Source organism: Symphalangus syndactylus, chromosome 10, assembly GCF_028878055.3.
Source record: "Symphalangus syndactylus isolate Jambi chromosome 10, NHGRI_mSymSyn1-v2.1_pri, whole genome shotgun sequence".
NCBI lineage: Eukaryota > Metazoa > Chordata > Mammalia > Primates > Hylobatidae > Symphalangus > Symphalangus syndactylus.
In genome coordinates, this window is record NC_072432.2 from 119,748,191 (window position 1) to 119,892,369 (window position 144,179).

The 144,179-nt window shown below is 40.7% G+C and overlaps 1 protein-coding gene and 1 pseudogene across 3 annotated transcripts; both read right to left on the reverse strand.

The window, feature by feature from the left end:
- Positions 1 to 4,384: 4,384 nt before the first annotated feature.
- ADRA1A (adrenoceptor alpha 1A) lies at positions 4,385 to 120,410 on the reverse strand. 3 transcript variants are annotated; one of them, XM_063610864.1, is made up of 4 exons: positions 119,824 to 120,410; positions 116,994 to 118,545; positions 26,512 to 26,897; positions 4,385 to 4,970 (listed from the first exon to the last, which is right to left on the reverse strand). In XM_063610864.1, the coding sequence occupies exons 2-4, from the start codon at positions 117,874 to 117,876 to the stop codon at positions 4,755 to 4,757; spliced, it is 1,485 nt and encodes a 494-aa protein (XP_063466934.1). In that variant the 5' UTR covers positions 117,877 to 118,545; positions 119,824 to 120,410; the 3' UTR covers positions 4,385 to 4,754. The 3 variants fall into 3 exon arrangements, with proteins under 3 accessions (XP_063466934.1, XP_063466937.1, XP_063466936.1); XM_063610867.1 differs by lacking the exon at positions 4,385 to 4,970 and adding an exon at positions 13,011 to 13,327; XM_063610866.1 differs by lacking the exon at positions 4,385 to 4,970 and adding an exon at positions 22,316 to 22,684.
- Positions 89,075 to 89,677, reverse strand: LOC129491945 (cytochrome c oxidase subunit 6B1-like; annotated as a pseudogene).
- Positions 120,411 to 144,179: the final 23,769 nt, after the last annotated feature.

A 144,179-nucleotide genomic window follows, 5' to 3' on the forward strand; every position in this document is an offset into this window, starting at 1 on the left:
TCACAGGGAAGCATGAAGCTCACTTGCACATGAGCATGCTTCTCCTCTCATAAATATTCATGACTCCTTCTGTAGCTTATTAAATATGTATATTTGGCCACCTAATTTAGCGTGAATCCCTGTCTTATGCGTGTTTGTTGGGTTACGGGGGTTGGCACAGTAAAACACTCTTGAAGTTCCTGTTTCTGGCTTTTGGTTGTAAGCTATGGTTCCCAGCCTGCATGTTTCAATGTTTTATGAGAATCAAAGCTTTCCTTTCCAGATTTATGAATCTCGTCATTCTTCCATTGACACAGAGCATGTCAAAGGTCTAGAATAGCAGCTGGAATTGTACTGCTGATCAAGGACACGTGTGGTTGAGGGCCTAAATCAGACAGGAACTCACTGATAGGTGTTGTATTACAGGGTGGATTCCCTAGTGGTTTGACCCTGAGCAAATTACTTAACCTCTTTAGACCTCTCTTCTCTAATATGGAAAATGTGAATTAATAACTATCACCTATAATATTGCTGCAAACAGCAAATGGTAGTGCATGGAAAGCATTTAGCATTCTGCTTTGGTTTGTTGTTGTTGGTCTTCCAATACTACCAAATTCTCCAAATCTCTGGACACCATCTTGGTGCCCTGTAATTTAACTCAATTCTGATGCTACCAGGAGTTAGTGTGGACCCCACAAGACTGCCACCCATTTCAGATGCCAGTTGCAAGTGGTAGGTCCCCAGGTCACCTACAACTTCTGTCTGACTTGGCTACAAATTGGGGGTTTCCATAACCTCTTTCTTAGATTTGATAATTTGCTATAATGGCTCATAGAACTCAGGGAAACATTTGCCTTATGTTTACTCATTTGTTATAAAGGATACACCTCAGGAACAGCCGAACAGAAGGAATGCACAGGGCAGGTATGGGCCAATGTGCATAGAGCTTCCACAGTCTCTCAGGTTACAGCACGGCCCTAGCACCTGGATGTGTTCACACATCCTATCTTGTTATTTAAGGGTTTTCAACAGAGCTTAGTCTCCAGCACTCTCTCTTTTTTGGAGGTTGACTGGTGAGGCTGAATGTTTCCATCCTCTACCACTTAGTCTTCCTGGCAACCAGCCACATCCTGAGGCTCTCTAGGGGTCCCATCTTAAGTCACCTCATTAGCATGAACTCAGGTGTGACCGAAGACACTCCTCTCACTCTAGAAATTACAAAGGTTTTAGGGGATCTGTGCTAGGAACCAGGAACAAATACCAAATATATTTCTTATTATCTCACAGGGTATTGCCTGGTACATAGGGAGTACTCCACAAGTGGCAGCAATGGTTATTTTTGAGGCAGATCATTGGTTTTGCTGTGCTTTGCAGGGAAAGGGTGACTGAACCAGGAAACTGAGGGCTCTTGTGGTCCAGGTCTAAAGCAAGAGTTCCAGGCTGGGTGAGGAAAGAGGTAAGAACAAGATGGGAGATTCAGGACACACAGGCACCCAGGGAGATAGGGATGATTTTCTTAATATTTCCAAGTGTGCTAGTAGTCACCTACATGGCCTTCAGTCTATTCTGGAGGCAATCTCAGAACCATCTGAGCAGGAAATTTGGGGCCTAGAATACCTGGGACATGATCTATAACGGCAGCTGGGGTGGTTCTCTGGCCTCGTGAATTCCTTGCCATATCCAAGGTGAGGTTCCTGAATGTCAAGTTACCATGCGCGCCTGGGCTGAGGACTCTACTGCCTGTCTAGACAGCTTCCAACTGTAGCAAACTAGAAAAGGATACTTGCTCATCAGAGTTGTTTTTCTTCATTTTCTGTAGAGTCTTTCTCACGTGATTGCAGTCCAAAGCAGTGCCTGGGGACCTTGTGCCTGAGGTATGAAGGTCTTGTCTTTCTGGCTTTGTCCTCAGGTCCTCTTTAGGTTTACAGCGGCAGGCACACTGTGACGATGTGAGGATGTCTTTTCTAAAAATGGATGCGAATTCTTCTCAAACCTCAAAGTTCCCCACGGTCTGCATGGGACTGAACTTGGAGAGGACAGTCCCTTTCTTTCCTTAGGAAATCCTTATCATAGAGTGGCAGGATCCCCTCGCCCTTCATGTGGATGGCAAACAGCGATTAAATCAGCATCTCTCCAGTCACTGGCTAACAGGGAGCAAGGGGATTAACTCGTGCTCATTTTGCAAGTAATTACAAAATGTGTTTCCATGATGAACTCTGGGAAGAAATTTTCTGGAAGCAATATTTACTCTTTGGAGAATTTCAACTCTGAGTCCTAAAAGAGCCTTCCAAGCAGCAAGGCTGGAAGTAGCTGCAAAAGGAATAATAACTTTCAGTACTGGTGTCCATGTTTTACTGGGGCTGGGTCTCTCATTGGCTTCCTCATCAGAAAGCAAAAACATCAGATTGTCTCAGCTGTCTTATGGTGTCACAGAATTAGGGGATACTTAATGTCGCTGAGCATAGGAGACTGACAGTGCTTGCTTTGGGAACTGGAGGCTGGTGTAGTGGCCACAACTCTATGTTCAGGGATGCCCTTAGTCTAGATATTCTGTCATGTTTCTAAAACCGTGTGCTTCAATTTCAGGATGTTAGAATATTATCAAAGGTGTGTAGTGAATGTGCTTTTGGAGAAAAATCATATTAAACATTTTACTAGGAGCTTTATTATACAAGGTGGAGAATTTGAAAAGCCATGCTCTAATTTAGGGCAGCACTTGAATGTTTTGCATCGTAGCAAGTTTCTCTTCTTTGCAAGAAGTGAGTTTGCTATATGGAGAGAAGAAACATGATGCTGGCCCTGGACAGCTGGAAACTGAGCAGGTGCTGAATTGTGCTATGCCTCAGTTTCCTCATCTGTAAAAGGAACATACTTTGGACTGTAAAAGCTGACTGTGAAGAATATATTAGACATTGTGTGTAAAGTGACTATCCTAAGGAGGTGTTTGAAGCCACCTAATGCATGCCCTGGTTGCTGACCCTTTGCTCAGCTCTTGGGTCCACCTTTCATAGCTTCTTGAATCTCAGGATATCTGCTGGTTTAGACCATTTGCAGGGATCTAGTCTCTCCAATTTGCTTCATTGCTGGCTCTTTGTCCTGTCCTGAATTTTGCTTCCTATCCAACTTTGGGTCCCACCATTGCCCTGAACTTTCCTATCTCCCTTTCTGCTCCTTGTTAGGGTAAGTGTGTCCTGCCCACTCCTCAGCTTTTCTTCCATCCATCTCATGATGAAGGAGTAGCTTAATTCGATTGGTGAATCTAGAATAGATAAACTGGCAGGCTCAGCTCTAGGACCCCTTTTGTCCTTTTGGGATGAGCTGCCTCCAGGGAGCAGCAGTTTCTTTTAGCTTTTCCAGGCTGTGTCACCCTTGGGCAGACTCCTCCACACCCCACCTGGTATGGGTACGCTGGTTTTGCACTGCCTATAGGGCAGCCCCTCACAAAGCTCATTTGCCCACAGTTATCAGCTGTGTCCTTCAACTTGACTCTTTAGGGAATAAAACTAAGAGTCTAGTGTCTAGGGGGGGCATATTGGTTAAGAAATTGGTCTCTGGAGTTAAAGTAGCTTGGTTCAAATCCAAGCTCTGCCACTCACTTGGAGTGAACATTTTTTTTGTGTGAAAATTTTGCAAACCCCTAAACCCCATTGACCCTCAGTTTTCCTTCTGTAAAAGGAGGGAAACAATAGAAACTACTTCATAGTTCTGTTGGAAGCATTACACGAGTTAGTATATGTACAATATTCGGAACAATGCCTGCCCCTGGTAACTATAACTGAGTGTTGGCTAACTGTACGTATCAGTGTATTCAGGGCTCGCCCAGGGAAGGTGGAGAAGAGCACCACTTAGGCACTTCAGAGACCCATTCCCAGGTCCTGTTGCTCTACTGGTACCCTCAAGGGTGGCTTCAGAGCCAGGGCCCTCCTGACCACACCCCAGCACCTGCCTTTGTCATGCTTCCCATGTAAGTCCACTTAATCCATGTGGGTTACTTCCCTAGGTTTCAAGTCGATTATTATCTCTGCTGGAGGAGTAGGAAGCAAAATGAAAATGGAGCATTTGTCTCCTCCTCTGTCATCAGTTACCATCACCCCATTCCCCCAGACCATGGGCTACCTCCTACTCATTCATGTTGTGAATTCAAAGAGTGCTAGGATGCCCCATCTGTTTTTTTCCCCAGCCTTCAAAAACTTCTGTCTGCTCTGGATTTCAACCTTTAGGAAATCATTCTTGCAGATACGAACCACTGTTTGGTAATGATCTTTGGTAGATCAAGACCAATGGGTCTTCCATTGCTCTTTAGTTGGTTCCTTTAAATGCTGAGCTCTTTTGAGAGCCCTCACCTTCTACCCCTTCAACAGCGATTTACTACTTGATCCCCTTTCTCATTTGGAAAACCTTTATTAACCAATGGCTATGGGCTGGGTGTCTATGGGAAGGTAAGATAACTGCCACAGAAGAATGTGTAGTCCAGTGGTGCTTAAACTGTGCTTCATGGAGTCCTATGTGCCCTCTAGAGGCCCCTCACCAGTCACCGTGGAGAGAATGTGTGTGTGTGTGTTGGGGGGTGGTTCTGAGTGGTTGGGGTCTTACCCCACTCCCAACATCTGTCCAGCACTGCTGTTTTTCTTTCTTTTGCATATTGAGCTTCTGAGCAAGATTTCATCCACAGAAAGGTTTGCATTGTTAAAAAAGATTAAAAAAAAAAAAAGTTGGGCTGGGCACGTTGGCTCACGCCTGTAATCCCAGCCCTTTGGGAGGCTGAGGCAGGCTGATCACGAGGTCAAGAGATCGAGATCATCCTGGCCAACATGGTGAAACCCTGTCTCTACTAAGGATATAAAAATTAGCTGGGCCTGGTGGTGCATCCCTGTAGTCCCAGCTGCTCGGGGGGCTGAGGCAGGAGAATCTCTTGAACCCGGGAGGCAGAGGTTGCAGTGAGCCAAGATCACGCCACTGCACTCCAGCCTGGTGACAGAGTGAGACTCTGTCTAACAAAAAAAAAAAAAAAAAAAAGTTGAAAAACCATTGACCTAATTTTTTCCACTGAATTTATTCAGCATGGCTTTTTATAGTGGTTTCACCCTCCCAGCTTGCATTTGGCCAACAGGATGACCTGGCCAATATCTTGGCACCAGTCACCTATGGACTCAACCAGAGAGGACCTCTGAAGCTGTCCCCTCAGCAGGTGAGGCTCACCTTTTGTATTGGAGAAAGATGTTTTGTGGTCAAGGTTAGTATTATTTGCAATAATAAGTAAATAAGGAATTTGTTGGGGGAGGTGCCACACATAAATTGACTCTGAAGGCAGTCTCAAAACAGTTTCAAAAATGTTTTAGGCAGTGACAACACTATCGAAATACACTCATGGCCCCTAAAAATACTAGAAGCTCTAAAATAAGCTCTCAAAGTTGTTTTGTAGGACTCATAATATCAAACTATAACTTTCCAAAGGATAGGAGACTGGACTTTTCTTTAACTTTGTGGCGTGTTTGTTATGGCAACAACCCAGGGATCTAAGATAATCGGGGCTGATGGCTCAATCACTGATCTATAGAGATGCATCTAATATAACCAATCAGTATCTGGCTCATTCTGTTTTTATACAGATATTTATGCAATCCACATATTTGCATGTTCATAGAGCATTTCTGGAAGATGTTCTAGCATGTTAGCTCCGTAGAGTAAGCCTTATGCTTTTCTGTTTTGTTCACTAATGTGTTCAAAGATGATGCCTGGCTTGTAATAAATTTTTAATAGCTATGCATTGAATGAGTAAACTCACAATAAAATGGTAAGGGTGGTTACCTCTAGGGATTAGGACTAGAGATTGGTAAAACTATTACTTTTCAATTTATATCCACATATGGCATTTATATGAAGAGGGCAGGAAGACTGTCTGCTTTTCTCTTTGTATTTGCTCTTTTACCCACAGAGAGGAAGAAATTTCTGCTTTTGCTTTCACTGCTATCTTTTGGCCTTATGACTCCTCCATGGCCAGCCCAAACCAAAAAGGAATGTACAATCTGGCTGGTTGTTCTTGGACCATGTATTCTTAGTGGGCAAGATTCCACTCTTCCTCACTCATTTCCTATCTCCATTGCTTTATGATCAGGGCCTCCCTTCCAGAAGAAGTCCTGGTCATGATTCTACTCTCAATTTCAGCTTTTCCATTAGTGTTTGGTTCATGGGGCTAGAGGCACATGAGCATTGAAATTTGTCCTTGTCTTAGTTCATTTGGGCTGCTGTAACAAAATAACATAAATAGGTGGCTTATACACAACAGAAATTTATTTCTCTTGGCTCTGGAGGCTGGGAATTTCAAAAGCAAGCCACTGGCAGATTTGGTATCTGGTAAAGGCTTGTTTTCTGGTTCATAGTTTGCCGTCTCCTCACTGGAACCTCAGATAGCGGAAGGGACAAGGAAGCTATCTGGGCTGGGTTCTCTTCTTTTGCTTTTTTTTTTGAGACAGAATCTTGCTCTGTTGCCTAGGCTGGAGTGCAGTGGCATGATCTCGGCTCACTGCAACCTCTGCTTCCTGGGTTCAAGCGATTCCCCTGCCTCAGTCTCCCAAGTAGCTGGGACTACAGACGTGTGCCACCGTGCCCAACTAATTTTTGTATTTTTAGTAGAGACAGGGTTTCACCATGTTGCCCAGGCTGGTCTCGAACTCCTGAGCTCAAGTGATCCACTGGCCTTGGCCTCTGAAAGTGCTGGGATTACAGGCATGAGCCACCACACCCAGCTGGGTCTCTTCCTGTAAGGACAAAAATCTCATTCATGAAGGCTTTGCCCTCATGACCTAATTACTCCCCAAAGGCCCCACCTCCAAATAGTTTTACAATGGGAAAGATGTTTTAACATATGGATTTTGGGGGGACACAAACATTCCTTCTGTGGCATTCCTGAAACCTGGACATTTTAGATGCAAGCAAGTTGGGTATAGGAAACCCTGAGTGAGACAGAGCAGCTCAGCAGAGATGCTTTAATTTTGGGAACACAGCTCTCCTGGTGATTCATAAAAATTCTAAGTTGTAGGCTGGGTGCAGTGGCTGACTCCTGTAGCCCCAGCACTTTGGGAGGCCAAGGCGGGCAGATCACCTGAGGTCGGGAGTTCGAGACCAGCCTCACCAACATGGAGAAACCCCGTCTCTACTGAAAATACAAAATTAGCCAGGTGTAATGCCTGTAATCCCAGCTACTCAGGAGGATGAGGCAGGAGAATCACTTGAACCCAGGAGGCGGAGGTTGTGGAGAGCCGAGATTGCACTATTGCACTCCAGCCTGGGCAACAAGAGCAAAACTCTGTCTCAAAAAAAAAAAAAAAAAAGTATAAGTTGTTTCCCATTTAGCTCTTGTCCTTCTAGGTACAGTTTCTGCAAATGAGGCCTGCAGTGTGGTATGTTATAGGATTCAGAAACCCAGAGCCCATCCCAACCTCATGATACTGCAGTGCTTTTACTTGTTTAGTTTACCATGTGCAGATATAATTTTGAAATGAGTATATGGATCAGAACATAATAACATGTGAGGAGTGAGTACGAACAAAGTATTTTTTCCTCCACCTACACAACAGAATAAAAGAGTTGTTTTTCATAAATTCTGTTGAAGGCAATTTGTATTTATAAACAGGAGAATTAATAATAATAATAGGCTGGCAGGATGATTTGGCATTAAGAGGCCTTTTGTCTAAGAAAACTAGTTAATAGAATCATTAAATACTTTGGTTAAAATTGAAAAGTAAAGGAACAGAGTTAACCCGAACACTTTGGAGTCTGAAGCAGAGACTTAACAAATTCAGTATGGATGAGTGTAAGGAGTAAGTGCTATGTAATGACCAATAAAAGGATTGTAATACTGCCACACATATCTCAGAAAAGTAGATCTACTAGGGAATGTGGGTGGATGGACACTTTTGCTATTCTGAGATGTCTGTGATCTGTGCCAATAGGCATCAGTATTGTGTTAACAATAACAGCAATTGCAACAACAACAGCTAAGACTCATTGAATGTTTGTTATGGACTACACAGACATTCTTTACATGTATCGGTCCGATGAGGAAGCTTCTATTATTATCTCATTTTACAGATAAGGAAATGAACACTCAGGTAGGCTTAGGTCACATGCTGCTAAGGGGCATGGGTGGGATCAGTGGAGTGTTGAAGTTGGCTTGTACAGGCTCTTGAGAGCTGACTGTGCACACCTCTTCGCAATAGCGTGTTCAACAACATTATGTCGCTACCTTGAATTTGGCCATTGTGGGATAATTTACACCACAAAAATTGACAAAATGCCACACATCATGTGGCAATTTTGTTTTTTTTTTCCAGAGGGCTCATTGGCAAACATTCTAACAAATCACTAGATACGATTCAAACCCAGGCAGTTTGACTGGAGAGCATTTTGGCAAAGATGCATGTTTTCAGGCCAAAGTATTGATAATGGTATTAACAATTTTCTTATTGTGTGAGCCACTTTTATTTGGTCGGTTTTATAGATGAGCTTGAGGAGGCGGTGTCTCATTTACATGGGGCAGAGTGGATTGGTTGGACCAGGTGTGCCATTTACATAGTGCCAGAGGAGGCTGGCCATCCCACCCTAATCTTTTATTATGCAAATGAAGTCTTTACCTGGCCTGTGCAGTGTTATCTGCACATGTGGCAACAAAGAAAAGGGAAGGGAAAACCTCTATTTTGAATATAACTGGCTTCCAGGTATCCCTTTTTTATTGGTACAGCTGCCAGCATTTACCTATGCAAGCTTCAAGCTTGCTTATCTATGCCTGCAGCTTGATTTTTCAGGCTGCTTTTTGTTAGAAAAGAAATTATTTTGGGTCTGCTTTTTATTAAAAAGAAATTCCACCGAGAGCTCTTTTGCCCTAACTGCCTAAATAATTTCTTTTTAGCTCCTGTATTACTACCATTTGACTTAGATGCCAAGGACTTTGGGTGGAAAATAATGATCCCTCTTCACTAGGAAGCAGGTGCTCACCTTTGTGGATAGTCAAAATGACAGCCACAAAAACCCCCTAGCAAGATCAGTGAGAAAAAGAACAACCTATAATTGCTGAGTGCTAACTATATATCAGGCATTTCCTTAAATCTTTACCTTCATGGTTTTATTTCATTAGCCCAGAAGCCCTCTAATGATACGCAGTAGTCATTGTTCTCATTTTTGAGAAGAGGAAATGAGGATTTGGAAATGTTGAAACATTGGCTTGAGATCTTCTAAGTGGTGAGTGGTTGAGTGAATTTGGAGCCTGTAACAGCTGCCAGACAATCTGACTCCAGAGTTCATGTCCCCAAGGCGGAAACCACACTGCTGAGGAGTCCCACTGAGGGAGTGGGGCCGAAAGGGTAGCCCTGAGGCTTCCAGGTTCTGAGCCCATGGCCAGAGAAGAACCTCCATCAAAGAACTCCATCAAAACACAGCTGTGTTTTCTGTGATCTTCTCTGACCTCGGCCCTCATAACGTATTGCCTTGGCTGTGGGTAATTTAATATGTCCTGTCTTGAACACATCCAACGTTACCATGTGCCTGACTTCCAATACCACCTTCCCCTGCTACCTGCCTCTAAACCTGATGATCCAGGTGTATTCTGGTCCTTGCCCGTATCTTGAATGCAGCCTCTGTACACCCTATGTCCAATCTACCCTATTTATTGTTTTTTTTTTTGCAGTATACTATTTTATTTTTTTTAAGTGAGGATATAAAAATGAGATTCTTGAAGAAAATAATAAAGTGTTATCTTTGGAAGGTAAACTTAAAGGCACCTTATATTTTGCTCTTCTTATACTTATTTACATATTTCCTACATTTTCTATAATGAATATTTCTATCACAAACGGATAAATGAAGACAAATCTTAAAACAAATCTTAATACCTATTCATCCAACAAGCAAAAGACACTTTGCAAACTATTACAATCTACCTCATTTAGCTGGCTGAAGACACCAACTTTCTTTGTCTGCACTACCCACTCCATTTCTCAAGAGACATTAACAACACACCATGACTGAAAAACTAGGGTGTTATGTGTTTAAAGAAAGAGGTTTAAAATATTTTATTAGAGAACACATATCAATATCGAACAACACTTAAATAGATGGCATTCATATTAATAAGGACAATATAAATTCTTATAATTTGAACAGTCAGTTTGTTCAACAAATAAAATAAATTCATTTTTATCAGTGGGCATGATCCATGAAGTATATTTTTTCAATAATTTATTCATCTGCTTAGTACTATATACATTCATTTTCTTTGAAAAGAAACATAAAATCAACGTGATTGTTTACCACATCACATCATAAACAGATGGACCTGTAAAAATGGCGTGTAGAAAATTCAGAAACACTTAAACAGCACATTCCAAGGATACTGAGTCCATTTAGGAGAAATTAAACTCTTTGAAGCCATTGTAGTCAGCCTCGGTGTCATATATATGCATCGATACAAAATGTTGCCACAAATTCAAGTATAATGATTCACACACATAAATATATTATTCTGACATAGGAGAGAATGCTCCCTTGAATAGTATAGCGTGCATACCAAACTCTAGCACGATTCAGATTAACTTTTTTTTTTTTTAAATGGAAGGAAAGGTAATGACATCGTCAACTTAGTCGATCAAATACCAAACCTGGAGAAGGTGGATGTGGTTCACAAACACTGCACGGTTAGAAATTGTACCTTACATGGAATCTTATTTGTCACAACAATTGTTAAAGGTTATAGAAAAACCATAGCAGCTAAAACCAGCCAGTCAGCTCACATTTGCTTCTCTGGCAAAGTGGAAATGCTGTGTTTGTATTTTGAACAAATGTAACAAGGAGACAAGTAGAAACGCTGCAGCAAGCCAGGAAATGTCACCGGGTTCATGGTTAAATGGCGTCAGCTTTATTTATTAAAGTATAATTTTAATTTCACAGGCAAAATGAACCTCCAGATTTGTTTTCCTTAGCCCCAGCAAGTCAAGTCCTTCCTAACTGTTAGTTGATTGCAAAAGTGCAGCTTCAAGTCTGTCCCTTTTGCTTTCATTTTCCCCCTGCCCCACCTCTGCTCCATCAGGTTTGTAACACAAGCAGACGCTCTTTCATACACTTCGATGTAGCATGAGATGTGACCCTTGGATGGTGTGAAAGCCAGCCTTTGGGGATATTATAGTGATTCAGTTATTTTCTGTTTTTTTTGTTGTTGTTGTTGTTGGAAAAACTTGTTTTTTAAAAACACGCTGCATAACATCTTCTTGCTAAAAACAATTTCTCAATTAGTAGGAACACTGAATTGCTTTGTACATGATTTGCTTGTTAAGATGTCCAAAGCATTTGGTTATTCTTAAGAATTAGGCACTTCCATTCTTGAGCAAATATTTATTTGTATGAAGAGAAAGAAATAGACCTCCTTTTTTTTTTTTTTTTTTTTTTTTTTGTTTAGCCATCCCACTGTAATGCTGCAGTAAGCCTTGAGAACAAAGAGAATCAGACAACTGGGAAACCAAGGCTTTGTGATTTTCAGCCAAGCAAAACATGGTCACTCTGTCAGGAAAGCCTTGGACTCATCCCTGACTGGCTGTTTCAGTGAATTCTTTCTTGGCTTAAAAAAAATAGTGAGAAGAAGAGCAGTTGTGTGGTTTGCCTGTGGGGACTTGGGCAATGGGGGTTTGTAGAGCCAAGTGGCCACCATGATAAGCGAGACTGACTTCCCTGTGCCCCATATTTGGGAGGAGGCAGCACCCCCAGCACACGCCCGAGGTTCACCAGCCCCTGGGCCTTGGCACAGATTCCTCCCTTCTTTGCCTGGAACAACTGTGTCTGTTCCCCACCCCATTGTGTCCTCCAGGATTCACCGTAGAGATCACCACTTTTGATAAGCCTAACTCTGCAGCGGCTGAGGCCTTTCACCAAGCTCCCATGGCACTGTGTCACCATCACAGGTGCTTGGAGGGCAAGGACTATGTCTCTGCCCTTTTATTCTCCAACCCCTGGACTTAGCGCTGGAGCACAGTCAGCCCACACTGAATATTATAGAGTGAATAAAGAAATGAGAGAGCAGAGAGTGCAACAGCAGCTCTCTTTGAACGAAGGGGATTTTGTTTTGCAGTGTGATTTTCATGTCTATGAATGTTCTAGAATTTGAGGGACACTAACTTTTACAAGTTAAATGTGCCTAACTTTTTTTTCTTTTAAAATATTTTATTCTGAAAAATTTCAAACATGCACAAACATGGAAGAATGGCGTGTGGCCTTGCCTGCCATTCTTATTTCATCTATCACACTTGCTTCCCCACTTTTGGCAATGAAACTTTAAAGCAAATTGTAAACGTACTTCGATATGCACTTACCAGTTAAGGACAATGCCGTTATCACATCCAAGAAAATTTAAAGTAACGATCTAATTATCTAACGTCTAATAGGACCCAGCCTATGCTTAATTTTCTCTGATTACTTCAAAAATATCTTTTTACACTTTGTTTCAGTAAAGATCTAAATGAACAAGGCTTGTACAGTATACTTGATGAATACATCTCTTAAGAATATTTTAACCCATAAAAGTTCCCCTTTTTAAAATGCCATTTACTTATTGAAGAAACTGGGGTGCCTTATGGAATTCCTCACACCCTACACGTGGCTGATGATTCTCAATGAACTTTAAAGAATGAAACGGGGGAGGGAGGTTGTATGAAACTGATATACAAAAAATCGAGCTATTTGTCCCTGAAGGCTCTTTTCCTCTTTCCCTTTGCATTCATGATCATTCCTTAAGTTACTGTTTTTCCTGCATCAGTAACAGTAATATGTTGGATTTGTGCCTTAGTCAGATGGATGCTTGATAAAGAAGTAAATCCATGTGTCAGGCAAGGCTCCTGGGCTCCTGGGGTGGATTCCAAAGACAGTGGGTCGCAGGACCAGTGGTGGGTTTCATGCTCCCCTTCCTTGGGCAGTAAGGACAACAGTCGTGGATGGGAAGCTGGCTTCATGTCATGGGTGTGTGTCCCTTTAAAACACAAGGTAGACTAACATTTAATTAATCATGCATTTTTAATATCCTAGGCATCATGCATCAATGTGATCACAATTTTATCCTTTTGTAGAGTAAGAATTCTTACTCCAAACCCAATGTGTCCATTTTTCCAAGTTCAGACTTCAGTAGAGCGGGTTCTCAAATTGAGGATCCCTCTAATTTCCTCATTAGCCAGGCTGGTCACATTCTGCTCCCTGTGAGATGATGCTTTTGGTCTTCTTTCTCCAAACACTGAAGGAACTGAACGCTCTTCTTTTTAATTTGGGCCAACACCAATCCGTTCATCCTTGCAGCTGCTTCTCAAAATCCAGAAGACTGAAATAGCCATAGACTGTGTTTATATAAAGCAGAGTTGGGCCAAGAACCTCATCCCCGAAAGTGACTTTTTTCCTCTCTTTAAAACAAGTTTGAGATTCTGAGTCACGAGAGACCATTTGGCAGGGAGATGGCAGCAAGTCCCTGCCAAATTCAGCCTCCGAGCATGGCTGACTACCCCATCAGCCTGAGTCGTGGTGAGCTGAGCTTGCAGTGTGGACTTCCCTGTGAAGCCACTTGCCTAGAAGGCTGCCAGAGACCACTTAAATGGTGCCCCAGAAATGTCTAGACTCTACTGGCAGAACCTGAAATTAGAACTAAGATTGTGACCTGGAGCTTCCATGAGAGTCTGGAAGTACAGCTTCAAGTCTGTCCCTTTTGCTTCCATTTCCCCCACCCCCCACCTCTGCTCCATCAGGTTTGTAACACAAGGAGACACTCTTTCATATGCTTCAATGTAGCATGAGATGTGACCCTTGGATGATGTGAAAGCCAACCTTTGGGGGTATTATAGTGATCTTCAATTTGCAGTGAAGTCAAAACGACCTCTGTTCGTGATTGGGAATTTGTGGTTTTGGCTTGTAAACATTTACTTCCAATAGTTGCCCAAGCCAAGAGGTGTTCATCCCGTATTTCCATAGATGATGTTACATCTTAGTTTTGCTTCAAATGCTGTACTGTTTTCCAGTGGTCAAAACTACTTCTCTTTCTCATAACATCATTTATATAAGCACACGCACGCACACACACACAGGCAGATACTCACACCTTTTCTATAATGACTGCATTTTATGTAGCGTCTTTCATAGGACAACTACGATAACTTAAAATACTTTCTATTGCTGAGCAAGTAGCAAATGTGAGGAAGATGACAAACACCAGCCTTGGATACTCTTGTTCTGGGCTGTCTACAATTCAGAGAGCTTGGTGGAAATCTTCAAAGTAGTATAGTTTGCCTGATTTTTAAAAGCTAAGCCAACTTTTCCAGGTGGGGATATTTCCAACCCAAAGAAAACTGTGTGGTGTGGGGAATAACTGAGAGTAGGGATTTGGTGCCTAGCACCTTGAATGTAGGAACGACAGGACCCGAGCCGTGGTGCAGCAGGTGCTTTGTGACCTGCTTTCTAATTACAGAGAAATGAATGTCTTTGGGTGGGGATGACCAGCTCCTGGAAATGTAAACATGAAGTGAGATAAAGAGCAAAGGAAAGTGAAGGACTTATTTTCTCTCTTCCTGCACATGGCACTTTCAATGCTTGAAGATACTTTAAAGGTGATCTAATTTATAGTTGCGTCTTATTTAGATAGCATTTGAGAGGGGAAATGAAGATGGGAAAAGAGTGCTAGCATTTATAGGGGGCCTACTATGATTTTATAGCTTTATCAGCTCATAAGGCATTTAATGTACACAATTGTATCTGCTAATCCCATTTCACAGGTGAGGAAAATGGATCAAGAGAGGTCATGTGGTTTGTTTAGGGCCACTTAAATAGGTACAGAGATGGGAACTGCAATGAAGCCCAGGCCGGTGGCTCCCAGTCCATGATCGGTCTTCTCTCAACACCATTTTCCAGGTCCTTCCAGTGCCCTTCCTAGCATGGGCCTTGGGGTGGAGTTGGGAAGGTCACGTTTAGCAAGCTAAGAGGTGAGCACAGGAGAACACCAGGAGGACATACAAGAGAGTGCAGCTCCTTCCAGTCTTTCTCTTTTTCAAAACTCCCTGCAGACTTGACTTACTTTTCTCTTCTCATACCCATAATGTTGTATTTATTCTCTGGGAAAATTTTTTTTTGTAATGTGACTATGAAATCTCATACCTTACCATATCATGTGCAAAAAGCTTGGCATGTAGTGGATACTCTGAAAATACAATTTTTACTATTTAAACTTTATCTTTGTATAAATCATCATGGATGCATTACAGGGAGCAAAATGATTTCTTTGTCAGGAATACTGGGTTAAGTTTCTGTGTTAATACTGGAGAGTGAATTGCTTGTGACTTGTTATACCCAGAGATAAAAATAGTTTGTTTTCCCTCACATCTGATGAAGAAAGCATGTGTTTTTGATTCAGCTTTAAATGCTGAGGCAGAATTTCTGTTGCACAAATGTCAGCTCTCACTTGTTAAAGTTTAGGTATCAGGGTTGCATATGGTGTTCAGGAGAGGAAGACGGGGCCAGACAAGCTGCTGGGAATGGAGATGAGAGCAAGCAAGGGACCTCAGTTTTTATTCAATTACTTCCCAATAAAAGTATGACTCTTGTTTTTAAGTATGTAGAAAACTAGCAATAGATTGTTATTTAAATATTTGTAATATTTGCTTGCTTTGATCTCCAAAATACTTCACAGAAGTACTTTTTAATAGCCTTCCTACTTGTCAGATTGAATTTGGGCATCCTTATTTGTAGATTCAAGCTGCTCATTCAGCACTGCATTCTTCAAGGTCTCCTCCTTCTCTGCTCTTTACAACAACTGTCACCTCTGTTATGACTCCAGGACTGACTTGGGGAGGCACTGTGGGGCACGAAGTACTCTGCCCGATACTCAACTTTTGATTAATGGGCTACAGCCCTCCCATCCCTTGAGACTTCAATTAGCCGAACTCTTTTCATTAAGAAAGATAAGGCTGCATTTAGCAACAGGAATGAAGACAAGGAAGGGGAAGAAACGCAATTTTTAAAGATAAATCAATAAGCCATTGCTACACTTATTTGAACTTGGTTTTGGATGGCTTTTGGGCTTGAATAGACCGAACACTTTTGTAGGCTTTGCCTTTTGATGTGATTTTCCCCCTGTCATTTCTAGATTGGACTGAAGCTTGTGCATCACGTGACTCTAGACAGCAAGGGTATTCTGATGTGATTGATATTGTGGAACCAGATACACTTGCAACCTGAGAGTCCCCAGGGAGGAAAGAGGTGGATAGGAGGCCAGAGCGGCATGGTGTCTTGCCCAGAAAACACAACAGTAGGTGCTATGCAGTTAGAACAGTCCTGATTCTTCCAAATGAGGATAAATGCTCATCGCTTCTCAGCAGGAACCAGGACAGAAGAGAATATATCACTCTGTGTCTGTCAGGGAACACTGTGAGGCAATACAAGGGTTTTGGTTTGGGTGATTAAGTGGAAATGGCATGGGATTTTTCAAGAGGCACAAGATGTGCAGCCCAGGATGCCCTGAGACCAGGCAGAGTGGGCAGCAGGGCAGCAGGACCGTCTCATTGCGCTAATGAAGGCTTAGGCTTTAAGAGTGAGAGGTGGTCTTCAGAAGGTCGAAATTAAGAGAGCTTTTAGCAGAGCCTGGCTGTCTACATCCTCATATCAAATCCAAACAGTGCAGCTTCCTTTCCTCTTTTCTGTCTTTCTTAAGCTATGAGAAGAGTAGAGGAAAACTACATGAGGCTCCTTGGCACCCATTTTTCAAGCCAGTCATGATACAGGGCAGACAGCACTGACATACCCTTAACCCACCTATCACTGGCACGGGCACCCCAGGGTGATCACAGGGCTCTCATGTGGTCCTCAATGCCCCAGTTCCCAAGATTGGGCTCTGCTGTTGGTTCTTATCCCATCTTGTTCTGCGTCACCCTCCTCTCGGAGTCTAGGGTCTGTCCTATTTAATGATGGGGCTCTGCTTCCTCAGATGCAGATGTCGCTGGGTAAGCATATGCCCACCTGACTCGAGATGGCTGTGATTCCCCACTGCTGACTTGGGGTTCCCCACTGCTGTGCTCTGCACCCCTAACTGGGATCTTACTGTCCCTTAGAATCCTCAGGGTCATCAACTTGAGCCTTTCTGGGTGGATCTTCTGATGTTTCCAGGTCCCTGGGGACTGGACTCCCAGCTGCTACCTGTAACCAGTGGTTGGATCTTATTACTTGTTCTGCTGTGCACCCCTCTCTCCATGCCTGCTTAGAGGCTGTAGTACTGTCATGGGCATGCTAAGTGACAGATCATTACTGCCATCCAGGAGTTCTCCTCTAGTTGAGAAGACAGAACTTATATAAGTACAGTATATACAAGGTACCCTTTAAAATACTTTAAATAGATATAGACTTTTGAAAACAACAGAAAAATTACAATAGAGTACAGAATTAGTTGCCAAATACATTCTACAGACAATTGCTATAAGAACTTGGAGAGAAATTGGGATGATGAGAAAGGGCCGAATTTAAACTTCTAATCTGGGAAAAGAGTTATGGATAACATTTTGTATGGGCAGAAATGAGAGAGTGAGGAGGGAGTCCTTGTGGGCTCAAATGAGTCTCCCACAGATTCATATGTTGAAGTCCCCAGGACCTCAGAATGTGACTGTATTCGGCAATAGTGCCTTTTAAGGCATGGTGTGGTTAAATAAGGTGATGAGGGTGGACCCTAATCCAATAAAACAGGTGTCCTTAAAAGAAGAAGAAATTGGGACAGAGAAATGCACAGAGGAAAGACCATGTGAAGACACAGGGAGAAGATATCTATCTACAAGTCAAGGAGAGATGCCTCACAGGAAACAACCAGCCAATGCCTTAATCTTGGACTTTCCAACCTCCAGAATGGTGAGGCAATGCATTTCTGTTGTTGAAGCCACCCCATTTGTTATGATTGGCTAGGACACTAATATGGCGGGGCTACAAATGCATGGAGCTGTGCTGTATCTGCAAATGCAAGAGCATACTGGTTGGGAGAAGATCCTTTACTTAAAGCAGAAAAGTTCCTGGAACAAGAATATGATGAGTTGGCGGAAGGACTCTGTGAACAAGTTCCAGTAGCAGATGGGCTGCTGGGGACAGGGACAAAGAGCAGAGTGCCAGAAGAGGAAGAACACCCTTTGCCTGGTTGACAGTTTTGCTTAGGGTATACATTCCGATGGGTTAAGCATTGCTCAATGCTAACATAAAACCAGGTTTACTTTATGGGATTAATCAAGGCCTTGAAGGCCCTCAGGCACTCCTAAGAGGGAAAGTCAACAAGAAAGGAACAATAAGGGCAAGAGACAGAAGATGCAGAAGAAGAGAAAGAGAAGGTGACTTTGCTGGGCTCAGTAGAGACTTTTGAACCATCAGAGAGTGGTAAGTGGTGCATACCAGGGAGGCTCATAGAAATACTGCAGCCACCCACTCTGACCACCAGCTCTTTTCTAAAATGTGGCTGCACGTTGTTTGTACCTTTCACTTGGAAGTAATTGTGTAAGAACAGAAAGGCAGCACTACAAGCAGAGGGTAAAAGTCCTTGGGGGCCTTCAGAATGTTCTCATCCTCCTGGCACTGTCTCCTGTCCTGGGCTCTCTGGAAGCTGTGGGCCTGGAGCTCACAGAATCAGGCTGACCTGGGAAGAGGATGGAGTTGCTGAGGGCAGCCCCATCTCGTCACCCAGAGCTATGCGTGGAACATAGATTCCATGGGAAATGGCACCCTCTGGAGCAAGGGCACCCACCCCAGCTTCTTTCACTGTTTGTAAGTTTAGCAAGAAGGGGAGATTGGAATTATGGAGAGGATGGGATCAGGAAAGGAGATGGGAAAGATGAAAGGGCACAGGACCAAGACCAAACAGGGGACAAAGAAGGGAAGGGAGGGAAAGCTGCCACGAAGCATCAGCCAAAGGTGGCAGATTACTTAATGGCCTCGGTATTTCCAGGTTCTTCCATATCAGTTCTGCACCCACCACCATCCATGCACCATCTTAGAGCTCTGCTGTGGAGCCTCCTCTCTCAACACTGTGAACACCGTGCCCTCGGCTGCAGGAACTGCACCTTATTTCTGATCGAGAGAGTCTTTCTCTTCCTCGTGGCCCATCAGGACTGGAGAGAGGAAGGAACAAGAGGTCCCTTCAACAAGTGTGTCAGCTCAGGGAAACATGAATCTGGTATTCCCAGAGGAGGGCTAAATATGCTTCCCCATAGTAATATCATTTCTATTCCAGTTAGTCAAAGGAAAAGGAAAAATAAGAAAAGAAGAAAGAAGTAGAGGAGGAGGAGAAGGAGGAGGAAGAGGAGGAAGAGAAAAAGGAGGAGAGAAATTCTGCATCCTATCTGTCATTTGGAAATGCCCCTCATACCCAGCATGCTTTCTGAACCCCATGGCTCTTCTTGGTGAGCTCCAGGCAGGCCCTCAAATGCCCTGGTGTGGGGTGCCATGTCCAGGAGGCCTTCCCAAGGAGCCAAGTGTGGTCCTGAAATTCTCTTGGGGTCCTCTGGGGACTTTCACTTGGGCAGGTCCCAAGGGTCGGGGAGGAATTTCAGGTTGGCCTTGGTCAGGAGGTGTGTATTTGTTGTTGCTACTCTTAGGGTCAGCCAGATTGTGCTGTGGGGGTTTCCCTGATGAGGTGAGGAGCTGAATGATGTTGAGGCTCCCTGGGCTCCAGTGGACCTTTCTGCTCTATAGACAACAGCAGTGGGGGTGGCAGATGCTCACCTCTTATCCTGATACCTGCTTGGAAGGTCACAACAATTCATGGAGTGAGGCCACTCTGAATATGGACTTGTCACTTTATCCAGCGACTCATGCAGGTTGAGAACATGAATTTAGCCAAGTGGAGTTTTGTCAATGGCATACGAAAAATATTTGTATGTTGAACACTGAAACCCATTGTTTAGCATCATCTGTGCTACACTGTTAGCTAGTAACGGCATAGATCATGATGGCAAATTATGGCCCATGAGCTCACTCTGGCCTGCAGCCTGTTTTTTTGTTTGTTTTATTTTGTTTGAGAGAAGAAGGGTTTTCACATTTTAGAGGATTGTCCCCCTCCCCGCAAAAAGTCAAAACAAATAAGAATGTGTGATAGAGACTGTATGATCCCACAATGCCTAAAATATTTACTATCTAGTCACATACAGAAAAGGTTTGCAAACTCCTAATGTATATTAAATAGATTTTTATCTTTTGGTTCATCTGGGAACATCCTCCCCCTCCCCCATTTATAACAATGCCTGTTGGAAAAATGCATTCTTGACTTTGAAACAGATGAACCTGAACTCCGTCTAGCTGGTAAGCTGGGGACTCTCTGTGCCTCTCTGTATTTTTCATGCCAAGTGCAGGGCGGGGTGCAGGAGAGGTTGTTTGCTGCTGCTGATGACCAGTGGTTATGCAATGACCCACAGGCTGACCAGGAAAAGAATTATTCCCCAAACTCCCTTTGGGACCTCTACGTTCCTGAGGACATTAAGGTGACAATCACTGCCTTACATGTCACCCTGTGGAGCAAACCAAGAGCCTCCTGCCCTGCCTATTTCCTTGGCTCTGCTGCTGCCATCTAGGGAGAAAGAATAGAATCACATGTGCTTGTCTGTCAGTCAATGACAGAAGCATAGACAAATATGCCCTCGGCCCGTAGAACAGTGGCATGCTGCCCAGCCATGGCAGAGATAAGGCGAGAGAGAAAGTGCCAATAGAGCTGGAATTATAGGTCTGGGACAAATGAGTGAGATATGAATGTCAGAGTGTCGAGAAACACAGTGGACCTGGGAAACATTGAGGTGTCATGGAAAAAGGAGTCGGAGGCTGGATTTGGGGATATTCAAAGAAACCCTTTAATCTCCCACCTCCTCTTTTCTTTATATGCTAAAGTGTAGGTAATAATCTCTTCCTTCTCCTTCTACTGCACAGGGATGACTTAAGATAGGCACAATTACTTTGACAAATATAGAGTGCTATATAAACGAACAGAAATATTAAACTCAAGTTGGGATTTTCTGTCTTAGCTTTCTCTCTGATCCAGGCTTTTGAAGAAGCCAGTGCCATCATTTTTTTTCTCCAAATACAGTGTACATTTGCTCTTAGATTTTCTGCCTAATTAAGTCTGTAGTTTTTATAGCTTAGTAATAATCATTTCCAGCTTATAACGTGGCTCCACTGAATATGATATGGAGAAAAAGTAAAGTAATAACTCCTGAGCCACACGAAAAGGAAAGGCAATTATTTTGTCTTTTGAAATGAATCAGCCACAATCTATAGGGCAGTTCCTTGCTTATCAGTTGCAGCAAGGCATGACTCAACCATCCTGCTTTGAGTGATGTCTATGGTAAATCTTCCTGCTCCTAAATCCCTCCACCCCCAAACCCCACAACCTTCCTTTTAGGTGGGAGAACCAGTAATCCATATTGCAGCAGCAAAGCAGAAATGGCAATTTCCTGCATAGAGCAGATAAGGCCCATTCTCAATCCCTCCTCCATGACATTTGGGTCTGGGGAGCATGAATGAGCTAATGCTGACGGGAGCAGGGCTGGTGTCCTCCGCTGAAATCCTTACTTGCTTTTGTCAGCCCAGCCCCACAATGGTCATCTCCACTCATTCTGCTCTCAGGGCTTCTGGAGGGCCAGGAGGCCACGGGTGCTATTGCTTTCTGAAGATGGTGGGCACCACAGCAGCCTGGCTCAGCCCAGCTCCCCAGCACAGTCTGCAGATATGGAGCAGGTGCAAACAGTGTTCCAACTGGGCTCCACTGGAGCTGTGCGCAGGTGGTTTCATGTTTAAAAGTCCTAGCAGTGTAAAAAAAAAATCAGACTAACTGGTAAGCATACCTCTGATTCTCCATATTTGCCTCCTCTGCTTTCTTTTCACTTGGTTTTCCCTTGGAGAGTTTTCCTCGGAGAGTTTACCTCCCATCTGCTTCAGTGCCCTTTGCTTATGAGCAGAGCTCTTTCTTTAATTAAGTCAACAAGTATTCATACACAGAGGCAGCATCTTTTTTGGCCAAAGGGCCTGAGCAGACCAGCCCCAGAAGCAATTGAGAAAGTTTGTCAAGCTCTGATTAAGTAGCTGTGATCAGAGTGAAAAATTACCCACCCAAGCAAATAGTTCCTGAAATGTTCTCACTCCCAGGTCTTAACCATGAAACCTACTGGGCCAGAAGGTCGGGATATCCAGTTTTCACTTGTGAAAAGAAATTAGGAACAAGTGATGTCACATAATACATAGCCATAGCTTCCAGCTGACTCCTCATTTGCAGACTGCCTAGGTCTCCAGCTACCTGGAGATCAGCATTCTGTACCCTTTCTCCACGGTGTCATCATAAAATTCACGTGCTTTGATATGCTGTCTGCAATTCTTGGTGAAATATCTACAATCCATTCCCCTCTGTCCAACCAAAAAAAAAGTTGGAATACAGGTGAGTGAGAGTGAGTTATGTTGTATTTGTTTTCTTTTATTTTTAAAAGGGTTGTACTTCCCAAAAGTGTTTCTATGAACTGTGGCTGGCCATCAATACCTTCAATACGACACCTGATATGTGTCCTGTCTGCAACTGCATTTTACTGTTCTTGGCCAGTGTGGTCCCTTCTGCATTCTCTTCTGTGCCCATCTTCCCCCAGCGTGCCATAGTATGTCCTCCTTGCAAGGCGTTAATCGCATTCCAGGCCATTAACTCCTAAAAATGTGATGCAGTCTGATAGTTAGAAGTGCAGACACCAAACCCTTCCACAGATGCCCTGCTCTTGGGTTTGACTGGGCTGGAGATTTGGCAGCATGTTTGCCATGGTTAATTTGGAGGCAAATCCCAAGGAAACAGAACATTAAAAAGTTTGGGTATGGCTTGGCATCCTCAGCACACCCAATCCAAATGGGAAAACGTTTACCCCCATTCTCTTGAGGAAGGGGGGCTATGGAAAATGTGCAGGTTGAGAATAGGGAGACCCAGGTTTAAATCATGGTTCCCCCTTGGCCTTGGGCAAGTCCTTAACCTCTTACAATGATCAGATTTTTATCTGTAAAATAGGGGTAGCAGAGTTTCCAGGGAATTTAGAGGCAATGGGTGCAAAATTCCCTGCAGATGCCTGGCACACAGTAGGACCTAACAAAAATCTTAAGAGAATATTTACTTACCCAAACACTACTGTCTACCATGGAATATTTATTTTAGAATATTTTGGAGCATGTTAGATATGCTATGTGACTACAAGCAGAAGACCTCTTGGATAAGACATGAGAGGCAAAGGAAAGAAAACTGACGAGCAAAATCCTTGACATAGTCTGGGGAAATTTTTGAATAATGAGATTCAGGGTCTCTTTTAATGCATGCAGTTTAAGTTGTAGAATAAACTCAAATTTCCCTATCCCATAATGTCAGAATAAACTCAAATTTTCCCTATCCCATAATGTCACGTTGATTTTTGTGATGTTTAGACGATCCCAAAGCAACTACTTTTTATAACACATTAGAGAAGACATCGTTACTCTGGGTAAATTCCTCAAACTCCAAATAGAAGCAGTAAACATGTGAGTATAAATATGACAATCATTTGCTAAACTGCAACAATTTTAGATATTTTTTGGCATGCTTAAAGGTACAGAGATTTAGGGGGAATGAGCAAAAAGTATTCAACTCATATATTGTTTACCCCACTTTGACTAAGTTTTGGGTGACGTTATCAATTTCTTGTAAATTTGGTGTATCATGCTATGGGAAAGGAAAAAAATGTTAAAAGTTTACCTCCCTGGAGAGAGGGGGCTGGAGAAGAGTGTAGCAGACAATTATTTACGGATAGTTTTACATGGATACAATTGTCATGGTTTTAATCTGTTGACTGAAAGATTCTCTAGTTTATTTTGATTAGATGTGGCATTAGTGCCAGATTTCCTGTGTTTCTAAGCTTTCCCATATCTAAAATTTAAATGTGTCTGTAAAGGTGTTTAAAGGATCATCTCAAACCTGGAACCATAATTTGTTGAAGAAAAACGGTAATCATTCTTCCTGTTGGGACGCTCTTCCTGTAAGGGGGAGTGGGGCAAGTGATTTTCTTATTCAGATCCTGGACCAAGCTCTTGTCAGCAATGAAACTGATCTTTCCTATCAAGACCAAAGAGAAGCGAGGGTTTGCATATTCAAGTTCTTCCTAGATGCCTGCCTCTATAATAGGACATCCACATCTGGCAGAGCTCTTATGGGACACAGAGAGAGAACAGAAGAGTCTAAAAATCCGGCCAACATCTCAGTGCCAGAATCCAAGTTCTGAACATAAGGCTGAATATGTATCTGGCCAGTAAGAAGACACTCTTCAGAAAAAGGCTGAAAAAACAGTCACACTCCAGGTCTAAATACAACCTATAACAAAACCCAAATCCACATGCAAACATACCCTCCATTGCAATGTAGAAAGAGATTTGGTTTTAAGAAGGATTTAAGGAAATTATCATTTTGCTGCAAGAGAAGAAGAAAAAGATGTTGAGACCACTACTCTTGCTGTGAAGGTTACAGCTGCTTTGAATTTTTTAGAGGAAATTACCCTAATAGAGGGAAGAGGCCAGGCAAATGGTCTTTAGTTTTAGACCACTCATTGTTGTCGAGAATCATTCCAAAAATTTAAATTCTATTTTAAATCCTTATTGTGAAAAGACAGCCATATTTTAATTTTTACATATAGTTACCATCTTCATCCTTAGTAATCTATAGCTTGAGCAGCCCTAATCCGAAAATCTGAAATCCGAAATGCTCTAAGATCTGAGATTGTTTGAGCACCGACATGATGCCACAGGTGGGGAATTCCACACCTGACCTCATGTCTATGGGTTGTAGTCAAAAACAGTCAATTAAAAATATTGTATAAAATTACCCTCAGGCTATGCATATGAGGTGTATATGAAACATAAATGAGTTTTGTGTTTAGACTTGGGTCCCATCCCAGAGATATTTGATTATGTATATGCAAGTATTTCAAAATTTGAAAAAATCTGTAATCTGAAACACTTCTGGTTCCAGGCATTTCAGAAAAGAGATACGCAAGTTCTGTACTGAGTTATTATGGTTTACCAAAATTTGGTATACATAAAGCAAAATATAGCATGTTCCCCAAGTTCTTGCAGAAAAGTAGGAATAGATGAAGTTGAGTTGACTACTGGATCTTTTTCCAGAACAAATGGGCTTCTATCAAAAAATGTTTGCAAACTCCTGCTTTAGACAGTTCTTTGGTGATCCATCAGTATTGTCTGAAGCTAAGCATTAGTATTTTTCAAAGTTCAGGAATAATGTACTTGGATCATAAGGCTCATTCCAACATGCCACAGGTGAAACTCATTCATTATGCAATAGTGAAGCAGATAAGAAATAATGAGAGACAATCTTTTGCCTTTCAAAATATTATAAGCTCTGGATTTTCATAACAGAGTTCTGGAACAGGTAAGTGATTTGTCAAGAAAGGCTTTTGTAAGCCATGTTGAAATGGCTGTGCAGTAAGTGAACAACCTCTATCTTTGCAAGAAATTAACAGCCACACCAACCTCTTGATCTTTAAAGATATTAGAGAGAAAGCCTATCATCACCTGATCTTGGAACTGTTTAATGGATTTTCTCTCTAGTAGTTAAATTGAAAGAATGATGCTCAGGTCTACTGTCTTCTCTCGGGAAAAGCCATACCACCCTGGTTGGTTCTTTCAACCCTCTCCTGACCCAGGGATAGAGAACATTACATTCCGAGACATCATGAGTGCCCCTCACTCTCATCTTTGGGAAATGAGGAGCAGCATCCATTGAAAGTGCAGTCAGAGGTAAACCTCACTGTTAAGTTTCCCTCAAGCTGAGAAATTGGATGTATCAGAAAGGGTGGAGTTTCAGAACTTGCTCTAAAAATAATGTGTCTGGATCTCGGCCACCATCTTAATGCTCTTCCTCTCTAGGCCCTCTCCCCATAAATGTCAAATGTGGCTGTCAGTAGGTTTAGCCTGAAAATAAAATCCCCTCACTTCCATCAAGAAATAGCTCCAAACTTAGAGTGTGTGCTCAAAATATTCATGATGAAATCATAATCCTATATTTATAGTCTTTTGGATTGTGCATGAAATTCTGTTTCCCATGGTGGTTTTCGTTGAAGCGGGCACAGAGTGACCAAGAAAGCATTAGCTGCAGGGAAATGCTGTTCTGTATCATTCTGAACTGGTTGGTTGTGAGACACCCTCCCTCTTCCCTGTGCCCTACCCGCTGCCTGATGAGTTGGGTCTACCCCCCACCCCATTCCCAGCAGGTCCCCTCTTTGATTGGTCCTGTCTTGTCCTCCAAGAAGAGCTGGCCTTCCGAGAAGGAAGTGGGGTGGGTACCTAAGATTATTCCCCTTTCCTCTGCATCTTTCCTGTCTAGACTTCCTCCCCGTTTTCACTGAGGGAGATGGTGTGGACCTTAATGGTTGGAACTTGATGGTTCTTGTCAAGGCTGGGGGTTGAGGGCCCTACACAGCAGCAGACCTGCAAAAAGCTTTTACTTCTCACCCGGGCTGTGGTACAGGAGGATTGGTCTCTGGACACTGTAATCCTGGCAGATCCACGGGGCATGGAAGAGAAAAATTTCCATTCACAAACGCCATCCGTCTTGGAGATCCTATAGAAGGTCTCTCTTGATCCCACGGGGATGCTCACCATGTCCTTGTGCTGCCCTTCCAGGGCCTGGCTGGGCGGGTGCAGGGTGTAGCCCAGGGCATGTTTGGAAGACTGCTTTCTGTGGAGACACTGGATTCTCAAGACATTCTGAAAGGCCTTTTTGAACTCTTGGCTGGAGCATGGGTATATGATGGGGTTGATGCAGCTGTTTAGATATCCGAGCCAAAATACTATTTTAAAAACTGTTTCAGAGGGCTTGAAATCAGGGAAGAAAGACCCTGGAAGAAAACACACAGATTTATACATATTATTTGCAAGCCAGCAGGCCAATTGGCTAGGAAAACAATCAAACATCTTTCTGTATTTTTAAAATGGTTAAAATGATCCCAAACACATTTGAGTTTCTCACATTTGACTGACTAGCTCCTATGACTGTCATCCTTTTGCAATATCTTCAAAGACCATTCCTACTTGGTCCGTGTGTGTCATTAATTACAGGAGCAGGCCCAGTGGATAGGGTTGCACTAGCTCTCAGTGACCAACGGCTGCTGTGAAGTTTTACCAAATGAACACGTGAAACTCAGACTGAGTCCACATGTGTAAATTGTTTTGCCTAAATTGAAAAGTAAGTTGGAATCCATGCAAATAATCCATATTAAAATTCAGTTATCCGGACACGCCCTTTATTCTCTGATACAGTGTTATGCAACAGACACAGCCTCAGTGTTTGTGAATTCCTCCCCTCCCGAATGTTAGAATTATGGATTTTGATGAGAATCTCGACTTTAAACAATTTTGGCCTTGCCAACGTTGGGCCAGTGATTCTCAATCACTTTTCCTAGATGATGTCTTTTGATGTCATTGTGAGCTCCCTTTGTCAATATCCCTTGATGACTCCCAAATGAGTGTCTTTGCTTCACATTTGGAGTCCTCCACAGCCCCTGGTCTAACCAGCTTTCTAATATGATTGGTTGTTATTTTTCCTCTAGCCAGACTCACTACACTTTTTCTCCAGGTCATTGATCATTTTTTTTTGTCCTCTCAAGTTGGGCCACTGTGTCCTTGATGCCCTTTTCCACCTTCTCTACCTACCCAAACCCTACCCGTTGATGTGCACGGCAAGAACCAGGCCTCAGGACCCGTCACGTCCTGCACAGAGACTGCCACAGGGCATTTGGCAGCAGAAGAACAAAACTGTGAAGTCTTAAAAGGGAACAACCTTAAGGATTATCTCCTCCAATTACTCAATTTACAAATTTAAAAAATGCTTATTTAGCCTTTTCCCAGCTGCCGCCAAGATGCTCTGCCCTTCTGAGCTGAGGCCGCGTTGGGGTCAGGCCCTCACTGCATCCAGCACTAGCAGTACTCTGGGCAGCCCAGCCTTGCACTTGTCCACACCACGGACTCCATCTCAGAGCTCGCCTGCACGACTCAGCCCTCATTCTGCATAACGCTGAGGGGATCATCACATAGGATAAGGTTAATGTCCATTCTAAAGCAGCTGGGGTAAATGATGACGGCTTTTGACCTGGCTTGTCTGCCAAGGCCCTGGCCATTGTCAACTTCGGGAGCCTCCTCTGCAGTGGAGGGGTGGGGTGGGACGACCTGCGCCAGCAGCTGGTGGTGTACCTGCAGGAGGTCCTGCCCCTCTGTCACTGTGGCCCAGGCCGAGGAGAAGAAGGTAGAAGCAAAGAAAGAAGAATCTGGAGTCTGATGATAATATGGGCTTGTTTTTTTTTTTGAGTAAACCTATTTTATAACATGTTCAATAAAAAGCTGAACTCTTAAAAATGCTTATTAAAGAGATTGTCACAAACCTCATAGCTACAATACTGATAAGAGTGATGGATAAAGGGTATGGGACTCCCAGTCCAATGTTCTTTATTCTCTGATTCTCAGACTTCCACAGGCTTTTACTAAAGGAGCTTTATGAATTATGAAATCCCAAATGTCCCTCTTCGCTCCTTTCAGAGAAATTGCAAAATAACATCCCGACTTTCCTTCCACCTCCTTTCTTTTCTTTCTTCGCTCCCAAGCTCCTTTTCCTTCTCCACTGGCTTTTAGTCACAGCTTTGCGTACAGTTCGTAGAATGGCTTTGGGAAACTCCTATGATCCCTTTGGGCCTCCAGTTTTCTTATCTGAAAAAGGAGTAGGTTGAATGGATGATTCCTAATGGCCCTGAACAATTTTTTTTATTGCTGTTGTTTCAAGCGTAAGGTCTTGATTTTATGTCTTTCTTTTCCTCTCTGCTCTGTGGACCTATCAGAGCCGTGACAAATTGCTTGTGCTCTTAAAATCTACTCTGGCAAACAGTGCTCTGAAATTAAGTCAAAAAGCTCATCAATATAAACAAAGAGTAAACTTAAATACTGAAGACCCAAAGAAGACACAATAGTGTGGTTGTTGATGGGAGCATTTATTACCTCTGAAGCACACTCCTTGCCAAATTCCATGTGTCTCAAATTCACACACACACACACACACACACACACACACAAAATGGGTGTTTATTTGGAAAAGAACATGGAAAGTGAGAAAGTTTTATTCTTTAGCTCTAAAGCTTTTCATGTTGTCTTATAATTATAATAAAGTTTACAGTCTTTGAATGCCTGATTTGAAACAGGCAAAGCACTGTGCTGAACACTTTCCATATGATTTAATTATCATTAGTAACATGAAGAGTTATGTGACTCTTCCCTGTTTTACAAATGAAGAAACTGTGGCTTAATGAGTTTGAGTAGCTCAACCGAGGTCACTCACATAGTTACTGGTAGGTTTGAAATTAGGCAGTGTGATTTCAGGGCCCATGCTCCATTATGGAATCTCCAAATATATTGGAATAATACCTCTTTTAGGAGGATGGCTGATGGGGAGTGATAAAGTGTGCAGCTGGGAGAAGCTGAATTGGAAAAATGCTTTTTCGAACCTCATCTGTGATGGAAAAAATGGCTAATGCCAACATGACTGATGGTTTTGTGCAAATGTGGTCAGTTCCAGAAAAAAATTTGTCTTACATTATGATACCTATATATTGCCCAATATTTCCTCCTAATAGTGACAGTGATGTGATTAAGGAAACCCATTTCACAAAGACCTGCCTGGGCCTGTGCTTAATGACTACAAGAATGTCTGAGCTGAGCACACTGAAACTCACCTTGTCTGGGAATGTCACTACTCTGTAAATCAGCGAGGGAGGGGAGGGTCTTTTCCTTATTTGAAGAATTTCAATTTTTAAAAAAGAAAAAAAATGCACTATGAATGTGAATGCTAATATGTATGATTTGAGAGACTTGGAACTTCCCATAATTCCTTCAATTACACTCATTCTGCTTACAGAGCCCAGTTTTTCACTCATAAATCTCAACATTTCCTTTTAGTCACTTCCATTCCATCCCTTCTTTCCTTGTGTGGCCCTGCTCTTAATTCCAGGTATGGCTGACCCAGAGCCAAGCTCTTGGGCTCTCCCTCTAGTCTCTTGCTGTGTTCCAGTCTTTACAGGTGAATCCTGGCCTCCCCCTCTCTGTACCCCACTCAAAACACTCATTTCTTCAACAGGGCTCAGGTATAGGTATAGGGTGAGAAAGAGAGTTGATTAAAACTAATTTACACTAAGATCTGAATGTCAGATAATCTCTAGCCCTAACCCCAGGAATATTTTCTTTTTAATCCAAGTAAATCTCTAGATTTTGGCTTATGCTTCCAGGCCAGAGACCTTCCTGTAAATGACAACGTTTGGTTTATCCCGTTAAGTGTGTGACAGCAGCCAGATGTGTGTAAGCCTAGCACGGATTTGCATGCTCCCAAACTGATAGTTCCACCAGGTGCAGGTTGCAGGATCCATTCTCATGCTTGGAGTATTCTTCCCTTGTGATGGGGAGCAGGTGCGGGGAGCCACGTGATTTTCTTTGAGCAGCTGCTGACTGGCTGGGGTTAGATGAGAGACTCATAGCTCTGCTTCCTTTAGGATCTTTCCAAAGAGTGAGAAAAGACAGCAAAAGGGCTAGGCATGGTGGCTCACACCTGTAATCCCTGCACTTTGGGAGGCCGAGGTGGGCAGATCACTTGAGACCAGGAGTTTGAGACCAACCTGGGCAACATGGTGAAACCCCATCTCTACTAAAAATACAAAAATTATCTGGGTGTGGTGGCATGTGCCTGTAGTTCCAGTTACTCAGGAGGCTGAGGCAGGAGGATTGCTTGAGCCCGGGAGGTAGAGGTTTTAGTGAGCCAATGCGCACCACTGCAGTCCAGCCTGGGCAATGGGAGTGAACCCCTGTCTAAAAAAAAAAAAAAAAAAAAAAAGGACAGCAAAAGGGCTGCTCCTCTCCTTATTGACATTACATCCACGTATCTCTTCCTTCATTTTTCCTCTCCTAGAAAGGAGAGATGGGGCTGGAATTGGGCTTGGAAAGTAGCTGCCTGGTCCCAATCAGGGTTCCCTCCTCCTGCTCTCTCCTTCTCTACCCAAACCTTCCCTGTCTGGTGCCATTTTCTCTGAACTCTGCATTAGTTCTATCCCCAGCCTCCATTCTTCCCAAATCTCTTTCTTCCTGAGAACTGGCAATGTTTTTAGGGTGGGAAGACAGCTGGAGAATGCTTGTTCCTGGCCTCCACCCATCAGGACCTAGAGGGTCAGGGCTGAACCAGCCTGGTTCTGGGGTGGGTGCCTCTGACCCAGTCACTCTGTGGGGAAGTCCATTCGAGCAGCCATCCGGCCAGCTTTGCTCACTCACGGAGCTCCAGAATCCAGTATAATGCTAGAGTCTTGAAGGCATTCTCCGAGTTTTTGCTGCATGAATGGCCAACCTTCTGACAGACGGATGGACTGACTGAATGAATGAATGAATGGCTGTGTCTCTGTGTTCTTGCCATGGTTCTTCTTCACAGTGTGGCCTGGTTTTCTTCTCTGCTTGATGGCTGTAGCCTCATATTATCTCCCAACCCTGCCTTCCTTCTGCTGTCTCATTCTCCTTTTTTTTTGCCCACCATTTCTGTTCAGTCATTTGGTTTTTGTGTAATGTAATTTTACTACCATTGTTTCCTTGCTCTATCGTCTGGCATCAGACCCTCTAGTTTTTCTCATCATGCTTCATAGGAAGAGCCAGACTTCCAAATCACCCACGTGAGAATAGAGGCTCCTATTTCTTTGGTCACTGTAGCTATGGTTTTCTCCTCAACAATCTCTGCTTCAAGAAGAGCCAACAGCTCCTGACTTAATCTCCTGAACACCTTGCCCTGCAGCTCAAGCCATCCTTTGCATGTGAATTTGCCTGGTTTAATTCTTGGGCTTCGGAAAATCCCCACACCCTAAGGATTCTTCCTTTCACTGAGTTTCTTTCCACCATTTGGTCTGCTGCAGAATTTCTGCCTCTTTCCTGACCCTCCGGACACCCTGACCAACTTACACCAGTTAGACTGAGGTGGATAGAACAGGTGTTTATGGCCAAACACCATCAACATTCTCATTCATGGAGATTCAGAATCCTCACTTCCACTGTAAAGGACTCTAGATGCCAAGCAGAAATTGAAATGAATAATTTAAAATGTTGCCTCTATGTCTTTCCACTGAATGCTATATCCATTGGGAACATCTGACTTCATTTTTGAACTGGGGCTCATCCAATAGGCTTATGAGGGGGCACTAGGAGTCATCCCAGTAAAGGCTTGGCCACTAGAGTCATCTTTTATAGTTATAAAATTACAGCAAGGTTTGCCCCAATGGCTCCATTACAAGATAAAACCATTTTTTCCTGCCCATGCTGGTCTCCTCCATGAATTTGATACACTGGTGAGTGCTATGGTTAGCTTCAAAAGTCAGTGAGAGTAGGAACTGGGTTCTCGAATTCCCATCCAGCACTGGTCATTAAGGGGTTCCTCCTTAGTTCAACTGTTTCTCTCAGAATGCGGTTGACTTGATATGGAAGCCGAAAGCTGTGAGTCAGTCTTCTTGGTTCCAGCCTCCAGCTTCTGTGCTTAATTTTACCCCCTGGAAAACTTGACATCTTAGTGACAACTTTGAGAGACACTGGGCTATGGTAAACCCTACTTAGCTGGAGTTGCATAAGGCTAAAATGTGAAGACTGGCAGGCACTTAGAGATCAGCGCTGTCAACCTGTCCTTTACAGGTGAAGACAGCAAGGCTGAAGACGGGAGTAGTTCCCCCAAATCACACAGCTGGACCCAAACTCGGCTCCACCTCACCCATTTCCACTCCTGATCTTTGTGTGCCATTTAGCAACCCTATGATGGCATGGAAGTGTTAATGGCAATATGTCCAGCTTTCACTGAATGACAACAGGTTTTGCAGAGATAAGGAGACAGAAGAGAGGGGAGTAGTATCCTCAATAATTGCATTATTTTAAAAGTCAGAGTGTGCCGTTCAGAAGGGTTTGTCGGCAGGGCATTACGTTCTGAGAAATGGAGTTTGAATGATCTCAATTTAAAAAAATGTAGACTCCAAAGAAGAAGCTAATGTTACATGACCATGGGAGAAAATAATCCTTAATTGTTTCTCCTTGTCCAGCGAGTGGTCTCTCCGATGTGCCTGGTACACATCCAATGAGCAGAGGAGAGAGACAGGCTGCCACACCAACAGGCCAAGAAGCTCCAGTGCCAGTAACATTCAGGCCAGACCCGATGGCGCCTTCTTACCAGGAAGAAAACTGCCCCATCAAATTCAACCCCAGAGACAAGCTGTAGAGTCAAAGGTTAAGAGCAGACCAGAGTCTACCAGACTCCTTTGTGCTGAACTACTTTGGCCTGAGCCCTCCTGGGGTTTATGTGGGGCCACCTGGGCAGCTCTCAGTCAGCAAGAAGTTTTTAGATTATCTACCTTAGATGGTGACTAGGGTTCTCTAAGAAGGTGGTCAGAATAACCATGGACTGTAACCTTGGGCTTGCAACCTCAGGTTCACAGACAGACTTCCTATGACTGACATTAAATGTGTATGTCCAGAGATACATTTTCCTGGGAAGAGCCCTTAGCTTGTATTAGCTTCTCACAGTGGTTTCTGGTGATGGTAAAGATGGTTCAGCCTGGATCCCAGGTAGAAAGGACAAGCTGTACCCTGGCTGGGGAACCTCACTTAGCCCGTATGTCCTAATGATAGAATCAAGCTTACCAACAGAGCAAGCAGATGTGATTTTGGTTCCTCTTTGGAAGGACTTCGCTAGTCTTTTCTTCCCCTATTTAACTGGGGCCTGAAATTGTACAGCTCTCCATTCATGTATCTGAGTAAAGTCGTGTGCATGCTCACTTGAGAGTGTTGGCATGTGGAGTCTTTTCTGAATTTTCTGGCAGAAAGCTTGAGTGGTTGGTAAAGTGAGGAAGGTGGCACTGAGCGGGAATGGAATTAGCTCTCCTCCTGCATGGAGCAAAGAATGGGAGCACGGCATAGGAGGGTGCAGTGAGTAAGGGGAACCGGGCACACTGTGCTGGGTACACAGCCCCAAAGGAGACAGGCTCGGGGTACCCTAGGGGCCTGCCCAGTGTGGGATGGAAGTGCTGCCCACTTTTCCAGGGACTGAGGCACGTTGGTCTATGGTTACTGTGAAAAACCATTGCTCCTTCCAATCCAGGCAAAGAAAGAGGTCACTTGGGGAGAGGTCCTCTCATCCCTCAAACTTCTGCAAGTGGCAGCTAAAGCTCTCTTGACAGGATCTGTCTGGCTGGCCAAGGAGAGCTCTGTGGAATCAGGAATTTCATCCTGGATGAGTCTGAGCTGCTCGAATTAAAACTTGTCAAATGGTTCGTCTCACCAGTTAACAAAGGCTAAGCAGCATTTCTCCTTTTAGGAAAAAGGAGCAGGTCCACCCGAATGCATGATTTGGACCCCAGTGCCCATAAGAACACTGGAAAGAGTAATAGGGGACCCCACATGTGAGCATTTCTCCCTAGAAGACCTCCTTGTGTCGAATAAATAATTTGATTTGAAACACTCTCAAAAGATAGCAAGATTCTCTACCCAACCCCCTTTATTTAAAAGATTATTTGTTCAGGAAAAAGCTAGCAATAAGGAAGTCATCATGTGCTTTCATGGGCTACTTCCTTAAAAGCAGATATCCTTTCATAAGCCAGTGTATTTTCCAAGCCTTGCCAATTTTACTAAGGTCACCATTGTTTCACGAGTCTTCCATTTAAAACATTTTTATAATATAATAACCAACCCAAATGTCCAACAATGATAGACTGGATTAAGAAAATGTGGCACATATACACCATGGAATACTATGCAGCCATAAAAAAGGATGAGTTCATGTCCTTTGTAGGGACATGGATAAAGCTGGAAACCATCATTCTCAGCAAACTATTGCAAGGACAAAAAACCAAACACCGCATGTTCTCACTCATAGGTGGGAATTGAACAATGAGTACACTTGGACACAGGAAGGGGAACATCACACACTGGGGCCTGTTGTGGGGTGGGGGGAGGGGGGAAGGATAGCATTAGGAGATATACCTAATGTAAATGATGAGTTAATGGGTGCAGCACACCAACATGGCACATATATACATATGTAACAAACCTGAACGTTGTGCACATGCACCCTAGAACTTCAAGTATAATAAAAAAATATATATATATAAAATTTTTTAATTGTCTCTGCACAAAAGCTCTCCCTGAGACCACCCAGTCTAAAGAAGAGTAATCTTCAAACTCACGCCTGCTGAATGGCTTATTTATTTCACGGTACATATCACAGTTTTTAAGTTTTCTTATTTACTTATTTTCTTTGATTGTCTCATCCTCCAGAGCACAGATGATATGCTTTCCAATGGTAGGAGACCAGGTTATCTCTCTCACTGTAGTGCAAGGTGGGGGCAGGAACCCAATTAACAGTTCCTGCCAGAAGAATTTGTATCTAGTTCCTTCTCCCCTTTTTTTGCCTCTTACATTCCAACTGGTCACCAAACCCCACAGGTATCTTTCCTTGAAACACATTCCAAATTTTCCTTCTCCATCACCTCCATCCCCAGCACCGCTGCATGGTGAACTGGTTATTTAAAGCTGGGTGAGTCATTTTTCCCTCTTGGGCCTCAGTTTCCTCATCTGTAAAATTAAAGACTTAGAACAGTAATTGACACTACCCCTTCCTATCTATAAGAGCAGATGCTTCTAGGCAAATGGAAACAGTCAAAAGGGGAAAACAGGCCCATGACAAGCAGGATGATGAAGGAACGTGGTGGAGAGATGGCCAGAAGGGAAAAGGGCAGGCTTTGGAAGGAAGAGGGGAACCTGAGGTTTTGGGGAAGGCTTTGGGAGGACACCCTGATGTCTATCCTAGAGGTTTACTTTGAGATCACGGAAAGGAGGGTTGGGAGGAGAATCCAAAGGCTGCTGTCATGCAGTGCGCCTGCATAGGGGCCCAGGCAACTCTCATTGCATGAAGCGGGAATGGAATTAGCTCTATTCCTGCTTGGAGCACAGCACGGTTTGGGCTGCTGGTCGCGTCAGAACTTGTGTGCTCCTTAATAATACACGGGCCACACACCTCCACATCTGAGGCCTGGGAGGCTAAGGCTGTGCTCATCTGGTCCTTTCCAAGGAGATGGGACAGAAAGGGAAGAAATCATGGGGGAAAATTCCCAGAAATAACTAAAGGGAGGGGAGGCTTATCAAGGGGCTCAGTATTGTAGCTAAGGGAACCTCATAATGGGGTATCTGCCAAGACATATGTTATGCATTATCTTTTTGTTGCTGATAAGATCAAATTCAAGCTCCTCACTCTGTCATTCCAGGCCCTTCATCATTTGGTTCCACCAGCCCTACACAACCTTCTCCATTCCTCATGCACTTAACACATAATTTACTTAGCACCTGCTCAGGCCAGGCACTTCCATAGACACTGGAGGTAGAATGGTCAGGAACATGCAAAGGTGTTTACCTTCTATGAGTATCTCCAACAAATGCCTATGTTGGAGGCCTTTGTTGCTCCGACAAACGAATTATGAGTTTCCGACACCAAGGCTTTCTTCCTGCCACAGTAGACTTTTCACCCTAACTTTGTTAGTTCGCGAGGTGACTGTGACCTTAGCTCCTGTGGTTGTTCTCTGCTGCACTCTTCTGCTCTTCGCTCAGTGACCTGTCTCTCTCCCATGTATCTACTCAAACTTGAATTTGTCCAATTCTCTCTGTCTTCAAGGCTGTGTTCAAAATCCCACTCATCCATGAGCCCTTCTTTGTTACAGTATGACTTGCTTTCTTGCCATTTCCCCTATGGATTTAGCACCAGTTTCTTTTCTCTATAGCAGGGGAAACCCCCCGGCCACAGACCAGTAGCAGTCTGTGGCCTGTTAGAAACCAGGCTGTATGGCAGGAGGTGTGTGGTGGGCCAGTGAAGCTTCATCTGTATTTACAATTTACAGCCTCTCTCCATTGCTCACCTTACCTGTCAGATCAGCAGTGGCATTAGATTCTAATAGGAGCACCAACCCTATCGTGAACTGCACATGCCAGGGATCTAGGTTCTGTGCTCCTTATGAGAATCTAATGCCTGATGATCTGTTGCTGTCTCCATCACCCCCAGATGGGACTGCCTAGCTGCAGGGAAACAAGCTCAGGGCTCCCACTGATTCTACATTATGGTGAGTTGTATAATTATTTCATTATATATTACAATGTAATAAGAATGGAAATAAAGTGCACAATAAATGTAATGCGCTTAAATCATCCTGAAGCCATCATCCCATCTCCAGGTCCATGAAAAAGTTGTCTGCCATGAAACCAGTCCCTTGTGCCAAAAAGATTGGGGACCACTGCTCTATAGCCCTTATCACCATTTTCTGTGCTTTACTTATTTCTATTTTTGGTTGCCTTTCTTGACTATAAACTCCCTTGAAGGAAGAGCTTCCTGTCTTAATTTACTGCTGTATCCTCAACACCCATAATGGTGTACAGCATTTAGTAGGCTCTCAACAACATTGCTGAATGAATGACACATTCATTCCTCGTGGTTTTAGTCTCCTTAAAGATACACCCTCCTTTTTGTCCTTCACTCGTGTCTCTCTAAGTGATCAACATGATTCTCAATGAATGCTTATTGAGCCAATAGATAACATTGGTTAATGGAAGAAAACAATATTTTGAATACAGCTCCTGCTTCAATTACTCACAGCTGGAGATAGATTCTCAACTGCAGAAACAGAGCCTGTCTTAACTCACATTCCAAGGAGATCTTTCAGATCTTCAAGACACTCACATTTATGTGAAAACAAGACCATTCTCCAAGTAATTTTATACAGCTAAGTTGCAGGCACTTCATAAAGTGATTACTTCCAGTACTTATAAAAACATTTTATAGGGTCCTGGAGGAAGGGTTGAAGCCTGTAATTCAGATGTGATAGTCATCATCTCCTCTCATATTTGTGGGATTCAAGTCCAAGGCCAAACACCACACATCTGAAGCAGTGACACAAACAACCAAAACTGATCTCCCAAGGAGGAAGTGTGAGGTTTTTCCAGGACTGTGTCCCTTCATATTCAGCTTAAAAGCTAAAGCAGGTTCAGGTCCTAAGCCTTGCCAGAAAGGACACAGGTGAGTTTGCTGATGCTTGAATAGTCACAGGTGAACAGGGAAGCAGGAAAATGGGTTTTTGGTCTGGACTGCTGCAAAGATGCTTAATGTGAGTGCTCTGGACAGTTCCCTACTTGGAAAGGACATACTGGGTCCTCTCCCAGGCCACTGGCTCACCCAGAGGCATGGCCCTTGCATCTTCCAACAGCATCTTCTAGCTTTGTGCAAAGCAGGAATATGAATAAACACTTGCTCTTCACTCCCAGCTCCTGCACATCTCCCTCCCCTGCCTGGATTAAGCTAGGGATGAAGATTGGCTGTAGGTCTCTGCTCTTTCTCCCCAGCCACTTGGGTAAACAGTCCTAGGCTCCATCTGGACTAGAACACCTGACCAGGGCCTGACCTCTATCAATCATGGGTTCTGTATTCAAACGGACATAATACATATATATAGGAATTTTAATAGCTCATTTAAAACATGCAAGATGTCTTTTTGGAAGCTATAATATGGCTTCTAAGTATAGCTGGGCAGACCAATTTTAACACACAGAAAGGGATTGGGGCAATTTCCTCTTTAATTTTAAAAGTCAATAGAGTATGGTACTGTTTTGATTATAGACATTTTTGAAAATAGGAATTGGCCATGCCTTCCTCTTTCATATAAATGCCACATTTGGAAAGCTCAACTTTGCTTGCAAGAGACATCCTTGCTCTTTTCAAACTTAATGAAGCCTTCTGCATTCTCTTCTGAGAACTGGCTGGTACTTTCACGGGGAAGATCAAGGTCAGGGCAGCTCATTCATTTCATACCTTTAGTTTCTTTCTTTTCCCTATGACTTGCAAATCTCTATGCCTAGACCATCTCTGCCACCTGAGCTCCTGTCCTGCACACGCGACTATTACCAGACATCCCTCCCGATGTTTCTAAACTATCTCATCCTTAACATCATCAAACTGAATTCACCATCTCCCACAAAACCGACTCTTGCTCCTCTGCTTCACTTTGGGCAGCCTTCCTCTCACTTGTCCAAGCCAGAAACCCACTGTCATCCTCAACCTTCCACTCTCCAACCTCTTCCACCACATCCAATCACCCAGCCCTGACTACGAAACCTGTATTCACTTGTTATTGTCCATTCCAGTTCTGGCCACCACCACGTCTAGCTAAAACCTCATATCAGTTTTCTAACTGGGCTTCCTGCTTCTGGTCTTATCTGCTTCCAACCCATTTCTCACACTCTTGCCCGAGAGATTCTGAGAAAGCAAACATGACACTATCCCACCCTTGAGTTAGTCATTTCAATGATTCTTCACTGAATTAAAGATGAAGTATGAGTTCTATACGAAAACTTATTAGGCCTGGGAGACTGAAAATTCACTTGGCTGGATAAGTAGGTAGTAGAGCACGGTAATCCAAGTGCCCACCCAGAGACTCTAGTCAGTGTTGTAGAAGAACAGAGAATTACATCCGCCAGGATGTGACCATTTGTGTAGCTGTTAACTCAGCTGAGTGATGTGGCATCTTTTGTTCACTAGGATGTAGGTTAGGGTTATAGTGGTTGCGATATCAGAATTTAATTTTAAGAAATAAATATACATCTTCTATAAGGCAGTGTGTCCACTAAAAAACTCTTCCCAAGGCCAAAGAATATTCAGAATGAATTTCCAGCTGTTCCAGAGATAGTGGTGACAATGATTCAGAAAGTTTTGTAAAACCTGGAAGACCCAAGACAGACATAAAAACACCTGAAGGATCAACATGGGCAGTGGTAAAAATACCATTTGACATAGAAATCCCATTACTGGGTATATATCCAAAGGAATATAAATCATTCTATTTTAAAGATACATGCATGTGTATGTTCGTTGCAGCACTATTCACAATGTCAAAGACATGGAATCAACCCAAATGCCTATCAATGATAGACTGGATAAAGAAAATGTGGTACATATATACCATGGAATACTATGCAGCCATAAAAAGGAATGAGATCATGTCCTTTGCAGGGACATGGATGGAGTTGGAACCTGTTATCATCAGCAAACTAATGCAGGAACAGAAAACCAGACACCACATGTTCTCACTTATAAGTGGGAACTGAATGAACACATGGACACATTGGGGGAACAACATACACTGGGGCCTGTTTGGGGGGTGTGGTGAATTAGAGCATCAGGAAGAATAGCTAATGGATGCTGGGCTCAATACTTAAGTGATGGGTTGATCTGTGCAGCAAACCACCGTGGCACAAGTTTACCTATGTAACAAATCTGCAACATGTACCCCGAACTTCAAATAAAAGTTGAAGAAAAATAATCAAACACAGAAACAAGTGCATTTGAGGCTGTCTCAGAAGGACTAATCCCTGGTACCCGTTGTGATTTTCTGTGACCCCAAACCAGCCATGTTTCTAAGAAAAAGTCGTTTCCCACTGTTGGGATTCGCCTCTGAAATGCTCACCCAATATCTGCTCCAATTAGGTGATTAATTCAGAACATATCAGATCACCACCAATAATAGTTTCTGGATGTGCTGTTAGAGAACAGTAGTGTTGGTCAGCAATCTCAGCACAGATGTACTAATTCCCCAGGTGGGTGTGGAAGCAGTAAAACTTTTATCCAACTGTAGTTATCAATTTCTCTCTCTCACTCACAGAAAAATGTTCATGAGAAGAAAAGAAAGCTGGCATAGTTCGTCAAAATGAAAATAATGAGACTCACTATTGTTGTTTATTCAGATTTGATTTTGGAGAGTTAGAAGAGTTTCTGTCTCAAGACAGGAATTGGTGTTAGCGAGTGACTGCCTTCAGAATGTGTTAGAACCTGGGGATCTGGCACGACTCTATTTTCCTAAGTTTTTCATAAGGCTTATACTATCTAAGAATAACTAAAGAAGAAGGCCGCTAGGGAGACCAACCAGGAGGCTAGCACATTGGTTTGGGGTCAGAGCTCTAACGGATGGCTGAAAGCTATAGGAAGACTGATTTGGGCTGCCCTGGAACTTGGCTTTACCATCAGTGATACATAAAAAGTATCTCAGAATAGGTGGGATACCCACTTACTGAGGCCCAAGACTGGGGAGTTAAGTACCACACAGCATCCTATTAAAATACTCTTTGGGGGACAACTAAATCCTGAAATTTTAGAACTTACTGAGAAAGCAAAAATTATTGGTGGAGAGAAAGTTGATTGTGTTTTGAATGTTGAATGAATGAATGTTGAATGAATGAAAAAATTGAATGTCTTGCTTCCCTTTTAATATTGCAATAAGGTATACATTAGAAGCATTTTAAGGGGCATATATATATATAAGAATATGGATATATTATTGGACATGACAACTTATTTAGCATGATTTATCTGTTTCTGAGAATGAGACTAATCTATATGTATTTCAATAATTCCTAAATTTTCTCCATTTAGCATTCATTACACACATTTTGATCTAATTTGTTGTTGAAGTCATTTATAATCACCTCACATAAACCATTAAGGCACCAAGAGCTGAGCTGATATCTGGACGACAAATAGGCAAGGATGTCAACATTCAGAAAAGATCAGGGACTTGCTTAGGGTTACACAGCCAGTGAGCAAAAGGACTAGGTTAAAAACTCTGTTCTTCAGATTTCCAGTTTAGAAATCTTTCTTTTAATTGATACATTGTTTTTTGTTTCAATTGCAAGAGTAGAAATATCCTCCAATTATTTGGGGGCTCTCAGAAACCCTACTCTAAAAAAAATGAATACGTTCAAGCTGAGTATCTGCAGCTAGCATTCAGCCATCAAGCGAGTGGCTTCAGTCCTTGCTTATTTTTTCAGCTCATGATTCATACATGCCTCTTCATGTAAATGTCTCACAGAAATCTCAGGGTTAATGTGTTCAAAATGACACATGCTAGTCTGCTTGATTCTAGCGTTTCCCATCTTTATAAATTATATTTGGTATTCACTCATTATTATAAAAACGTGACATCAGTCCTGATGTCTTCTTGACGTCTTCAGTAGATCAGAACTCCTAGTATTGCCCCAGTCTTTCCACGTCTCTCCATCTCCATTGTCAGGTCCTACTCAGCCACAACACTTGTCACCTGTAAGAGCCTTCTTGTTGATCTCCTGCATGCCTGGGTGACTTCCCTTTTCCCTAGGATGACCTTTATGGAATACAACTCTAATTTGGTGACATTTCCACTTAAAGGCCTCAAACACTTTCCAGTACTCTTAGATGAAGCCCAATGTCCGTAGCATGGGCCATAGGGCCATATGATCTGCTCTTGCCTTCCTCTCCTGGCCTGCCTTTCACTCTCTTCCCTATCCCCTGCTCTGGCCACCCTGATCTCTTTTTTATTTTTGTTTTTTAATTTTTTTCTGAGATAAGGTCTCACTCTCTCACCCAGACTGGAGTGTAGTGGCACAATCTTGGCTCACTGCAACCTCCGCCTCCCAGGCTCAGGCGATTCTCCTGGCTCAGCCTCCTGAGTAGCTAGGATTACAGGTGCACACTACTATAGCCCGGTTAATTTTTTTTTTTTTGGTAGAGACAGGGTTTCACCATGTTGAATAATGAGGTTAACTATTGCAAGAGATGTACTCCATTGAGTACATCTCCTGACCTGAAATGATCCACCTGCCTCAGCCTCAGCCTCCCAAAGTGCTGGGATTACACACCTTGATCTCTTGATCTATGGAATACTTCTCTGCGCCAGGCCCTTCACTTCTGCTCTTCTCATTGCATGGAGTGTCCTCTCAATCTCTGTCCCCTCCACTCACCATTTATATCTTAGCTTAAATTCCCCTTCCTCAGAGCAAAGATCTTTGATCCCCTTCCACCCACCCACATACCTCAGACTCCATGCTGGGTTGGGGGGTCTCTCATTAAATGTTATCAAAGCATCCTAAACTTTTTCTTCATAGCTCAAGCAATTGTTCTTATTTGATTATGTGGGTGATGATTTGTTCAACATATCTCCCTATGTAAATTTCATAAAGATAGGATTTGTGCCTGGTACATTGTAGTTGTTAAATAAGTATTTGTTCATGAATAAAATATTTATAGAGCACTCATTATGTGCCAGACATCATGCAAAATATTACACAAACATTATCCCATTTAATTCTCCCAAGAACATGATGTGACTGTATTACCAACCTCATCTTACAGATGAGGAAACTGAGGCTTAAGGAGTTTAATTTGCAACTAAGGAAAATAGCTGAGCTCAGATTCAGATCCAGGCTTGATGCCCAAACTCATGTTTTAAATTTCTAGATGATGCTATCTGCGAGTCTGTCACTGCTTTGCTGGCTTTATAGTGAAAATAGTGCAGAGTCATAGTACTTGAAGTTCAAAACAAAGACAATCATCAGAATAGCCAAGAAAATTAATCACTCATTCCATGTCCTATTTTTTCAGAAAGCAGAGACATGTGTAATTCAAATTATTAACACGAAAATAAAATTCTCGAATGTTAATAATTAGGTTTGTTCAGAATAGACATGTTTGGACACGGAAAAAAAAACCCCACAAATACTATATTCTGTCCGAAAAGCCTCTGACAAAATGCAACTAAGAAAGTATGCCTAAAAATCAATCAGGCAAGATTGGTCAGAAAGTATGATCTGTTACGTAGGACAAAATCTGAGTGAAAGTGTAGGAATAAAAGGAGAACTGCCATCTGTAGTTCTTGGATATGGAGAGAAGGGAAAAGTGAAGGAGAGATGATAACAGAAATAGTTACCATCTCGTGTGCTGCATAAAAATATCAATGCCTAGGCCGGGTGCGGTGGCTCACGCTTGTAATCCCAGCATTTTGGGAGGCCGAGGTGGGCGGATCGCGAGGTCAGGAGATCGAGACCACGGTGAAACCCCGTCTCTACTAAAAATACAAAAAAATTAGCCGGGCGTGGTGGCGGGCGCCTGTAGTCCCAGCTACTCGGAGAGGCTGAGGCAGGAGAATGGCGTGAACCCGGAAGGCGGAGCTTGCAGTGAGCCGAGATTGCGCCACTGCACTCCTGCCTGGGTGACAGAGTGAGACTCCGTCTCAAAAAAAAAAAAAAAAAAAAAAAGTTATGATATATTGTTGGATGGCTAGAAGAGAAGAATTTAAATGTTTCCAACACAAAGAAATGATCTTATAAATGTTCGAAGTGATGGATATGTTAATCACTCTGATTTGACCACTATACATTATATATATCAAAACATCACTATGTGCCCCATAAATATAATATGTATGGTTATTTTGTGTCAATTAAAGAAATATAATAAAAATAAATTGTTAAAAACTTCCTAACATAGAAATTATAGTGACTCTCTCTTTGGAATAAGTTTGATCTACATTCAGGCACCAAAACAGTTTGAAGAAGGTCATAGCAACTATGTTTAAAAATTATTGTGTCTTTTAAGATACAAAATTAATATATGCTAAATTTTTACAGTCTGTGATATCCACAATTGGTATGCCTCCCATGCACATATAGGTGCATATGTACACACACATACACACACTCACACACACACACACAATACAAAAATCAACCATGATGCTACAATCTAGAAATAAGAACAGATTTTAAACAACTATGATTGTATTTAGAGCACATGCTTTTGACCAGCCTTTATGTAATATGTCATGAACATTTTGCTATTTTATTTTTATTACAGAACACAAGTTTTCATGGCATCTTAGTATTTCATTGTATGAATATAACAAAATTTATCTACTTCTGCTAATTTGAATATTTTGGTTATTTCCAGTTTCCTCTATTATAAATAACTATGAAATAAATATTTGTGTGGATAGATTTGGAGTATTTTTTTAAGTTACATTTCTAGAGAAGGAAATCTGGGTCATGTAATATAAATTTCATAAGGTTTTTGATCCATATTGCCAAATTGCTCTCTGGAGAGGATATACCTACTTATACTTATCCAGCAGTGAAAAGTAATGACAGTATGGTGATGATGATGGCAGTAAATTATGAGTGCCCACTGGGTGCTAAACTCCTACAGTTTCACATGCAGCAGCTGATCTAATTTTCCCATGTGTTCAGTGAGGTTGGGTGCCACGAAGCCTGTTTAATATAGGTAGGTTTTATCTGCACAGGAGCTAAGAAAGACATTCTTGCCAAAGACTACAAGTCTGCCTGACCTGGCCTCTGCCATTTGGTAGGAAAACATTTAACAGCCATGCCAAAGTGCTTTTTACTTCTTAAACTGCCCAGATTTTCCTAACAAAGCTTTTGTATTCATTCATGTTCCCTTTTCCTGAGATGTTCTTCCCTTGGGTTTGCAGGTCTAGACCTTTCTCTTTTATGTCTCAGCTCAGAGGCTGTTCAGTGAGGCTGGGTGCCACAAAGATGCATTTTCTAAACATGCAATCTAAAGGATACATCTGTCTGTACTTCCCAATATCCCTAACACCAGCCTCCCTATCACATCAGCCCACTGTATTTCTTTAATGGCTCTTGTCCTTTTCTGAAACGTTTAAAAATTGTCTCTTTCACTTATGAAATGTAATTTCCCTAAGGACAAGGAGCACTAGAATGGAGCCTGGTAAACAGTAGGAATACAATACATGCTTGCTGGCTGATGAATAAATGCCCATATGAAAGGACAGCTAAAAAGCAGCCATCAGAATTGGAACCCAAGTGCACTTTTAAATCTTGCTTTAATCATTGCAATCTACAGAGGATATCTCCTATCCCACCCTCAGCAGCAGTATCTATTTATTTGCTCTTTGCCAATTTGATAGGTAAAATATGATATATTTTAATATTTTATTAGTTATTTGTATTTCTGCTTTTGTTAATTACCTCTGCCCATTTTTTCCATTGGTTAGTCATCTTTTCTCATTTTTTGTATTTATCAATATTTGTATTAGACCTCTAAATATATCCTTGCCAGGTAAGAAAACAGGTAGAAAAGAAGAATACATGATTAATTTGATAGATGTAGAAAGACATTAAGTAGAATTCATCACCAATTCTGGATAAAATCATTTTAATGCGTATAGACTGGGAGGATGTTCTCTTAGTAGCACAAAGAAGACCTGTAAGTTCCATCACAATATTTCACAAAGAACCACTAAAAACATAGACATTTAACTCAGTACTTTCTCACTCACGCTTTGCCTTAGGTTCTTTATGTAGTAAATGTTTACTTTGTAAGCATCAAATGAATTAATGTAGAGAGGAATATATAGATCAGTGTCTGGCACATAGTAAGGTCATATATGTTGGTGATTATTGTTATTACCACTATATAACATATACAATTAAAATAATGAGTTTGTAACCATTCATTAATTCTTGCTTATATTTTTAGTACATCCATGCTCACCCTTTCATGAGTAAAATTAAGTATGAACATATTCAAATATGTGAATTACAAAAATAAATGTAAATGGATTAAAGCGCTGTGTTAAAAAATAAAGCCTCTCACACTGAATTAAGAAAAAAATTGAATATATACTGTTTATGAAAGACACAAAAGACATGGTTACAAAAATAATATGGTTTGGAAATATATACTAAGCCTAGGTAAAAAAAATAAACTGAGACAGTAATATTAGTATTAAACAAAGCAGACTCCATGACATAAAGGATTTCATGGAATAGACAGGATTATTTTAGGTTGATAAAAGTCATGCTTACCAATAGAGCCATATTTATTAAATTTTATGTACCAAGAGATAGCAAATATTTACGTACATGTATGTATATTTTTAAAATGCTTAAAAATTGATAACATTTTACTTGAAGTAGATGACTAAGATACAGACAACAAAATATGTATCAAGTTTTCAGTTCAAGAGTAAATCAAAACTGCAATGACAACTTAGAAAATACTGAAAATGAGAGCTTCATGCAAGAAGCCAAAGTTACTCTCCTCTGTGAAGTCTTAGATGGTTACATTTAAACAAGAAAGACACAAATAGCTTAATTTGGGCATTAGAGTAAATAAGTTGGAAAAGAACTACAAATTAAAACAAAGGAAGCAAAAATTAATGAATTAAAAAACAGAAAATCATTAGAATTAATTAGTACATTTAAGCTGATTCATTGAAAATACTTTAAACTGGACATGCCTCTGACGAGCCTGACCAGAAAGTAAGAGGAAAAGCATAATTGTCCATCAGTAATGAGAAACAATATATTTTCAGATGCTGAAAAAAGTGAAAGCAATTTCAAGTAAAAAACCATATGCAGATAACACGAAGAATTTTGATAAATTTGAAGATATTTGTCAAATTTTATTCAAGGAGAGATAATATATGAAAACTATAATGATTATAGAAGACACAAAAATTGACAAAATTTGTCCTTAGAAATTGTTGGATCCAAATAATTTATATTCATGCTATATAAGTATTTTCAGAGTCTTTCAGTATGTAAAAATGCTTCCTAATTCACTTTCAAAGCTAGCATAATCTTGATCTCAAAACTGAGAAATAGAGCCAAATCAAAAGAAAATAAAAAATAAATATGAACAACCCACTGTCACCACAAAACAAACAATCCCACAGATTTGTATCATTTAGAAATGAAGTTGAAATACAGTAAGAGTTGTCAATTATATCTACCAGTCTATTAAGTAAAAACAAACCATGATCAAGCAGGGCAGGAACTGGCAAACTTTTGGAGTTTTATTATTAAAAACATTAGGGAATAACGGAATAATTAACAGGAAGGGAACACTTTCATTTCAAGGATTAAAGTTGTTACCTGAGGTGGCTCTTTTTGTATTCAGTGATACACCATTAGATTCTGCATCATTTTTCATGCCGCTTTATCTGTTCTTCATTGTTGTCAGAATAAATTAAGAGAAAAAGTGAAATTTAGGAGGAAAGAAGCCTGCTATCTCTGGTAATAGATAGTCTGTGTGGTTCTTCTGGCCTCAGAATTGTGGTTCATGAATCTTGCAAGAATTTTGGAGTACAGGACCAGGTAGTAAATATTTTAGGCTTTGCTAGCTGTATGGACTCTGTTTCTATTATTCAGCTCTGCCACTGTAGCTTGAATGCAACCACAGTCGTTAGGTAAATGAATGTGTGTGACTGTGTTTTAACAAAACTTTATTTGTGAACACTAAAATTTGAATTTCATATAATTTTCCTGTGTCACAAAATAAATTCTTTGTTTGATTGTTAAAAATTATTTAAAAATGAAAAAATTGTGTTTAATTCATGTGGCCATACCAAAAAAAACGAGGCAGTTTGGATTTGACCTATGAGCTCTAGTTAGCTAATATCTAAGGTAGGATTTATCCCTCACTTTAAACGGAATTAAGAACAAAAGTGCTTCTTCTGTCCTTCGATTATTGAGAATATTATTAGGAACAAGAAACAGATGTCTAAAATTACAATTAATGAACAATGTTCTAGAAGATTAAGTCAATTTAATGAGAGAAGAAAAGAAAGCAAATATAAATAATGGAAAAGGCAACTTATTGAGATTTGTATCCTGTGTACTATAATAATTTTTTACCTGGAAAACAAACGGTGTATTTTTTAAAAAACTTGTTTTCCTAACTTTGAATTCTAAAAAGCTAAGAAGCGATGATCAGTGCAGTTGCAATGAATATTCCGTTAGATTGTGTCCTTCAAACACCATCTCCTACTAAAAAGGACCAAGACTTCCTGGAGAAATGGCTGATTCCAGGTCTGGGCAGGAAACATACAAGAACAGACTTATTGCTACTGGTCAGGTGGCCACAAGAGACTGCAGTATAGTGCCAAAAGAACTCAGGAACTAACTTAAATGAACAACCATTGGCCAATGATGAGACAATGTGAGACTCGATAAGCATTCACAAAGGATTAAAAATTGCTGCAAGGATTAATAATGAGTTTCAATTAGTAAGATCCCAATGATGCTGGGGGAAAATAAACCTTCATTTATTACCTTTGAAACTAATAACTGCCTTATTATTTTGAAAATTTAATAATTCATTTATTAATTCAATTATTAATTCATTTAATAATTATTTATTAATTTATTTATTACCTTTGAAACTAATAACTGCCTTATTATTTTGAAAATTGATAAGTAACGAACCAGGCCTATATCCCACCTTTCTTGTAAAATCTACACCAGTTAATCAAATGGTTGATGAGCAGAAGTTGCTCCATCTATGTGTTTTCAAACTAATAAATGAAGGTGGAATGATAGAATATCACCATTTTGCAACCCTAATAAATAAAATAAATTAATAAATTTAGGCAATTACTATAATTAGCAATATTTTGAAAAAACAATAAAACATAATGTACCTCCTGATGGAAGTATATACCATCTAAGCATTAGTTTTACCACAAACAGACAAAGTGGTACATCTTTCTAAGTCTAATAACCAACTTCCAGGAACCATAAGGAGGAGAATATATTAAATGACAACTGTGATGAAGTCAGCAAAATTCAGACTATGGAAAATTGTTTATTCAAAGGAAAATTAAACAGAAATTCCAAGAAAAAGAAAACATAAGGGAGAATTGTACAGGAAACAAAGTTAGACTTATAAACCATTCATACTATATGGACCTGATTTGGATCTCAATTCAAATAAAAAAGTTCTAAAAGTGTCCTAAGAAAATTGAAGATATTTGATAATATAAAATTATTGTCAGCTTTTGTTTAGATATAATAGTATTATTGTTATACATTTCAAAAAAAGAGTAATGTTTAGAAGTAAATAGTAAAATATTTACAGATGAAATGACATGCTCTCTAGAATTTGCTTCCAAAGAACCTGAGTGGAGTGAGAAATCTGAATAAAATAAAACTGCCTATGAATTAGTTTACAATTATTAAAATTGGGTGATAGGTACATCAGCTTCATTACATGATTTTCTCTACTTTTGTATGCATTTGATAATATCCATAATAAATACTTAAAATATTAAAAAAGAATAAAAGCACATAACTAAAAAATAACTCACTGATTACCTACAACATTTCGTTACCTTCATCTGCATTTCCAAGTTTTTTTAAATAGCTTTCTTAAATAGTTTGCTTTTTAATTCATCCTGCTTGAAAGCCAAATGCATTTGGGGCTGTGAAGGACACAAAGAGGTGGGATTTTGTTCCCGACCTCCTGGATTCATCATGAACAAGGACTGGTAGAAATCCTATGGTAATTCACAGCCTACAATACTGAGAAGTCAAGGAGGAAAGATTCGAGGACAAATGTATCCTACACGTGGCCGCAGAGAACAGACACCATGGGGACATATGAGACAGTGGAGTGGAGGGTATTTTAAATGAAGGGGAATGATGCTAAAGGAGGGTCAGTGTGAAAGTGGACAGAGAGATGATTAATTTCGAAAGGGGGGTGCAAGATGAAGGGACACACCTGAAATCGGGCACAGGCACATAGATTTGATGCCATGATTATCAGGCAGCCTCTGTAATGTGTGATCACAGGAAGCTTTTGCATATGGCTTTGTTTTAAAGGCAGATATGTTCAGGACATATTGGAGAGGTTTATTCCCTCACTGAGCAAATTTTTATAGAGATGAGACTAGAATCGAGAGTGAAATGAAGGGAGTCATATTGGAGCATCAATTCTCTCAGTGTGCTCCTCCAAAGGGTTTGCAAGGTGAACAATATGTTCACCACGATACTAAGGCAGTATTTGCCTTTGCCACTATCATTCTGTTGTGAGAGTGGAGTGAAATGTTTCAGAGATGAAATGATGTGTGTTACTGTAACAGATTAAATGAAAAGCAGATATGAGGATTTAGCTATCATTTATAGTCAGACATCAAAGACACTTGCAAAAATGTAGAACAATATCACCCCTCTCACTTTTTTAAATTTGGAAAATACAGTTTGTTTTCATAAAAGTGTGTTATTTATGTTAATATGTAATGGGCTTATTATTTTTATTTTATTTTATTTTATTTTATTTTATATTTTTGAAACAAGGTCTCGCTCTGTTGCCCAGGCTGGAGTGCAGTGGTGCGATCACAGTTCACGGCAGCCTTCAACTCCTGGGCTCAAGCAATCCTCCTGACTTAGCCTCCTGAATAGCTGGGACTACAGGCATGAGCCACCATGCCTAGCTAATTTTTTAATTTTTTTTTTTGTGAAGATGGGGTCTCATTATGTTGCCTAGGCTGGGCAAAACTCCTGAGCTCAAGTGATGCTCCAGCCTTGGCGTCCCAAAGTGCTGAGATTACAGGTGTGAGCCATCATGCCTGACCTATTATTGTTATTTTAAAGAAATTAATAAATATTTTTTAAATTTCTCAGTTTTAATTTTGAATATTGTAAATATCAACAGAGTCTACATAGACAAAAACTCTTTAATGTCCTACGTAATTTTAAGAGTGTAGAGGGGTCCTAAGACCAACAGGTCTGGGAATTCCTACATTTGAGTGTTTATTGAGGCTATGGAGAAGGGAGATTCAAGAGGAATTTCAAAGCAAAAGTGATCATGACATGGTGTTTACGTTAATACCTAATTGTTAAGCACTCATAACGTCAAAGGTCTTAAACATGAAGTAGAAGGACACAAGGTGTCTTCAGGTGGTCAAGGTGGAGGTCTGTTTGATTCAGATACAAATTGTCGTCTGCATCGACAAGTAAGTTAGTCTCTCTTTTTTTTTTTTTTTGAGATGGAATCTCACTTGTCGCCTAGGCTGGAGTTCAGTGGCACCATCTCTGCTGACTGCAACCTCCGCCTCCCAGGCTCAAGTGATTCTCCTGCCTCAGCCTCCTGAGTAGCTGGGATTACAGGTGTTTGCCACCACACCTGGCTACTTTTTGTATTTTTAGTAGAGACAGGGTTTCGCCATGTTGGCAAGGCTGGTCTTGAACTCCTGACCTCAAGTGATCCTCCCACCTCAGCCTGCCAAAGTGCTGAGATTACAAGTGCGAGCCACTGTACCTGGCTAGTCTTGAATAACTTCTAGTGATGTTCCAAGTGATTTGCTCTTTCAGAGAATTAGATGGGCGAGGTTCTAAATCTCACTCAGAAAAGCATAGCTTTTTTAACCCACAAAGAAAAAATGCTTTCTCAAAAGGACTCAATATGTTAAGCAGATCCGAATACACTTATCCCTTTGCTTACACAAGTCATAAACTCTGTCAGCTCTCACCTACCTCCTGCTTATTCTCATTTACTTTTGTTCAAAGGACTTTTTTTATTCCCAAATTATTTCCCCAGACAGAGATGATAATTCAGTATCTTGATGTTCATTTAAGGCATGTGCATGGGAAGCCAAGTCATTTGACTCTCAGGAGTCTAATGAAAAATAGAACTAGAATGGTATCTGCCTGTGAAAAAGACACAAAGTTTAGAGAATATACTAAAGTTAACAAAAAGAGGATTTTGGGGTTATGTAGGTTACCATTATTAAATACCCAAATAAGATTATTTCTATAAGAAACAGTTTAAAACACCACTCACCTACCACCACCCCCATGCCAAAATTAAACACTCTCCTTGTGCTCCCACAAGTACTACAATTTTCCTCCTATAGTATTACCAACATCTCTGGTATATGATAGTTTGTTACATTTCTTTCTTTTTTCTCTCTCTGCCCAGGGAGATCTTGCAGAGCAGGTATTTTGCTTTATTCCCATTTGATTTCCAACAGTCCCTTACATGGTACATTCTATCTAGCAAGTTTCAATAATGGATGTTGAATTTAATGAGCTAAAGAAAGCCCTGGATGTTGTCAAGATTGCATTTGTTTATTTAATGTATGTAGTTGTTCAAAAGTTCATTAGTGGGGTCCAGTTATGACACAGTAATGGGTATGATATACTCTTCTGCTGTAAAAAAAGACATATAATTGATTGATTACAATATATGAAGTCCTTGTTTTTAAGCATTTAGGATTTTGATCCTCTGGAGAAGTAAACACATGAGATGAGCTCGATGTTACTCTTTCTCCTTCAGGGCATTTTCTAAATTGTGGCACAGGGAAGTTGTGCCCTAATGAAACTGATCTCTGGGTGGAGAAAACAGAGGTTGTCACCCAGGGAAACTGAGATGGGTGAAATTTGCAAGGCAAGGTGCCACAGGGGAGAGAGCTGTGCAGTGACTTCCAGTGAATCTATGTGCTGGTTCTCAGTTAAACTACAGACAAATATTTGAATCTATGGTCAAATATACCCAGTGCAAGCACAGGGTAATTGCCTGCAAGAATACCAGTAGGTGGGTTCGTTTGATTCTTTGAGGCTTGGCCTTAAGCTTTGCCATTACTTTTAAGGCTACAGAAATGCTGCTCTAAGATATACTTTTCTGGGGTCTCAGCTGAGCTCAGATTATGGAACAAGTTCTCTACTGTAGCTTGTTTCACCTTCAATGTGTCATGTGTGACATCTGGAGTCTCTGTTGAGTTTGCAGCTCTCCAGGACAATAAGTGAATATTTTAGACTGTATGCCAATAAATTAAACAAACTAAATGAATTGAACAAATTTCTTGAGGTACACAAATTTTCAAAAGTGATTTAAGAGGAAAGAACATTTGAATAAATCAATTTATGTGGAAATGCACATAATCTAGAATTGCCAATTCAATGTGGAAAAAAATAAAGTTGGAGGAGTTATGTTACTTGACTTCATGATGTATTAAAAAGATTATAATCTGCTGGGCATGGTAGTTCATGCCTGTAATCCCAGCACTGTGGGAGGCCAAGGAGCATGGATCACTTGAGGTCAGGAGTTCGAGACCAGCCTGGTCATCATGGTGAAACCCTGTCTCTACTAAAAATAACAAAAATTAGCTGGGCATGGTGGCGCATGCCTGTAATTCCAGCTACTGGGGAGGCTGAGGCAAGAGAATTGCTTGAACCTAGGAGGCAGAGGTTGCAGTGAGCTGAGATCGTGCCACTGCACCTCAGCCCGGGTTACAGAGTGAGACTTGGTCTCAAAAAAAAGAGAAAAAATGATCATCATCAAAACAATATTACATTAGCATTAAGGACAGACTAATAGATGAATAGAAGAGAACAGAAACTCTAGGAACAGGTTAAGACGTGAAAAATGATTTTTCAAAAACGGTATAAAAGTAATTCAATGGAGGAAAGTAGCTCAATGGGGGAAAGTCTTTTCAACAAATGGTGTAAGAGTAATTGAATACCTATATGCCAAAATGACCATCCTTGAACCTAGAAGAAATGGATATATTCCCAGACACATACAACCTATCAAGACTGAATCAAGAAGCAATCAAAAATCTGAATAGACCAATAACAAGTAATAATATCAAAGCCATAATAAAAAGTTTCCTAGCAAAGAAAATTCTGGAACCCAATCGGTGGTTTTATTGCTGAATTCTACCACATATTCAAAGAAGAACTAATACCAATCCTACTCAAACTATTTCAAAAAATAGAAGAAGAGGGAATACTTCCAAATACTCATTATATGAGGCCAGTATTACCTTGCTACCAAAACACATGAAAAATCATCAAAAAGAGACATAAAAAACCCCAAAACAAATCTACAAGATAATATCTCTGATGACCATTGATGCAAAAACCCTCAACAAAACACTTGTAAACCAAATTCAACAACACATTAAAAAGATTATTCATCATGACCAACTGAGATTCATTCTAGGGATGCAAGGATGGTTCAACATATTTATATCAATCAGTGTGATACAGCATATCAATAGAATGAACGACAAAAACTGTATGTTATTTCAATTGTTCCTGAAAAAGCATTTGATAAAATTCAACATCCCTTCATGATAAAAAGCCTCAAAAAACTGGGTATAGAAAGAACATATTCCAACACAATAAAGCCATATATGACAGATCCACAGCTAGTATTATACTGAATTGGAAAAAGTGAAAGCCTTTCCTCTAAGTTCTAGAACAAGACAAAGATGTTCACTTTCACTGCTGTTATTTAACGTGGTACTGGGAGTCCTAACTAGATCAATCAGACAAGAGAAAGAAAGTAAAGGCATCCAAATTGGAAAGGAAGAAGTCAAATTATCCTTGTTTGCAGATAATATAATCTTATGTTTGAAAAAATCTAAAGACCACACTGAAAAGCTATTAGTACTGATTTCAAAATTCGGTAAAATTGCAGGATACAAAAATCAGCAGCATTTCTATATGCCAACAGCAAACAGTTTGAAAAAGATATTTAAAAAGTAATTCTATTTAAAATAGCTACAAATAAAATAAAATACCTAGGAATAAACTTAACCAAAGAAGTGAAAGATTTCTACAATGAAAACTATAGAACACTGATGAAAGAAATTGAAGAAGACACACAAAAAATGGAGCTATTCTATGTTCATGGATTGGAAGAATCAATACTATTAAAACATTCACACAACACAAAGCCATCTACAGATTCAGTGCAATCCCTATCGAAATACCAATGAAATAAAATAAGTAATCTTAAAATTTATATGGAACCACAAAAAACCCTGAATAGCCAAAGGTATCCAGGGCAAAAAGATCAAAACTGGAGGAATCACACTACCTGACTTCAAATCATACTGCAGAGCTATGGTAACCATAACAACATGGTACTGGCATAAAAACAGACGTACAAACAAATAAAACTGAATAAAGAACCCAGAAGTAAATTCATACATCTACAGTGAACTCATTTTTGACAAAGGTGCCACGAATATACACTGGGGAATGAACACTTTCTTCAATGAATGGTGCTGGGGAAACCAGATATCCATATGCAGAAGAATCAAACCGGACCCTTATCTCTTGCAATATACAAAAATCAAATCAAAGTTGATTGAAGACTTAAATCTAAGACCTGAAACTATGAAACTACTAAAACAAAACATCAGAAAAACTCTTCAGGACGTTGGACTGGCATACATTTATTGAGTAATATCCCAAAGCACAGGCAACCAAAGCAAAAACGGACAAATGGGATCACATCAATTTAACAAGCTTTTGCACAGCAAAGGAAACAATCTACAAAGTGAAGACACAATCCACAGAATGCGAGAAAATATTTGCAAACTATCCATCTAAAAAGAAACTAATAACCAAAATTTATAAGGAGCTCAAACAACTCAATAAGAAAACATACAATAATCTGATTAAAAACGGGTGAAAGATATGAATAGACATTTCTCAAAAGAAGACATACAAATGGCAAACAGGCATATGAAAATGTGCTCAACATTATTCATCATCAGAGAAATGCAAATCAAAACTACAATGAGATATCTCACCCCAGTAAAAATGGCTTTTATTCAAAAGACAGGCAATGACAAATGCTGGTGAGGATGTGGAGAAAAGGGAGCCCTCATACACTGTTGGTGGGAGTGTGAATTACTACAGCCACTATGGAGAACAGAATGTGGGCTCCTCAAACAACTAAAAATAGAGCTACCATATGATCCAGCAATCCTACTGCTAGGTATATACCTAAAAGAAAGGAAATCAATATATTGAGGTGACATCTGCATTCCCATGTTTTTGTCAACACTATTCACAATAGCCAAGATTTGAAAGCAACCTAAATATCCATCAACAGCAGAATGAATAATACAAATGTGGTACATACACACAACGGAGTACTATTCAGCCATAAGAAAGAATGAGGTCCTGCCATTTGCAACAACATGGATGGAACTGGAGGACATTTTGTTAAGTGAAATAAGCCAGGCAAGGAAAGACAGACTTTGCATGTTGTCACCTATTTTGGGGAGCTCAAAATTAAAACAACTGGACTCATGGAGACAGAGAGTAGAATGATGGTTACCAGTGACTGGGAAGGGTAGTGGGAGGATGAAGGTCAGAAATGGGGGTGGTTAATCTAAAAAATATAGTTAGACGTGAAGAATAAGATCTAGTATTTGATAGCATAACAGAGTGACTACAGTCAGCAATAATTTGTTGTATATTGTAGAATAATTGAAGGAGTACAATTGGAATGTTTGTAAAATAAGAAATGATGAATGCTTGAGGTGGTGAAAACCCCATTTATACTGATATGATTATTACACAGTATATGTCTGTATCAAAATATGTCATGTACTCCATAAATATATCCTACTATGTATCCATAAAAATTAAAAATGAAAAAAAGATGATTCTTGAACTATAGTTTATACTATGCACAAAAATTAATTTGTATGGAGTCCGAACATAAACATAAAAGCTAAATCTGGCCAGGCGCGGTGGCTCATGCCTGTAATCCCAGCACTTTGGGAGGATGAGGCGGGTGGATCATGAGGTCAGGAGATCGAGACCATCCTGGCGAACATGGTGAAACCCCATCTCTACTAAAAACACACAAAAAAATTAGCCAGGCATGGTGGTGGGCACCTGTAGTCCCAGCTACTCGGGAGGCTGAGGCAGGAGAATGGCATGAACCCAGGAGGTGGAGCTTACAGTGAGCTGAGATTGTGCCACTGCACTCCAGCCTGGGTGACAGAGCGAGACTCCGTCTCAAAAAAAAAAGCTAAACCTATAAAGCTTTAAGAAGAAAACATTGAACAATACCTTTGTGATCCTAGAGTAGTGAAATATTTCCTGGATAAGACTTGGAAAGTGATAAATGTAAAAGTAGATAAATAAGCTTGATCAAAATGCAAACTTCTGCTTATCAAAAGATAGCATTAAGAAAATAGACAAAACACAGCCTACGAGACAATATCACTATCTAACAAGGTACTTGTATCCAGAATATATGCAGAGATGCTACAACTCAATAATTTTAAAAATCAAATTAAAAATATATAAAAGACCAGAATAGACACTTGACATAGGATGATATACAAATAGCTGATGAGCACAGGAAAAGATGCTCAGCATTGCCAGCCATCAGGGACATGCAAATTAAAAGCATAATAAGATACTACCACATACCTACTACAATCACTCTGCAAAAGAATATTTTGGAAGTTTCCTTTTTTTTTTTTTTTCTTTTGAGATGATTTCACTCTGTTGCTTAGGCTGGAGTGCAGTGGCAAGATCATAGCTCACTGCAACCTTGAATTCCTGGGCTCAAGAGATCCCAAGTAGCTGAGACTCCAGGGTGTTGCCACCACACTTGGTTAATTTTTAAATTTTTTGTAGAGTCGGGGTCTTGCTACGTTGTCCAGGCTGGTCTCGAACTCAAGGGTCAAGTGATCCTCCTGCCTTGGCCTCCCAAAGTGCTGGGGTTACAGGAATAAGCCATGAGTTTCATGAAAAGTTAAACGTGTATCTATCTTAGGACCCATTACTCCCCTTAATGCTTACCCAGGACACATGAAAACACATCCACATGCAGGCTTGTCTATGAGTGTTCAAAGAGGCTTTATTTGTAACAGCCCCAAAGCGGAAACAGTCCAAATTTCATCCATATGTGAAAGTATAAAAAGTATACTTATTACTCTAGAATAAAAAAGAATAGACTATTGATACATGTGACATGCATCTCAAAATCATTATCATAAATTAAAGAAAAGAGGCCAAAAAGATTCATACTGCATGATTTTCTTCATGTAGGAATCTAGAAATTGCAAGGTAATCTACAGTGATGGTAAACAGATCAGTATTTGCCTGGGGACAGAATCCATAACTCCATGGATTCCATGGGTGTCAGAGTTGTGCTCTGACTTATCTGACATATATCACTATTTGATGAACAAATCATCATATAAAGTGAAAAATCAACCTCTAAACTAAAAGTTTGGAGTCTAATTCCAGAATAACACCAGTAACCTCTGTGTGTCTCATTGGAAGAACATATGATGCTTCAAGGATGGTTATGTCAGACAGCAAATGAGATGGTTTGTGAAAAATAGTAGTAATTATAAGATCTGATAGAAATTTAATTTATTCTTATTGTTTGTTATTAATAGCTAGAGATAAGCCTGAAATTATAATTTCATAGCTCATCAGTGAGGGCAACGAAGGATTTGCATCAAAATAAGCTGTGGAGTCAGTCTCTCTCTCTCTCTCACATACACACATGCATACACACATGCGCTTATGCATGCACACACACAAACATACACCACTCAGGTTTCATAGACATTATTTCTGGAGATAAAGGATGTGGCTCTGAATTTTGTTTCTAATGCTGTTGGTTATTTGCATGCTAATTCTAGGCTAGGAATCAAATCCTAAAAGGTCAGTTATATTATGTCCCACTGTGACCACCGAAAATGGGGCTCTCACCTCTGCTACCTGGCTGTTCACTTGAAGTCGCCTTCCTCATTTGTCCACTCTCAATTTACACCTATTACCTCAGTATGGTTATCAATTGTGCTTTTTCACATTTTGAGTGTTATGAGATAGACAGTAAATTAACATTGAATTAATATTTCCTGGTTTGAATCTACAAGGTGGGAATTATTCCCACTTTAAAGATAAGGCAAATCGCTTGTCTACTACGCTACCACATTGTCTTAGAGAAGGGAGACCAAGACTCTGGGTAATACAAGACCGAATACTTACTGCGTGTCCACTCTATGCCCAGTACTTTTGAAACGCTTTCCATATATTAGCTCATTTAATTTTCCAAAAATGCTAGGAGGATACCAATACATTAGTGTTGTTACAGATTAGGAAACAGGCATGAGAGGCTAAGTAACTTGCCCAAGGCCATGCAACAAGTGAGAGATGGAACTGGATTTGAACTCTGGTAACCCAGCTCCAGAGCTGGTGGGTACTAATTACTTGCTATGAAAAGTATTACAAGGCTTTCTTTTTTGTGTTGCTTCTACCTGGTACAAGAATCTTGATGAGCCAAGAGTTACTGGAACTATAGTAAGCTCATTACTTGAACACATTTATTTTTAACCATTTTCGCCCCACATAGGTTTGGCATTATTAACAGAGCCAAAGCCAAGCGGCATTGGCCCTTGGTAAAGACACAGCTTATCAGAGCCTGGGCCCCCCCTCCCACTAGGCATCTTTTCTCACTGTTGCAGATGTGGGCACCCTCCACACCCACTCTGGAAAGCTGAGGATTGTGGCTGGTTCTCCTTTTCTAGGACATTCCCTGAGGCCACTTCTGGCAGCGGCCAATGTGCTTGCTCTTCCTACTTTATCCTTTCAGGCGTGTGGCAGCTTTATCTAATGACCGAACTCCCGAATGTTCCCATTCCGTCTTGCCTCTCTTTTCCCCTTACTCCAAGAATGACCCATTATGGGGAATTAGCACTGCCCTGTTTTTAACTGGGTTGCAATTCATGCAGCTTCCTAACTGCAAAATCACTTCCCTACAGCCTTCCTTCAGACAAGGTGGAACTGGCCCCAGAAGCTGGGTGTTTACACGAAAGTTTTTTCTTTTTTTTTCGAAAGCTGCCTTCTGTTTTGCTCTTCCCTTACTGTATAACAGATAGCAGGGTGCAAAAAGCCCTTTATCCTGTTAATAGTGGCCTTAGGTAAGAAAAAAAAAGAGCATGATTCAAGTTTTCTGTGGCCTCTGGCTCAGTTGAAATGGAATGTAAGTGCAATGCCAGAGCCTGGTAAAAATAGAAACTCCAGTGTCCAGACTCCTCTCCAGATGGTGTGGGAATCCAGATAGCAACTCATCACTAAGGAGGGCCACCATTAATTAGTGGGGAGATGTCATGCCTCACACTGGGGAGTAAATGAAATGGCCTATAGCTTAGAATGGAACCTCTCATATATCCAGAGAGTCCCAGGTTGCTCCCGAAGTCTCTTTACTCTGGCTTAACCAAGAGTTCGGTCATTACATAAAACTGCCACACGCCTGGAAGGAGGAAATAGGAAGAGCAAGTGCAGTGGCCGTTGTTAGAAGTGGCCTCATGGAACATCCTAGAAAAGGAGAACCAGCCACAACCCTCAGCTTCCCAGAGTGGGTGGGGAGGGGGCCGGCATCTGTGATAATGAGAGAAGATGCCTAGAGGGAGCTGGACCCAAACTCTGACAAGCTGTGTCTTTACCAAGGGCCAATGTAGCTTGGCTTTGGCTCTGTTAATAATGTCAAACTTATGTCGGGGGTAAAGTGCTATAAAAATAAACGTGTTCACTGAATGAGCTTACTAAAATTCCAGTAACTCTTGGCTTATCAAGTTTCTTGTATCAGGTTGAAACAACACAAAAAGAAGCCTTGTAAGACTTTTCACAGCAAGTAGTTATTACCCTTCATAAGAATCACAAATCTAACCCCTTTCCATTAAGCATAGCCTCCTAAAAGGAATTAGCTTTGGGCCCTGGGCAAGACACTGAGCTCTGCTAGTCTCCCCTTCTTTATCAATGTCATGAGGGTGATCATACTGATTTTCACAGGGCTGCTTCTTTTGACAATTAAATAATAAGAAGGTACAAGAATCAAGAAGGGTGACAAGCACATGGGTGGCTAAAAATATTAACTGAAGAAATCAAAGCAAAACAAATGTTTGGCACCACTAAGTTAGAAAGAGTGTATGAGAACTGGAGGGAACCCCTACCCTGGTCAATTTTTATTATTTGGAGTAAATGTCATCTCTCAGAGAAGCTGTTCTCTAAGATCATGTTGCATTGTTAATTTCAGTATCTGTCTCTTTTAATAGACAGTGAACCTTCAAAGTGGGGAGGACCATGGCGTCTTCAGGTCTCATTATAGCATCTAGTGCATAAAGGTGCTTGGATGTTTATTGAATAAAAGAATGAGTAAAGATTTGGAATAATGGAAAACATTGGGAAGGATGTTTCTTTTGGTGGGAATGTAGCATGATAAAAACTAAGAAGTTACTTAGAATGTCCCGGAAAAGACAGGAGAGGGCGGCGTGGGTGGAAAACAGGAATTGAGGAGTACTGAGCAAGAGACCCACAAAAGAGGCCAGGACCCATCCACCTTATCTCCTCACCTATAAATTCTGCTCCCCTCCTCCTTTGCAAGGTGTAAGCCTCACAATATGGCTCCCTCTCTCCACCATCACCTCCTGCTCCCCTTTGGAAATGGAACCACAGTTCCCAAGCTCTTTATACTAGACACAAGGCTATGCATTCTGCACTTATGTTTTCTAAGTTCATACTTTGAATAAGTAATACATTTACGTGGCTCAAAAATTAGAACAATATAATGAATTATACTCTAAGGTGTTATACCCTTGACTTTATCTCCCCATCCCCCTTCAATCCCTACACATAATCCTTTTAATTAGTTTCTTTTTTATTCTTCCAGTATTTTATGCAAATATAAGAAGTATGTCTATATATTATTTACTTATGTTTCCTACACAAAGGATTGCATACTACATATACTTCTATATATTGCTTTTTCCACTTAATACACCTGGTCCTCTTTTCCCTATCAATGTGTAAAGATCTTCATCCTTTTTTATAGCTGTGTAGTATTCCATTGTATGTATTTAGCATAGTTTATTCAACTAATCTTCTAGTGCTGGATTTTTTCATTATATACACTGTGGAAATGAATAACTAATAATTTTGAACAGTTTTTGAACTTAGACTTTCACCTGATTGTTGATGCCTTTTCTTTTTTTGTGATCTTGGCAATTCTTAGGACTCTATAGATCACTTCTATGCTGATGACAAAGCCCCATTGCGGTGTGCATCCCCTTTCCTGCTTCTAGCTGCCTTCCTGATCTGTTACAATGTGTTATCTCACAAACATCTCAACAACAACTCTAAACTTGACCTCATTTTCTTCTCCCACCCTCCTCTGCTGAGGAGGTTTTCCTGATGAAAAGTATATGCTGAGATGTCACATTCTCTCTCCTACTCACTAAGATAAGAAACTTCAGTTGCCTGTGATTTCTTCTCTACCTTGAACTCTACATCCATTTAGTGTAACAAACACATTGTTTTCTTGCATAACATTTTGGACATATGTTCTTTCTTTTTATTCTTATTGTCATAAATAACTGATTTTTCCACTTCTGTCTTACATGTCCTCTGCAATAATCTAGACAGCTTTGGTAGGAAACATCTCACAACTTTGGTGGGATCATTTTTCTGTCACTAGAGGTATCCCAATGCCTAATGAAGAAAGTGTACATTGCTGTTTGTAACGAGAAACTTGCTTTCTCTTTTTTGATGAGTGAGCTCTTTAGGAGTAGACACCTGCCTTATTTACTACAATTCCCTTACCACCTGCTATGATGCTGGGCATAAGGTATGTGTTCAGTAAATAATTGTTGAATTTGTCTCTGCAATACAATTTCAATGGGCATTTCCAATCTTACCTCCCATTATTCCCCTAAATGAATTTTATTGCCAAAGCTAATTTGAACTACTGTCCGGATATACTATTTAACTTTCATGACTTGGATTATGCCATTCTCTCTGCCTAGAATATTCTTCCCTCTGTCTCTATGTGCTACTCTGTTCAGGTACTGAAAAGCCAACAGCTTCCAAGGCCCAGCACCTCTGAGAAGTTCTATCTGATTACCCTGAAAACACCAAGGCCCAAAAGAAAGCAACTTCCTCAGTAGAGGAAATGGAACCAGAACCCTGGTTTCTCACCTCTCAAGAGCCTAGAAAGAGTAGAGACTCTAAGATCCAGAAATGCACATTCTATTTCCCAGTGAGCCACGACATCCTGCCTTGGAGGCTAGAATGATACTTGTCTTACAACTTTATTGGATAATAAGGAGGATCCCATGGAATGATGGAATTAGTAATCATTTATAAAAGCACAAAATCTTATAAACTGTAGTGAAGTATATAGTGCATTTCTATTCAATTAAATAAACACGTGTTAAGCTCCTACCTCTACTAAACACTGAGCAATGTGCTACAAATGGAATGGTTTCTTCCCACAAAGGGCTGAGAAAGAGAAAGCTGTGACCTTATTGAATCTATTGATTTAGCCTCAATAAATGCAGAAGGATGTCATCTACTCACACGAAGATAAAAAAGTCACAATCATGGACATGGCTTACCTCTCTAAATAGCTCGCTATATAATTTTGGCAAAGTCCCTTGAGCAATTTGGTCCTTAGACTTCCTAGGTTGTTCACGGAACTTTCTTCTTAGATTATTATACCCTGTTCTGTGTCTCATTTGCAATTTTTATCCCAGCTGAGGAACTCTGGTTCTAAGAGGGAGATCTGCCCTTGAAAACTGGCTGCCCTGATTACTTTCTGCCTTTCTTTTAACTGAGCTCCACTGGCTCAGACACATAATTTTTGTTAACCATGAATACTTTAATAAACTCAGAGGTCGAATCAATAAAGCCAAGATTTTTGACCGATTGTGGTCAACACAAGTACCAAAGTAAATTTTTACAAAAGGGTCGCCATTCAATTTCTAGTAATTCAGGGCAAATTCCACGTTGGGTTAATTTCATGCTGCATTTCTGAATTCCCAAAGCAGTTTCTACGGAATGTCATCATGATTATGGGTTTTTTCTCTTGATCCATCCTAGGACTTGGTGACAGGCAACAAGCCTAAAACAGCCATTCTGCTTCACTGGGGAGAGAGATTGCATGTGTACCCTGAATGAAACCATCTGCTAGAATCTTCCAGCAGTGTGATAATGGAGAATGAAATGGAGAATTATTCAAGGATCTCAGTTGAAGGTAACAATATTTATGGGATGACCTAAAACAATTCAAATAAGAAAGCCAGCTTTAAGTAACAATATCCCACTGCTGTGTCAACTAGTGAGGCAGCTCTGGCATGGTCCAGCTTAAAATATGGCCAGTGATTTGATGGTAAAAAATTAGCTAGTTCACTGGAGAGCTGGCACAGGACTTTAGAGGAGACCTGGACTCATTTTTTCAGGTCCCACTCTTCAACCTCAGCATGCCCACTCCCATAGAATCATATATGACCACCACATCTTTGTTCCTTGGGTGGCACGTTTGCAGTTACTCTTAATGAGCATGCTTCCTACTCAACTGACCCGAAATAGTTTGTAAGTAAAATAAAGAGAATTGCCCTAATTTCAACTATGATTAATCAATTAGTTGAAAAATCAATTACCTGAAAAAAAATCCAAGAGTCGCTTGGCATGACCTTTTAGTCTTTCATCATTTCCCACATTTGTGCTCCTGTGTTCAATCAGCTTTGGAAGTAAATTAATAGAAAAAGATGAAAGAACTGCTTTGAATCCATGCAAGACATGTTTTATCAAGCAGTTCACTAGCAAACATAGACAAACTTTGGGTGCATTTCTTCATCATCATTTTGTGTGAGGCTGTAGGGTGAGAAATAGAAATGAAGGCTGGATTCTATCCATTTGGGTCTCACGTCTAGCTTTCTAAAGACAAATTGGTATTTACACCAATCTCTCCCTGTCACTGCCACTAAACTCCAGTCCACTAGAGCCCACTCATAAAAAACCTTTCTCAACTGATGGGAGCATACAATTTGAGATTTTGAGATCACTCTCAAATTTCTTTTATTTTTTAGATAGATATAACTTAAGATTTGTAAAGTTCCAAATCTTCAGATATAGAACATTTCCAGCACCTCAGAAGGCTCCCTCATGCTCCCTCCCTATAAAGGTAACAACTATTCCAATCTCTAACACTACAGCTTAGTTTGATCTGCTTTTGAACTCGACATAAATGAGGTCACGTGGAACGTCCTATTTGTGTCTGACTTTGTTTACTCAACATTACCTCTGCGTGATTCATTCACATTGTTATATGCATCAGTGCTTTGTTCCTTTTTATTGTATAGTAGGAATATAACAGAATTTATTTAACTATTCCACAGGTGATGGGCACTGGAATAGGTAAATATTACAAATAAAGCAGCCAAAAACATTCTTATAAATATCTTTGGGCTGATATGTCTTTTCTAAAGAAATCAAAATTTCTAATTTAATGAATTATATGTTTTCTAGCTTGGAAGACGAAGACAATGAGATCTAATGAAATGTGAGGCTGAGAAAACTGGACCTGATTAGATGCATCCAGAGGTAACCTGTGCAAAAACTGTGTTTTTTCCATCTTTGACATTCTCATGCCTGCTTCTTCCTCCTCCTCTGCTTCCACTCTTAGCAGTGGCAACTCCTGCCAACCCATTTTTCTTCTGAGGCTTTTCTCATACTATCTCCATATTCTGTCAACTCATAACCACTCAGAAAATTTATAACCAAATAACTGATACTTAAGTTAAAATAATGGTTACCCTACTCTCCTGAATAATCAAATAACTAATAGATTTAAATAATAATGACACTACTTTCTTAATGATATGTGCTCATTTACAGGAAACAGGGATCTATCTCTGTGGAGAAATTTTAGAAGTCAGTAAAGTTCAGGAGATAGTTTTTGAATGGGTAAAACTGATTTTCAGTACCAGAAAATCATAAAATAGACATCTTTCTTGTGAAGCCAGTTCTTAATACAGCCAAAAAAGGGAGTTGCCTTTTTATAATACATTTAATTTTTTTAAAATGCTGATAAAGACCTCTAGTTTGATCTAGAATTCTCAGAGTTGTGCTATCATCTAACTACAGTTTTCCACTGTTAATTTTAGTCATACCCTTCCTGTCAATTGAAAGCTAAGGGACAGGTAATAAAAGACTACACTTGCATTAATAGTAAAACATACTAGGGAAAAGTTTTTCAATTAGAGTTTCAGAAAGTTGTTCAGTTGCTATGAAAGAGTGGAAACTAAATATTTGCTTCCTTCTATTACAAACACAGCAGACTAACCTAACCTAAGTCACCAAAGGAGCAGTTAAAATTATTTTCAGTGACATCACGGGGCTAGGCTTTTTAAAGCAAGATTGAGAAGAAGGCAAAACAACTATAAGATATCCTTTTGTTTTTTCTTTCCTAACCCACTCATCTAACTTTCTGCCTCATTGAGCTTCCTTCTTACAAATAAGTGAATTAATTAAGTCCCTACTTGCAAGAAAACCTTTGGTTAAAAGGGATCTTAATTCCTCTTGCATCCATCCATCCACCCATCCATTCATCCATCCATCCATCCATCCATCCATCCATCCATCCATCCACCCATCCATCCATCCATCCATCCACCTATTAATCCAGTCAACCATCCCTCAGATGCTTGGCTTGAATTCCAGGCCAGTAAGTTACATTGTGGACATCCATCCTATGCTTGAGTGTTTCCAGTGATATAGAATTCATACAAGCCAAGCAGCCAGCTCAGTTCTGACAAGGCAACAAAGTTGCCTAATTAGAAGGTAATCAATAGGTAGTTTTGATAAGATGGAATTTTTTCTCATTATTTTATTTCCCATTTTTTTAAAACTTTTTTTTCCCAAACACTGGAAAAATAGGATATTAAAAACAAAAAGCAATTTCATATGTAAACGTCTTTTTAGACTAGGCTCAAAAACCTGGACACAGTGAAGGATGATGTTGACAGCTAACATTTTTCTATCTGACTTGGAGCAGGTGAAAGATTTCTCTACAAGTGACATGGACCTGCCAAGCCAAACCAGTGATCCTCAGGTCAGGCCAAGCTTTGTAACTTGGGGCCCACAGATGTGGTTTGTTTGGCTAGCACAATATTTTTAAAATAATGAGTTAGTTGCCAAGTTTTAAAATTAGACTGTTTCACATAAAATTTGAGTCTGGTTGATCCTAACAAAAAGAGGGTGCTTCTTTATTTTTATAAAGTTTTTTCTTAGCTTTAAAGGAGTGGTTTTAGTGATTACTATCTCCTATGGTGAAAAAAAAACACACTTCCTAGAATTAAATGATTCCTTTTAAAAACTTTTTGTTTATTTATGTTTTTAGAGATAGGGTCTTGCTCTGTTGCCCAGGCTGGAGTGCAGTGATGTGATCATAGTTTCAAGCTCCAGCTTGAAACTCCTGGGTTTAAGCAATCTTCCCACCTCAGCCTCCTGAGTAGTTGGGACTGCAGAATAGCTGAGACTTCAGGTGTGAGCCACCACACCTGCCTAATTTTAAAAATTATTTGTAGAGATGGGGTATTGCTATGTTGCCCAGGCTGGTCTTAAACTCTTGGCCTCAAGGAATCCTCTTACCTTGGCCTCCCAAAGGCCAAGGATTACAGCTATGTGCCACTGCACCTGGCCAAGTGATTCCTTTCATTTAGCTTTAATTTTACTTCTGTTAAATAATTTAAATTTAACACTTCTTTAAAATAAATATATATCATCTGTTTTATAATTTTCTTTCTCTCCATCTATTTACTCATCCATCTACCCTTCCATCTAGAGAGATGTCTAGATTTGTGTTGGCCAAATGATAATGGTGGTTACTTTAGGATGGTGGAATTTTAGGTGACCTTTAACTTCCTATTTTGTATTTTGCTGTGCTGCATTTTTAGTACTTAACATATTTCATTTTTATATAACATTAGTCCTTGTCATTTAAGAAGTCCCTTAAAATTAAAATATGTCTCTCTTCTTTTATCTCTTGAACTGAACCTTTAATGGATGTAATTAAGTGAAATCTAAATTAATGGTGAATGCCATTTTTCAAGTAACAAGAAAAATTTGAAAATTTGAGCTTCCTTATTAGACAGCCTTCTCCCCAATACCAATCCTTATGTATTTAACTCACTTTAGTAGTTTAGAAAAAACATATTTTATTTCTTTTATTGGTCAATATAATTTAGATGCATGGGCCAAAGTATCAAAACTTTCCACTACCAAATCCTCACCAAGACATGCTGGGTTAAATCTTATGGTAAAATATAATAAGATAACACTCTTAAATAGATACTTGAAATTGCATGCAGATTTCCTTTTCTGGAAATAGGACATTCTAGAATACTGAAAAATATTTTGCCAGAGAACACCTAGACAGAGTGGAAAAATTTGATAAGCTTTCTTTTACATGCATGGTTAGGTTTGCAAGATAGTGAAATTTTTCCACGGCAGCAAAAAATTATCCAAAGCACTAAAACAAGAGGTAGCAAAAACCTAAGTATTAATGTAACATTGATTTCAAGCTACCTTATGGGATTTGTTGGTCTTGACAATCAAGTGATGTGGGTTGCATAAACCACATCAGGACAGAAGATGAGGCCTTGGGCTTACATAAAATTGGAAGGAATATAAACTGAGATCCCTACATGCAAGCTTGAACCCTCACAGGGCTAGGCCTTTAGTGAAAGGTAGATGACTAGGAACCTGATCAGTCTCAGCCTGGGTACTGTTTGTGGGAGAGAAAGGTCTCTGTTGAGTACTGAACAAGAATAAAAATAAAGCATACCAAAACTTGTAGAATGCAGCCAAAGCAATAATTGGAAATGTGCAGCCTCAAATATTTCTATTACAGAAGAAGAAGGCTGAAAATTAATGAGCAAAGTAGCTGTCTGTGTTCCCTATAAAACAAAGAGTAAGGCAGAGTGATTAAGTGCTAATGCTTCACTGGCGAGGTTCCAGGGCAGAAGGAATGAGAGAAAAGGGAAATGAGACAGGGCAGGATGAGAAGAGAGGGAGGGGGCGTGTCCAGGTGCTGCTGGTTGCTTTATCACGAGCCTTGAAAAGTCGCTGGTTCCCTAGCAGCTGTACCCATTTGGTCACTCTTTGGGATCTCCAGAAAGGCAAGACACAGAAACAGTGCCTCACAGCAGCATCCCGAGGAGGTGTCCCTCTTAGTGTAGGCCTGAGGGGGTGGGGAGGAGCAGCCCTGCAGGATAGGTGTAAAATCCCACCTGGATCTGTCTTTCCTATATTTCCTTTGGAACAAAAGCCTAAATTGGTGTGGGAAGGACACAAACCCTGTCACCTTCAAGGAATTGGAGAAAATCCACTGAAACTGGGGAAGGGCATGGGAAAAACTGTATTCCATGAAGGTGGGGTAAACTTGCTGGGTTCAGACCTATTGATTGGGATCAAGGCAGATCACTGAGGGACTCCTCTCATGAGACCCAAGGATGCAGTGCCTGCCAAGGACAGAGACTTAAACAGAGCATCAGAGCACACCCATGGCTGCCCCTGGAACCAGTGTGGCATATATTGAGTAACAAGGAACAGTGGTCTACGGCTGGGAGAAGGGCAAAAACAACAAGAGAGGTGCTCATGGTGTGTGTGTGTGTGTGTGCATCCACATTGTGTGCACACACTCATGTGCACATGCCTAACACACTGAGGCAGCCTGCATGGCACCCAGACCAGAGCACCTGTGTGGTCACACACTCGAGTGGACACTGGCTCACTCACGCCTCCATGTGGCACCTCAGCGCCCACCAGCTGCTCAGCACCTTGTCCACACACACTTCTTGTAGCGCAAGGGAAGACCTAAAGAGGAAGATGGAGAAGACCCTTTGAAAGCCCCTGGCATGCCAGCCCCAATCCTACAGGAGTTTGAACCTCCCTCTCACTCTTTGCAACAAACTAACTCAAACATATCATAGACTCAAATGTAAAACTCCAAACTGTAAAACATCTAGAAGAAAATGTGGTAAAAAAATCTTCGTGATCTGGAGTTAGTCAAAGATTCTGGGGTTAAAGATTTCTTAGCTACAACTCCAAAAGCATGACCCATAAAAGAAAGAAGATAAATTGGGCTTCATCAAATGAAAAACTGTTATTTAAGAAGTCTGTGCTGAGAGAATGAAAGACAACCCATATACTAGGATAAAAATATTTACAAATCATATATCTGATAAATGACTTGTATTCAGAATATACAAAACCATCAAATGAAGTAATAAGAAAACAGACAATTCAATGAAAATAGAAGTGAAATATTGGGACACACACTTCACCAAAAAGATATGCAAATGTCAAATAAGCAAATTAAAACATGCTCAACATCATTAGTCTTCAGGAAAATGAAAACTAAAGCAACAATGAGATACCATTTTACATGTATTGGAATGGCTAAAACCAAAACGAAAACAAGAACATCGTGACAATTTTGTGTACTGGATTGTTCATATATTGCTTAAAAGAATGCAAAATGGTACAACCACTTTTGAAAACAGCTTGGTGGTTTCTTATAAAGTTAAACATAATAGCCGGGCACGGTGGCCCATGCCTGTAATCCCAGCACTTTGGGAGGCCAAGGCAGGTGGATCCTTTGAGTTCAGGAGTTTGAGACCAGCCTGGGAAACATGCAAGACACTGTCTCTACAAAAAATACAAAAATTAGCTGGGCATGGGGGCTGATGCCTGTAGACCCAACCACTAGGGAGGCTGGCATTGGAGGATTGATTGAGCCTGGGAGGTTGAGGCTGCAGTGAGCTGTGATTGTGTCCCTGCACTCCAGCCTGGGTGACAGAGCAAGACTTTATCTCAGATAAACAAAAACAAAAACAAAATAGGCTTATCCTACCACCCAGAAATTCATTTGCTGATGTTAACCCAAGTTAAATGAAAGCTTGTTCATTTAAAACCTGTATGTGAATGTTTACAGTGGCTTTAGTTACAAGAGCCCAAATCTGGAATCAACACAGACATACATCCCTCAGCTGGGAACTGATGAATACACTGTGGTGTATCCACATAGTGGAATGCTACTCAGCAACAGGAAGGAACATCCCAACAACACGTGGATGAATCTCAAACGCATTACGCTGAGTAAAAGATGCCTGACTCCAAAGGCTACAAACTGTATGACTCCATTTATATGACATTTTTACAAAGACAACACTATACAGAAAGAAAACTCAGTGGTTGCCAAGGATGGGGGTAGACAGACGGTTTGACTATAAACAGACATGAGAAAATTTTTGTGGGTAATAGAACTTTTCTGCCTTTTTTATGGTCATGGCATGTGACTGCAGAAATTTGACTCACAGAACTGGACACTACAAAAATAAATTTTAGTCAATATAAATTAAATCTTAATGTTAAAAATGAAATAATATTAAGTCAAAAAGAATTCCATGGTATCTCACTATCCAAAGACAGCCTTATTAACATTTTTTTGTTTTTAAAATTTTCTGAAATCGTTTTTTAAAAACTGCACTTGCTGCTTCCTACACGTGAACAATAGACCCAGAAAACTTTACAGATGAGTTTTACCAAACATTCAAGGAATTGATGGCTTAACTATCTCAAAGTATAATACACAGGAAAAGGGGCAAAATTTTCCTAGTTCATTTTATATGACTATAAATAAAAAGAACCAAAGAGAAATTCTGGAGCTGAAGAATACATTAAAAAAGAACCAAAGAGAGATTCTGGAGCTGGATAATACAATAACACCTCTGGAAATGAGGTAGAGAGCTTCAATAGCAGACTTGATCAAGGAGGAGAAAGAATCTGTGAATAAAAAGGCCAGTAATTTGAAGTTATCCAGAGAAGAAAAAGTAAAAAAATTAAAATAAAAAAAGTGAAGAAAGACTCCAGGATTTATGAAATGTTATCAAGTAAAATAATACACGCATAATGAGAATTTAAGAGGAAAAGAGAGAGAGAGAGAAAGGGGCAGAAAGCTTGTTTAAAGAAAGAATGGTTGAAAACTTTCCAAAACTTAGAAAAGATGTGGACATCCAGACTTTTGATGTTCAGACTTCCACCAAAAGATCAACTCAAAAATGATTACACAGAGACACATTATAATCAAATTATTAAAAGTCAAAGACAAAGAGAGGATTCCAAAAGCAGCAAGAGAAAAGCAGGAAAATTCCATGAGGCTATCAGTGGATTTCACAGGAGAAACCTTGCTGGCCAGGAGAGGAGTGATATATTAAAAATGCTGAAAGAAAAAGACTGCCAACCATGAATATCATACTTGGCAAAGCTGTCCTCCAGAACTGAAGGAGAGAGAAAGACTTTCCCAGAGAAACAAAAGCTGTGGGAATTCATCACCATGAAACTGCCTTATAAGAAATGATAAAGGGAGTTACTCAAGTTGAAATAAAGGGATACTAATAAGTAATTTAAAATCATATGAAAATATAAAACTCACTTTTACTGTAGTATAAAAGTTAAAATACAAAAGTATGAAAATAACTATAGCCACAATAATTTATTAATAAATAATACAAAAAGATGTAAATTGTGATATCAATAAATCAAATGTGCATTGGGGGAGAGAAGTTAGAGGGTAAGTTTTTGTGCACACTTGAATTTAAATTGTTATCAGCTTAAAATAGATTGTTACAACTATAAGATGTTTGATGTAAGCTTCATGGTAATCACAAAGCAAAAACCTTTAGTAGATACACAGAAGATAAAGAAAGGAATCAAAGCACACTACTACAAAATATCATAAAGAAAGTAATATAGGAAAAAAGGAACCACACAACAGTCATAAAAATAATAAATTGGCAATAGTAAGTCGCTATCTATCAATAATTACTTTAAATATAAATGGATTAAATTCTTCAATAAAAAGACACAGAGCACCTGAATGGGTTTAAAAAACAAGATCCAAAAACATGCTGCCTACAAAAGACTAACTTGAGATTTAAAGACACATCTGAAAGGGAAGTGATGGAAAAAAAATATTGCATGTAAGTGGTAACCAAAAGAGAGCAGGGGTAGCTATACTTACACCAGACAAAATAGACTTGAAGTAAAAATCTGTCACAACAGACAAAAAAGGTCATTATATAATGATAAAGGAGTCAATTAACCATGAAGATATAACTGTAAGTGCACCCAACACTACAGCACCCAGATATATAAAGCAAATATTACCAAAACTGAAAAGAGAAATAGGCAGCCGTACAATAAGAGTAGCGAACTTCAGTACCCACTGTCAATAATGGGTAGATCATACAGATGAAAAATCAATAAAGAAATACCAGACTTGAATTATACTACATACCAAATGCTAACAGACATATAGAATATTTCATCCAACAGCAGCATAATATATGTTTTTCTCAATTATAGGTGGAACATTCTCCAGGATAGATCATATATTGGACCACAAACAAGTCTTAACAAATTTAAGAAAATTGAAATCATATCAAGTCATTTTTTGACCACAATTGTTGTCAATTATTACCTCAATAGTGCTGGAAAAAAAGTGTACATCTAAATCTCAGCCCCAGGGATACTTTCTTGACTAAACATCATTGATCACCACAGTTTTACTTTGCCTCTGTTTGGCTGGATAGTACAGCCATTCTCTTCTCAGTGTAGACTTTTCACCACCTTCCCCATGGCATAGACTGAGCATTTTCTGGCTCTTTGCACCTTACACTTCTCACCTTACAAATCCATGCATTTGTGGGCACATGCCCCATATGCCCATATGCCTATGCCAATATGTGAGCATCGTTAGACAGAATTGGCTTGATGCCTCTGAGATTCTGGGAAAATGCAGCTTCTATAGGTAATGAGCATATATATCTAGTCACATTTAAAAAAATAGAATTTATTTTGAGTTAATTGTAGATTCATATATGGTTGTAAGAAATAATACAGACAGATTTAGTGTAACCTTTACCAGATGCATTAGGCCATTTTTTGTTGTTGTTGTTGTTGAGACAGAGTCTCACTCTGTCACCCAGGCTGGAGTACAGTGGCACCATCTTAGCTCACTGCAACTTCCACCTCCTGGGTTCAAGCGATTCTCCTGCCTCAGCCTCCTAGAGTAGCTGGGATTACAGGCAGGTGCCACCACACCTGGCTAATTTTTGTATTTTTAGTAGAGATGGGGTTTTGCCATGTTAGCCAGGCTGGTCTCGAACTCCTGACCTCAGGTGATCCACCCACCTTGGCCTCCCAAAGTGCTGGGATTACAGGCATGAGCCACCACTCCTGGCCACATTAGGCCATTTTAGTGTTGCTATGAAGAAATACCTGAGGCTGGATGGGTTATAAAGAAAGAGGTTTAATTGGCTCGTGTTGCTGCAGGCTGTACAGACATGGCTCTAGCATTTGCTTCTGGTGAGGGCCTCAGCAAGCATACAGTCATGGTGGAAGGCTAAGGGAGAGCAGGCAATATGACATGGTGAGAGTGGGAGCAAGGGAGAGCAAGGGATTGGGGAGGCCTCAGACTTTTAAACAAGCAGACCTCGAGTGAACTGAGAACTGAGAATCACAGAGACGGTGTTAAACCATTCATGAGGAAGCCAACCCCCTGATCCAATCACCTCCCACCAGGCCCCACCTCCAACATTGGGAATCACATTTCAACATAAGATTTGGAGGGGGCAAACATTCAAACCACATTACCAGGTTTCATCCAATGGCAACATCTTGCAAAACTACAGTACAATATCACAACCAGGATATTGACAACGATACAGTCAAGATACAGAATAGTTCCATCCTGGCAAAGAGCTCTCAAATAGCCCTTTTATAGCCATACCCACTTCCCTTCTGCCCCATCCCGATCTTCACTCCTGGCAATCACTAATCTGTTCTCTATTTCTATAATTTTGTCATTTCAAGAATGTTATGTAAATAGAGTCATATAGTATGCAATCATTTTGGGATTGGCTTTTTCCACTTAGCATTATTCTCTGGTACTTCATCTAGAGAATGTTGCACGTATCAATAGCTCGCTCTTTTTTATTGCTAAGTAGGGGTGTATTACCATTTGCTTAACCCTTCATTCACTGATGAATATCTGGATTGTTTCCAGTTTGGGGCTATTACAAATAAAACTGCTGTAAAAATTCCTGTACAAGTTTTTTGTGTGACCATAAATTTTCATCTCTCTAGAATATGTGGCCAGGAGAACAACTACTGGGTTGAATGGTAATTGCATGTTCATATTTTTAAGAATTTGTGAAAGTTTTTCCAAAGTATGGTATCATGGTTGAGAGAGAAAACTGTGGAGCCAAACCAAGCGATATCCGCCACTTTTGAGTTGTATGTGTCTTGATATGAGAGCAAATCTCTCCAAGACTCAGCTTCTTTGTCTATAAAGCTATGCCTACTTCATAAAATGTTTTGTTAAATTGTCTGAGGGTTAAAAGGGATTATACAAGCAAGTTCTTAGCATGCAACTACTCAGAACTTGAAATGTGGCCAGGATCATTGAGGAAGTGAAGCTTTTCATTTACTCAATTTTAAATCACTTAAATTAAAATAGCCATATGTGGCTAGTGGCTACTATATCAGACAGCACAGATTTACATTGTTGTAAAATGAAGATTACAATAATCCTTACAAGGTTGATGCAGAATGAAAAAAATGCAAAAGAAAACTGCATTGAAGACATTGTAGTATACAATTTAAGGTGCTATTTATAGACAATAACTAACTCAAGGATGGTTTAGATACAGGCTGTATTAGTCGATTCTCACATTGCTATAAAGGAATGTCTGAGACTGGGTAATTTATAAAGAAAAGAAGTTTAATTGGCTCACGGTTCTGCAAGCTATGCAGGAAGCATGGTGACTTCTGCTTCTGGGGAGAGCTCAGGCAACTTACAATCATGGTGGAAGGTGAAGGGGAAGGAGGCACATAGCTGGAGCAGAAGCAAAAAAGTGGTGGGAGGAGGTGCCACACACTTTTAATAAACAAATCTCATGAAAACTCACTATCATGATGACAGCACCAAGGGACGATGGTGTTAAACTATGAGAAACCATCCTTTGAGTCAGTCATCTCCCACCAGGCCCCACTTCCAGCATTAGGGATTACAATTTGACATGAGATTTAGGTGGGGACACAGATCCAAACCATATCACAGGCTAAGAAAGTTTTTCTCTCCTTTCCAACCGTGAACTCTAATTTCTAAACACCAGCAAGAAATGAACAAAAAATGGGGGAGGGCAGTGTCATGAAGCAAAATATGTGGCTAGCCTTTCTGCAAAGTGTGCTCTTGTCTGTGACACATGCTTCTATGGCCACATGGTATAGTGTCTGCCTTCCACACTCTGTCACATGCTGGGGGCTGGGCATGGGCGGTGACTTCCATCTGCTTCCTCATGGAGCACAGCCTCACAGAATTCATCATCAAGATAGGTCATGAATGGGAATGCACACCAGCATAATATCTTTGTCCCTGGTGAGCCCCATCTCTGATACCTTCTAAAACATTAGCTAGAGAAAGTGGAGGTGTTACATTGACAGGTAATTATTCTTCTCTCATAAAAACTGAATTCTATGAAGAACAAAACCTTTCCTCCATCTTGGAAGCTGGAACAAATGCACTGGTTCGGGGAGCGCTGGGCTAGGGATCAGGCTGCTTGGGCTATCAACATATTTGTGTCACCACCTATCTAAATGGCACCAGGAAGCCCACCTCCCTTTTTCCTATAAGACAGAGGATCAGGACTAGGTGGCCTAGGACCCCTACCAGGACCATCATTTCATCATTTATACTTGACACCTCATATTTTTGTAACTTCAAGGACACAACCACTCTCTGATGTGTGTTATAATCATAGTCGTCAAAGTGAGGAACCAGAGGTTCCATAAGATTATGGCTTGGTCAAAACCCCACAATATAATAAGACGGCGGCAGAATTGGAAATGAAATCTTCATACTCCAAGCCTTTCTTTGGGTCTTTGTTCCATACTATGTTACTCTGGGCTCATTTAGAAGAAAGTATTGCCCTGGGCTGGGAAATGGAGTGCCCAATGAATACAGCTGCTTCTTTCTCCTCCCCCTGCCTCTTCTTGCTCAGCCCCACACCTGCTATACTGGCCATTGTCTGGATGTAGTAGGAGAGAGAAGAAAAGCAGAACAAAATAGGTAGGGGGCAAGGAAAGAGAAAGGTATTAGAAAGGTAATAGAAAGGATGTATAGTAGTTTTTCATCTGTTCAGAAAGGAAGGCACTTAGAGCTTCAGAAGATCCAGCATTTTTACAGAATCACGAACAGTTAAAGCAAGCAAGGACAGAGAGGTGAAGTGACTCATCCTGGGTAACAGGGGTCTATTTAGTAAGCAAAAACGAATAAAGGATGGCAAAGCGTAGGAATTAAGGCCAACTAGAGTCTCCATGTCAGCCCTGTCGCATGCCTGCCGGGAAGCCACAGTCAAGGCAGCCTCCTTCAGACTTTGTTTTTCTCATCTCTGAAAGGAGGCCATGATACCAGCATTGTAAGGTTACTGTGAGGATCAAACAAGGTACTGCCTGTAACACAGCTGACCAAAATTTAAGAGCTTAATAGAAGAGAAAATTGATGAGTTTGGGCTAGAACCCAGATATTCCTGTTCAATCAAGTGCTCTTCCCAGCATAACATGCTGCCCCTCCCCCTTCCTCCCTTTTTGCTCAATGCCAGCGTGCTCCCTTAAGCTCTCTAATTAGCTAAATAAAGAGTGCAGACAGGGCCTATGTTAAAAAATGCTTTCTGAGCCAAGTGAAATCCCTAGGGAAGTGAAAAGAAAAGAAAAAAAACACACATGGCCAATTACCATAGCATCATTTCATTTTCTCAGAGTGACTAATACCCAGAGACAGTCACTTAAACACTAATTGCAGGAGAACAGGTAGAAATCATGTTAAATGAGCCCATCTTTATTCCTGGAAGAAAAGACAGCAAGGCTCTCCAATGCATGAGTATGTCTGCCTCTTAATCATCTGCAGCAAGAGAAGGCAGCTTCCTTCTCTGATTGAACATTGAATTTTGATGGCATCGTAGTTCTTCTTGAACTAGCCGGCAGATCTGCAGCATGGAATTGAGTTACCAGTGGAGCAACATGCCAGCTTCCTTCTGACAGCGTTTGGTTGTTCAGAATTCAAGCATGGCATAAAACAATGCCTGTATGCTCCAGAGAGACCCCCAGCCCCCACATGTCCCACCCTGAGCTTGCCAGGCCTTCCAGGGCCTCTGTCCCCACATCTGTGTTGAGAGAGAGGAGACAGCTCCTTCTTTAGGGAATGGAGGTCATAGAGATGTCGTCACTCTGTAGCTCGTTTTCTTCTTTCTGACTGTAGCTCCTTTTCTTTTCTTCTCTCTTCTTCTTGCCTTTAACCATTCTTCCACGTAACACTCAAGTGGGAGAGTTTGGTTGTTTGACAAAAAACGGGGAAGGTGGGTAGGGAGGAAGATGGAGTTTCTTTGTTTTCTAATTCTGCCCTACTTCATTTCCTATAAGGGGACCATGAACACTTTTCACTGGTCATCCTGGGGCTTCTCATCCCCTAAAGGCCATATTACCCCAACATCTAGTTGTCGGCTATCCTTGTCAAAATTTCCTAATTTTGATACTTCTATCCCACTTACTCACTAACCCCAGGTCAAGCTTCACTTCCTCCAAAAAGTCTTTTTTAACTATGACAGCCTTCACGGAGCAACTGTCATTCTTCAGGAAAAATCAAAATTTGGCTTGTAATGATATATAAATTGCCAATTTATACTCTCCCTCCTGATTTAACAATCCTTAAGGAACAGTCTCTCTTGTATCCTGCGGGCATGCTGGTTCGATACTAGGCACAGGGTTGATTGCCTGTTTGATACCTGCTTAAAACAGAAAATCCACTTCCAAGTTCTGCACACTGGTGTTTGCATGAGGACGTGAGCCCCATTCCTTGAATTCCTATGATGTCCCAAGTGCTGAGCTGGGCACTGGCCATGCCAAAAACACATTCTGTCCAGAGAGTGCTTACCTCTTCTTCCTGAGAAGACGGCCAGCTCACTTACACACTGACTTCATTCTCGTCATGGAGATCATGAACAGAGGGTGCATCCCAGCTGAGCTAGTACTTCCTGCCTCTCAAAGCTCAGCTCAAAGTGAGTTTCCTTCTGTGGCCTTCCTCAGGCCATGGAACCTTAAGTTTCTTCATTTTTTTTCCCTAAGACAATGAAAGGAAAAATGCTACAGTAATTAATGAAAGTTTCATGAGTGATCTCTTGCATCTATTTCCAGTGGGTAGTTGGATGTTTCTGACTGGCAAGCAGTTCTCCTACAGACCAAATTCAGGGACCCAGGCTCCTTCCACTTGTGGCTCTGCCACCCGCAAAGGCCTTGGAGTGACCTGCATCCAGAGGGCAGTGGCAGGGTCACATTATGACTTTTATGGCTCCAATGACTCTTGCCTTCATGGGCTCCTTCTTCCATGCAAAGAATTAAAAATTATATTTTATAACTCTATTGGTATAAAGATGACTACATTGTATATAAATATATTTTTTTGGCTATAAAGTCTATTTTGTTATCTTGATTTTAAAGAAATAGAAACGTTTCCATGAGGCCTTAAAAGTCTTGAGGACCTGTGCTCATCTTTGTCTGTGCTTACCTCCCAGTCTGACCCCTGTGGTGCTCATCGATCCTATGCCCTTGGATCCAGCATGTGCCACCTTGCTTTGCCTTCTTGGTATGTTCCTGTCAGCCTCCCCAGACAGACAGCAAGATCTTGGGTCTTTTGCTAGCTCCCTAGCACATTACACCAAGCCTTGCCTAGGGTGAGGGTCTTCCAGTCTGATCCCTGAATATGACCAGTAGGAGAGCTATCTGCCAACCAGAAACACCCAGTTCCCATCTGGAAATAGATTCAAGAGATCATCTCATAAGACCTCAGTCAATTACTATAGCATTCTTCATTTCACTATCTTGGGAAAAATGAAAAAACTTACGGTTACACAGTCTGAGGGAGGACACAGCTATGTACGATTGTGCCCATTATGCAAATCACTAACCCTCAGTTTCCTCATCTGTAAAATGGAGGGCAAGAACTGAATCTCCCTCATGGTACTGCATGAGGAAGAAATTAGATGATTCATGCAATGTGCTTAAAATAGCATCTGGCATGTTGTAAGCACTAAATAAAGGTTAACCTTTTTATTATTATGACTTAATACAACAATGATTCATATTTATGAAATACTTGTGTTTTTCTAAAAACTGCCACAGGATGATAACATAGCTATAATCATAATGTCTCATTACAGCCAAAACTTCCTTATGGGAAATGTTGAGATTGAATGGAAATGTTAAAGACAGATGTGGATTTAAATCTCAGCTTTGCCACTTACCAGCTTAGTGACATGTGATACTTACTTAATTTCTCTGAGTGTCTTAGTCTGTTTGGGCTGCTATAACAAGATGCCCTAAACTAGCTGGCATATAAAAAACAGAAATATATTTCTTATAGTTCTGGATGCCAGCAAGTCCAAGATCCAGGTGCCAGCAGATGCGGTGTCTGGTGAGGTCCACTTTCTGGTTCATAGAAGGCTCCTTCTATCTGTGTCCTCACAAGGTGGAAGGGACAAGACAGCTCTCTGGGGTTTTTCTTTCTTTTCTTTTTGTTTTGTTTTTTTAGCAACAAGAATTCTCAATTCATTTATTTTTTCTTAGCAACAGGAATGCCCAGTCTTGGGCTTTTTCCATAAGGACACAAATCCCAAACATCAGCGCTCTGTCCTCGTGACCTACTCACTTCCCAAAGGTCTCACTTTCTGATACTATTACCTTGGTGATTAGGTTTCAACATAGGAATTTGGGGAGGGGCGGACACAAACATTCAGATCATAGCACTGAGACTCTGTCTTCTTACTTGTTTTTAGTTTACTTTATTTTATTATTATTTTTTTGAGACAGGGTCTCACTCTTTCACCCAGGCTGGGGTGCAGTGGCGTGATCATGGCTCACTGCCCCCTCAACTTCCTGGGCTCCGGCAACCCTCCCACCTCAACCTCCTGAGTAGCTGGGACCACAAACGTGTGCCACCATGCCTGGATAATTTTTATATTTTTGGTAGAGACAGGGTTTCACCATGCTGCCCAGGCTGGTCTCAAACTCCTAAGCTCAAGTGATCTACCTACCTGGGCCTCCCAGGGTGCTAAGATTACCGGTATGAGCCACGGCACGTGGCCTTTCTTATTTGTAAAATCAGATAATAATACCACTTACTTCACAAGTATTAAGAAACTGTTCTTGGCATGCTTGACACCAGGCTGCATTTTCTTTTTTTTCTTTTGTCGAGAATAAAGATGACTGTCTAAACAAATACCTCCTACTCATCCATGGTTACCAAAGCTTGAAGTCCTCATTAGAGACAAGCTTTGGTGTTAGGCTCAAGAATGCTAGCTCCCTTCCCTTTTCCCTATCCCTGTTAAAATAAAAAACACTACACACCTAGAAAGATAACACATGAGTCCTTCCTCAGTCATTAACACCTTAACCTAAATGTGCTTCTTGTCTCCAGAGAGCAAGCTCTATCAGCTGGGGAAAGAAGGGAGGGTTTAAGAATGCAGGGCCAGGGGCACAGGTCTGTAATGCCGAGGACTGATTTTGTTTCTGTTAATTTTATTTTTCTGTGATACTGGCATTCGCATAATATGACAACATTTTCTGGATTTTAGAGGATCACATTGTCTGTCGAACTCTTCTTGATTAAATGAAGTCACAGGGTGAATATTTCAATTATTTCAAGCTTTTGTGGTCAGTGATCTAGTATTCAATTGACCTGAACACTGAAAACAATCATCATGCCTATGGCTATTTGCTAGGGACATGTGATAACCACATGCGGGAATTCTGGGTAAGAGCCCAGGACCTCATTCCAACCCTGCCTTTCCCAAATACCTGCTCTGTGAGCCAAATCACTTAACCTTAGGATTCTTTTGTTCCTTCTTTATAATTTTAAAAAGAACAGTACCTGCTTTATAAGGTTTTATGCATGAGATGGTGCCCATCAAGTGTATAGTGGCTGGTGTGTGATAATTTTGCAAAAGCGTCACATCCCAGTACAACAGATCCACAAGACGCACATGACTGCTGGGAGCTGGGAAACACACTAGGAGCAGTGGTGCCTTCCAGTTGTCACCGGAGCAGGCACTGAACCACCACTCACAATACTTGGGAGACCCACCTAATGCCAAAGCCAGGGTCTAGATAAATCCTGCTTGATACAAGACCATATAAAGAGAGAGAGAAATATAGGATGACAAAAAGTGGCTACAAAGCAAGGCAAATTCAAGTGGCTACTGGTGGCATGTATAAAACAGAACTGCCCTGGGAAAGAAACAACCAAAAAACAAGATGGTGCCTGGGGAACTTTCTCAAAAGTGAGGAAACAATGAGCTATGTGTGCTCCTTAAAGCAAAGATACGGCAAAGATCCCAATCCATCTCATATTTTTAATAAATATGTCATTCTAATAGAATTTTCCTTGGTACTGAAAATTACATTATAAATTTTACCCCTAGGAAAAAATATAGTTAGGAAAAAGAAGGATGAATGAATGACAAAAGGAAAAATAACAAGTGAACAGTCAATAATATGATAATATGATAACATGCTTAATCACCTCTCAAAGAAATACAACTACAAGTTACATAATCCTGGATTCCACATCTGGAAACAAGGAGGACTCCCTGTATTTGGAGTTTATTATAAATATAGGCAGAAAGGCTGCAATGGAATTCAGAACAACCCAGTAGAAAATCGAAACCTGAAAAAAAAATCAGCAATTCCGTAACACATCACTTACAGACAGCCCCACACTCCCCCTGGTAAGTTTTTGCAGAAGAACATGAAAATCCTTAGCTAAGGTACAAACAAGCCAAATAGAGGTCAACGCATTTGGGAAATAGTGGCTCCACACTCCTAAATGTCAAGGGTGTGTGTCTGGGGGGTGGGGGTGGGTGGGGAAGGATTGTGGTGTTTCAGGGAGAAGGAATGTCAGATGTTCGAAGACAGCACTAAGTGTATGTTAGAGTGACCACTGTCCTGGGCCTCTAATGGACTCCATTCTGAGATCTGTGTCAGAACTGTCAATAACCCAGCCTAGCCCAAAAGAGTTAATTTATCACCTCCCACCCAGAGCTGACCCTGCTTCTCAGATTGCTTCTGGGCAGCTCCCCTGCAGAGAAAGCTGAAGGATGAATAGACATCTACACAGGACTGGTACTAGAAGAGATGCTTCATGGTTTATTTCTTCTGCACCTGCCCTCAAAGCTTGAAGGCAGCTCTTGAAACCCTTATTTCAAAGAGAGGGGAGGAACTTGGCTGTGACATTATGATGCTCCCTAAGATCTTGCGGTCTAAAAGCTGGCTTGGAGCCTTGTTTTCTTCTGCCATCTCCAGAACGCCAAATGCACTAATCAAGACTCCCTTGTTCGTGCTAGGATAACACATGACTGGACCACAGGGAAATAAATGGCCATGAAAAGATGACACCCTGAAGCCAGACAATATCCTCCTAACAAAGAAAGGGGAAGAGTTAACAGAGGGTTAAACCAAAGACGGTTTGGCTAGAAAGACAGCATAGTTGAACCTTCTCATCAGTTGTGGCTGTAACAAGAATTTGCAAAGATGAAGGTTTATTTAAGGAATTAACCAAGAAATAAGCTGTTCTGCCCACAGTCATCACAGCTGCCAAAACTCAAATTATTTTCTTACCCTGAGATGATCCTAGGGGAAAGCATGATTCAACTTCTACCAGAGTGTCAACTACTCCCTCTGGGCTTGTGTTAACTCCCTTGGAATATTAAAATGGTTTCTGTAGCCTGCCAGAACAAAGCTGGGTTGTTGCACTAGCCTCCCAGATGAGGTTAGGGTCATTGCGGGTGGCAGGGAGTCTTTCTCACCTTTTTTGTTTTTATCTTATATACACAAAGTTAAATGACTGGATGAAAGCCCAAGATACTGGTCTGTAGAAGTGTCTTTGTTCTCATGGATGCACTGTTACTTCCTGGACTTTGGGGGACTGAAGTCTTTTATAGTTAAAGAAATATACTCAGGAGATTGGTCTGGTTGGGGCTCTGCCACCACAGTCTCTGGAGCTGTAACCTAATCACATATCCTTGGCAGCAAAGGCAAGATCCCCTGCTGACTTGTCAAACTCTCATATGGATGTTAAGAAGATTAAGATAATAGCATGCCTAACATAGCTAATAAGAGAGATTTAAAACAACTGGCAGAAACAGATTGAGTTATGAAATGCTTATTATGGATAATGATTCTGTGTCACAAAAACAGCCTATAGGGTCAGCTTAATTTCACACACAAGTAAGGGGAGAAGAGATGCCAATGATGACGAGGCAGAGAGAGAGAGAGAGAGAGCCTGCTATGCCATGCCCAGTGCTCAAGTGGGCAGGCTGATACTGAGCTCTGCTGGGATTGCCCAGTACCAACCCCCTGCCCACACCCCACCACTGATTGTGGCCAGTTTGGAAAGGGTGTAGAGGTCACGGAAGTGCCAGGTCACACCCAATGTCCTAGACACTGGAGGAGGTGCATCTGTGTCCAAATATCCTAAATAGCTTTTCCTAAATTTAAGAATAGTCACTTCAATCTTTCTTCTTTCCAGCCTGGGTAGATCAGCCACATGCCAATTGCCTTCTTGCTTTCTTTCCAGGACAAGAAGAACATAGTTTTACTCTCAGGGAACGAAGGACCCTTTTGGGCCTTGGGGGGAACACGCTGCTTGCAGCTTCCTTTCCATCCTTGCATCTTCTTTGCTGTCTAGTGCTCCTTGTCATGTTCTCTGGGCTGTCAGCAGCCACCGCCCCTGCACTGTGGGCTCCCTGCCCTGTGGAGTCCTGTGCTCCAGGCTGGCTCCCACCTCTCCCTAAGAGATGCCTGGGCCTGGCCATGTGGTTTGTAGGCTGGAGTGGGGAAAGAGGCCTGCTGGTCTCACCCCACATTTCTCATCCATTTAGAGGAATGAGCCACCTGAGAATCCAGGGACGCTCCTCTGGCCCACCAGCCTTCTCTTCCCCCTCCCAATCTCCCCTTCCTTTCACAAGGGAAGTGAGGAGATTCAGTTTGCAGCGAGAAATGTTGAAGTTGTGAACGAAGTCTTTGGAGTGGATTAGCCCTTTCATCTTCAGGTGGGATCTCCAGGTGGGATGCTCATGGTGAGAACAAGCAGCAGGCTGCTCTCCTGCCTTGCTGGTGAAACCATGTTCCAGACCCCTGAGAAAGTGACCTGGCAACATCGTTAAAATTGCAAGCACGCATTCCCTTTAAACCAGAAATCCCCCTCTTAGGAATCTCTCCCATAGAAGTAAAAGCATCTAGGTATAAAGGGACCTCTGTAAACAATGTGCACTCTTTGCGGAGGCAAAAGTCTGGGAACTAGATAAGTATCCTTGATAGAAGAAAGGAGGAATACAATAGACTACAGACACCGTTCAGAGAAAACGTAATGAAAACACTGACAGATACAAATCAGATTGTGGACAGGTGTTTTCTTGGGAGAAATTAAGGAAGCTGAAGTTGGTGTATGGCACAAGAGATGAAGAGGGGTTAGTCGCTCCCAACAAAGAAAAAAGAAAAGAAAAATGAGAAAAATGATGACACTTTAACAATTCAAGCAGATTGTCTAGAGCAGAGAAGTAGACTGAGAAACAGGCTCTGGGAAGTAGACTCTGAGATGGAGGTTTGCCTGCAGGAGGATGTGCCCTCCGTGTCACACCTGTGGGGGAGGGAGGCAAGCAGGATGGGGTGGAGAGAGAAGCCGGGCTGCCATGCAGTCAGGACAAAAGCCTCAGCCCATCCCAGGGAAGCCAGCATTGCTCTGGACAGCTGCGCAGTCATTGGATGTTGGCTGACCCCAGGAAGAAGGAGACTCATTTGCAGCGGGCAGCCACCAGGAGTGAGACACTGTTGGGAGTGGCCAGGCATTGGCCCTCTCAGCACCATAGGGAAGGGACACAGAGGGCACACTGCAGCGCCCATTGCACGGGTGCACGATCACATGTATGTATATTAGTAAAGTTATAGATATACGTGTGTGTGGAAATCGATAAAGGATGAGAGTAGGCAGAAGAAAAGAGGGCCTCTGATTCTCAGAATGTAAAATTTATTTCTAACATTGGTGAGTCTGAAGCCTCACTGGACCCCATTCCAATGGGAAACAGACAAGACTCTCAGCCTGGGCAGTTATAGCAGTGACACTGGCCGGATGATTTCCCTTGACCTTGCCACATGGAAGCCAGGCAACCCAGCCCCCCATCGTCTTAGCTCCTGAGAACTCTGACTGCCTTCTATTTTTGAATGGGTTGGGAATAGAACCAAGGGATAAATTTTGTCTCCCTTTTGCTTGTCAGGGTTGGGTGCCTTGAATATGGGTTCAAATTGGAACCAAAAATAAAATTCAAAGTAAACACCTCAGAAGGACACCCAGCTATCTCCATGGCAGAACTTTGCATAGGGTGCTGGAAAATTCAGGCAACTGCTCTGACCCAGTCCAAACTAAGAAGCCCAGCAATGACTCAGCCACTCCTCTTGAGAGCAATTAAGATGCTATAAAACATGTAGGAACCTGATAAGTAGACATACAATCAGTCCCTAAATCCCACCTTCTCCTAGCACCATATTGCTAAGGCAAAGCAGAGACAATTCATTCGGCTTGCATATTTTCCTCAAGATTGTCTTTCATACTTCTCTGAATGAGATTTTGTTTCTATCAGCAAGTGTTTGAGAAACTATGGAGAAGAAGAGGGGGCTGGCATATGGCTTGAAAATAACTTATTTCTGTTGATATGAAAAGAAAGCCTGTTATATTTCAATAGGATATCTTCATGTATTCAGCATTTTTCTGGAAATAATAGTTAATGCAATGAGCCAAGGAAAAGGTGAGTTATAAGTATTGAGAAGGAAGAGGAGCAGAGTTAGTAAATATTGATAATTTTTATATGTCTGGATAACTCAAAAGTTATTAGCTGGAAAAAGTTATTAGTAGTATGTAAAAAGAAAGCAGGAAGGTAGCTGGGTAAAGGTTAAATATATTAAAATCTATAGCTTTCTTATATGCCAGCATTAATTGTAACTAGAATGTAAATATTCTGCTCACAGTAGCAACAAAACTATAAAATACCAAGGGATACATTTAATAAGCAATGTATAAAATAAACAATAGAGAAAGCTACAAAAATGAACTGACTTGAAAGAATAATACATGCTGGGATTGAAGTCTTTAGGTTGTGAAGATATCAGTTTTATGCATTCTGATTTATAAATTAACAGCATTCCAACCAAGAGTTTACTTAGAAGTAGACAAAATAATTCTAAATTTTACCTAGAAGAATAATTATAGGTGAAAAACTAAAATGAGATGGGTGGAAGGGGGGAGCTTTTACTATTCGATATTAGGATGTGTTTTTAAGTTGCATTCATCTACAGATAGGAAGACCAAAATAAAAATCAGGACATCTGCTGATTATTCAGCCATTTCTGATGTTTCTAGACATGGAAATTAACATTCTCTCTTTCCTCAGTTGACCATAGATTCTCATGAGTGTTATTTAGCCTTGTAGAGCACAGCAATCTCCCCCTAGATCCCACCAGCCCAGAAGAGCCATCAGCCCCTGCGGTCGGATAGCTCTTCACTTCGGACCTGTATTTCTCTGACAATACTGAGTGCATCTCCAAGGGCAGAGTATCAAAGCATGTCCTCTGGCTGGGTCTACAGGACACCAACATCTGGCAGAGAACTGACCCAACCAGTTGGAACTCTGGACTTTTTCCACTTCCACCGTTTGCTGGATAGGTAAAACATGCAGACTTCTATTTTAATTCTTCACTTGTTTCCTGGGATTTTTGATGCCACATATACCAAGCTCTCAAATCATTTGTGTAAAGGGCCAGTTTTTCTCAAATCCTTTGTGCACCATGATGTTTTTTAAGTGTATGAAAAATAAATCATAAATAATGAAATTAAAAAGAAAGCCAATGTCAAGCAAATACAAGCCCCCATTTTTATTACTACATTTCATAGAAATCAAGTTACTCTGTCATGTTGCTGTATATGTCCTTAAAAACTTATTTTCTTTGGTGGCCTGACCCTTATCAACTGACTGCACCATTATATAACTCATCACAAGGGAACTGGCTACTACTTTAGCTAGCGATTCTTTATGTCTTGTGATCTGTGTAACAAGGCAATCTTACATTTTTATAACACTTAACTTTTTGTAGTATGCAAATTCTTTTCCTCTCCAACAACACTATTCTGAGGTAATTGGGGCAGCTTTTTATAAACCCAATTTCTCAGATAGTGTATTAGTCTGTTCTCAAACTGCTAGAAGGACATACCCAGGACTGGGTAATTTATAAAGGAAAGAGGTTTAATTGACTCATACTTCTGCAGAGCTGGGGAGGCCTCAGGAAACTTACAGTTATGCTGAAAGGGGAAGCAAACACATCCTTCTTCACAGGGCAGCAGGAGAGAGAAGAATGAGGGCCAAGTGAAGGGAGAAGCCCCTTATACAACCATCAGATCTTGTGAGAACTTACTATCACGAGAATAGCATGGGGGAAACTGCCCCCATGATTCAATTACCTTCCACTGGTCCCTCCCACAACACATGGGAATTATGGGAACTACAATTCAAGGTGAGATTTGGGTGGGGATATACTCAAACTATGTCAGGTAGGAAATGCAATTCCTCATAGAGATATTCAGTGACATGGTCAAAGGGGTTACTGACAAAGCTGGAATGCACCCTGGAAGGCCCTCCGTGATTCATTATTTTTTGTTATTTCCACTCCTTCCCCCCTGCTTTTCCAATGCATTTTTATTCATACTTAAGTCATGATTCAGGGCTCCAGGGTGAGGATCACCATGTACCCAGGTTCCCCTTTGCCTGGGAGAAGGATGAAGGATGTAGGAGGGGTAAGATGCAGCCAGTTCAGATCTTTCCAGGAAATGTGCCTTTAGCCCAGGTGTCATCCTAGGCTGAAACCCAGGAGCAGGGCAGAAGAACTTATACACACACTGGTATCATTCACACATAGAGACATCACCCCCTTCAGTGGTTGTTGCCTTCTCACAGAGGTGGAAGTCCAGAAAGTTCTGCCAGCAGTTCCTAGTCTGGTTGGGGAAGCATCTGTCAAAAGGGGCAGTCTTGTAGGTCTTGATTTTGGTGTTCATGTCTTTTGCCAAGGTGCTGACTTCTAAAGATGCTCATGATGAAGCTGGTAGTTCAGTGTGACCCTCAGCAAAGACATCAACGTTGGACCTCATTCCACTCTTTAATGAATCTGTTTATGTTTCAGTTAACGGAGCTACTGATCACTGACTCAGTGAGTCTAATCCCATGACCCTGACTGACAAAACATTGTAAATGCTAATCCTGCAAAAGTCCCTTCTACCGTTATCTACACCTTGAAGAGAAAACCCACCGAACTGAACAATGATGATGTTCTCACACAGCATCACTGCCTTAGGAAGAAAATTTCAAATAATCCATCACCTAGTGTGAGTATTTCCACAAAACAGTAGCAAATTTCACTAAAAACTGTCATTAAACACTTTAAGAAGAGAAGTGTAGCGAGTTATTTAGGCTACATAAACCAAAACCAAAGTGATATTGTTGGTCTGGTAGCTCTTTCTTAAAAGTGCAGATAACACATATAAGAGCAAATAAGTAGCGTCTTATAGGCCAAGTTTGCAAAAATAAACTACAAAGAGATGTGAGAAATTTTAAACAAAATCTCTGCTCATTGTTCAGAAGGAGATTCTCTTCTCTGTGCTCTTCAGGAGGGGCCAGCAGTGGTATTTGGGCTGGGTGGCAAGTGAAGGGGAGTGCTTAGGTCCCCTCAGGCTGTGGGCCAGTGAATGCAGTTCCAAAGAGCTGAGAGAAGGGCAAAGGACCAGCCCAGGAAGGCAGCATGGTACAGGGAAAAGCCCTTGGTTCCAGAATCCAAGGGTTTTGGTTTGAATCTCAGCTTTGCCACTTCCTAACTGGGTAATGGGCCCTCACCTCACTGTGCCTAATAGAGCTGTGATTACTAAACAAAGGTAGATATACAATGGCTAGTATATAAGAGCTGAGAGATATTTGTCCTTGTCAGTAGAAAAAAAAAGCATATAGAATTCACCTTCCTCTACCAGGCATGTGCCTGGACCTCTTCAGGCTTTTTAAAAAAGTTTTTAAAATTTATTTTTGTCTGACATTGATTATGTGGAATAAAATATCTCCAGGTGCAGTGCAGAATCTATGTGAAGAAGAACAGATAAGAAGAGAAGTAGTTACATTAAAGTCAAATTAAGAGTCCTATTAAAGTCTACAATAGCCATGCTGGGCATAGCAGCTCATGCCTGTAATCCCAGCACTTTGGGAAGCTGAGGAGGGCAGATCACTTGAGGCCAGGAGTTTGAGACCAGCCTAGCCAACATGGTGAAACCCCATCTCTACTAAAAACACAAAAATTAGCCAGGTGTAGTGGTGCATGCCTATAATCCTAGCTACTTGGGAGGCTGAGGCATAAGAATCGCTTGAGCCTGGGAGGTGGAAGTTGCAGTGAGCCGAGATGCACCACTGCACTCCAGCCTGGGCGACAGAGAGAGACTGTGTCTCAAAAAAATAAATAAATAAAAAATAAAAAAGTCTACAGTAGCCACTGGGCTAGATAGCCTGAGGACTAACCAGTGCCTACAGTGGGGATGTGTTTTAGCACAGGGAAAAAAGCTTTGCTTTATGAGACAATTTTGCAAGGGCTATTCTGACACACACCTGAGTGAGCTGACATGTTTGGAGAAGGCTCAGTGAGTAGAAGCTCAGTACCTCCCATGTATGCTCAGAATGTTCCCACTTTTACTGCCTTTGATTCCTATCTCAATACATTACTTTAGTCTCTACCAAAGTAATAGAGAAGACAGAATTAGAATTGTCTTTCAGTGATTGTATGCAGTGCAATGTACAACCAGGACAATTCTGTTGTTTTTCCGGCTTGAGTTGCTCCAGTTGGCTGTCTATACAAATCACAAGACTTGTATTTCTCAGGACTGTGCAAAGTTAAGCCAAGTAGTTGAGTACAAACTTGGACAAGCGTTTAATGATACAGATGTTCTACACCATGTTTTCTTTTTTTCAGGTACCAGAAAGCTACGTGGTTACTTTCTTTAGTTTATAAGACCACATGTAAGTACTTTGGACAATTGATGTATTTTTCCTTTTTTACATTCAGATATTTAACAAAGCAAGGCACAGGTCTAGGCTTTGTATGAATCTATATCTGAAGAAGCCAAGTTGGAGCAGCTTACAAGCAGATCCAAGTCACTGACGCCACCTTCCGAGGCTTAGTGATGGGTAGAAAATCCAGACCCTTTACCCCGCTGCTCATCTGAAATAGAGGACAATAACTGGAATCTCTATGCTCTCCAATAATGTAGGACTTGACTTTGAGTCTCCTCAATTTAATTGAACAAATATTTATTCAGGACTTACTACTGTGCTTAGGCCCTGAGGCTTCCAAGCTGATAAAGACTGATTCAGGTTAGGCCTATGGAATACAATTTAGAGCTTACAAGATGATCACCTAAGCCACTTCCATCATTCAGCTGGTGAAGAACTGAGGCCTGGAGAGAAGGAAGCTTCCCAAGCGCACAAAGAAAGGGAGAACCAGGGTCATTCAAAAATTTGAAATGGTAACAATGTAGATGCCATTACTATCAAAGAAGTGGTAGAAGATAAAGGTACTGTGTGCAAGTCCCTATTCTGTAGCTTTGGGCTTAGATGTGGATCCATTCCTCACCTGGACACAGAGGAAAGGCCTCCCTCCTTAATGTCTGCATAGGGCCACCCCCTCAGGTAAACCACCAGTGTGTCCTCTAATGTGTCCCCTCAGCTCTGGAACCAGAGTTAAGGCCACCTGACCCTCACCATGTGACTAGCTCTATCCTGGACAAGTCAGATATTAAACCCAGTATAATGAAAACCAGGTCTTTACATTAGAGATTTTTGTTATTTCAATAGATATCAAGATAGACTTGCATGCAAACTTGTGCATTTAAAGCATATAATATAATGATGGACTATGCATGCTAATTATATTAGAAAGTAATAAGGGTGCTAGTTAAGTGGTGCTTCACTTCTCTATGAAGAATTTTATTTATTTATTTATTTATTTATTTTGAGATGGAGCCTCGCACTGCGCCCAGGCTGGAGTGCAGTGGCACAATCTTGGCTCACTGCAACATCCGCCTCCCGGGTTCAAGTGATTCTCCTGCCTCAGCCTCCTAAGTAGCTGGGACTACAGGCTCCTGCCACCATGCCCAGCTCATTTTTTGTATTTTTAGTAGAGACGGGGTTTCACTGTGTTAGCCAGGATGGTCTCGATCTCCTGACCTCGTGATCCACCTGCCTCGGCCCCCCAAAGTGCTGGGATTACAAGCGTGAGCCACCACGCCCGGCCTGAAGAAGTTTTTTGACTTCCTGAACTTCAAACTGGAAAACCAGCCTCCTCTGACTGTACCTGTACAATGATTTTGGTCCTTTATTGGGCTTAATTACACGCTAGTCTCCACCTTGAAGTCAGGGTCTGTTCCTGTCTGGTGCCTAGTAGACTCGCAATGTTTCTTGAATAAAGTAAATAAAAGATATTTTGAGATCTTAGTCCACTCTGGGGTGGCTTCCCAGAAGAGAAAAGCTGGGATTTATTTTAAGACATGGAAGTAATTTGGCGGAAGGAGGCATATTTCTTCCTTAGTGCCCTCACCAAGCCTAGAAAATAGGAGCAGGTCTTGGGGTGGGGTGGTGGGGTGGTGGGCAGGGTGTAGGGGGAAGAAAGGCACAAACTATGTGATTCCCCTACGGCTAGAGAGAAGCTCTCGGAGGCAGGCTAACTCTGCCAGGGTCAAGGAGAAAACAGGAATGGAAGCCTTGACCCTCGGTCCAGCCTCACACCACATGTTCTCTGTAGGAGACACCTTTGTACGGAGCTTTGCACTGACCTTGAGAAATAATTTCCATCTGGAATTCTGGGTGAATCACAGGAAGGCAATCTGCAATTTCTCAAGTTTGCACTTGGCTGGGATTGTCGAATCTATGTTCTAACCCTTATGAAACACTGTTGCTCAAGAACATTCGAATGGATGCAATATTCGTAAATTAAAAGTCTGCTGCTTTAATTCCCTTCCAATGGACACAGTTAGATATATAGCGAAGTCACAGTTGGATGCAGCTGGAGGTTTGACTTTGAGAGGATGGGAGACTGGAAATCCCTGGGCATTTGGTCAGCACAGTAGCAGAGTGCTAGGGTTTGGGAAAGTAGCGGTTGGGTAGGAGAGGCTGTCGCATGCAATATTTTTCTTTCTGGTATTTGTCCCGGGAGATCCATATTGACACCTGAACTTTGTGACAGAGCCGAGCCCTGCTCCACTGGCTTCTATACAAACAACATGATGCAAACCAGCTGGGGTCAAAGCAGTTACCATGGAAACCCTAGACTTTGGTTTGGAAAGTAAAAGTAAAAAACATTTATGATGACCACAGCAATGGTTTGTACCAATGCGCTTCTTGGGAAGTTTCTTTTTTATCCTGAACTTTAGCGTTCTTTTTTTTTTTTTTTTTTCTTGCCCTGTGGAATTTGGCAAAAGAAAAATTTAAAATCAGATTGGAAATATTACCTTCCCCGTTAAATAGCTAAAACAGGAAGTCTTGAGTTATTCAAACCATATTTGCTAAAGACAAATTTAACTCTAAATGGAGAAACTGCTTAAAGGTCAAGTTTTGTCTTGGATACTTTGAAAGAGTTGCTAAGCATTTTTGTCCCCTATGGAGGCTGGGTTGACACCAGGAGGTGTTATTTGTGTTATTTCCCCTCAACCATTTTTCCACCTCTCAGTAATGACAGGAGAATTATGGCTATAGAGAGCAAACACAGCCTTATGTGGGCATGATCAGAGTTGTAGCAAGCCAGTCACGATAGCAGGAATAGGCTGGTTGCATGAGTGCACTGGGCAAAGAATACAGAGGACATTAAGGGCACCAGAGAGAACAGGTTCAATTTCTACTCTGTCACTTACTTGCTGCATGATCCTGGGCCAGTTACTTAACCACCCTCTACCACAGTTTCCTCAGGTTGGAAATGAGAATCAAAATGCCCAACTGCTCCCAAATGTTCACATGGATTCAATGAAATAAAGCACATAAAGCACAAACTGAAATCCAAATGGAAAGCAATCACAAAAAGAATCCAGCGGAAGGGAAGTGGGAAGTAGCAGGCAGATCAGGCTGACAGGTTGGCTTCAAGTGACTGTTCCAGTCTCAGAGGACCACAGTCTCAAGGCCACCTACAGTTCCCTTTACCCCCCACTGTCTGAGCCACCAAAGCCTACCCCACTCTTGCACCTCCTTTCTTACTCCTTTCCAACTGTGAAGGCATCGGGCTTTCCCAGATATCCTTTGCATTCAAATCCTCTCAACCACCACCTGCAGATTCCCCTTCTTCTGTACTCATTTTTATTTTCTTGGAGAAAAACAAAAACAAAATTGGACCCTTGTTGGAGCCCTTGATGGTGACAGCATAATCTTTCATCCTTCTGCTTTGTCCTCTCAGGTCCTGGCTCTGTTCCTCACCTCCACATTCATTTCCACATCCTCCATGACAAGCCTCCCGTCCCTAACATTCAGCTGAAACTATTCCTAGGTCCCAAACTCCTACCCTAGCACAAAAGAAAGCTGGTGGCATTCCTATTTAGTGACATCTCTTCCCGACTCTGCATCAGCTTTGATAGGTCACAAATGACCTCAGATTACTAAACACTATTTTTTTTCTCGTTTGCTTTCCCCTTGACTTCTCTGTTGCATTTGACATTGGCGCCACTTTCTCCTCACTAAAATTCTCTCTTCTTTTTGTTGCCAGGATTTTATGCTGTGGTGAGTCTCCCACTTTTCCAAAACGTCGTGCGATTTCTGTTTGTTTTTCTTCTGCCTACTCATGCCAACATATTGTAACATTCAGCCCTCCTTAGGAGATGGCCCATTCCTTTAGCTTTGCTATTTTCTATTCCCATGACTCTCATCTCAAGAGCTGTCCTTCACCAAATGCCAATTATTTCTGCTGATCTCTAGGTCAACCCTGTCCAACAGAACATTCTGAGAGGATGGAAATGTTCTATGCCTGGGCTGTTGAATGCAGTGGACATTAGCCATATGAAGCTATGAAGTACTTGAAATGCAGTTAGCCTGACTGCAAAACTGAATTTTTAATTTTATCCAATTTCAATTTCAATTTAATTTATTACATGTGGCTAGAGGCTACCATATTGGACAGCATAGTTCTGGATAGTTTCACTTAAACACCATCATTTCAGGCAAAATATGATCAATATTAAAGGTTTTCTGGAACCAACTCCTCTCCCAGCACCTCTGTCTATGGACAACTACTCCCTACTGCATGCAAAGCTCAAAAGCCTCTTTTATTAATTCCACTCTGATTCCTCAGACGCAGTCTCTGATTCCCATTAACCTGCCTTGAAATATCCCTGTTCTCTCCCCGACCTTCTGTGTTTTGCTGCCACACCCCTGGGCAGGTCCTCATTCAAACCTAAACAGCTAGCCTGAATCTCTCACTTCAACACATCTTGCCATCACTGCAGACCAGATCTTATTCTAACACTGCTCTGCAATGTGGCTTCCGTGCCTCAAACCCCCAGTGGCTCCCCACTTCCTCTGATTTCATGGCCAAAACCTTTGTCTGGTTTTCAAAAAGACACCCAGAATAATATTGTCCCTGGTCTGGGTCAATAATATTGTCCCACCAAGTCTGGACAATAATATTGTCCCACCAAGTCTGGTTTTCCGTGACTCTCTCTCTCCCTCTCTCTCTCTCCACACACACACACACACACACACACCACTTGAGGATTATCTCACAAGCTCATGAATGTGCTGTGTTCACTACTGTCTTAGAGCTTCTATTGGCTTTTCACATCCTCTATTGGCTTTTCAAATTCTACCTTTCAAGACCCAGTTGAAGACTCCTTCCCTCTATGGAAACTTCCCTAATTAAGACCTACCTGGCATAGCTCCCCTCTGGATTCCTAGACCATTTATAATGAGTGTTATCTTGTCCTGATGACTATTGTTTCACGTGTGTTATCCTTTTCCGCAGATTAGACTTGAAGAAAGTGGCTCTTCTTCTTCCTGACCTCCAGAAGACTTAGCTCAGAACTGAGCCCCCAGCAGATGCTCAGTGCTTTGTGAACATGTCTTGATTAATCAGCAAGTGCAGGATAAGAACTGGATGTGACAACATCTGAGAGCTCAGTGAACATGAGACTCGCCTTGTTAATAACTTACTCTCTTTGTCCCCTAGTTTCCTGTTCATCCCTCTATTTCTCCTGGCCCTTTCCAGCTTCAATTCCTCTCATTTGTCCACTTCTTCCCTTTGTCCAGTAAACCACATGAGCTAATCAGGGTTGGAGTAGAGAGTGCAGGATTGTCTATTTTCTCTTGGAACTGATGGCCATGGTGAACACCTTGTCTGCCATATGATCAACATGGCTCTATGAGGCAGTTAAAACTATATAGACAAATTTTTTTTGTCAGATAAAATGAGGATAAAAATACCTCCTCATCAACATATAGAGGAACTATGGAATTAAATGAATAATGAGTAATGGGCTAAGAATATAGGATTGGATGTACCAGAATCACAGTGCAACTGCCTCATGGAAAATCTGGGCATTTTCGTCTTAAGGGATGATCCAGAAGGGCAAAGTTTAAAACAAAGGAACTGATTCAAGTGCAATATTTTACATTTTTTACATTGTGTAAATATCTGAAGGAATTCACAAACAGACCACAATGGCTGCAGAGACACAGTGGTAAAGTGCTTAATAAATTGGCGAACACGTGTTGTGCCATAAATGTTAGGTGCATAAAGCAAATTATGATTATTTGTTTCCCTTTGTGTTTTTCTAATCAAAGATTTAAAAATCATGGGAGTTTTGAGCATCATGAGATAACCAGTGTTGTGATACAGGTCCACCATTCCTTTTCCAAAACCTTTGGTATTAGATGTGTTTTGGAAATCAGGAATTTTCAGATTTTATAAAGGTCATCTGGATCATATGTTGTATATTGTATACTACTACCAGTGGGATATGGGTTAGCACCCTACAATCAAACACACAAATATTTCTGCAACACAACATGTAAAATATAAAATCTACAAATGGACTCACCTAAGTTCAGATTGAGTTCACTGCCAAATGAGTTCTGATAAGGTCAGATTTTGGCCCTAAATTATTAATGGAGAACTTTCGATTTTCAGAGTTTTTGAACTTAGGAATACAGACATTGTGTACCTGTCCTATTCTATATCTTTTTTTTTTAAAAAAGAGGTAGTCTTTTTGAAAGTTTCTATTAAACTTTTAGAGATGTAAAAAATAGTGGGTAGTAATTACAGAACTTACTACAAAGCTACAGTAATCAAAACAGTGTGGTACTGTCATAAGGATAAAGGACATATGAAATGTGGAATACAATTCTATTTGATGGAATAGAATTTAGACTCCAGAAATGACCTCACTATGGTCAGTTGAATTTCGACAAGGGTGCCAAGACCATTCAGTGGGAGAAAGAATAGTTTCTTTAATAGATGATGCTTGGACAGCTGGATTTCTACATGCAAAAGAATGAAACTGGAAGCTTACCTCCTGTCATGTATAAAAATTAAAATGGATCAAGGACCTAAGTGTAACTATAACTCTTAGGAGAAACTATAACTCTTAGGAGAAAACATAAGGATACATTTTTGCAGCTTTGCCAGGGGTCTCCGATCTTTTGGCTTCCCTGGACCACAGTGGAAGAAGAAGAGTTGTCTTGGGACACATATAAAATACAGTAACTGGTGAGCTAAAAAAATTGGAAAAAATCATAATGTTTTAAGAAAGTTTATGAATTTTTGTTGGGCTGCATTCAAAGCTGTCCTGGTCATGGGTTGGACAAGCTTGAATTAGACAATGATTCCTTGGATATATGACACCAAGAACACAGGCGACAAAAGAAAAAGTAGATAAATTGGATGTCATAAAAATTAAAGACAGCTGTCCACCAAAGGATACTATCAAGAATGTGAAAGGGCAACCCACGAATGAAAATATTTGCAAATCAAATATCTGACCAGGGTCTGGCATCCAGAATATATTAATAACTCCTGCAACTCAACGATAAAAAGACAAATAACCCAATTAAAAAATGGGCAAAGGATGTGAATAGATATAACTCCAAAGAAGTTATATGAATGGCCAAACATGCACATGAAAAGACACTCAGCATTATTAGTCAGTAGGGAAATGCAAAGCAACATCACTAGAGATACTATTTCATGCCCACTAGGATGGACATCATTTTAAAAAATGACAAGTAATGGTGAGGATGTAGAGAAACTAGAGCCCTCAAACATTGCTGGTGGGTATGTAAACTGGGGAATTTGCTGTGAAAAACAATTTGGCAGTTCCTTAATTAGCTAAATGTAGAAGTTCCATATGACCGAGCAATTCAACTCCTAGGGGTATACCTGAAAGAACTGAAAACTGGTACTCAAACAAAAACTTGTACATGGATGTTCATAGCAATGCTACTCATAGTGGTGACAAGACAGAAATAAGTTAAATGTCCCTCAGTGGAGCAATGGATAAATAAAATATGGTATATTCATACAAATAAATAGTATTCAGTCATACAAAAGAATGAAGTCCTGAAACACATACCATAACATGGATGAAGCTTGATAACATTATGCAAAATGAAGAAGTATCCACAAAAGGTCACATATGTGATTCCATTCATATGCAGTATCAGGAATCAGCACATCCATACAGATTGATGGCTGCCAGGGACTTGGGGAGTGGGGAATGCAGAGTGATCGCTAATGGGACCCAGATTTCATTCTGGGGTCATGAAGTGCTTTGGAACTAGATAGTGGTGATAGTTGGATAACATTGTCAATGTATTAAATGCTACTGAATTTTACAATTTAAAATGGTTAAAATTGTGAATTTTACGTTATGTGAATTTAATTACAATAAAAAAAGAGAGTAGACAACTATTTCCTCTTTGGGGACCTCAAGGCATCAGGAGACCTCAGAGTTTGTTTGGCTCATGTGTTTTGTTTTGTTTTGAATCACTAGCTAAGATGTTGGCAACACAGTAAACAAAATCTGAACAATAATAATAATTGATGTCTGCTTTAAATGTGCTGTTTCTAATGTATTTTTGTAAATTTCAGGAATTCCTGTAGCATAAACAAGAGTTTGTTAATCTTGGCACTATTGCCATTTTGGGCTGGTTAATTCTCTGTTGTGGGGGCTGTCCTGTGGTTGTGGAACATTCGGCAGCACCCCTGGTCTACCCAACACAATGCCAGCAGCATCTCCCACCCCAATTGTGACACTATGACAAAAAGAGGTCTTGGGCCAGGCACAGTGGCTCATACCTGTAATCCTAGCACTTTGGGAGGCCGAGGTGGGTGGATCACTTGAGGTCAGGAGTTTGAGACCAGCCTGGCCAACATGGAGAAACCCCGTCTCTACTAAAAACCTACAAAAACTTAGCCAGGCGTGGTGGCAGGTGACTATAATCCCACCCACTCAGGAGGCCGAGGAAGGACAATCGCTTGAACCCAGGAGGCGGAGGTTGCAGTGAGCCGAGATAGCACCATTGCACTCCAGCCTGGGCAACAGTGAGACATCATCTCAAAAAATGAAACAAAACAAAACAAAAACACTAACAAAAACAAAAACAAACAGAAAGAAAAACGTCTCCAGACCTTGCCAAGTCCCTCCTGGAGGTCAACATCACCCCCGATTGAGAACTACTGATGTGACCTCTTTAGGAAAAGTTTATTATCCTGGGATTTTATCCTCTCCTAAAGTTTCTTTTTAAAAACCCATTTCTGAGATTGTTCTTTAGTAATTTCCAAATGACAGCAAACTCATGAAACAAAACAACATGAAAATTCCGGGTAAATGTCAAAAACCTTTTTCATTAAGGGGAACTAAACTACGCAGTCCACTTGTAGACAGTAGGTTTCTCACTGGCAACGAATGCCCTGGCAATAAGCTAAATGTGGATAGCACATAAAAAAAGTGAATGTGCAATGTTCCCTTTTCAAACCCTTTTTGGGCAAAGACAACTGCTCTGCCAGCATTCCAGTATAATGACAGCTCATGTGCCCTTTGTCAACCTTGCCTACTTCTTCTTTGAAAATACAAACCACACTTCTTCCCAAACTTCTTCTGATACCATCTAATGAGTCTGGGATCAGACACTGTTAGCACAGAGAGCAACCTGTGCTCCAGATCCCCCTCAGCAGCCGCTGCCAGCAGGAAGGGAGGGCTGAGTGTTCAGGACGCAGGGTTCCCTGGCTGCTTCACCAGCGCAGTGCTGCCTTTATCCATTTTATGTCTTGGGTTTCTGAGTGGGATTTATTTTGCACAAAGAGTTCTGAAGCTGAGAAGTTTGAAAGCCGCTGGCTCAACCCAAGCCCCTCTCCTACAGATGAGAACACCAGAGTGCAGAGCGAAGGGCAGTACCAGGTGTGATTCCAGGGCTTTTAACTATAGCCAGGCCCCTTTCCTCTGTTCCAGGGAAGGCAGCCAGGCAGCTCCTGCAAGATGTCGCTAATCCCTTGTGTGCCTCAGTTTCCTTATCTCTACATGAGCGTAGCAACCTCTATCTTCCTGGCTACTTCCGGGACTTAAATTAGACGTGGTAAGTGCCATGCAAGTACCACTAATATGGATGGAAAATTTGTGACCACACCAAATCCACATGTTGAAACTCTAACCACCAGTGTGATGGTGTTAGGAGGTGGGGCCTTTGGGAGGTGATTAGGACTAGATGATGTCATGAGGGTGAACCCTCATAATGAGATTCATGCGCTTATACAAAGAGGAAGGTACTAGAGCTCTCTCTCTCTCTCTTCATCAGGTGAGGATGCAGGGAGAAGGCAACCATCTGTGACCCAGGAGGAGAACCCTCACCAAGAGCCTGACAATGCTAGAACCCTGATCTCGAACTTCCAGCGTCCAGAGCTCTGAGAAATCAATGTCAGCTGCCTAAGCTGGCCAGTCTATACCTGCCCAGGTATTCCATTATGGCAGCCTGAGCTGACAAGGCTACCGCTTGACATCACACACATCCTCAGGTGTGTGAATGGTTTCACTTCTTTTTTACTAGGAAAAGAGTCATTAAACTCCACACGTTTCACACAATCCTCTTGTGATCGCAGCCACAAGGGAAAGCCCAGCTTACTGAACTGCGTAGGGATTCTGCTACTGTCTGACCCCACCGTTGTCTTCTTCTAACTGTTGAGAATCAAAGGCTGTAGGAGGATGGGTCTGCTTTGTCTTGAACCACAAACTTCTGAAGGACTGAAGGAGAGAATCGCACTGCAGGTGACTCACTTCTGCTTCACACTCTGATATCCCCATGAAAAGGAGCCTGCACACAGGCAGTGAATTCCAGACGGAGCTGAACTCTCAGGTCCTCTTTCTAAATTCTCAATCTATCTAAAAGAACACACATACAGGTGAAATTTTACCTCCCTGCTAAAAACCTTAGGGAAAGCCAATATTCATAAGCCAGAATCTCTGAGAAGTTTCTTGAAACTATAGTTTGGTTAGGACCAGCCTGAATAAAAACTGATGAATCCTCGGTTCACATCAACGAAAGATGGGAAAGATGGAATGGCTCCAGTTGCTTCTCAGGAATAGCCCTGAGGGCTTGAGAGAACAGAAACTGAGACTCACACACAGGATCAGGGCCAGCTTGTCAAAGGCAAATCTCAATGCTCACATCCAGAAAGGATGGGAAGGACCCTGAGCTTTCCCAGGCAAGGTCAGCAGATGAAGGAGGTTCTCTACAACAGGTGCCCAGGCGGTCAGTCATGCCGCCCGGAGGAGAGGGCACTACACACCCTGCACCAAACAGATAAGAGAAAGAGCCTTTGCTGTACAAAATCAAAACGTGTTACTTCCATCTCCTGAAGGATAAAGCGATCTGTACTCTGGCAGATTCGAATCACAACAAAGACAATCCATTTCCTTCTCCCGTTAATCTGGATCTGAAAGATTTGAAGAGGAACCTACCCAGTTTCAAACAAAGCCCATTTCAAATTTTAATACCAGGCCACCCTCTATGAGGTTGAACAAAAAGAGAAAAATACTGTTCCTATGAAAAGCTCCAGCTATTCAACAGAGGAGATCGATCTGAGGAATTAGAGCAAGTGTACACCTTTAAAATGGTGATGCGGAAGACGAGCTCTAAATTGTATTCAAACAAGACTTAAGCAGCTATTAGGCTCACAAAACAAGTGTAGGAGGTGATGAAGATGGACAGTGTGCCCACCATATGGGGTGGGATGGAGGGAATATGGAGATTGTGTATTACAAAAACCAAATAAGTAAAGTGGAACATGAACTTGAGAAATTCAAATGGAAATTAAAAAAAAAAAAGTAAAAAAGTGACTAATGAGAGAGAAATGCAAACAAACAAACAAACAACAACAACAACAACAACAAAAAACCGGGCAGGTATAGGAATTGAAATTCCAAGAGGAAGATCAGAGCAGAGGATGTCATCATTAAAGGAGACTGCCTTTGGCTTCAGAGCAAAAGGTGCACTGGATCTCAGGCAATAGTAATGAAAAGTTACCCCAAACAGAAGTCCCCAGGATATATACTTTTTAATTTAATAGAGAAAAAAATTTTATAAACATCTTAGTTGAAAAATAAATACATAAAGAGAGTACTTGACAAAAAAACAATAATCAAGGGGACCTCACATCCTTTGTGAAGCATTAAATGCCAAGAAACAAAGAAGCAACAAGAGTATTTTGAAATGCAAAAAACAAAAAACGAAAAACAAAAAAAAGCTTCACTTGAATTCTATGTCACATAAGTTGTCTTTCATGTGTTAAGGCTCAGGCCTGGAAGGGCTGAGAAAATGTGTTTTGCTTATATCTTTTTTGTTGTTGTTGTCAGAGACAAAGTGTTGCTCTGTTGCCCAGGATGCAGTGCAGTGTGGAAATCTCGGCTCACTGCAACATCTGCCTCCTGAGTTCAAGTGATTCTTGTGCCTCAGGCTCCTGAATAGCTAGAATTACAGGCACCACGCCTAATTTTTGTACTTTTAATAGAGACGGGGTTTTGCCTTGTTGGCTAGGTTTGTCTCAAACTCCTGGCCTCAAGTGATCAGCCCACCTCAGCCTCCCAAATTGCTGGGATTACAGGTGTGAGTCACTGCACGTGGCCCTTGCTTTTAACTTTGTTGGTAAAATTCTGTTTGGTGCTATAGTCTTCTCTAATATAATAATAAATATTTTAAATTTTGTGGGCCATACAGTCTCTGTAGCATCTACCCAAGTCCACCACTGTCGCATGGAAGCACCACAGACAATATGTCAATTACAAGGCATGGCCAACCCAGCTGGTAGTACTCACAGGCCATGATTTGCTGACCTCTGTTCCATCTGGGAGATTAAGAAAAATCCAGAGCACAGGAGTAAGTCATAATACATAATAGGAGGACAAAATGGTAAACTAAATTATAGAGAGATACAAAAGACAGGAGGGGCAATACAAAATTTAATGAAAATAATCTAGATTTAAATGCACTATTTTATTAACTAAAAGATAGAGGTTTTAAGGAGGAGGGAAAAGAAGAGTGTGCTAAACTTCTCACCTTCCATGGGCAAAGGTGGGTGGTGGAGTAACAGAACGGAAGGTTTAAACATGGTTTTGAAAAACTCAAAAGTTATGTCTAGTAAAATTAAAAACAGGAGACAAACTTTCCAAACCACCACAGAATTAAAAAGCAAAGAAAAAAATTACCCGTTTTATGAAAGACTGAAAATAGTGAAAACGAAGGAAGCATAAAGCCAGAAAGCATATGATAAGTTGACAAAAATCACACCAAATAATCTGTCACAATAAATGAAAATTAGTTAAATCCTTATTAAGGACAAATACCCAGATTAGAAACATGGATTATGAGAAATCCATTTGATGTGAAATACACAAGCTGCTATATAAAATGATGAACAAATGTGAACAAAAATAGATTAGAGATTGAAATATTAATTTTTTAAACGTGCATATCTGGAAAAATAATTAAATAGAACAAAAAGTCTATCTTTAAATGAAGATATTATTGATCTGATCTTTTATGCATGAGGCAAAAGCATAAACATATATAAAGCAAAACTTGTTAAAAATGTAAGAAATAGTGGGAAGAAACCTGGTAGCAAAGGGAAATTTTATCATACCTCTCTCAATATTTGGCAAGTAAAGTATATAATAGATAATGGTAAGATAAATAAAGATGAATGGATAAAGAGGATCTGGAAAACACTATTAATGTTTAGTTAATATATACACTAAAGATTAAATCTATTAAGTGTGTTATTTGTTGATTACATATTAAGTCATTAAGAAAATCTCAATAAGTCCCATAAGCTAAAAATTATTGAGCTCACACTCTCTGACCACAAAGCATTAAATTAGAAATTACATTTGAGAAAGTGGGAGATAAAATTACCAATTATTTTCAAATGAACAAACAACAATGACAACACAATGAATCCTTTCCTGTCTACACAGGACAAGGGAAATATTAAAAGCGGGAAGACAGACTGATTGGATGAGAGCCCTGCCTACCCAAACATAAGGGAAGAAACTAAACTTTGCTTACAAGCAAATGTACAGCTTGGATTGTTTTTAATCTTAGACAACAAAGAAAATACATGAACTAAACATTCTGGGTAAGCTAATATTGAAAAGCAAAATATAACCAGAAAATAAAAGAGAGAAATCTCTAGAGATTACATTAATGCACTGGAAAAGAGATTAAAATGACTAATAAATTCAGGACTTAGATTCTTTGAAAAAAACTAATAAAATATACAGACTTTCAGAAAGTCTGGTTGAAGACAAAAAGAAAGAAGAAAGATCGCAAAGAAATAAAAAGTTATAGAATTTCATGTAGAAGTCTATGCTAAAAACTTGAACCTCAATGAGAAGGCAAATGGAAAATACGAAAATAAAGATTATCAAATCTGACAATCAGAACGGACCACTATCCATGGAAGAAATAGAAAACAATCTCAAAGAAATGCATCCATAAAAGGAGCTGGGCCCGAATGTTTTATAGGCAAGTTTTTCAAACCTTCAAGGAACACATAATTCTTACGTTATTTAAGCTGTTACAGTTCATAGAAAAAAAATGAAAAGTGTCACAATTTGCTTTATGATATTAACATAAACTTGCTACCAAAATGTAACAAAGACAGTGCATTAAAGTAAAACAATAGACTCATTTCACACAGAAATATAGATGCAAATGAGAAGTGAAATATTTCCTGTGATACAGCAATATGAATAAGGGTGATGTCACCTGATTGAGTAGAATTTAATCCAAGAATACATGGATAGGTTAATAATATGAAATAAAACTTTATCAAATCAATGTCAATGAAAAAAGATTATATTGATGGCTATCAATAAAGCAAATGTTTAATTTAACAAAATTAAAAATTCATTTTTGATTGAAGTATATTAAAAATGCAAACAAATTAAAATACATTTTAAATCTAGATCTGTATAGTTTTGTAAACTCTAGAAAGATATTTCTTTGATATGATGGAGTATATCAATCTAAAACCAATGGACAGTGTCATACCTGTCAAAATATCAAAGCAGCATTTGCCAACTTCATTGTTATAATCAATTTTCCAGGAGATGTTAGCAGATGTGCTTAAAAGTAAAGTATAAACAATAGTTCAAAAGTAGTTTGGGAAGTAAATGGAGTGACAAAATGAATCCAGAGTTTTCTTGGCAGAAAGAATGTACAAGAATAGACAAAATAATTTTGAAAAAGAATATTCATCCAGGCCTTAAACTAGAGAATATTAAAATGTATTATGCAACCACAGCCATTAAAGTAATGTGACAGCAATACTAGAGCAGAGAAACAGATAAATGGAAGAGAGTGTGTTCCAAAATAGATCCAAAATTCTTTTTAATATAACAAATGTGGTTTTCCAAATAAGAAAGGAAATGATGGATTATTTGATAAGTCTTTTGAGACTATCTGGCTAACCATTTCAAATAAATACAGTGAGGCATAATCTACCAAAATACAAACACGAATTCCAAGTAGATTACAAATGATGCTCTAAAAGAATGAGGAGGAAACAGACTTACATTGTGGAAGGTCTCTCTGAGCATCCCTGAGAAGGCACATTCCATGAAAAAACATGAAAATATTTGACTATATAAATATTTTAAATGTCCAAACATTTGTAAAAACCATAAAACAACAAAATGCAAATAACCAAGTGGAAAAGATAGTTTTAAATATGTATAAGTATTATAATATTTTAAAATATTCCTCATCTTTATTCTTTTCTTAGTAAACCTCTCTCTCTCTCTCTCTCTCTCTTTCTCTGCTGTCCACTTGGCTTTGCTATTCCATAGAAGGTGGATGCCACTCTGGAAAGGAGGAGAAGTGTCCCCTTTAGCCAGACTAAGGAAGAGGAAAGACTTTCCTGTCTTCCCCGAGGGACTGTGAGAGAGGTGGGGAAGAAGGTAGTGGAAAAAGGCAGTTGGCATTTGTTCTGAGCCCCCTTTCTCAACAAGAGTGGTAGGAATGCCTGAAGATTGGCTGGGCATGGTGGTGCATGTCTGTAGTTCCAACTACTTAGGAGACTGAGAAGGGAGGATCACTTGAACCTAGGAGTTCTAGGCTGCAGTGAGCCATGATTGTGCCACTGCACTCCAGCCTGGGTGACACAGCAAGACCCTGTCTGTAACAAAAAAATGCCTGAAGTTAAAGGTGGGGGCGAAGGTGCTTTCTCCCATTCTCCATTCTGGGTGTAGTCAGTCCTTTCCATGAGAGCCACCATACCTGTTAATGTGGCAGCCAGTGTGGTGGGGCAGAGAGTGTGGTGTGGAAGGAACCCACAGGGCTCTCTGTGCCCCAAGACTGGGATGGAAACATTGTTGAGAATTTGGTGCAAGAGGTTGTCAAAGTTGTTCACAGGGCTGCAGGGACAAAGTGACTCCCTGGCCAACAGCAACAGAGCCAGTGTCACTGGAGCGAGGAATCAATGGCGTCATAGTCAAACCCTCTCTGACTACTATGAGATTCGTAAGCCCTTAGGCGAGGTCAGTATCTTAGAGGGCAGATCTGAAAGGCCCTGTGCTGTGGTCTGAATGTTTGTGCCCCACCCCCGAAATTCCTATGTTGGAATCCTGGCCCCCAATATGATGATATTAGGAGATGGGGCCTTTGGGAGGTGATGCAGAAAGAGGCCCCAGAGAGCTGCCTCACTCATTCCACCAAGTGAGCACACAGCCAGAAGGCACCATCCATAAAGAAGAAGGTAGGTCCTCTTCAGACACTAAATCTTTTGGTACCTTGAGCTCAGACCTCCAGCCTCGAGGATTGTGAAAAATAAGTTCCTGTTGTTTATAAGCCACCAGTCTATGGCATTTTATTATAGCAGCCTGAATGGACTAAGACACCAAGCCATCCAAAAGAGACTGAATATGCAAAGATGATGCATAAATTATTGGATTTGAATGAGTTTATTAAATTTAACTAAAAGCGTGTGTGCATGCGTGTGTGTGTGTGTGTGTGCATGTGAGTGCATGCATATGTGTATTTCCATGGAATTTTGTAGAAAAGATCACATCCGTTTTTGGAAAATAAGCTACATTTTCTTGGCACATTTGCATATAGTGTGAGAAGACTGGCAACCCAGAATTTGTGATAAACAAGTAATTATTTATCTTCAATGTATAAAATGAGCTTACCGATAAAAAAAAAGACAGAAAAACTGCTGTATAAAAAGTGACCAAAAAGCACAGGTAGGAAATTTCACAAGAGGAGAAATATAAGTGATGGATAAAAATATAAAAAGAAATGTTCAAATGAGAACACATGGGAGGGGAGGGGAACATCAGACACCGGAGCCTGTTGGGGGTTGGGGGGCAAGGGTATGGAGACCATTAGGACAAATACCTAATGCATGCCCGGCTTAAAACCTAGATAATGGGTTGATAGGTACAGCAAACCACAATGGCACATGTATACATATGTAACAAACCTGCACGTTCTGCACATGGATCCCAGAACTTAAAGAAAAAAATCAAAGAAAAAGAAGAAGAAGAAAAGAACAGAAACATTCAAATAGCGAAGAAATATAAAACATAAAAATGAAAAGCCACTAGGCAAGCGTCAAACTGGCAAACCAAATAGCAGGGCTAAAATACAGTAAACTTGTTAGACAAAGAAAATGCCTTAGGAAAGTGTCCTCACATCCACCATGAAACCATGAGGTGACAGAACACAGCAATGACTTTGTTACTAAGTGACTAAGGATTATTACTCCATCCAAGTAATAACTCACCTGTCTATAGCCTGACTTGAAAGAGTCAGCTATTGTTCAAAGCATTGTTAGAGTTCATTGTTGACGTCTTCTGAGCCTGCAGCACATTCTTTTGAAAATGATGGTAAATCTTCATTGACAGATTTGTCTTGTGGAAAGAGCCAAAATTAATTTAAAGCCAAGTCCATTTATACTATTTCTGATCACAAGAAAGGTTTTCTCATAAATCTAAGCTCTGAAGGCAGTGACAAAAGGGGCATTTCAGAACGAAGTGGCAGCTCACGGAAATAAGTTTTTTAAATGGCATAGTAGAAGGATTGCACTTGGCAGGATACAGCTCCCCTTGTCCTGAATAAAGGTCTCCCAATTGGTCTATCCACAATTTTGTTTTCACTAAGCCTTTGATATCTTGAAATGCTGTGTAAACTCTATCATGTCATTCCTACTCATCTTTGGATAAAAACACAAACTTGTATAATGGCTATGAAGGCTTGTTTAGTCTGGTTCTTCTCTTTCCAGCTTCACTGGACACCAGTTATCTCTTGGCCTCTTGTTTCTGGCCACAGTGGCCTTCTAGAAAGTCATTATGGACATTAAGCCAGCCCCACCAGAGTCTTTGCACGTTCTCTTCCCTCCCCCCCATTTTTGCCATTAAACACCTACTCATTCAATATATCTGGACTTAACAGTCAAGCCCACCTTCCCAGAAAGACCTTTCTACTCTCCCAGTCCGGGACCAACCTTAGCCACAGCACATATTTTCAAGGCACCATTTATGTTCCCTTCATTGCTCTGTACACGGTTTTTGATAACTTATGTTCCCTTCATTGCTCTGTACATGGTGTGGCTATCTGATTAATGTCTATCTCCTTCTGGAGATTAGAAGCCTGCAGGGAGGCAAAGACCCCAACTGGTTTTACACAGTGCATTGCATGAAGCTTGACATATGGGAAGTTCTCAATATAACTGATGGAAATGTAATTTGGCACACTTGTGAGGTCGGTGATCTGCAAGAGGACTACAATGATCTGCCCCTCCGTGTATGCACCTGCTGCTCTCCCATCAAGAGATGAGTCTGTCTCACTTCCCCTTGAACCTAGGCTGGTCTCCTGACTTGCTGTGACTGCAGAATGAAACAGCAGTGATGCTGGACCAGGTGTGAGCCTAGCTCTTCAAAGGCCTCACAGTTTCCGCCTTGGCTTTCTTGGGGGAGAACTGCCATGCTATAAGAAGGTGGTTTAGAAGGGAACAGAGGCCACCAAGACTCACAGCCAGCTTCAATTGCCAGGCAAGCTGGGTGCTGATGTACTTCTGCCCATAGAATGATGAGACATAGATGGCTGTTGCTTTAAGCCACTACCTTTTGGGATGATCTGTGGTGTAGTAAGAGTACCCGAAACACTGGCTTCTTATCTTAAAATAAATTCTAGCCAGGTGTGGTGACTCATGCCTATAATCTCAATGGTTTGGGAGGCTAAAGAAAAAGGATTGCTTGAGCTCAGGAGCTCAGGACCAGCCTGGACAACACAGCAAGATCTTATCTCTATAAAAATAAAATATAAAAATTAGCCAGGCATGGTGGTGCATGCCTGTAGTCCCAGCTACTCAGAAGGCTGAGGTGGGAGAATCACTTGAGTTTGAGGCCACAGTGAGCTATGATTACCACTGAACTCCAGTCTGGGTGAAAGAATGAGATCCTGTCATTAAATAAATAAATTAAATTAAATAAATCCTAATGGCATTAGTTTCTCTTCACACCATTATCTCTAAGAGGTGAACCTTTTCCATGAGAACTAGAGAACTGCTCCCTTTGTACCTGCAGTGAAGCAACTCTCAACCCCTGGTTATCTTGGGCATCCACAGAGGGTTTGGGGTTATCATATATCATTGTATGTACTTGTCCTTTTTCCTTGCCATTTTTCATATACCTTTGCTAGCTATCTAATTGTTCAGATGTTCTGCTCCATTAGGGCAGGGATTTATTTGTCTTTATCTCCAGTGATTCTATAGCTTCCTGGCAAACAGTAGATGTTGAGTGAAACTCTGCTGAATGAATGAATGAATCATTCTGTGCCTCACTGCCTCCACCTGATAAATCCCATCAGTTGTGCCCTTCTCAAACATCCAATCTTAAAACACATTCTCCTGCTCTATCAATGTCCTGCCTTCTGTTCTTTTATAAACATAATCCTCAAATATTCTATGTCTATGTAAGCCACATCTCAGCCCAACACTGCCTCCTTTGATTCAGTGGCAATAGCAATCAATGGCTTAGGTCCTATAATAACGCTGGGTTTTGTGTTTAAATCAGATAACATATCCAGAATTCAGACACATAACTATGTTTTCAGTGAATGTTGCCTTTTCATCTTCTTTCCAATGCTTTCTATTTCTCAGAATGCCAAGGACATCCACCCCTCATGGCAACATCCGCATGTTGACATACATCAGTAATGGTCTGTGAATCATTTGAATTCTGGTAAAATGAACATTTATTACCATTTACTCTGTTAGGCACTATGCTGGGCAGCTGAGCCATATAACAGCCCCTGTCATATGAAAAAGAAAGCCTAGGTTTAAATCTCAGGCCAACAGTTTCTCCACTCAGCAGCACACTGCCTGTGGAACTAGTGGGCTCTAGACAATGAGATGCAATCAACAAAGATGATTCACAGGCTTTAGATGCTGGAGCTTCCTGAGAAGCAGAGTCCTTATCCTTCCTTCTCTTTTGTAGGTTGAAGGCTAACACTGTCATAGTCTCTCTACTCATCTCCATGACCAAAATTTGCTTTTTGAAAGGATTTGCTCCGAAATATAAATGAAAAATGACGTTAACAACCTCACGTGGCACCCCCCCCCCTTGAAGGCGGTCTGAATTTCAACCAAACATTTAGGGTGCAAAAAAGGAACAAGATTAGCAAGGTTTAGACTTGGAAGCAGACAAGTCGGATTCCTCCCAACAGTCATGCTATTCAATGCAGCAAGCAACCCAGCCTTAGTGGGGAGAAGCTTGGGAAAAGGGAACGTGAGACTTCTCACAATATACAGGAAGGACCTTTGCAGTCAAATAGCCTACTCACCTGATTTTCCTGGGTCAGTCCCTATTAAACATGGGTGTTTCACTTCTCAGCTGTGGATAGCACACTCATCCCAGCCCTGGTTTCAGTTTTTAATCTCTTTCCTCTCCCACAGCCTAGTGCAGACTGACAGCCCTTTTTTCCAAAACAGCACATGTCATATTTAAGAATGTATGTCCCTTGAATATAATAATATGATAGTATATTTATTGTTCTGCTCACATTTTGCATGAAAAACATACTTAAGACAGTTAATTAAAAAAAGTAACATCTAGTTGATGACCCAGCAGAAGTAGTGCCATCTTCTTTAAGTCTCTGCTCTGTCAGTGGTCCTGCATATAGAAGCTTCTCAGTGACCTGTGGACACAATTAACTGCTATATTCCTTAGCACTGTGTAATAATATCATTCTGAGCACCATCCTGAGCACCATGTAATAACATCACTCTGAGCACCTATCTCACCAACTTGCAATAATTGTTGACAATTTGTCTCCTTAACTAGACTGTGAGGCCCTTGAGGGCAATGTGTTTTATTCATCTTTTTTATTCTGTGTAGCTGAGAGCCTGGTGCTTATCACACAGCCAGTACATTCTTGGAGGAAATCATCTCTTACTCAATTAGTGTCAGGAAGAAATTGGGGGCCATAGACTGGCAGGTTCAGGAATCCTTTGTGCTACTGAGCAGTTACTCAGAACCTGTGAACTGTATGTTTCCTACTTCCCTCCTGTCCTATCACTATTTTTTTTTTTTTTTTTTTTTTTTTTTTTAGACAGAATCTCGCTCTGTCACCCAGGCTGGAGTGCAGTGGTGTGACTCAGCTCACTGCAACCTCTGTCTCCTGGGTTCAAGCGATTCTCCAGCCTCAGCCTACCAGGTAGCTGGGATTACAGGCATGCACCACCATGCCCAGCTAATTTTTGTGTTTTTAGTAGAGACGGGGTTTCACCATGTTGGCCAGGCTGGTCTCGAACTCCTGACCTCAAGTGATCTGCCCACTCAGCCTCCCAAAGTGCTGGGATTACAGGCATGAGCCACCGCACCTGGCACCTTACTAGGATTTAAAAGAAGCCCACTGATTCCGAGGGCTCCTGTCTACCACTACTTCTCTCCACCACAACATCTTCTCCTCCACACTGCTGACTCCCTGGGAGAGCAAATCCAAGAGCGGGCTATGATTAGACAGAGTGTCCACTTCCCCTAGACGACTCCAGGACCCAGGCCATTGTCTCTGATCTCTATGCATAGCTCAGCCACCACCGCAAGCTCCAAACTCTCAGGCCACCCATCGTCACCTGGGCTCCTTCTACAACCTGGCTGTGGATACTCCCTAACATGACCGAGTCTGTGTCTCTTCACAAACACACTCTCTGGGATTCACAGTCGGTCCTCAGCATTGCCTCCTGTATCCCTCAGCTGCTTAACTCTTAGAGAAAAACACACAACCCTCCTTACTGCTCTACTTTAATGTTATGACCGTAAATCTCAAATAGGCCTTCAGGACTTCCCAGTGACTCTACTAAACTTCCATAAAATGTTTACTGTCCCACTCTCAAAGATGAATCTTTCACACCTTCTCTGCTGCTCAAACTGTTATCATTCCCCATTCCTGACTCACTCTTAGCTGATGATCTTGCTTCATATTTCACTGAGGACATAAACGTATCCTAAAGAGATCACCATCTCTCTCCCTCCATCTCTACTTGCCTCAGGGTTCACACACTTTGCTCTCCTTGTCACTTCCCAATGCTCCCCTTGGGCACTGAATCCTGTTGCCTCTTTTGCCTATCCCATCAGTGCCTCTCTCTATCCCATCGTTCCCATTAGAATATAAATATCATGTCATATCCCCACCTCCCACCATTGAAAGCTCTCTCTATACCCCTCCAGCTACACCGCATCTCCTAGCTCCACTGTATAGCAAAACCTTTCAGAAGAGTTGTCTATTTTCCCTGTTCCCACTTTTTTCATCCTTTGTTCTTTCTAGAAAGTACACAATTAGGCTTTTGGTTCCATTACTTCCCTGGACCCGTGAGCCTCACGTGCCTTCCTCCTATCACTAAGGATCTCCTTACTGCCAAATCCAGTGTTGGTCCCAGTCCTCCGCTAACCTGACCTCTCAGCTGCATGTAACACAGCTGATTACTCCTGCCTTCTTGAAACATTTTCACTAGGCTTCCAGGACATCACATTCTCCTGATTTTTCTTCTCCCTGGCTACTCCTTTGCAATCTTGTTTGCTGGCTGTTTCTCCTGTTTTTCCTGACCTGACCCCCAGAGGCTCTGTTTTTGTTTTTGTTTTTTTTTAGATGGAGACTCGCTCTGCGCCCAGGCTGGAGTGCAGTGGCACGATCTCGGCTCACTGCAACCTCCGCCTCCCGGGTTCAAGCGATTCTCCTGCCTCAGCCTCCCAAGCAGCTGGGACTAAAGGTGAGGAGGCTCTGTTCTTATCTCTCTTTTCTCTCTTTATCTTTTCTCTTGTCAACCTGTCCATTCCTGTAGCTTTAAAGATGTTGATATATCCCAGGTTTATATCTGTAGCCCGCCTCCTCTCTAAGCTCCAAATCTATGTACAGTATCTAACTCCCTACTTGCCATCTCTACTTCCATGTCTAACGAATGTTTCTCAACACAGTGATACAAAAGAAAGGCTCATACTTCTCACTCCCTGCAGCCCCTTGCAACCATGTAACTCTTTGGTTTTGCCAGTCTTAGTAAAGTGCATTATTATTTATTTACTCAGCTGTTCAGGCCCTAAACCTATCTTTTTCTCACACCCTTGTCCACACTCATCAACTTTACCTTTAAAATAAGTGCTGAAAGTGATCATGTCTTACCACCTCTACCTGTCTCACCTGAGTCCAAGATGTCATGATCTCTATCCCCTCGACTTCTAATAGCCTTTTAACTAGTCTCGCTTCTGCTCTTGCCCCCAAACAGCCAATTTCCCCCCAACAACCAGAATGATCCTTCAAAAATATAAATGACACTGGCCACTCACCTGCTAAATACCCTTGAATGACTTCCCACCACAATTAGAATAATATGCAAACTTTACTTTGGCCTAAAAGACCCCACATGACTTTGGTGTTGTCTCTGTCTCCAATCTCTTCTTGAACTTGACTGCCCCCTCACTGTCTGTAGTTGAGCCATACTGGCCTCTGTGATCTTCATTGAACAGGTCAGGCTCTTTCCCATTTCTGTACTCGCTGCTCCCTCTGCCCAGATCTGGAAACTCTTCTTCCCAGATCTTGCAAGCTTTGCTCTTCAGTCCAGTCAGGATTCTGCTCAAATATCATCTCTTTAGACAGAATTTTCCCCACTACCCACTAAAGCAGGCCCTCGTTGTCTTTGTCACTTTCTAGCCTCTCATCCTCTTGATTTTTTGATAGTGCATGTTAATCTTGACTTTTTAGGATACAATCATTTGCTTATGTTTACCCTTTCCAACTGCAAACGTCTCATTGGCAAGGACTTTTCTGCCCTGTTCATCCAAAGTGCCTAGAGCAGATGGTCCATAAATACTTGCTGAGTGAGCAGACACATGAATAAATGTGCAAAGGGGCTCAGGTAAAGAGTGAAATTTCCATAATTTCAAAGCTGTGATGTACTTCCAGGAGCAGAGTAAGTAATAATGATGGGCAGGCACAATGGAAGGCCAGGTGTTAGATTAACTAGGGCCTCTCTGGCAGCCCTACAGGCCAGACATTTCTGCAATGATAGAAATGACCTATATCTCTGCTGTCTAAAACAGTAGTCACTGGCCATGTGTGACTATTGAGCAATTGAGATGTGGTCAGTGGGACTGAGGAATTGAGGAACTGAAAGAATTTTATTTAATTTCAATTAACATTTAAATAGCTATCCATGGCTGGTGGCTATGGTATTAGAACCTGAAGAATCCCTTCCCATGACTTGTGATTGCAGGATAATTGTGTATAGCTCACTGAGTTGTCGAGGGGACTAATGAAATAAAAAGCTTGGGAAAATGTCTGGAACATAAATGGCACAAAAAAATAATAGTTGCTATTATTCCACAGAGTTGCAAATTAAAGTACTTTAAGTACATGCCATTTAAATTAGGCTGTAAAGCACTTGAAATGGACTTTTATTAATGTCAACCATAATGTTTTGTTTTTTAGAGTTGGTGGATAATCGATGTTTGGGTCTGCATTTGAGCTTACAAACTAAAAATAGCACACAACCATTTTGGGATCCCATTGAAGGAGATAGATGATTATTCCAAGTGGATCAGCTTGCTGATACTTATAACGAGCTAATTAATTTTGACAACAGCTAATTTAGCATCTGCAAAAATTGGATTTGTAACATTATGTGTACTGTATTATTTTCAAACAGTGTCATCTGCAACTTCCCGGATGATTTTGGATAAGAGAAGTGTTTGTTTTAATACTTACTATTAAAATAAAAAAATAAGTATTTACTTATTGGAAATACTATGATTAATTATTTAAGGCTTAAATTGGTTTGGACATAAAATCTTTTTTTTTCTTAGTGGCTCACCATAATTCCTTCCATACTGAATCCAGAAAATAAAATTAGCACAGATATAGAACATAAACAGACCATTATAATGAACCCGTATGAATAACCTAATGCAATAATAAAATCACACATGTGTCCAGAATAAGCATGGTACTTATTTTCAGGCCAAGAGAATTTGCATTCTGTAGCAGAGTGAAAATGGCATTCCACAGTCAGCCTAAGCACTTGGTGGAGACTCTGAGACTAGAGAGAGCAGATGCATTTAAATTAAACACGTGCTTATAGGCATTAAGAAAAGTTGACATTCTTATTAAAGAGACCAATTAATCTGCATCAGTTGGAAGCCACTTTACAGTCGAAAAAGTGCTCTAGGACCTAATATAAATGAGACTGGAGTAGAAAGAGAATGAAAATTCACTTTTCTACAAGGGAGCCTTTTCTAATTGGCCTAGAGCAGTGCTGTTTGAAATGCTAATCCTTCCTCTTCCATCCCGGACTGGAAGTCTGGGGTAACAGAAGCCGAGGAGGGTGAAGACTCCCAAATGCTAAAGTGAGGGGTGGTCAAGACTTACCGATGGGCATCACTAAGAAAAAAGGCAGCCAGCAGAGGACGAAGCAGCCCACCACGATGCCCAGCGTTTTGGCCGCTTTCTTCTCCCGGGAGAACTTGAGGAGCCTCACCGAGAAGTGCGTCTTGGTCTTGGCGCTGGCCACCCCGCTGCCTCCTGCCGGGGTGTTTTTCCGATGGATGCGGAGCGTCACTTGCTCCGAGTCCGACTTGTCGGTCTTGAGGCCGGACTTGAGTCCCCGGCTCTCCCTCTTGGCCACCACGTAGACGCGGCAGTACATGACCAGGATGATGGCCAACGGCAGGTAGAAGGAGCCCAGAGCTGAGAAGAGCACGTAGCCCGGCTCCTCGGTGATCTGGCAGATGGTCTCGTCCTCGGGGGCCGGCTGCCTCCAGCCGAACAGGGGTCCGATGGAGATGACCAGGGAGAGTGCCCAGACGCAGAGCAGAGCCATGAGACCCCTCCTCTGGGTGACTATGGTTGGGTAGCGCAGCGGGTAGCTCACGCCGATGTAGCGGTCGATGGAGATGATGCAGAGGCTCATGATGGACGCGGTGCAGCACAGCACATCCACTGCCGCCCAGATGTTGCAGAAGACCCTGCCGAAGGCCCAGTAGCCTAAGACCTCAAAGATGGCGGAGAAGGGCAGCACCGTGGAGGTGAGCAGGAGGTCGGCCACTGCCAGGTTGACGATGTAGTAGTGCGTGACTGAGTGCAGGTGTCGGTGACAGGCTACAGAGAGGATCACTAGGATGTTCCCCAGCACCCCGAAAAGAATAAGGCCCCCCAAGATCACCCCGAGCAGAATGGCCTTGGAAATGTTCACCGGTGCCGGCGGTTGGGTGCAGTTGGAGCTGTCGGAAGCATTTCCGGAGAGAAACACCATGGTCCCAGCCGGGGCCGGGCGAGGTCCGGCTCTCCAGGGCCACCCCCGGGCTGGCGCGGAGGCGGGAGCGCGGGAGCCGGGAATCAAAAGGCCTCGGCTGGAGGGAACCCTGCCAGCTGGGTTTGGCTGTGGGTGAGAGCGCGCGCGCGGGTGGGAAACAACCCTGGCCAGCCCTGGGAACCCTCAGAAGGCCACACGAAGGGGCAGGGCATTAAAGGAGACATGGCCAGGGGCGCACGGGGCTGCCCGGGACCCTCTCCACCTGCTGGGCTGGCCCAGCCTGGGACCCCGACTCCCTCCCTACCCGAGGCTGGGGGCGAAGATCCAGGAGACTCCTTGCAACATGCAATTTCAGAATTACGAGAGTCTGCTTTACCGCGCTGTCCGATTCGTCCTGGCTGGGGGAAGATTCAGCATTCTGCACATAATTCGAAATTCAAAACTCCAGCGCCAGTCTCCCCCTCAAACCAAAGGATCAGCCGTCGACGCTCAAAGGCAGGGACGGATGGCATCTGGGCGCTGCTCCTGGCCCGCAGTTACCTACATTTTGAGCTGCCCCACCGAAGGCTGCTGCTCTCTCCAGCTTCTAGGAGCACAGGCCAGGGAACGTGGGTGTGAAATATGTGCTGAGACCCAGGCGGCTGCGGTGCATCGTTTGACCGCGTCCACCTGAAAGAGCGCAAAGAGAAATGCGGGCTTTCAGCTAGGCGCCCCAGGGAGAGAGGCTGTGCTGACTCGACGGGCTGGGGGACGCCAGCTGGGAGCCGGGCTGGTTCTACGGTCCAGAAGCTGCTTCGCCCGGCTGCGGCGGAGGCGACTGCGGAGCGCACCTCGCGCCCCCACCACTGGGAACCTGCCTCGCGCGCTCTACTGAGTCACCTCTGCCCGAGTTCAGGGTCCGAAGCGAAAAACAAACAAACGAAAAAAACAAATCCCCCAAACCTCAGTCTCCAGCGCTCGAAGGCTGGATTTCGAGCGCCGTTACCGCGAAATTAAAATCCTCGAAGCCCCGGAGGGGCGACTGCGGCTGGCGAGTATGTCGCACCGATCCTAGCCGGGGAATTCTGGAGGATGTACTCGGTTTCCATTAGAACAGGTTGCCTCGCAGTCACCTGGAGGGGGCGGCCTGGGAGAGGGAACAGCTGCGACCCAGGGACCTCAGGGCCAGGACCACGCGCACTCTCACGCCGGTGGAATTCGCACTCGGGTGTGCAGAGCGCGCCGGTCTGTCCACCAGCCAAGCTGGCTTGAGAGCCAGGTCCCGAGCGAAGCCGGGAGGGACCCGAGGGCTGAAAGCGACCCAGGTCTGTCCACGACGCCTTTCCAAGCCTCACTGTTGGCCACCCGAGGGGCTCCAGCTGCCAGCCGTAGCGGGACTGCCGGGGGACGGGGTGGGGAGGATGTCCATCTGCAGAGGGAGCTTTGCAAGTGGCAGTCACTGCGGATTTTGCAGGCGTAAACATTAAGCCGGCATGCCAGCGGGCAGGGGCTGCCTTCGATTTTCTGGGCTTGGGGCCACCATCTACGTAAGAAACCTGGGTCTCCACAACTGCGAACTGACCGCAGGGACTCGGCAGGACCGCGGGGCGTGAGGAAGTGCCCACCTTGCCTTCTGGGGTTGGGCCCTGAGGTGGGACCTCGGGCAAAGACTCTTGTTAAAATCGCAAGTTTAAGACCTCACAGGTGGTATTAAAAAGGTGCCACTGCAGAAACCCTTTTCCTCCTACCTCGAGGGTGATAAACACAGGGTTAAAAAGACACTTGTTAAGTAGAAGGCAACTTCGCAGAAGACGTAAGGGAATCGGGGGTGGGTAGAGGGGCCGGCATAAAACCTGGTGGAAAAAGTGGCAGGCGCTGGGAAAAGTGGGGGTTCGGTCTCACCAGACGGCGGGGGAGGTCTGCCCTTACCCACTCGGCCCTGCGGGACGCCCTCCCTGGCGCACTCACCTGAAGCGCAGCTGCTGAGCCACCAGCTCGCGCGCGGGGGAGGCGGACCCGGCCTCGGTCCCGGGAGCTGCCTGCCTGCTCTTCTCTGGAGGCGGAGAGGGGACTGTCTCTCCGAGGAACCAAATCCTCGTCCTTTTGCACCCGCTGACTCACCCCTCCACCACTGATGTCTTTAAGCTCCTGGCCCGCTGTCACTTTACCTGCATTTTTTAAAAAGAGTCAAAATAAGAAAAGAAAAAAAAAATGCAGATAACTGGTAACTCCACAATCACCCTTTTAATATTCAGCTCCCCGACACCAGAAAAGAATAGCAAGGAACTTTGCAGCTCTCGCTGACGTAACACAGGCAGTAGCCCAGCTAGTACCGTAATCTCCTGCTGCTACCGTATTACTCTACGGCAACAGACACAAGTGCGTGTATAGCTGTAATGTTTTCCTCTGGCCTAGAGGGGGTGGGGTTCTAGTGTTTCTTTAAAAAGGTGTGTGTGTGTGTGTGTGTGTGTGTGTGTGTGTGTGTGTGTGTGTAGAGTCATTTGTAGTAAATAACTTCTTTAAATGATCTGATTTTAAAAATAAAGAAAAATTGACAGCCTTGCTAGATATTGCTGTGTGTATGGTGTGTTCATAGGAATGTGCTATAAAGTAACTTTGAACAGCTTGATTTGATTAATATTTGGCCTAGGTTTTGTTAAAATCAAGAAGTATATTAAGAATATTGTAATTCCAAATATGCAAGTAAATTGTAAGGTATTTTAAATAGCAAGTAAAATCAGATAAAATTTGATAAATCTGATCGTAATGAAATTATATTTTCAGGAAGATAAAGTGGACATATCTAAACCTTATTTAATATGATCCACTTCTAATTTCTTTAGACAGATGAATTTTAAGAGCATTATGGCCACAGAGTTTGGTATTTTTTAAATGCCACACATTCTTTTCCAGTTTTCTTGAGAAAATGGTATCCTTTCAGGAGTGTTACTCTCTTTAATTCATTAATAGCTGGAGTATGAAAACCTAGCACCACCAGTCTTATTACTTTTTTCTGGTAAATTACATACTTTGTTTAGCTTATGATTGAATAAAGTCATATGTGTTTCAGAATATTGGGAACACAGAAAAATGTTTCCCATTCTGATTCCTACCTCCTAAGTCATCTTCTTTCATCTTTATTGATGCAGACAAAGTGGAATGTTCTTATTCACTAGGTTCCCTTAAACCTAGGAACAAAGAGATAACTTTAAGCAGTGGTGTGCACTTAAATTCTCTCCTGTGAACAAAATCATATTAATATGATTACCTTTTCTAAGTGAGATAATGTTTGGGAGGCTCTTTTATAGCAATAAATCTCAAAATGCCTCAGAGGAATGCCCATGAGAGGGTCAGTGAATCCTATGTCATGGAAGACCTAATATTTATATTTATTTCTCTACAGTATACAAAGTCCTCCACCTCTGCCTCACACCTGTAGGGATAGAACTCACATCTAAGGCATTTTATTTGAATTTAACATACTTTTAAAACTGAATTTTATGCCATAGGAGGAGCATCCTGGTTGAACAGACAGCTCCCCTTCTCATTACTAAGTCACCTGCTGTCTCTGGGATTCAGTCCCGTTAGGAGGAAGCTTGACCTCAGTTCCCTGCACTTCTAGTACTTTATCATCAAATATGTGTATAATGTCTGTGCTTCTTAAATCCCATCCATCAGAGGGATATACACTGTTTAGTTTCATATTCATTAACCTGATGCTGTGAATGCAAATTCTTCATTAAGATGTGTTCCATGGTAGATAACAGAAGCAATGTTATCAGCAAGCAAAGCAACTGAAAATTGCTCAGCTCTGCAAGGTCGAAAATTATAAAGGTCTTTGTAACTCCCAGTCCCCACTCTACAACAATTAAGAATACACATAATCCACCCCTGCACCCACCTCAAATAATTAACTAGTTAATGCCAAGATAAGAAAGAGCAGCTCTTCATGCTGCTAGCAGGTAAGTCTTTCAAATCTGTTTCTCAGCCTGTGACCATCAATCCTTGCAAAACGACCTCTCAGAACCAATTTTTCAGTCACCTACCATTGATTCACAAACAGAAAATTATCCATCTGTTGGTTACTCTTTAAAGAATAGTTGACATGGACATCCCAGTAGGTGTCTGAGTTGGACCCATGGGTAGGTGGAGTGGAGAGGAGTATGCTCTGGGGTCATAAAGATGCTATTCTGACCCTTCTATGTGACCATGGCAAAGCCTTGGTTTCCTAATTTTTAAAGGGAGACAATGAACCCCCACAAGGTTGTTATTAGTGTTGAAAGAAATTATGTTTCTCAAAAACTCAACTCATTATGTTCACTAAGTCTATTATTAATCTTATTAACTCCCTTTCTGCTCATTTTGTCTGTTACTTTATAGTGAAATATATTTCTAACCCAGGTAGTCCATGAACACTGGTAAATTCAGCTGGAGAATGTGCTAAGTGTCTTGAGCACTACACTTGAGCTAAGTGGTTTAATCAGAATAACCCAACATGGCTGAGTTGTGAGAGCTGGCCCTGATCACTGGCTATTTCTTTTCTTCTCACTTTCCCCCTTGTTCTTTGTCTTGAGGGGCCATGCAAATGTGTGTGAACACCTCAGCCCCTACAACCAGAAAGCTGCCTTCTTGGCCTCAGGCCTTGGGGTGCACACATTTGTGATGTTGTCTGCCCAGAGAGAATGGACCTGAAAGTGATTGTGTGGCCATCTAGGGCAAGGGATTCTGAGTCCCAGGGCATGGTCTAGAAGGGAGGGCACAGGCTCCAGGTGGGCATATCACATTAGTCCTATGGCCAAAAGGAGTCAGAGCTGGACTCTCTAAAGCCTGAAACCCTAGCCAGGGGTCCCTCTTGCCTGGCTCTGAGGGTGATACTCTGAAGACTTCCGGTGTGACGGAAATTGAAGAATCCCCTGAAGGTGTGGTTGTGGAAAGTCTCATAAAATGATATTGCTTGATGTAGGATCTGTGGAATCAGCAGGATTGAGGTTTGTAGACAAAAGTGAGGAAGGTGAACCATCAGCAGCCTCATTTTAGAGTGGTGTGTCAGGGATGCTGGGGGAATGAGTCTGATTGGAGAAGAGCTGAGCAATGGATATAAACCCATGCGTTGATGGGCAGGACTTTCTTAGTGACTGGTGAACTCAGCAAGTGTGGTAGGCTTAGGGGTTTAAAAAATAAAGAATCTGTCTATCATTCCCTTAGAAAACAATACACAATGGAATTAGGAGCTGTGTTCTGGAATTTATGATTGTAAATGACAGAGTAGAAGACTTAATGTTAGTATCTACCCCAAAGACTTGGCTTTTCAACTAATTCTCCTAAGGCTTAAGAAGTTAAAGAGGCAAGAAAATGAAAAACATTTCTCAGAAAGGTATTGATGCAGTATCAAGTCACAGCTCTCCAAAGAAGCATTGTGTTCTAATCCTTTATCGAACTGAGAACACTGCACAGCCCACAGACACTGCTGAGGGATGTCTTTGATGAGATAATAATTCTGTCTTTGCCATCATTTGTCCAAATCTTCATTGCCCTGAGAAAATAACATACTCCAAGTCTTGGGAGTCATACCACCCCATCCCTACACTGTGGGACTATCATGGTAGGAATATGAGGTCAAGTCAGCCTATAGCTGATCAGCAAATGATTCCTTTAAAACAATAAGACTTTGCTCTTGCATAGCAAATCTAAGCTGAGGCATATCAATCAAATTTTTTCAATATCTTTGTCAATATCATCTGGAAATGGAAGTAAAAGAAAGTCAATATGTGTACCAAGTGCAGACACATTTTTATCTCATCTCTTTACTTGCTGATGGGCTGTTATAGGCACATTAAAATGCTTATTGACTTGTATTTAATTATAAAATTTATGCTCATAATAGCACATTTGGAAAAGTCAGACAGAAATGTAGGAAAATAAAAATTATCTGTAATCCTGCCACTGGAGAAATAGCTACTGTTAAATATTTGTCATATTGTCTCATTTTTTGCTAATGTGTATCAATTATATACATGGAAAAATATATATACACATGTACATACCAGGAAATATTTTATGTACATGTATTTATTATGTGTACATATATATATTTCACATATTATACATTGTATACATTATATAAAATAGTGTAATCATACTGTACCTATAATTATATATCTTACTTTTTCGCTTATATTATTTCATGAACTCATTCTATTGTTACATTTATACCAAAACATGATTTATAAGAGCTCCACAGTGATTCTATTCTATGTATATGCTATTGTCTGAATGTTTGTGTTCTCCCCAAAATTCATACGTTGTAGCCTAAATTCCGAGGTGATGGTATTAAGAGGTGGGGTCTTTGTAAGATGATTAGGTCATGAGGGTTCCATCCTCAGGAATGGACTTAGTACCTTTATAAAAGAGGGAGCCTCCTTGCCCTTCTGCCATGTGAGAACACACAGAAGGCGACAATATGAAGAATGGGCCCTTGCCTAGCATCAAATCTTCTGGCACCTTGATCTTGGACTTTGCAACCTCCAGAGCAATATATTTCTTTTGTTTATAAATTATCCAGTCTAAGGTATTTTGTTATAGCAGCCTGAACAGACTAAGACACTGTATGCCATGATAAATTAAATATTTAAATATTCAGGCTTTAAAAAAATTCTGATCTATAACTTGAACTGTGGTAAATCCTCTTATTTATTTATTATTTTACTTTAAGTTCTGGGATACATGTGCAGAATGTGCAGGTTTGTTACACAGGTGTACATGTGCCATGGTGGTTTGCTGCACGTATCAACCCCATCATCTAGGTTTTAAGCCCCACATGCATTAGGTATTTGTCCTAATGCTCTCCCTCCCCTTGCCCCCAATCCCCTGACAGGCCCCAGTGTGTGTTGTTCCCCTCCCTGTGTCCATGTATTCTCATTGTTCAACTCCCACTTATGAGTGGGAACATGCGATGTTTGATTTTCTGTTCCTATGTTAGTTTGCTGAGCATGATGGCTTCCAGCTTCATCCACGTCCCTGCGAAGGACATGAACTCAATTCTTTTTTATGTCTGCATCGTATTCCACGGTGTATATGTGCCACATTGATAAATACTCTTACATATAACATTGTAATCCAAATTTTCCTTAAGATTAATTTCTGTAACTAAAATTAGAATAACAAAGGTTATGAATATTTAAGAGGTTATAACAGATATTGACCTCTAGAAAGGTTTTACAAATGTAGATGTAAAATGTAAACTCCCAACAGGAGTGCATAACAGAACCTGTTTTTTGTTTTTTTTACTTATTTATTTATTTATTATTATGCTTTAGGTTTTAGGGTACATGTGCACAATGTGCAGGTTTGTTACATATGTATCCATGTGCCATGTTGGTTTGCTGCACCCATTAACTCGTCATTTAGCATTAGGTATATCTCCTAATGCTGTCCCTCCCCCCTCCCCCCACCCCACAACAGTCCCCAGAGTGTGATGTTCCCCTTCCTGTGTCCATGAGTTCTCATTGTTCAATTCCCACCTGTGAGTGAGAACATGCGGTGTTTGGTTTTTTGTCCTTGCAATAGTTTACTGAGAATGATGTTTTCCAGTTTCATCCATGTCCCTACAAAGGACACGAACTCATCATTTTTTATGGCTGCATAGTATTCCACGGTGTATATTTGCCACATTTTCTTAATCCAGTCTATCGTTGTTGGACATTTGGGTTGGTTCCAACTCTTCGCTATTGTGAACAGTGCCGCAATAAACATATGTGTGCATGTGTCTTTATAGCAGCATGATTTATAGTCCTTTGGGTATATACCCAGTAATGGGATGGCTGGGTCAAATGGTATTTCTAGTTCTAGATCCCTGAGGAATCGCCACACTGACTTCCATAATGGTTGAACTAGTTTACAGTCCCACCAACAGTGTAAAAGTGTTCCTATTTCTCCACATCCTCTCCAGCACCTATTATTTCCTGACTTTTTAATGATGGCCATTCTAACTGGTGTGAGATGATATCTCACTGTGGTTTGATTTGCATTTCTCTGGTGGCCAGTGATGATGAGCATTTTTTCATGTGTTTTTTGGCTGCATAAATGTCTTCTTTTGAGAAGTGTCTGTTCATGTCCTTCGCCCACTTTTTGATGGGGTTGTTTGTTTTTTCTTATAAATTTGTTTGAGTTCATTGTAGATTCTGGATATTAGCCCTTTGTCAGATGAGTAGGTTGCAAAAATTTTCTCCCATTCTGTAGGTTGCCTGTTCACTCTGATGGTAGTTTCTTTTACTGTGCAGAAGCTCTTTAGTTCAATTAGATCCCATTCATCAATTTTGGCTTTTGTTGCCATTGCTTTTGGTGTTTTAGACATGAAGTCCTTGCCCATGCCTACAAAGCTGGAGGCATCATGCCACCTGACTTCAAACTGTACTACAAGGCTACAGTAACCAAAACAGCATGGTACTGGTACCACAACAGAGACATAGATCAATGGAACAGAACAGAGTCCTCAGAAATGATGCTGCATATCCACAACTATCTGATCTTTGACAAACCTGACAAAAACAAGAAATGGGGAAAGGATTCCCTATTTAATAAATGGTGCTGGGAAAACTGGCTAGCCATATGTAGAAAGCTGAAACTGGATCCCTTCCTTACACCTTATACAAAAATTAATTCAAGATAGATTAAAGACTTAAATGTTAGACCTAAAACCATTAAAATTCTACAAGAAAACCTAGGAAATACTTATTTATTTTTTGTCTCTTGCCAACTTTGACTGTTTATAATAAACTAGACAAGTACGTAAATATATGTAAATAAAATAAACCTTAGGCAATTTTATAAGTAAAAAATAATATCTCATTTTTTAAAATTTGTAGTCTTTAGTTATGATTTTATTTCTTTATGTTTATTTGGCATTTCTGTGTATTCGTTTGTGATTTGCTTGTCCATATTTCTGTTAGCCAGGTGATATGGTTTGGCTCTGTGTCCCCACACAAATCTCATGTCGAATTCTAATCCCCATGTGTCAGGGGAGAGATCTGGTGGGAGGTGATTGGATCATGAGGGTGGGTTCCCCCATGCTGTTCTTGTGATAGCGAGGGAGTTCTCATGATATCCGATAGCTTTAAAAATGACAGTTTCTCCTGCACTCCCTCTCTCTCCTGCCGCTCTGTGAATAAGGTGCCTTGCTTTCCCTTCACCTTCCACCTTATTGTAAGTTTCCTGAGGCCTCTCCAGCCATGCAGAACTGTGAGTTAATTAAACGTCTTTTGTTTATAAATTACCCAGTCTCCGTGTGAAAACAAACTAATACACCAGGATTTGGTCAGAAACTGCTGTAGTTGTTTCACGTAGGAAGGATTTAATACAGGGAATCAGAGGCTTATAATTTTGCTGGGAAATGTTGGGAAACAGATTAGAGAAAGCTACTGTTAACTTCTGGGAATTCTGAAGTGCAGGTGTATCAGGAAACCGTGCTGGTGATTTCAGGTTGATGCTACATCCTGCTGGTCCTGATGGCCTATCTAGTTAGCACTTCTTTCTGCTCTCAACATTACCCAGGTTTATATGTGGTGTTATATGGTCACCGTATTCATATTAGAATCAGAAAAAAAAAAAAAAAGACTTGATGGCAATGATAACTTAGCAATTGAATCGATGTTTAGTGAGGGGAAAAGAGATACTTCTAAGTGACTTAAAAATTGTGGCACCATTGGTATAGTTAAGTCAGGAGGAGGAGATTTGTAATGCAGCTACTAAATGTGACAAGTGTAGCTTGGATATATTGAGTTTGAGGTCACTGGTGAGAAATGGGGCAGAACACAGAGTTATGCACAGAGTGTTAGATAGACAGGGGGGACGGAAACCCCGGGAGGGATGCTGTGAGCTGGCTTTCATATTCCTTACATAGGGATTTAGCAGGGAACGAGACAAAGTCCCTGCTCTCGCAGAGCTTATGAGAATTAGAATAGGCACATTAGATAACAATTTATGAGTGATTTTATCATCTGAGGGATGGAGCTGAGGAGAGAGTTTGGGAACAATAAAAAAAAATTGGGAAATGCTCATGTTTTCATGGGAGCATGAGGATGAGGGCCCAGAGAATAAAAGAGCTGGCAGAGTTAAATGTTAAGCATTTCAAGGTTTTTAAAAGAAAGATGTGGTCTGATATTGAATGCTGAAGATTAAAATAAACTGGAAAACTAGAGATAGTGTTTTATATTTTTGTGTGCTTTTCATATTTTAATGTTTGCACAAACAAAATACAAACAAAATTTGTAATACATATTTTTGAAATAGGTATGCTTCATTATTGCATTGACCACAATTTGTTGAAACTCTTATTTAACTTTTTTGGGAGACATACCTTAAGAATCTATTGCCATACTGCCAGGAATATACCTGCTTTCACCCAAGAAATACCTTAAAAGTCTCATGGAAAGAATAAAAATTTATTTTTTTGTCTTGACTGTTGGCCAAGTTTGGTGACAATCAGTAGGTGTTCAATTCCTAAATGTATTAAGCAAGAAAGCATTGTGGCCACAACCAGCCAATAGCATTTAGTTAAATGTGCATTTCCTCCTTACCAAAGTATATTATATTAATTTTTAGCGAAATGTCAATTTCTCTTTTTTCAAAGAAATGACTCATCACTCATTTTAATTTTAAGAGGACGAAATCTTTGGCATTTGAAAATTGACCTCTACAAATATCTTTTATAAAAATATATTTTTTTCTTTTGTGGTTTTTAGCCTTGAATGTGGAAAGTCAGGAAACCACAACATTCTTTTCCTTAAAAGTAGTTTCCCACACAAACAAAATAATAGCTTCTAAGAAAAGTTAGAAGCTTTCTAATAATTTATAATTCAAACCAATTTTTTGGCGGATTTTCCCACACTCTATCTATCACTGGAACTGTATATATACAAACTAAACCGTAATGTCATCAGAGTAATTATATTTCCTAAGAATTCAGTAACATTAACAATAATAACAGCTAACATTTAAATAGAACTTATGGTTTACAAAGAACTTTCACATACATTATCTCATTGGATTCTTTGAGCAACCCTATAAGACGCTTATCTATGACCCATGTTTTCACGATGAAGTAACTGAAGATTAGAGAAGACCAATGAGCAGGCCCAAGTCACACAGTGACTTGGAGGGAGAAAACTGGGTTTTCTGAACCTACATCATTAACTCTTCAATAAGAAAACCTTCCATAAAATGAACTTATTATTGTGTTGGTAGTACCACCAAAGTAAAAGAATATTGCTAACCTTTCTCGTGGGTTGCTAAACTGGATCTTGTGGGCCAAATCCAGTTTTGCAGCCTAAATTTTTGTAGTAGAGTCCTCCAGTGCAGAATGCTTTTGTAACGCTTCTAATGTTTGTAAAAAACAAACAAAAAGCAAGCAAGCAACAGAAAACCAAACACCCCATGTTCTCACTCATAAGTGGGAGTTGAACAATGGGAACACACGGACACAGGGAGGGGAATATCACACACCGGGGCTTGTCGGGGGGTGGGGGTAGCTAGGGGAGGGATAGCATTAAGAGAAATACCTAATGTAGATGATGGGTTGATGGGTGCAGAAAACCACCATGGCACATGCATACCTATGTAACAAACCTGCATGTTCTGCACATGTATCTCAGAACTTAAAGTATTAAAAAAAAAAAAAAGCAAACAAGCAAACGAAGAAAAATATGCAATTGACATGTAGGTGACACACAAAGTATTTTATACTTACAATTTGGTCCTCTATAGGCAAGTTTTGCTGAACCCTGTTTATAGCAGTGTAGGTATTGGGCACAGTAGGAGGCTTTGCTGGCAAATGCTCCCTCAGGCTGAAGGCTTTAGGGGGAGGGTTTTCTAGGCTGTTTTCAGTGCACTCTTGAAAGTGGTATACATAGCAGAAAGAAACACCTCACAGAAAGTCTCTAGGAACTGACCTATGTAGTTTCTGAAGCTAGGGAGCTGAACCTGAGCAGAAAAGGGTACTTGGTTTGAATACTGGCTTCCACTGGGCAGCTTCTGCCTACAGGGTCAGGTTTGCTGTGCATTTAGTATTATAACTTGATATCGGGCATCCTTCAGCATTGTGTGTAGGAGAACAATTATGGAGCCTCTCTGTATTTCAAAATCCTCCAAGAATTTTCTGGAATATTTGGTGTAGAACCCTATATCAAAGTAGCTTAAGGAGTATTTTTCAATAGTGAGCACAAAACCAGGTAGGTTTTCCCCATTCTCACTTTCTAATTTACTGCAGTTGCGTGAGAGGAGGTAAAGGGCATTAAGGAGTTGAATAGGTTTCCCTCCACTTGACATATGGCTTTAGTCCTTATATTTACCATTTAAAAGATTTAATGTAGGATGATGATTGCTAAAGATGGTATTTTAACAGTCTTTTATTAAATACCTACTCTTTAAAGACGTTGTGTCAAGTGCTAGGACCATGAAGATGAATGAGACACTCTACTTGTCCTGAAGGATTTCAAGGACTGACAAGGGAGGTGAGCATGTAAATAACTGCATGAACACATTATAGTAAGTATTAAAGATAAATGTAATGGGAGTATATGTGTGTATTTTTGGCACTGAGTAAGTCTGTGTCTTGACAGCACATAGCTCTTTTACTGCTAACGTGAATATTAGAGGTAGCTCTTTATCAATGACTGATCAGTAGAGGTCTAGTAAATTCTAGAAATTCTATTTATTAGGAACAAAATATCTACAAAGCAGGCTTCTTCTCTTCCAGTTAAGAAGTTCTACAAATAAATGGCAAGTGGCACCAACATCAAAAACCATGTAAACCTCCAATTAGGTGTTGAACTAGGAATCTCACTACTGACTAGTGGCAACTCAGACAGGTACAACCAGAAATTACATCTGTTTGCTGTGTCTGCCTAAGAAAGTTACAAGGAACCCAGTGACAGTCCAGCTCCAGCAATCAAAGCAGCTATGGGAAAGTGGGTGTAATAATTGTTTCAGGGAAGTCCCTGGGGCACTGCTACATGGACAGGTATTGCTACATGACAGCTACTTGGGGTGGCTCTGTCCTCAGCATTTTGAATCACATGCAAATGTGACCTTCACTCACTGCCATCACGAGCTGCCTCTGCTTTTTTCACATGCCAGTGTTCTCTACCCACTTTCAGATGTCACAGCTTCTACTTTACCCTGGAGTAAAATAAGCTTCCACACCAAAAACAAGTCTCCCCCCAGCAACATATTTCCCTCTATATGCCAAGATTCCAAAAGGAGAATTTGTTACCGTGGCCTCCAATCCCTGGGTATTGCTGCCTGGAGCTCACAGAATTACTCTCTCATGCTCTGGAGTTACTTTGGCTATCAGGACAGTTTGAGTTGTCCCAGGCTTCCAGATGAATTATAAGAAATTGGCAGTGGGAAAAGTGGTATCAAAACTAGAGAAAGCAAGAAGTGTTGATGCCGGGCCAAATTCAAATGGAAATAGTCATTCTCCTTTTAGGCCCATGAAAACTTAGGTTCACGCAAAGCATTCAGGGGAAGCCTTCTTTGACTATATCACCCAACAAGTATTTACTGGGTGCTTATCCTGGCTCATTGCAGGATATACCCACTAAGAATATCCTCCCCTGCAGAAAGACTACCTGGAGCTAAATCAGCTAGAAAAGTAAGAGGCATCTGTTTCAAAGGCAAAAGCAAAATTGATCTAAGACCCTTCAGAATTTTCATGTTTGTAGGAAGAAATGCAAATAGGTTCTAGTTCCAGTTTGTGAGGGAGCTTATCCCATGCTGTGCTGTAAACAGCATGTACTGCGGGGAGATAAAGTGATGGCTGTTGACAGATGGACCATGACTTTAGGTGTGGGGGCATCTGGAATGGAATGTTCTCTGAAGCAGGAGAAATTCAGAGGTACCAAGTAAAAAAAATCTCCTTTACTTTTAGATTGTATCCAACTCCAGTCAATGTATTCCAATTCATTTTTATGGCAGATCGTTAATGGAAAGCTGGGCTTACATTACGTGCATTTGGGGTGAGTCTGGAGAAGGGAAGAACTGATCGCCAGAAACCATTGAGGAAAGCAGGCTGTATTCTGTATTTCTTCGGACTTATCTTTGTGGAGTTTGATAGGAACCATGGATGTCTTTCCTGGAGCTTTCAACTTCCTTGTGTCTGAGACACTCCACAGTTAGCCAAAAGCAGAGGGGTCTGAAGGTTAATCCAAAGAAGACAAGCTCCTCCACTGTCACTTTGTGTGAATTTGGGCAATTCACTCCATAACTCTTCATCTTTGCAGGCACAGATGACACCATACTTCTTTATTTTTTTGGTTGGCACTTGCTCAAGCCCCCACCTACCAGTCTTTATTCTCTAATTTAAATCTTCCCAAACCCAAGCTTTAGAAGTGGATTTTGATGTCCATTTAATGTCCTCACACTGTGCCCACCCAATGGAGAGTAGTGAATGAAAGCACAGACTCTGATCGGAGTTCCTGGGATTGAGTGCTGACTCCACTATTTACTACCTGTCTGATCTTAGACAAGTTTCTTAATTTCTCTGTGCCTCACTTTTCTCAGTGATGAGGTATAGATAATAAGAACGGGTCTCCATGATGATTAAATTAGTTTGTATACATGTCTTAGTCTGCTCTGGCTTCTATAAGAAAATACTACAGACTGGATGGCTTAAACAACATACATTTGCTTCTTATAATTCTGGGGGCTAGGAAGTCAAGATCAGGGTACCAGCAGATTCATTCCTGTTAAGGACCTTCTTTCTGGCTTGCAGACATCTTCCTTCTTACTAAGTTTTCACATAGCAGAAAGAGAGAACTCCTGTCTGATTAGTGTCTGATAAGGACACTAATCCCACACAAGGGGTGCTCTGACCTTATCTACATCTAATTATCTCCCAAGGGCCCCATCTTTTAATAGCATCACATTGGAGGTTAGAATTTCAACATGCGAATTCGGTGGGAGGACACAAACATTCAGTCCATGAAAACATGTAAATTGATTAGATTAGTGTTTGCATAGAAAAATGTTCAATAAATAGTGTTTCTTATTGTTGCCATTCTCCTTACTTCTCCCGGCCACACAGTGTCATGATGTCACTGTTGAGGGCCTGTTCTCTGCAGACAGAAGCTGCCGACCTCTCTGTAGTGAGACCTTATTGGTCCATCGCTGTGGTGGGAAGCCTCTAAGAAAGCCTACAAAATTTGCTACCTCCTAGCATTCATCCCCTTGTGTAGTCCCCTTTTCTTTAGTGTGGGATGGACCCAGTGACTCACTTCTAATAACTGGAATATGGTAAGTGATAGCATGGCACTTCTGAGATTAGGTTACCAAAAGATAGTGGTTTCCAGGCTGCTGTGCCGTGGCAAGGCCCATGAAGCAAGGTACTGAGTGAGACCTTCAGTGAACAGTCAACAAAGAATTGAGGCCTACTGAGATCCATGTGAATGAGCTTTGGAGTAGAGCTCCCTACCCCTCAATGGCACTTTAAGATGAGACCACAGCCTCAGCTGACATCTTGACTACAACCTCATCAGAGACTTTCAGCCAGGAGTACCTAGCTGACCCACAAATACCAACAGATAACAAACGTCTCCAGCCACTAATTTTGGGGGTAATTTGCTAACCAGCAATAAATCACTAATACATAGGTTGTCAAGGCTGTCTAAGGGCAAATGAGTGCCAAACTCAGCCAGAATGCTCCTGGACTTTTTTCGAGTGGATGCTCTCATGTTCAGCTACTTTCCAACGATGCAAACAAGGTAACAGGGGGTTTGGTCTGGAGGAGCTTCCAGTATCAGCATCATTGAAGAAACCAATCCTTTTATATGAAACCTTAGGTCTTTATCTTGAATACTACTCTTCAGCTTGACTCCCACTTTTCTCAATGCAATTTATTTTAGGGACTTCAATGTACTTCCCTGTCTTTAGGTCTTGGTTGAAGGTACCTTGATCTAACAAATCAGGACAATCTAAATTCAATTCTTGAGAAATTCTGAGTGGTTTTAGTTATTTCCCTCCCACAAGGGCCAGTAATTTCAGGGAATGGCAACCAATACTTAGTCACAAATGTTTTCTTATACTGAAATTCCAGAGCTTAAAAGAGCTACTCAGGTCTATAATAGTTCAAAAGACAGTGAAGTCCAACTTTTATTAACAAAAATAAAACCCATCCTATATAAACACACAATAAATTGTACCTAACATATGAGGGGAAATACTCCTCTTTAGTGGGAAATAAGGAAGAATATTAAGAAAAGGCACAGCTGCTTTGGCCACATGGCCACAGTTCAGATCATGTGAGGTCCCCATGTATGTGGTTGTGAGAATCACTGCTTTGTGGAAATCTAGAGAAATTCTTGAAGGGACTCTGTTGCTCTTGTTTTGAACCAGTCTGACAATCTTCAGCTTTGAGCTGAAATATTTTGTACACTTATGTTTAATGTACTTACTAGTGTAGATTTAAATTTCTTATCTTAGCATGTGCTACTGGTACTGTGTTTGTTTTTTGATTTTGCTTTCTTTAAAATTTATTGAGAATTTTTTATTCCACTTATTTCTTCTGTTAGTTTGGAATTTATGCACTGTTTTACTATTATTTTAGTAGTTACTTTAAAAATTCAACATATATACTTGACCTATGAAAGTTTCTGATAATTGATCCTTTTACTCTCCTCTGAAACAACAAAAGGACCCTAGAACGTTTTGCCTTCCTTTAATTCTTTCTTTGATTTTATGTTATTATTGCCATTTATTTCAGTTGCATATATAACACCCAAATTAGATATTATTATTATTGTGATACCATCAATGTTTATTTAAGTTTATCCTTATATCTATCCCTTTTGTCATTTTTCTCTTCTTTCTATATCTCTAACCTTTATTTGAGATTACTTTATTTCTGCCTAAAGAACATCTTTCAGATTTCTTTTAGTATAGGTTTGCTGGGAGCAAATACTCTCATTTTTGTGTATCTGGAAATGTTTTTAATTCATCTTCATCCTCAAAGGATATTTTCAGCTGAGTATCAAATTTTATTTTCAGAGTTATTTTGTTTGGGTATTTTGAAGGTCATATTCTGCTGTGTTCTAATTTCTGATATTGCTGCTGAGAGGTAGGCTTTAGTCTGTCACTCCTTTGAACATAATCTGTCCTTTTACCTGTGGCTGCTTTTAAGATTTTCTCTTTAAGTTTTCTGCAATTATGCATTATGCACTATGATATACCTAGGTGTGAATTTCTTTTTTATTTATCCTACTTGGGATTTACTGGACTTCTTAAACTATAGATTGATGACTTTTATTGGTTTTAAAAAATTCTCAGTCATTATCTCTTCAATTATTATCTGTATTATTTTCTCTTCTAACTTCAGGGATTTTAATCAACTATATGTTAGATCTTGCCACTGAATTTCCCACATCTCTTCTCTCTTCTTTGTTTTGTCACTCTATGCATTTTTCTTGATAAAATTTTCTGACCTATGTGCTAGTTTACTAATTTTCTCTTTAGCTGTGTTTACTCTGCTATTAAATATGTTAACATAAATGAATAAATTTCTAGGATAACCACAAAACCCATAGTAAAATAGTGTGCGCATTTTAAACTAATTAAATCTTAATTTTGATTTTTTTTTTTTAGTTCTAGAATTTTTGGGGGAAGGGAGTGGCAGTTATTTTCAACCATAAACTGTTATTTTATGTTGGAATATAAGAAGCAATGGAACAGTTGTCTGGAAGGTTTAGGAGTAGGAAAAGTCCAGGAGATGGGAGGGAGTTTGGAAGCTGTTGTAGTTCTGATAGCTGAGGAGTGAAGTCCCAGAAAGCAGCCAGAGCAGGAAAGCACAGGAAGGTGAGGTTGAGATTCACCACTGCAGACAGCAGAGCAGGATGCAGGAGCGCTGTGGAGGGACTCTGAGCCTGGAGTGATCCACTCTTTCCTATATTCCCTGCTACCTGTTGGGCCTCACAGGTCTGGGATAGACACTAAATAGAACTAAGAGTAGCAAAAATCCCACAGCTGAAATTGATTCCTAATCCCCAAGTAAGACAAGGAAGCTAAAATTCTTTGCCAGAAGACAACACAGACTGATGAAAGTTTTGTGGTAAAGCAAAATCATAATAAATAAAATATTTTAATGTTTCTCTCTCTCTGCATTCAGTATTTTGTATAATCCTTCAACTGTTCTACCTTCAGCAACTCTCACTATAAAAGTATAATGGGGAGATGGAGGCCAATGACTACCAAGTTTCAGTTTTGCAGGATAGCTAAGCCTATACCTCTGATGCACAGCATGAGGACAAGAGTTTATAATATTTTACTGTACACTGGAAATGTTCATAGTTACCACACACAAAAGAAGTAACTATGTGAAATGATAGTTATGTTAATTTGCTTGACTGCAGTAATCATTTCAGTTTGTATATGTGTATCAAACCATCATGTTGCTCAATAAATATATAGAATAAATGAATAAAAAATACAACAGACATATCTTCCTGGAATTAAATTTTAAAAAAGAAGAAAGGAAGACTATATTTAAACCTAGAATGATAAATGAGAATTAAATTCACAACTTTTAAGTTTTCTTTATCAATATGAACTGTGTAACCAATTTTGTTTTTGCAATTTTAGGCCCTTTGTAATTTTATAACCTGCCTAAATGTTTGCAGAGCCTTCCTGCTGAGAAAACAACAGTCATTTAATCCATGTGATTTCTTTCTCCTGTTCATTGCTAACATATACCAAAAATTCATATCCTAAAAAAAGGATCATTACATTAAAGAAATGCAAATATGTCTCAATTAGTATATCTTCTAGGACTAAAACATTTTTGGAGTATTTGCTTTGTTAAAAATGACAATGAACCTTCTTTTCACTCTGGTAGAACCCAAGAGGTCAAAGGTGGAAGCAGTTCCAGTGTTGGAAGGATGTGGGTACTGTATTGGTTTCCTCATTGCCAAATTGAAGGTGAGGGCTGTATCTGAGGTGGGATTGGCATAAAGGTGGAGTGACTGAAGCTCCTGTCAGTCCATAGTGGTGGCAGGGACAACTGTGGTGATGGTGTCCAAGGCCCAACAGATGGCCCAGAGGAGGTGGGATTGGTGGCCATTGAGTGGCAGTGGTATTGGCTTAGCTGCAGACCACCTGTGGGCAGGACAGAATCTAGGAATCAGAATGTGGTTGCAGAGTTGTACCTAGGAGTCAGGAAACCTTGTCTCTCCTTTAAATTCTGTCACTGTATTAGTCAGTTCTCACACTGCTGTGTAGAATTATCTGAGACTGTGTAATTTATAAAGAAGAGATTTAATTGACTCACAGTTCCACATGGCTGGTGAGGCCTCAGGAAACTTACAATCATGGCTGAAGGCACCTATTCAAAGGGTGGCAGGAGAGAGATCGAGTGCAGCAGGGGAAATGCCAGATGCTTATAAAACCATCAGATCTCGTGAGAACTCACTCACTCTCAGGAGAACAATAAGGGGGAAACCGCCCCCATGACTCAACTACCTCCCACCAGGACATATGAGGATTATGGGGATTACAATTCAAGATGAGATTTGGGTGGGGACACGGCCAAACCATATCAGTCACCAACCAGTCATGTAGCCTCAGGTAACTTTCCAGTCACTTGAGGCAGCAACTTCCACATCTCTACAGTGAGGGTGTTGGAATCAGTGTTCTCTGATATCCTTCACTGCTCGAGAAGTCTCTATTGCCATTGTATTCTCATACCTTATATTGTTTCTACTGTTGGAAAATTAAAAATTTTTATAATGAAAAGATTTAAGAATTAAAAAGTATTTTAAAATATTTTAAATAATTTTAAATAAATATTTTAAATACTTAATTTTGAATAAAATATTCAAATTTTAATTTTAGTAGGAACTTTTATAATGAAAAATTGTAAACATAGAGAAAAGTAGACAAAATCTTATAATCCTCTGAATAATCCTCTGTATTCCGTAACTATTAGCATTTTGCTATATTTGCTTTATTTTTTTGCTTAATTTTTTAAAATTATGGATATCTTGACATTCTTCATGCCTAATACTTCAGAGTATCTCTCTAAAAATAAGGACATTTGCCTGCATAACCATAATATTATTATTACAGCTGACAAAAATAATAATTCTTTGACATTTCTAATACCCAGCCTGTAGTCAAATTTCCCCAGTTGTATCCCAAATATTTTCTACCTTTGGTTTGTTTGAACTTATTAAGGTCCACACATTTTATGTGGTCATTATGAAATAAAATTCTCTTTTAATAAATATCAATCTCCTCCACCTTTTTAATGTGACATTAACTTATTGAAGAAAATAAAATTTTGATGCCAAATAAACTATTAGCTTGCATCTTCTTTAGCAGAAGTACATTATTATGCTGCATTGGATTGGTTTATAAGCACCATTTAACTTAAAACCCCTTTCCAATAACCCTGTTCCCAGTAAGAAACAAAACACAACAAAACTGACATCTTTGGCTCAGACAACTGTGGCTCAAAGCAGCAAGCTCCTGTCCCCAGACTCTGGGGTCAAAATTTATCAGGGAGTCAGGCTGGGGTGCTGGGTCAGTGGCTGATAACCGCACATGGAGACCGAAGGAAAATGCTTTCCTTGCTGAATGGGAAGAAATTTAATGGAGGACATGAAATCTGCAATATCATTCATAAGGAGTTTCTATTTTATTAGATACACGCTTCGAGTTTCTTCAGTCCCAGGGGAATTTTTAAAAACAGCCAGCCACCTTTTTCCATTACAAAAGCTATAATTTTTAATATGCTTCTTGAGGCTATTTTAACCAAAGATTATGATGTTTTTTATTTTATTGGACACAAGTAAGATGAGCTTTTGGGGGGGACTTAAAACTTTGATCAAACAGTTTGGGATGAGGCTGGTTATTATACAGGATTCTCAGTAGTGGTATCTTTTTTAAAAAAATAATTTCATGTTTTATTTTAGATTCAGGGGTACATATGCAGGTTTGTTAGATGGGTACATTGTGTGATGTTGAGGTCTGGGATAAGAATGATCCCATTCTTGAGCCCAGGAGTTTGAGGCTAGAGTGAACTATGATGACGCCACTGTGCTCCCTTTTCTCCGTGTCCCATGTCCTCACCAGCATTTGTTATTTTTTTGTCTTTATGATAATAGCCAGTCTAACTGTGATGAGATAATATCTCATTGCATCTTTGATTACATTTTCCTTATGATTAGTGATATTGAGATTTAAAAAATACATTTGTTAGCCATTTGTGTGTCTTCTTTTGAGAAATCTCCGTTCAGATCATTTGCCCATTTTAAAATCAGATTGTTTTTTTTTTCCTGTTGAGATGTTTCAGTTCCTTGTACATTCTGGTTGTTAATCCCTTATTGGATGAATTAGTTTGCAAATATTTTCTTCCATTCTGTAGATTGTCTTTGACTTTGTCAATTGCTTCCTTTGCTGTGCAGAAGCTTTTTAGTTTTATATAATTCCATTTGCTTATTGCAGCCCTATTCACAATAGCCAAGATATGGAATTAACCTAATTGTCCATCAACAGATGAATGGATTAAGAAAATGTGGTATATATACACAGTGGAATACTATTCAGTCATGAAAAATAATAAATAATGTCATTTTATAAAAATAAGTATAAAAATATTATAAAAATAATACATATTGTCATTTTCTGCAACATAGATGAGCATGGAGGACATTTTGTTAAGTGAAATAAGTCACCAACAGAAATTTAAACACCATGTTATTATTACTCATATATGGAAGCCAAAGAAATGGATCTAATAGAACTAAAGAGTAAAACAGGTTACTAGAGGATGGGAAGGGTAGGGAGAAGGGAAGAATAGGGAGAGATTTATCAAAGCGCGTGTCCCCAATCCCTGGGCCATGAATCAGTACTGGGCCATGAATCAGTACTGGTCCATGGCCTCTTAGGAACCAGGCTGCACCAGAAGGTGAGTGGCAAGTGAGCAAGTGATGGCTTCATCTGTATTTACAGCTGCTCCTCATCACTCCCATTACCTCCTGAGCTCCACCTCCTGTCAGATCACTGGCAGCACTAGATTCTCATAGGAGGGCAAACCCTATTGTGAACTGCACATGTGAGGGATCTAGGTTGCATGCTCCTGATGAGAATCTAATTCCTGATGATCTGTCACTGTCTCCCATCACCCCCAGATGGGACCATCTAGTTGCAGGAAAACAAGCTCAGGGGTTCACTGATTCTACATTATGGTAAGCTATGTAATTATTTCATTATGTATCACAATATAATAGTAGAAATAAAGTGCACAACAAATGTAATGTGCTTGAATCATCCTAAAACCATCCTTCTCCATGGTCCTTGGAAAAATTGTCTTCCATGAAATTGGTCCCTGGTGCCAAAAAGTTTGGAGACTGCTGTATTAAAGGATACAAAATTACAGCTAGAGAGGAGTAATAAGTTTTAGCATGCTATAGCACTGTAGGATCACTATAGCTAACAATTTATTATATATTTTCAAATAGCTGGAAGGAGGATATTGAATGTTCCCAACACAAAGAACTGATAAATGTTTGAGATGATGGATATGCTAATTACCATGATCTTATCACTTACATTGTATGTGTAGACCCATCACTATGTACTCCATAAATATACACAACTATTGTGTATCAGTTTAAAAATTAACAGTTTCTAAAAAAATGAATTTGAAAGTAATCCAATGGTTCAGTGGTTTCAGCAAATTTAAGTCTGTAGCTTGGCTTGTTATTTCAGCAGCCTATTCTGTCACTTAGTTCTAGACATTATGCCAACTCAAAGGGATGGGGTTGATCTTCAGCAGAGTCCTTCAGAGTCTCATATTATACATTTTATTGTGCCATGTCATAGCTAACAATAATATTGAACTGCTTTTCATAAAGAAAGCAATAAGATTTAGTGAAGGTAAGGATCTATTCTATTCTGAATCATTGTTGAAACGAAGTCCTATGGCATCTGATTCCTGTAAATAGAAGAGAAGAACCCCAGGAGGCACATATGTGCAATACTCTACTTTGATGAAGTTTTTCTTGATGAAAGGTTTCTTCTATATTCTGTATAAGTAAAAAGGGTTACTACTCATATGAGCTGAGCCACAGTGGAAAGTTTCCTGCAAAGACAGTGAAAGGCAACACATGGATTACTGGGAGGATGTAAAAATGTAAGCAAAGTCCCCTGTGATGGGAGCAGGAAGCATTAAGTGCTAAAGTTGGACACATAGAACAAAAATAAAACATAGGCAACACTAAACAGTGAGAATTCCTTAAAGTGCTCATAAAAATAAGTACAAAAGTAAGCATAGTTTGGGGCTTTTAATCCAGTACAGTAATACATACTGTATGTATTAATATAGTGTATATACAAAATCTATGAAATGTAATTTTATGGTATTATAAATTATACCATTTAAAACTGTTATTTTCCCATCTCTTTAAAAAGTGCTAAGCATATCTCAATACATTTATATACATGTGATATTGGTGGCTAGTTTGAGATATTCTTTATTATGCTAATTAATTAGATGCTTCTTTATTTAAAGTTTGCAAGGACAGATGTTGAATATTGACTAATATCTTTTTTTGGCTTCTAGCGAGACCACCATATGACTTTTCTCTTTTGCTTTATTAATGTGATTTGTGACAGTTGATCTCTTAATATTAAGTCAACCTTCTTTTCTTCAGATGAGGCTTCCTTGATGCGGTCTATTATTGTTTTGAATAATTGCTGAATTTTACTGTGTTTTCTGTAGGCTTTCTAGTGCTATCATTTTCAGGCATGGATATCAGAGTAAAACAAATTGGGAAGGTTTCTATCCTTTGTTATGCTCTGGAGCAGTTTAGACCATATGGGAATAATTTATTCTTTGAAATTTTGGAAGAACACATTTAATAGCTTTAGTAGCATCCCACAAATGTTGATATATGTATAGTGTTTTCATTGTCATAATCTGAATAGTTCTTTAACAATGGTATTGATCTCCTCTTTGATCTCAGAATTATTCAGAACATTGTTCAGGAGTTTGAGAATATATTTGTTGTGTTTTTTGTTTTTTTGTTACAAGTTTAATTTTATTGTATTGCAGTCAAAACTGTGGCCTGTACAGTTTCCACTTTCTATATTTAATTTGTTTTGCTTTTGTTATGGCTATTAAGACAATTTTTGTAAGCTTGAAAAGGAAGATATTTTTATGCTTAAATGGTAAAGTGTTATCTATCTAATAACTCTCATTAAGGATATTGTTCAAATGCTCTGTATTTTGGATGTTAGTCTGCCTTAGACTGAGGATGTATATTTGAAGTTATTCCACTACTATTTAATTTCTTTTGGTTTCTGTTTATATTTCTAGCAGGTTTTGCTTTCTGTATTTTGGGTCAATGTTATGTGGCAGAGAAAAAGTTTGTGATAGCTGTATTTTAATTTTTTATTATATATTTTGACAATATTAAATGACTTTTTCCTAGATAATATTTTCAGTTTTGTGTTCCTTTTCATTTAATTTGTTTACTAATATTAGTGTTTTTGTGTGTTTTTCATTTTTTCTTTGACTTTTCCTATACAAATTTGAGTTATTGTTATATTTTATATATTCTGCAATAATTTAGAAGTTATATAACATTTAATTCTACTATTGCTTACCTGTAAGTTTTAAAAATCGTATTTGAATCTATTTTTCCTAAACTCAAAGGAAAACTTAAAACAATATTATTATTTTCCCAACACATAAACCACGAGGTAAGACATTTTCGTATTTTATTTTTGCCACTACTGCCTCTACTCTTCTCCATTCTACTTCCTAAATTGCATTTATGGATGTTTAGACCCATATTATTACCTTTGTGTATCAATCACCTCTCTTAAAATGTTTTGCATTTGTACTGACATCATTTAACTCAATCTGTATATGATAGAGTTTCCTGCCTTACTGTAGCTTTTTATACTACTTTATTCCCATTTATGAATTTAATGTAGTCTAGTTCCTGCAGGATAATTCTGAATAATTTTTTCCGGTTTAGTCTGTGGATGATATACTTTCTAATCTCTTGTAGATCTGAAAGTGTCTTTCTGTTATTCTTATGCACACATTTAAATAGAGTGCAGGATTCTGGAGCCACAATATTTTACCTCAAAACTAGATGTTGCTCCGTTGTCTTACGGTGTTTAGTGCTGCAAGGAAGTTTGATGTCCTCTTGATTTTCATTCTTTTGGAGGTGATTGTTTTTCCATCCAGATGCCTATCTTTTTTTTTTTTTTTTTTTTGAGACAGAGTCTCACTGGACGCCCAGGCTGGAGTGCAATGGCGCCATCTCGGCTCACTGCAGCCTCTGTCTCCCAGGTCCAAGCGATTCTCCTGCCTCAGCCTCCCAAGTAGCTGGGATTACAGGTGCTCATCACCACACCCAGCTAATTTTTTGAATTTTTAGTAGAGACAGGGTCTCACCATGTTGGCCAGGCTAGTCTAGGACTCCCGACCTCAAATGATCCGCCCACCTAGGCCTCCCAAAGTTCTGGGATTACAGGCATGAGCCACAGCGTCTGGCCATCATCCAGATGCCTTTTGAACATTTTATTTGGCCTCACATTTTTTAAACATTTGCTACGATGTCTTTGACCTTGACCTTGTAGATTGTAGACCCTTTTCATCTGTAGACTTAGGTTTACATTGTTTTGAAAAATTTTATTCTATGGTTTTAAAAGACATTAGTACTATTGTTCTATTCTGTTCTTTACCCTTGGGACTACAATTAAATATATTTTGTGTATCCTTGTATTTCCTGCCACAGATTATATCATGTTCATTTTTCTTATTTCTTCTGTTTACTTAGAGAAGTAGCTTGTCTTCTACTTCACTGATTAGATCTGTAGTATCTAATCAATATTCAACATCACATTGCACCTTTTAATTCAAAAATTGTAGTTTTCATCACAATTTTCTTTACTAGTCTCAAACAGTTTATTTTTCAATGAATACGTGCTCTAATCTCATACCTGCAGTGCCCTTTTGAAACTGAGAACAAAGACTCTGCAATTTCTTTAAAATGCCAGTTTCTGATAACAACTGTAAATTTCAGAAGATGACATTTGTTCCCCTTGATATGAAATACAGTGGTTTCAATGGCTTTCTGCTTAGTCCTCCCAAAGGAGGGAGGTCCAGGTTTACCCAGTGTTGGCTTATAGAGTTAGGATTTGACGAGTTTTGTGTGTGCGTTCTCTATTTAAGAATGGGTAGCTCTTGTCTCTTTTAGAGACTTTCAGTCTAGTTGGAGGAAGACAGGGCAGCTGGGCTTTTCTGTGGTTTACTTTACTGCAGT

Bases quoted from the DNA above. Each gene is read 5' to 3' on its own strand.
- ADRA1A (XM_063610864.1), bottom strand. From the start codon at position 117,876: ATGGTGTTTCTCTCCGGAAATGCTTCCGACAGCTCCAACTGCACCCAA. The intron at 26,898-116,993 runs GTAAGTCTTGAC...GTTTTCTTCCAG, and splicing joins TTTCTTAGTGATGCCCATCG to GGTCTTTCTTCCCTGATTTC. The intron at 4,971-26,511 runs GTGAGAAGTAAA...TTTTTTTGTTAG, and splicing joins CCTCCTGTACCACAGCCCGG to ACAGAGTCTCACTCTGTCAC.